Source organism: Electrona antarctica, assembly GCF_951216825.1.
Source record: "Electrona antarctica genome assembly, chromosome: 17".
Classification (NCBI taxonomy): Eukaryota; Metazoa; Chordata; class Actinopteri; order Myctophiformes; family Myctophidae; genus Electrona; species Electrona antarctica.
The window spans coordinates 21293808-21422218 of record NC_136798.1 but is presented as its reverse complement, the minus strand read 5'-3'; the positions used below and the strand labels follow the sequence as shown (position 1 = coordinate 21422218).

The following is a 128411-nucleotide window of genomic DNA, read 5'->3' as shown; positions in this document are numbered from 1 at the left end:
CTGTCAAAAGAAAGTGTTCCAGTGTGGCGGTTTTTAGGCCATGTTCAACATTCTGATGGTACTGTAGCTGTGGTAGAGCTCCTTGCCTCGGTGTGGTCAAAGTAGTGGCGTGAAAAGATTGTGGTTTTAACAATTTAATTAAGCCTATACACATCAATTTGTATTGATGTTCAAGATTACAATTCACTGCTCATGAAACAACAGCTTGATACCCATTTCAATCAGACACCTAACAGCTATTGACATCATGTGGAAATATGATAAACTTTCTTTCTCCTTTTCGATGTCCAGGAGCTCCAAAGGGGATTGAGTTCAACTCTGTGAAGGAGGTGCTTCTGACCCTGAAAGCTGTGAAAGCCATGCACTGTCTGCACCTCTGGAACCTGACCGTAGGTCAGCCTGTCATCTCTGTTCACCTGGCTATAGGTAAGGACCTGTCATCTCTGTTCACCTGGCTATAGGTAAGGACCTGTCATCTCTGTTCACCTGGCTATAGGTAAGGACCTGTCATCTCTGTTCACCTGGCTATAGGTAAGGACCTGTCATCTCTGTTCACCTGGCTATAGGTAAGGACCTGTCATCTCTGTTCACCTGGCTATAGGTAAGGACCTGTCATCTCTGTTCACCTGGCTATAGGTAAGGACCTGTCATCTCTGTTCACCTGGCTATAGGTAAGGACCTGTCATCTCTGTTCACCTGGCTATAGGTAAGGACCTGTCATCTCTGTTCACCTGGCTATAGGTAAGGACCTGTCATCTCTGTTCACCTGGCTATAGGTAAGGACCTGTCATCTCTGTTCACCTGGCTATAGGTAAGGACCTGTCATCTCTGTTCACCTGGCTATAGGTAAGGACCTGTCATCTCTGTTCACCTGGCTATAAGTAAGGACCTGTCATCTCTGTTCACCTGGCTATAGGTAAGGACCTGTTATCTCTGTTCACCTGGCTATAGGTAAGGACCTGTCATCTCTGTTCACCTGGCTATAGGTAAGGACCTGTCATCTCTGTTCACCTGGCTATAGGTAAGGAGCTGTTTTACACCCACACAGTGGTGGAAGCAATGCGTACTGAGATTTCTGACTTATTAAAAAGTAAAGGTCCTGTATTAAAAATTGTACAAAAGTATTGGCATCAAATAATATACTTAAAAGTTAAAAGTACTCACATTTTTCAAACTTTGTCAAATGTTTTGTAAAATAAAAGGGTTGAAATCTGGGGACAGACACACACACACACACACACACACACACACACACACACACACACACACACACACACACACACACACACACACACACACACAATGGAATTTCAAACATTTTATAAATCTGGGCATAACCAAAGCCCTATACCTGCGCAAAGGATCCACATTAGGATACAGTTTAGAAAGCCTTTACTTGCCAATGACAGATGGAGACAATGCAACACCTTGAATAGAAAAGACCATGACTGCACACAGTCCTGTGCCTCCATCCACTGCTCCTCCGAAAATATTATTACCCCCAAATGAGGGATCTACATAAAACATAAATACTACTATTGGGTAAGCTACACTACATTTGTATTGGCTTGAATACAATTGCAAATTTGTAAAAAGCTGAAGAAGTGAGTTTGAGGAATTTCCTGCGCAACAAAGGAGGGGAATATAAAGATCATTCAGTCCAATGATACCATTACAAGCCCATTGATGAAAGGCGCTTAACGCGTGTGGAGGTTCACGGCATCTCCCACAGATTCCCCTCCTTCCTGACCAACCAGTAGGGGTTATTAATGTTCAACAAGGTCCCTCACTGGTTTCTTATCCATGCACACTGCCAAATGTGGGAGAGCCTTGCCAAGCAGGAGGCACTGCTGCTGGGTCTCTTCAGTAACGGGCCCTGTATTTTACCCCTGTGATGCCCCCCAAATGTTTTTTCACTGATAACTCATCACCGTTTTTGAATGGTCTTTTTTACTTCTTTTTTGTCAGACGAGAACGCTGACCCAAACGCTGTGCTGAAGGAAGCCACGGAATTGCTTCAGACCAAGTTTGGTTTCCACAGCACCACCATCCAGGTGGAACCATATGCTGAGGACATGGCCCACTGCACCCATTGCCAGGACCCCACGGACTGATGGAGGATGCCCACCCAGACGCTGCTGCTGCACATCACTCTATGACACTGACTAGACTGACTAGACTGGCCTTAGAGCTGAGTTCCCCTCAAAGCAACATTGTGCCAACACCATCTGTATTTGCTTTATTCAACCAGGAAACAAGGACACATCGCAGTATGGTGCTTTTATTATCCAATTTCCGTTTTTAGTGTGGGATGGTAATCCGGACGGTTTGTGTGTTCATGGTAGCTAGCTCTTATTGGGTTTTTTTTATCACACAAGTGTGTTTTGTAGAGTGACTTCTTACCTGTCCATCAGCACGCGCTTGTGTGTCTTGTTCAGTGTTTATGTGATTGAAAAACTCATGCCAAAGAGGAGTGCAGGTTACATTCCATTGTTTGGGGAAGGAAATGATCCTGTGTGCAATTCTATCAGACAAACAAACCTTTCATTGTTGACATCAAGTCTGCAAACTGCCATTTTTGATGAACCACAAAAAAAGGGGAGAGTAATTTCAACCACACGGCAGGCCTAAATCTGATCATTCTCAATAGTGGGCAGCTGCTGTTTTTCTGGTTTATGTGTACTGTTGGATGAAAAGGCAGAAGTTAGAGATGGCCATTCCTCTCTCCTCTGACTGAGCAATGGGCACTAGTAGACTGCGGCTGCAGTAGGATGTAATAGCTGCAAATACATCAATATCGACTGATGTACAAGAACTTGGGGAAAGACAATTAGAATTCTGTTGATTCCGTCTCACCCTGTCTTTAATGTGCGTCTCAACGAGAGACGCTTTACCCGAATGGTGCATTATGTTGCTGTGAATGGACGAGGGCCATGGTGGAAATGGATTGGTGTCAATATGAGGAAGCACCCTGCTGCCCACGTCCGCCAACTCTCCGTCAAAGGCATATTCTGCTCAGAGGGCACAATCATTTACTCCCCCCCGGCCCCGAGTCAGACAATTAAGCTCAGTTCTGTATATCCATCCATCTATCGCACTATCCCATCTTCCAGCAGCCGCAGTATTGTGCATCTGTCTATGATCTTCTATCACTGTAGCTTCACTTTATCCATCATTAATCTAGTCATGTATCTATAAATCTGTCAGTATGTCTGTCTGTCTCCTCTCTGTCTGTCTATGTTGGTATATGGGCCCTTAATCGACTGAGACAGAATTTGTGTTAATAAGTATTCCCATTTATATTTGAGACTTTTTTTTGGCTGGTTGGAATGGATTATTGGAAACTACTGATGGGATAGACACAGTTGCGTGGTTTCAATTTGACTGATGATAATGAATCGTGCATATAGGGGAGGTTATGGCTAATGCACATTTAAAAGGGTGGGCCTAAAAGAACACTCTCAGGCAATTCAAACTATTTAGTGTGAATTAAGGTTGTATGGTGAGGTTTTACATTTAAAGATAATACGGAAATCCCAAACATTCTGCTAAGTTCCAAAGTGACACTGGGGAAGAATGTCTTCTTTGAAATTTCACTATGCATTACTGCTTCATTAGCTGGAACAGTAGCGGCCGGAAGGAAGATTTGGTCCTAAACAAGCAGGGCGTGCATGCTTTATTAAGTGGTGGTGTTTAAATCAAGGAACTTTTTTCTTTTGGGACTTCTTGCAGAACTTTACTGTTATAATGTACAACAGTGGTTCTCAACCTTTTTCTGAATCAGGGCTCACTTGAAAATCTCAAAAGCGTTCACGGCCCACCCATCTGATCTCACGTTAAGTGGTTGATTGGGTGGGCCGTGTGCATTTTCAGAGCATGTTATGATCCATCTATTGCTTGGATCAATGGAACTAACATAGTATACTCTGAGTTCCTATTTAGCAGTATCTCAAGGTTGTAAAGGAATAATAAATTACCATGACATTTGTACATAACCATGACATATTATAATACTAATGTTATAGTATCAATACAATCTTAGTGCTTTGCCAATTATTTGAGGGCCCACATGCAATATTGGAGAAAGAAATAGAGTCCACAACACTGGTAAGGGACAACTCAGCTCCACTGGTTTATTAATTCAACTTTTCGATCACTGGGATCTTCTTCAGATCCAAGTGATCCCTTCATTCCTGAAGAAGATTCCAGTGATCGGAACGTTGAATTAATAAAACAGTGGAGCTGAGTTTTCCCTTACCAGTGTTGCAGACTCCATTTCTTTCTCCTGTACTGCCATTTGTCCAGCACCTGGGCTAGAGTGGATGTGCATGCTATTACCTTTGCCCACATGCAATATCCTCACAGCCCACAGGTTGATAACCACTGATACAGTGACATGATCGAACATAACCACAGCCATGTGAAAAGCCAACCAACCAGCCAGCCCGTCGCCATTCTTCTAGTGTTGTTCTGCCTGCTATTAAGTATTGATGTTGTCATTTGCACAGTGGAAAGACGGCTGTAGTGTACATTCTAAAACTGTGGTTCTCAAAGTGGGCTCTGGGGACCCCCAGGGGTTCTTAGGGGTGTTCCAGGGGGTCCCCAGCAAAATAAATAAAATCAGTTTAACCACTTTAATCCTATATACATTGGTTATTTTAAAATGGCCGATCTGCTATAAAATGTCAAAAATTAGACAATTACGTAAAAAATTGGGAATATTTCTTTTTTTACATTTTTAACGACAAAGATTCTGGCACAAAATCTTTTCAGATGTGAGTCTGTGGTGAAATACGTACAAATTAATTTGGGGGTCCTTAGGTGGACACTCTGTTTGCATGATTGTTAGTTGTTCTAGTCATCATGTACAGTGAAAACATCCTTGATCAACTGGCAATCTGCCAATACTGTGCTGAGGATTATCAAAAACTTATGAATTATCCTATACAGCACTTGCCACTTTTTAAATTCAAATATTTAAAAGTAATTAGGTTATTTTTCCATTTTGAAATAATTGGTATGAAAAAAAAATATTATTAATATATGGACCCAACAATTCTGATGACAAAAGTTAAATACAAGATGAATGTAATAGTGGCAATTGTGTTTTTATTTTAATATATCTGTTTAAATATACCACTGAACCTGCAGCTTCCAACCTGACAGAAAGCTACAGTGTAAAACTAAAGAAGTTTGCTGGAGTGCAGCATCCCAATTCATCCCTGAAGACACGGTGATGTTTGAATGCATCTCCATCCGTCAGTGTTCCTTGTTTGTCTGCTAATAATGGAAGTGTCATTTTTGGGAATGCCTTGTATTGTACTGTTAACAGTCTGTGACATTTGCAAAATGTGTGATTATTGTAAATATGCCAAATATCCAGTATTTCCTGTGTATGATTTTGTGTATACTTGTGTAAATACACTAAAGTTTTTAAACTTAATTTATTTCAAATTTGTAACTTAAAGATAGGGTAAGTCTTAGTGATATTTTTGGTTAAAACCAAGACGTTGTGTGCGTGGAAAAAGGCACAGCTCTATATTCCGATATGTAAATCAGTAATCATTGCTATGTATAGAGTGCTTGTTCAGCAACAAGTCTCCCCACCTCCCCAGCTCCCCGAGACCCATTACAGAACAAACACTTTATAGCAATGATTACTATCAGAATATAGAGCCATATAACAATTATTTTAACAAAATAATATCACATACTGCACATTTAATTTATTTCAGTCTTCTTACAATGTTATCTGTTGTCTGTTATCTTTTATGTTGCTGTAGATTAAAAAGGTATTATGTTTCATATATTTTACACTCGTCTTACTTTCGGTTACCATACTTTGTTTGGTTTGGACATGGAACTTGATTGGAAAGCGCTTTGGTTCAACTTCTGTTCTTTTAAAATATGCTGTATAAATAAAGGAGATTGACAGTTATAGAATAGTGTGTCATAAATGAATTGCCTTTGGATGGACACTGAACAATTTGCACTGTGAAGAAATCACAGTCTAGTTTTTTTAATAGAATGTCTTAGATTTAAAAAAAAATGAATGCAGTTATTTCGTTTTTTTAAAATTATTTTTCATTTCAGATATTGCAAATGCAAATCTCAAATATTGTTTTTCCACAAGCAATCACAATAGAGGGATGATGTGTCTACAATGAGACTGATTGCAGTGATTGGCTACCCTGCTCACAACCATGCATGACAGGGTATTGCAATCACTTAGTGGGTACACAGGGTAGGTAGAGAGGTTTTCGGGTTATCAGAAGGTCACCTGCAGTTCACCTCCTTGTCACGTCACAGTGTCCCTGTCCCTAGACCCTAACTGTTCTCCTCAGGAGCGCTCATCATAACCACCCAGCTGTCTTCAGCTGGGTGAAGCTTGAAACTGAATTCCCCCCCACGATTAAGAAAAGTCTACAAAACAAATGAATAATAATTATTAAATCAACAACGGATGGAAATGAAATTATCAGATTGCTCCCCCAAAGCGATGGCTAATTCTTCAAGTCAAAATGGAGGCATGGTGGCACAGTCGGTGGCCTCACAGCTAGGTCCTGGGTTCGATTCCCGCTTGGGACAGTGTGGGCACTGGGGGCGTATTTTCTCCTCCACGTCATCAGCGGCCATACCCTAGGTGGGGTTGGCGAAATTGTGTGGAGTTTCCATGTTCTCCCCATGTCCCCTAGGGTAGGTACCCTCCTAAAATACTGCCTACCCCTGGTCAGCCGGGGCGCATGATAGAGGGGAAAAGAACTGGTTGAACATGGTTAAGTCTGTCTGTGGGTTTTATCAATATTTAACCAAAGAACAATGATCCATTGGAATACAGGTTCCTTTTTTCCATTTCCGACGGTTTTGAACATACAGTATAAACTTTCCACCCGACAGTGACGATATGCAGTATATGTGGGGCATGTGCTGACCCCTGAGCAAAGTTAGTAGTAATTTCTGAGCAGATTATGATTAATTGTTTCACACTGCAGGCTCTCCAGTCCAGGTGCTTGTTTAGAGACAGTTTTTGTATTCATATACCGTACTATGCATTACAAACTGTAGTCATTTCCTGCATTAATTAACGGTGTCGGTGATGGCACTGCGGCATCGTTCATCTCTGTGGCAGGTCTTCAGGCATATACAGAAGGAATTAATTACACCACAGAGAGTCAACAAGAACAGGACGAGCCCGGGGCGCACACGCCCACCACATAACACTTTATCACGAATACACGCTTCGGCTTCACTCGGTCCAGACCAGTGGTTCTCAAAGTGGTTTAAACGGGTCCCCAGCAAAATTAGTTAATATAGCATAAAATCAGTTTAACTGCGATCTTCAAATGGTGTCTGTGGCCAAATACAATTTGGGGTCCTTGACATAAAAAGGTTTGAGAACCACTGGGCAAGTCTACTGATGCCCTATAATGCTGTACTGGTGATGTTTTTTAAATCACTGGTGTGCCTTGAGCACAAAATGTTTGAAAACCACTGCAGTACACACATACATAGGCCTAGGCTGTATACATAGAAAACGGAAGAAGCTGGATATACCATGTGAACTCTAACCTGTGTCTATTCTCAAATAAAGCATAGTCAGTGTACAGGGGCAAGGCAGACCATTGTTTATTTAAATTGACTTGATGCTCTTAGCTGTGACTAAGTGGAGTTTGTTTTTCCTTCTCTTCCAGGTCATCTGCCACTAAATGAGGTGTAACCTCACCTAAGCAGACTCTGTCTAAAGGCAGACACACACTCATCAAGCTTACCCGTAGGACTTTGACGAAACCAGCATCACATTAGGGAAGCACCAAGTACTGCTGATTCTGAAATACAAGATCTGTCTAAGCAGAGGTTCTCAAAGTGGGGTCAAGGGACCCTCAGGGTTCGTTGAGGAGGTTCTAAATGGACCCTTGCAGGTCTGTAAGACTAACTCTGTGTACAAATTAAACCGAATGGACCCATAAGGACAGATCCTTGCAAACAAATTAGCTAAACGTAAAAGAGCTAAAGACAAGGACTGGAGATGAGACACCGGTATTCTTATTACTTATTACCCTGAAATTTGTGTCTCCTGTCATGTATCTGTGAACAAAGTAACTGAAGAAAGAAAGCATGTATTTACATGAAACTTTGTAATAATGATCAGTAGGCCGACCTAAAGACAACTTTTGGGTCATAATGGTCAAAAGTCAAGATCAACAGATGTGTGGAGTTATAATAGAGAATAAGTAGTCTGCCTGATGAAATGATTAACGTTTGGGTGAAAAGGTCAAAGTCAGAATCAAGATCAAAATTGAGAAATGTGGTACAAAAAGCTGTCCACTTACATAATTTATTCACACAACTGACAATTCTTACAAAAAGCACCCTAAAAAACGAATAAAACCAAACAAAAATGGAACAAATAAATTCCTGACAATTGTGTGGCCTCCTAACTACTCGAGTGGGAATGTTTAAAGGAAACTAGGCTGACGTGATATAGAAAACTAACATTTTACGGACATCAACATACAGACAAATGGGGCGAGATTAAAAAAAACATTACAACAAAATAAGAACCACTTTCTGACGCATCAGGGTGATACCTCTAAAAACAGTGCTATAGTGGCTCAGTGCTGGTCTGAGCTGCTGTTACAGTCTCTGTGTCCTGGCTCTGGCTCTGGCTCTGTGGGGAGTAGAGGGCATTGAACTGTTTCTTGCACTTCATGACCAGCTTCTTGGTTTCTTCTCTGCACATGCTACTCAGACAGTGAAGTCTGACTAGCCCTGCCTGGCCGCCGGACATAAGCCAGGTGTGGCTGCTCATGTTGGGGTTAAAGCGAACCTGCGGGGGGTGGGGGGGGAGAGAGAAAGGAGGTTTTAAAACAATGCAACATAGTTACCATTAAGACCTGGGGCGATTCTACAAATGCCCTCTAAATCAGTAGTTCTCACACTTTCAAGATCTTTTAAAAAATGTTTAAAAATAGCAGATCTACAAGCTCGCAGTGTAGCACGAAGTGACACGCTGTGAGCTTGTATATATCTGCTATTGTTTAATCACCAACACTATATCAAATGCTGTGTTATGCCTGAATTCAATTCAATTCAGTTTTATTAAAGTTAAATGAATCACAACAAGTTGTCTCAAGAGTCAAGACACTTTACATGTAAGCAGAGAACCGACAGAGATCCCACCCTGAGCAAGCAATTTTGCGACAGTGGTAACGAAAAACTCCCCCTTAGGAAACGTCAAGCAGAACCCGACTCTAGGGTGGGCGGCCAAATGCCTCGACCGTGTCGGAGGAGAGAAAAGAAATAGAGAAGAATAGAGAGAGCAGGGGAGACAGAGAGGAGATACAGGCAAATACAAGTAGTAGCAATAGCAATAATAATAAAAGTAATAGTGTAAGATAATATAATATGGTATAACAATGATGTCAGATAATATATAGTGGTATAAGAAGAAGATAAAATACAGTGTAGTGGTGTAATATGGTAGCAGTCCATGGTAGTGCTCTGTGAGGAGGCCAGGTCCACAGTCACAGTCTTGATAGGTTCTGAAGGTCAGTAGTGAACGAAACGTTGCCTACTTAAAACCCATTTCCCGCCAGGATTAATTAATCTATTTATCGTGCATTGCCAAGGTTTTATCGCACGCAACCCTTATTTTGAAGAGCCAAATATCCGTAACCGGATGTTACAATGACAAAATGCTGTATGTGGTGTTTTGACCGGTTGTTGTTCTCAGTCGGTGGTGAAAAAACCTGAGTATCACAGCGCCTGCTGTCGGCCGTTTTCACCAGAAACGACATTCATTGCGCCGATTTGGAGATACAGGCCATTGAAAGCGTTTTTTATTTTATTATTGAATAGCCAACGCTAAAATCTAAAATGACACGGATGCTTTCCCGGTTTTAATGAGTTAAAAAACGACAGGTTTGCTGCTAAACATGGTTAATTAATTTCCTGTGACATCAGATCATCATCATATTCATAATCATGACGCAGGACAGTCAAAAGAGTGGATACTCTCAAGTACTGCATGATTGGAATGCGAGATGGCATGAGTGTTGTGTTCAGAGCCTGCTCAGGGACTACAGATGGCATGAGTATTGTGTTCAAGTCTGCTCAGGGACTACAGATGGCATGAGTATTGTGTTCAAGTCTGCTCAGGGACTACAGATGGCATGAGTATTGTGTTCAAGTCTGCTCAGGGACTACAGATGGCATGAGTATTGTGTTCAAGTCTGCTCAGGGACTACAGATGGCATGAGTATTGTGTTCAAGTCTGCTCAGGGACTACAGATGGCATGAGTATTGTGTTCAAGTCCGACCTAAGGAATAAGGTATCGACCATTTAGACTAGACTAGACTAGACTAGTAGTTAATTTGTACAACTGACACTTATTCTGCTTGTCTTGGCCTTGTTTTCCACTGCCTCACTCAGTTCCAAGTGCAAATGCAGATAAATGAGGACCGATACGCGGCCATTCAGTCAGTGTGTATTGTGCGAGTAAATCTATCTGCTCCCACTGAGACTTAACTATAGATCCATCATAATGATGTTAACTACACAGTTAAGGCTATCTGAATCTAGTGGGGGAGAACAGAGCTAAGCTGGGGACAGATCATTGATCACACACACACACACACACACACACACACACACACACACACACACACACACACACACACACACACACACACACACACACACACACACACACACACACACACACACACACACACACACACACACACACACACACACACACACACACACACACACACACACACAAATAAGAGAATAAAAGTACTAAATACTGGAGCTAAACCCAAGCTCTATGGTTGACATTTAGCTGCATATGACCCTAACCCAAACATGTTGTACTACATTTTCTTCCCTCAACACCATCTAGAAACACAACGCGTTGCCGCGCTTGTAGATCGGCTATTTTCTGCGAATGTTGTTGAATGTGGTTAAGGTTAATTTACACGTTATTGCTCAATCGATAAAAGCATCATAATTCTAAATGAAAAAGGAAAAATAATAAAAGACATCATCTCTGTTGGTCTTGCGACCAAGTATAAATTACACCTTACACAATATTCCATGCCCGACTGCCTGCACTTCCTCCCTCTGTAGCCCCCCCCCCCCCCCCCCCCAGTGCTCCGTTCTCTGCCATAACATTAAGAGCACAGCTGCTTTGTGTCCTTGAACTAGACGCTATCTGTTCACTCATTCCCATTCACTCTGGATAACATCGCAAGAATAAAGTGACTAAACAAGACGAGGTTAAGGGTCCATTATTTGGTTTCTAAATATTAGTAATTTAGCTGGGGACCCCTGCAACCCAACCCCTCAAGGACCCCACATTAAGAACCACTGTTTGATTTGAGTCAAACTAGTCAGCCTAGTCCAACCTACACCATCTTCATGTATCAAATCAAAGTTCTAAAAAGTAACTAAAATATTCACAATATATGAAAAATATGAGTGATTATTGGATATTTTCTGGAGTATGCAGTGCAGTTTAGTCTTCCTTTGCCCTGCTGTTTTCTCCGTCAGTCTGTGAGCCATGACTCAACTCACGACAAATGCATAAGGGCATATTTTTTTTACATTTTTTTCTTCGAAACCATCCCAATACTTGCCTCTTCATCTTGTCACACCACAGGGCACAGTGCCATCTTTTGGGGCAAATTCCACACTTCCTCCATCAATCCCTCTATCGGTGACATTAAACACCTCCAAAGCCCAAATGGCTGTCTCCTTTATCCTTCACCCCCACACACACCAACCTGCCTCTCTGCACTAGGACCCAGGGTGACATTCTTCTCATTTTACACACCATTACATTCTGTACGTTTTATGGTTGGCCATCAACGAGAAGAGTCAGTGTGCTCTCTCTCTCTCTCCTTTGCTTCCTCTCCCTTTTTGCTCAACTCTCATGCCCCTCCCCCCTTCTATCTGTGATGCAGCCATACAGTATACTGATCTCCATCAACCTTTATGGATTTGACTGTTTTTCATGGTGCTAGATCATTTCCCCTTGGTTCCCTTTGTTGAGGGGCACTAGCCCCTCCTATGTCCAGCTTTGAGGGTGTGTGCAAAGACCACTTCACCACTTTTCAACCTATCTTCATATAATAGGTCCTCACTAATAATCATGATAAAATGGCACACATTATTTTCTACCCTCTCATAGGAGAGCTGTGGGCAGTTCAGAAACCCGTCCACCAGTGACATCATCGAAGGGGAATCCAAGCTAATAGAAACTGCAGGCTTTCTAGTCCTGAAAAGTTGCAATGCGAAAATGGAAGCCATCGTTCTCACAATAATAAAAATCATTTTTGTAAAAAAAAATCTGCCTAACGAATGACGTGATGTATGATGATGTATGATGATAAGAGCGCCCCTCACTTCACACAGGTGTGATTTCTGAGGGGCGCTAGCCCCTCCTATATTCAGCTATTAGTGTAGATTTTTGTCTTACACAAACATTAAATTCCCATTGACAATGCATGGAGAATGTACGTCATATGCGTATGGACGTCATAGCGTATGGACATGTTACGTCATGATGATGTACAATGATACGTATGAATGTACGTCATAGCGTATGGACATGTTACGTCATGATGATGTACAATGATAAGAGCGCCCCTCACTTCACACAGGTGTGATTTTTATTGTTACGTTCCTCTGTGAGACGATTGTAAAATTCTGTGGAAAAACTACTCAAATAAAAAGTATCAATACTGCAATATAGAAATACTGTTACAAGTAACAGTCTGGATTTCCAAATGTACTTGGGTATATTTTTCCTGATTATGCAGAGTGTCCTATTTCAAGTTTTCAAGTAGATTGGCTATTTTCAAATGGCCGAAACGTACCGTATATTGGGCTGAAGTGGTTAGTGTATGTTTTGTAATAATAATCCAAATCTACAAAGTAACTAGTAACTAAGGTTTTCAAATAAATGTAGTGGAATAAAAAGTACAATATCTGGATCTGAGATGTAGTGGAGTAGAAAAAAAAGGAAATTGGAAATACTCAAGTAAAGCACAAATACCTCAAAATTGTACTTAAGTACAGTACTTCAGTAAATCTACTTAGTTACTTTCCACCACTGAGAGTAGGTCTAATGAGGCCTGCAGTGTGTGTGTGTGTGTGTGTTTCCGCACGCACATGTGTGAGTGTGTGTTCTTCTTTCACATTTATGAGGACCAAATGACCTCACAAGAATGATGAGGATAGCGTCCTACATAAGTGTAAGTGCTGCCCACAGAGGAGCACAGGGGGTAGTTAGGGTTAGTGTCTTGTGCAGGATTGACGTTAGAACCGTGTCCTTTCATGTCCTTGCTGTCAACTTGACTACTACTACTGCTAGAACGTACCGTACATATTCATGAGCTTGTCATGCTTAACTGTTGATAGACTGGACATACGGTATAGTCAATCATATTCAGACAGACTGTTGATACACCTATTCATTCATATTTTCCATGTTTATACATTGTACACTGTATTTTAAGTAATATATATTCATTGTTGAGACTGTTGATAGACTACGCAATCAATGGTGATCATTATGCTTTGTCAAAGCTATGTAATTGTTGGTTTTTAATGCATTTTAAATAGCAGAAAGGTTTGGTCCATGATGGGTTTTCGTTCAATCAAGAAATCCCCTTGGAAGCACATTTTAATCAAATGTAATGTTAACCTGAATTGAAAGTGAAACCTGAAAGTGAAAAATAATTGCCCCTCCCTTTGATTTCAGGGGCATGTTGAGATTAAGGAAGGTATCTCTGTATATTTCTGACACTGAATGGAATGGCATTTTATCGGGTAGAAACTTTGTATCTTCATATTTCAACTTTTTACATTTTTTGACCAAGTTCATCATACAAGTGTGTCGCACAAAAGTAGTGAAAATAGCAGATCTGCAAGTTCACAATGCTACGCGATGTCAAGTGTTCACCATTTAAAAATGTTAAAAATGTTTTAAAAATAATAATAAAAAAAAGGAACATACAAGTATAAGGTTTCCTATGGACAGTGACGATAGGAATGTAAGTGGGAGTTTACTCCATACCTTATGTAGTGCACCCATCGGCATGACGTCAAAATCTACCCTGGTGGAATACTCTGTGTTTCGCATCCTTTTCCATGGCGTCCGTGTCTGGAAGTTCTTAAAGGACCGCTACAAAGTGTAAGAGAGAATAAAATAGTACATTACATGTTTACCTGGACTAGCCTTTCTTCAGGGCAGATGTAGCTCTGTGTTGATAATCAAAAAGGTCACCGGTTTGCCTTCCCGGTCAGCCCAGTATACAGTACAGTATGTGTTTGAAGTGTCCCTGAGCAAGACACTACTTAACCCCTAACAGCTTTCCCGCCGGACACTTACAGTATAATGACCATCTGAGCAGCCATCAGCTGGGTGAAGCTGAAACTTCCCTTCCCTCGCAGGATCAGCTTATTTCCAAAGTTTAAGAACATCTAGTTTTTCCCTCAAACTTCCCTCAGGAGTGAACTAAGTGTGTTTATTGTTTGAAGTGTAGACAAAAACACTGAGCCACACACACACACACACACACACACACACACACACACACACACACACACACACACACACACACACACACACACACACACACACACACACACACACACACACACACACACACACACACACACACACACACACACACACACACACACACACACACACACACACACACACACACACAGAGCTGCCCTTTATCTGATGGAGGCAATAATAGCGGTGGACCAGCTGGCTCTTTGGGGTAGTAGTCAGCAGTCACGGTTTGATGGTCAGGGTCTCCTAGACAGACAATGTGTGTTTCTGTGCCAGAAAGGGTGAGCCTATGTGCATTAACCATTTGTGTGTTTGCGTATATGCATAGCAGTGACATGGTCAATGATGCAGAACACAACGGAACAGATGGGAGTGCGGTGGGGGTGGGGCTGGGTGCAGGACAGAAGCTTTGCATCCATTCACTTTTACGCTGCTATCTACGTTTATAAACGTAGCTAGGCTATCAGTACCTACTGGTGTTATCTACGCGTATGTTGGTAGACAACCGTATATTCCATATATGAAAGTAGCGACCGTCAATTTTCCAGTCAAAAATCCAGCTCCATTGAGCCTCCATTATAACAGGATTTTCAAAGCGCTGTATCTCAAAAGGTGCGAGCGCTGTCCATGGTGAGCCGGCGCGCATACAGCGATCGGAAATCATTTGTGAGTTTGTACCGCATCGCTGAGCACATGTAACTCTAATGATAGCTAAGGGGTAACATAACAAAAGCCCCCACCTTCCTGAGATAAAACCACTTTCAACCTGGCAGTCATATTTTACAGATGTCAACATAGGCTAAACCTTTCTACAAATTTCAGAAAGTGTCAAACCTTTTCAAAGGTTACAGTATATACGGCATAAGTGGTACTTGATCCAATTTATACTTAGTTGCGCACGGGTGTCACATGACGAAAATAGATGATTAGGCTCACAGCGGCGCGTAAGACACACATGCACGTGTGTACACATGCGTACACACACGCACGCACCATATCAAAGTCTCTATAGTGGAGGTAGTATTGCTTGACAGCCTCTCTGTATGTCTGGGTCAGGCTTTCAGCTCCCCCTGGTCTGTCGACGTTCTCGCTTGGCACCACCGCTGGTCTTTCCGTCTCGCCCTCACCCTCCCCTCCCGCGGTGTCATTGGAGGTGCTCGCCTCAAAAGGCACCATGTCTGTGAAATACACCGGCTGCAGACAGAAGCACAACACATGGGAGGCGTTAACCACTGATGAATGGAGTGCAATGGACCACAATGGAAACAAGTTTTGTGGCATCCTTTCTGCATAGCCGTTTACTGTACTCCCTGTACTGTTAACAAACTTGTTAATAAAGTATTCAATTCAATTCAATCAATCAAAACCCTACTGTCCATATAATAATAATATAATAATAGAGGCTATGCGCATGATCGTACTCAGACGTCATGCGGGAACACCTCTTAACGGGTCTTAACAGGTTACATGAACGTACAAATCGCCTCTGCTGGGTCAGTTTGGTGTTCTGGATGTTGGAGTTGAGCCGGGGAAGTAGATCAAAGATCACCTCGCCCACGGTGTCGGACGTCAAGAGGCAGTTCATCCAGTCACTGAACGACATGGACTGAAATTACATGGAAAAGAGACTCAATCAGCATCGAGATGATCATCTCATATGAAACTTAGAATGGGTTCAGTTGTGGAAAAGTTAGAATCAAAGGAACAGCTCGACCAGCTGCGCCCTCTCACGGCTAGCACTGTGGCTAATGGCACATGGAAAAACAACACTCACCCACATAGTGGCCATCCTGGGGACCAGGAAGGCAGCCTTGATCTTGTTGTAGCCCAGGTCTATGAAATGCATGCCTTGGCTGCCATTTCTGAGGAACAAACCAGCAATACAAGACCATCAAGGAGCATCAACAGCAGACGGAATGAAACCAAAAGAGAGTATGTGGAAGGGAAAAAAGAGAAGAAAGGGGCAATATAATGTGCTGCTGTGTTAGTGTTCTGTATTTTATTGATCATTGCATGCTGTCGATTTGCTGCTGTTAAATTGAATTCCACGCCCTGGGGATCAACAGGGTTTTATCAAAACAAAACACAAGAATCAATGTGAGAAAGTAAGACTACAAGAATTGTGTATCATACATACGGCGCATAGGTGCTCTCTTGGGACAAAAAGTAGCCAGAGCCGTGTAAGGGCCAAAAGATCTCAGTTGTCAGGTGACGCTTCTGTGCATTGATGCAGTCGTACAGCCTCGTCAGGTCCCACGTCTTCAGAATGCGGTCGTCTCCAGCAGTCACCATCAGATCACTGACACACACACACACACACACGTCCACAATCACAACACCAGAGGGAGTTCAACAAAATAATCACGTTCAACGCTTAGATTAGGCTCAAACAAGGGGTTAAATTCATTTAGTTTTCATTTACTGTATCTCACAACATTTTGAAACACCCCTAGTACCAACAGTCATAAAGGTTATGTGAATCCCTACTCTCCTTCAAAACCGCCCTCAATGAGCACTTACAGGTGGCTGGCACTGGCTGCAATTCAAAAACGGACCCCAATGGAAACAAGCCCTAGTGCTTTCTTGGGTTATTATTTCTCTTAACAGACCTTGAATTGAACTGTACTTTCCTGTGCTTATTCTCAATCAATCAGCAGCCATGGCCAGCAAAAGTGTTCACAGCACGGCAGGAGAAAGTTAGACCCTGGATGCTAATCTCTGACGGGTTAATTGTTTGTAAAATATTTATACGTTTTAGGTGTAAATATGCCATGAAGTTGTGGAATCTTTATTATTTTAGCCCAGAATTCAGAAAATGGAAATATACAGATGTTCAAATATTCACATATCCAAACCCTAACACATTATCTGAATAAACATACTTAAGAGCTCAGTGTGCAAAATAGCAAATGCCCAGGTCCATAGTGTCCGTCTGTCTGTCTACAGTTTTAATTTCCATAGTGTGACATTTCACAAACTTGTTTGAAGGTGAAACATGTGGATGAGTGAGAGGCATGGTAGTTGGGGTTGGGAAAGCAGGAGGGATTAGTTAGAGAGCCCTCCGCCAGCGATATTCAAGTAAGTCACTCTCGATTATAGTGTCAGCCAAGTGCTTAAAATTGAAACATTATCTCTTCCATCCACACTTTTCACTCATTCAATTCCCTGTGAATACACGCGCGCATGCACGCGCAACCGTCTCCTTGCTCCGTTAACTCTCTCTAATTAGTTTTCCCTGCTCCATTGGCCAGTTGATCTATGTCCACGACTGTGGTAGCCTGAGTCTTGGTCTACAGACAGAAGAGCAAAGGTCACATTGGCAGTCTGGAATGATGGTCGACCCTCCAGTTAAAGTCTGCAGTAGGGCTGCAACTATTTCTTGGTGATTATTCTATCGATTACTTTTCCAATTAATTGAATAACCTTGCAGCATGCTTTTTTTAAAGTATAATTTATAGATTATTTTCAACAAATCAAAGCAGAAAAATTAGAATTGATTTTTTAAACTAGAAGTTCGGGCCGCTACAAGGCCCTCAGACCTACTCGCACCACCGACCAAATATCCAAGTCAGAGTAGCCATGTCTGTCCCTTTTGTGCCCATATACTGTATGTAGATGTCTCTGTCGTCTACCTGTGTCCCTTTTATACTCATATACTGTATGAAGATATCTGTCTGTCCTTGTCCCTTTTATGCCCATATATGGTGAGATCCCTTTTGTCATCAGCATATAAAAATAATAATATAATATCTGGAATTTATATAGCACTTTCTACTGCAAGTGGCTTCACAACAAATTAGCGACAGTACAAGCTCACATCGCATTTTCCCTCAACCAGCATAATATTACAGACAGTTAACAGGTACTTTAACTCAACTTTGTAAACACCATATGGCAATATTGTCAGTATGCAGTGGATATATACTGTACAGGAGCATTCTGGTACATACATATGCCTAAACATGATGTAGATGACAAGTTCCATTCATTGCACATTTTGAGAAAGTTGTAGCAGTGTAACTAACCATCAACGTACCGTGAACTGCAGATGCCTTTCAACAGTGACATTATTGGAGTTCAGAATTTCAATTGTTCAGAATTGCAATATAAAAATCACACCCGTTTGGGGCGTTCTTATCATTATACATCATCATCACTAAATTGATGTGATTGGTTAGCCAATTTGCTCGTCTACATACGACGTAAATTTTCCCTTCATTGTCAATGGCATTTAATGTTTATGTTGCCACAAATTTACGTCATATTTGTCGGAGATTTGACATAAGTTCTCCTTTCATTGTCAATGGCAAATATGAGACGCGTGGGGACAACATTTACGTCATATTTTGCGGACATTTGACCTAATTTCTCCTTTCGTTGTCAATGGCAAATATTGAGACGTGTGAGGACAAATGCTGTATATAGGAGGGGCTAGCGCCCCTAAAAAATAATGTGCTTTCCCCTTCTGAATCTCTTCAACAATTTTGATTTCAAATCTAAACTCACCTTTCTATCCAAGCCCCTCCGCGCACACGCACGCGCACGCGCACGCACACGCACACGCACACGCACACGCACACACACACGCACACGCACACACACACACACACACACACACACACACACGATTTTAGCTGAATGACTCATGTACCCCATAGCATGATAAGAGGACAAGGAGGATGGAAAACCCCTGCTGGAGCTTCCCTACGGTGGAGTTGCACGCTCACTCGGTTTCTCTTTCTCTCTGTGTGGAAGTAAACTTCTTGACAGCTCAACACACACATAATGCAGCTTCGTGAAGCTTGTAGCCAGGAGGTTGACAGTGGCCGTTACACTCCACAGCCATAGATGAGGCCGATATAAACAAGCCGACATGCTGTGAATGTTAATGGCCTGAAGACCTTCTAGACTACACTCTGAATTAAATTCACTGCACAAGGTTGCATGACCTTTTTCTTTTTTTTAGGGGGGGTCTACTTACTATACTGTCCCAGATAAGGCTATATCAACCAGTGAACATAAAACATGTTCGATGGCCTTTTTGGTACATTTCACAGTACAATGGAGAACGGAGAGGCGTGCAGTGAGTGGAACATGGCTCGGCCAGGCAATATTTCAATACATTCTCAAATATGACAGAAATAATCACATGAAGATATGAAAATACAATATAAAGTCAGCCTAACCATTCTGTTGCTTCCCCTTTTACCAAGAATCATCCACAAGCCTGGTTTCCATATTTACACAGAGGCATATTGCTGAACTGTGCATACATTAGGGATATCGTCTGATCTGTAAATACTGTATAGCGTTGTCACTCAACGGTAGGATAGGAAGAGGGGGTTGGAATATGACACGGGTCAGTAAGCTTAATACAGCGGCGCATGAATAGATGCTCAAGGTCGTGTTGGAACGACATGTATAAGCGAGGGCATATTCTCCCCCCGGCCAGAACATCTGGATAGAGGCATATGGGGCATATGCTTCCTTGTGGCAGAACGCACAAGATCAAGATTCTAACCCACACGTGTCAAGCGCATATTTGCGCACGCCGACTGCACAGGCTTGAACAGAGACGCCGTACTAGAAGCTGCACAGGCTTGAACAGAGACGCCGTACTAGAAGCTGCACAGGCTTGAACAGAGACGCCGTACTAGAAGCTGCACAGGCTTGAACAGAGACGCCGTACTAGAAGCTGCACCTTGAACAGAGACGCCGTACTAGAAGCTGCACCTTGAACAGAGACGCCGTACTAGAAGCTGCACCTTGAACAGAGACGCCGTACTAGAAGCTGCACCTTGAACAGAAACGCCGTACTAGAAGCTGCACAGGCTTGAACAGAGACGCCGTACTAGAAGCTGCACAGGCTTGAACAGAGACGCCGTACTAGAAGCTGCACCTTGAACAGAAACGCCGTACTAGAAGCTGCACAGGCTTGAACAGAGACGCCGTACTAGAAGCTGCACAGGCTTGAACAGAGACGCCGTACTAGAAGCTGCACCTTGAACAGAGACGCCGTACTAGAAGCTGCACCTTGAACAGAGACGCCGTACTAGAAGCTGCACCTTGAACAGAGACGCCGTACTAGAAGCTGCACCTTGAACAGAGACGCCGTACTAGAAGCTGCACCTTGAACAGAGACGCCGTACTAGAAGCTGCACAGGCTTGAACAGAGACGCCGTACTAGAAGCTGCACAGGCTTGAACAGAGACGCCGTACTAGAAGCTGCACAGGCTTGAACAGAGACGCCGTACTAGAAGCTGCACAGGCTTGAACAGAGACGCCGTACTAGAAGCTGCACAGGCTTGAACAGAGACGCCGTACTAGAAGCTGCACCTTGCACTGCATGGAGGCGCCATAGAGTTATAAAGGATAGAGGGCGGACTGCCCCGCCCCCTATTCATTTCAATGGAAGTTGCTCAGTGGCGTTTTGAAGCACCCGGAAGACTGCCGGAAGTACCATCATAACTCAATGGCTCGAGGGAGCAGAAGTTGAGAGCGGTCTCAAATTTGAGGTCAGGGTTGACGCACGTTACGCAAATGACGTCACTGAACGTCCCTCCACCTCCATGAACGTGCTTTTGGCCAGTAGGTAGTGACAGCTTCAACGTTGGACAGCCGATCTGGGGGCTTGGGAGGCGTGTGTGACATGATCGGCTAATACAAACTCGGCTTCCCATCATGCACCTGTAACCCACTATGCATTGCGGTTGAGGTTACGACAACGGACTATATCAGTGCTGTGATTGGCGACGGTGTTGGCTACGCTGTGCTTGGCCGCCCGTAATAAATACAGGTGGGCACTCGTCAAGGTGGCCACATGTCCCTAGTTGCTCAAAGTAGGGTACAGGGACCCACAACTTAAGGGTCCTTGAAGGGATCTCCAGCATAATTTGTTAAAATAGCATGATAATCAGCTTTTCCACTGTAAGATTGGCTATGTGACAACAGCAGATCTACAAGCTCACAACATTGCGAGCTTGATAAGATAGGATAAGGTCCAACTACGAGGGGACTAAGGGGCAGAGGCATGGATGAGAGAGAGTGGTACCTGGAAGCAGGGCAGAAAGCCAGGGCTCTGACACAGTTGTCGTGGGCCTGGAAACAACGATAGGGCAGGAAGGTGAGGGAGCGGTCTGGCTCACGCATACGCATAAAAGACGATTTGGACGACAAGTTCCACAGTCCTACTAATCCTACAGAGAGAGAGAGACAGAAATATGTTATAACACTATTATTATATATATACAGTATATGCACAAACATATACACAAACAGAAACTGAACATTTTGACAACTTTTTGAAAACTACACATTTGTTACATAATTGCCGATACCGATGTCGTCAAAGAAGTCAAATAATGGCCAATATATCAGCCTAACCGATACACCAGTCTGGTTCTAATTGTTATCCTGATCCCAAAATGTTGACTAGCAATACAAAATTGGTAGCTAATAACAGTGTGCAGACTAATTGTAATTAGTATGCATTGTATTTGAACACTCATACACCAATGAAACAAATCACCATCAACTATTGTGTAAAACACTGTTAACAAGTACTATACTGCATCTGAAAGCAAATTCAGGCATTTCCTAACCACTTTAACCCTGTTAACCGGGGTCCTCCAGGGGTCTGTACTCGGTCCCTGACTCCCCTCCTTTTCACTCTACACCAAACCTCTTTGCCATAAATATGTGGCATCCCCTGCATAGGAGACCTTTTGATTACAAGCTTTTAGATTTGCTGTTTTCAATGAATGTTTGAATATTTTTCACCAAATGTTCACCTATTATGTCATTCTCAGAATATGGACGCTAAGGTTCGTGTGGTTACAGCACTAAAAGCTTAATTCCCACACATTCAATTCATGCGTAAATGCACAGGAGGATTTGAATGAGTACACAGAACAGAACTTGAATGCACCACTTCATACCGTCATAGAAGCCCAGAGCCACGACGCTGTGGTCTTTCATCGCTGACCAGTCCATAGATAGAACTTGTCCACTCATTTCATTGTGTGGAGCTCTGAAGGAACCCAACTTCAGAGTTATCAGACCCTTGGCCTGGAAGAGAGGAATGGGAATGCTTTAATAAGAAGGTGTAATGGGAAACACAGCTAGAAGATGACACACACACGCACACGCACACACACACACACACACACACACACACACACACACACACACACACACACACACACACACACACACACACACACACACACACACACACACACACACACACACGCAAGACAGGTGTAATTTATGCAATTTACAATTTAGGCATTTAGCAGATGCTCTTAATCCAGAGCGATTTACAGTAAACAAGAACAAAAAGGTATAGGAGCGTACCTTGAATATAGGGGGCACTTGACTGGATTCTTCTGTTGAAAGAAACAACACATTTTCTCTCAGTATAGCAGCATACAGTATATTATATGTCTCATAGGACATACTAGGGACTTGGGAGACCCCTAAGACAACAGCTGAAAGTCAAGGTGGCCTATCGTAGTATCAACCACCAATTTTCTGAACAGCTTCCACTGTTCCACGGCTACCATCAGACATTGAACAAGGTCTGCTTTCTCCTCCATCAAGCAGCCCAATGAAAAACATGATCTACAAAATTCACTTTACTTGGAGGATGCTCTTCAGCTTCCTGTTGTCAGGCCGACCACCAGTCTTTACTCCTCCATCCCATCTAGAAGGCCTTGGCTGCCTTCCAATTCTAGCCAAGGCAGGGATGATTGACAGACAGGGAATGTGTAGTGTGGGGTTGGTGGGTGGGGCTTCGGGGATAGGGGGCCACAAGGCATCAGCTACTACGCCTAAAATGCATGCCTTCCAAAGCCAAGCTACTGTCTCAGCGATGGATCTTCTTTGTCATTTCAATTACAGATCCTTGTCTCTTTGTCGGATGGGAAACCGCACCATAATTTATCTATTTTTTTTCTATGCTGCTCTGATCTCTGTTTTGTCCCCACCACCCAATCCCCTCATCCATGTATCCGCCTCCCATTTGCTATTTCACACTCAGTCATTGGCGCTGGCGGGCAGAAAGCAATTCAGAAATGATCTGTCACAAATGGGTATTGCCCAGTCAGAAGGACGCGCCCATCGTGAGCCCGATTTACACATGGATGTGACGCGTTGTGATCTTGTAGGTCTGCTATTTTCATCGCGTGATGCTACGTGCAATGGAGCATAAATTAGGCTTCACGGCACGCCTGCGGCCTGTCCTTCCCCATTTGACCCTGAATGACCCTCTTAGTGCCATGTCTTCAAGCGCAGATGACTTTCAATCACTGGGGAGTCGGATAAGTCACCTTAGGGTGATGCAGACATCAAAACATCAGTACCGCGTACTCACCAACCAAACCTTGACTCCACCTCTCGCCTCTGTTCACCACACTGAGGTGCTTTTCCACCCCTCACCCAATAACATGGACAAACATTCTAAGTGGAACAGTTAAAATATAAAATTGAACTGAAACGTGCACCATTTGAAAACATATTCACTGCGCCTCCCTGTCCCGACTCCCTCCATAAAGCATACAAGTAGGTGTGAGTAGATAGTACTGTAATTAAATACCGGTAATGCAATAGACGTGGGTTTGCACACAAAAGTGTGATAATGTTTCATGGCCCCAGTCTAAAAGCAGCTGCAAGAGAGGAACATTGTGTTATTTAAAGTAACTTAATGGTCAACATAGTATTACAGCTTCCATTGTGAAATCAGCCAAGCGCCGCCACACAGCACAAGTGTTAAATGCCCTCTAACCTTTCAAAATCCCATAACCAACATCACTGGAGGGAAGCCTCTCCCCACCACCACTGCCCGCCTTGAAACACTCACTGTGAATGTGGAGACAATGAGCCGTGACCAGAAATATAATGGAAATCAAAGGCTATGGAGAGTTGGTGAAGCAACAGAAATACAGCACAACCATTCATGCTGTGTGACTGCCTAATGTTTCAACTGGCAATCCAAACCAGAATATAATGTACATATATAATGTCCGTCCTGATGGCAGATGCTTTGAGTGTGAAAAACAAAAAAGACTTCTGATGCAGTGATGTGCCGCTCTGGAAGATTGGTCTGGTTTCCAGGCTACAGTTCTTGCCTCCCTCCCTTTTTGCCTCTACACCAAAAATAGCCGATCTGCTATTTATGATTTATCCCAAATGTTTTGTGGCTAATATGACAGGATTAGGAACCCTATGGATTAATGTGGTTAAAAAAAAGATTATTAAAAGAAGATATTGACTGACTGGCTGATAGTTGTGATGGGGATAAACAAAACAGCCATTCATTCTGTCCCTGACAGAGTGGCAATGGCACAAAGGCATGACTCCTTTCAGGCAGTAAAAGCCACAGGCTGCCCATAGTGAGAGAATAAAAGCACACCGCAAATCACCAACATCAACAGAGCCCAGAGCAGACAGCCTCTAAATCTTGAGGACGCAACCATGAATGAATGACAGTCATAGGGTGTGAGATTATGGAAAATATCCAACACTGTGAATCAGCACTAGTGAAATAGCGTCCTTATCTCCTGAAGGAACCCCCTGCAAACTGTGTGTGTGTGTGTGTGTGTGCGCGCGCGTGCGTGCGCGTGCGTGCGTGTGTGCGCGAGAGAGAGAGAGAGAGGCAGATTGTAAGCAGGGACCAACCTGTATGCTATATACTGTAATGTGTTGTCATTTGGTTTTCGGCTTTTTTGCTATCAAGACGTGCTTGGTGTGTATCGAATGAGAGACCCTTTCATCAAGCATCATCTAGAACTAATAACTATATTTTGAAGTGAAAAACATGCCCGCAATATTTTGACATACGACACTGCAGTGCGGGCAAAGTATAAATTAAGGCTTAGTTAACAGGCAAAGACAGACTAACAGAGGAATACAGTACACACATGCAGATGGCCAGAATGACTAACAGACAAGACACTCGCTAGACACTAACAGGGTCTTGTGTATGATGGATGGTGCAGATAACAGAGACATTAATCTCATTAATAACAGTCTTCATCACCACAGCCCCAGAGGCTCATTATGATAGACTGGACCACAGAGCCATCGCCTGAGCCGTCCAATGTTAGCTGTACTGTATGTACACTACAGTACATGCAGACTCTGTGCCACTGGGTGAGAGAAAATAGTCGACCTATGTTGATCTATTGTTGTGAGCTTGTAGATCTGATATTTTCACTATTTTTATGGTGTGGCTCTACAAGAGGCTAGCCATCTATGACAGTGTCTGTTTATCTGTCTGTGGCTCAAGAGGTAGAGCAGGTCGTCCAATTATCCATGGGTCGGCGGTTCGAATCCCGGCTCCTCCTGGCTACATGTCGAAGTGTCCTTGGGCAAGACACTGAACCCCAAATTGCTCCCGATGTGCTGGTTGGTACCTTGCATGGCTTCCGCCGCAATCGGTGTATGAATGCGTGTGTGAATGGGTGAATGTAATGCACAATCTATGTAAAGCGCCTTGGATAAAGGCGCTATATAAATGCACCATTTACCATTTGTGAGTGTCTGTCCGGAGCTAATCTCACAAACCACTGGACCAATAAGCAAAAACTTTTGTATGCCCACTGCCAGTATTTATTTTTCACGTCCGTTTTATACTACTGAAATATTATGGAACTTTTATAATGGAAGTCAAAGGGGCTATGATCACACTTAACTGAACCTTTAGAGTAATTTGTCACAGATACATCATAGAATAGATGACTTCATGGATGACTGATGTCACAGGCTGGTCACATGAACTTTGAAAGTTTTTTTTTCTCCACATCATAATTCATATATTTAGCATTAGACCAAATATCTCTCCTGTACAGTTTATACCTAAATCATAATTCATGAAGAGCACAAGGGGTAGTCTGGGCTAGAGGGGTATATTCTGGGCTAGCCTATTTTATACAAACTGGACTAGCCCAGATTATACTCATATATTATTATTATAAACAGGCTAGGCATACTGTAGTTTGACCGGGGGTATATTCTGGGCTGTTGCACCTGCATGAACCCAGTAGAGAACCACTAAATTAGACAACAGACACAACTGGTAATGTTGGCAAACACTGCCCCCTACTGAGGAAACCGACAAACTGCAACCTGATGAAACTCCAAATAGTGGCAAGATATCTTCAAGAGTTGGAGTAACCCCCAAAACAGTAAATAATGTTTTATTATCCTCCACATAATCGCACAATGATACAGTGATCACTGGACTATTCAGTTTGTGGTTGCCAGCCACGATAGTTACACCGTCAATTATCAGAGTTATTCGACACTGTTTGTCTGGAGTTACATTCGATTTCAACTCCCAAGTCTTACCCGAGTTGGCTGGCTCTTTGCCAGCAAGTAGAGCTTGTGGGTGGGGCAGGCTGTAGATGGTCACAACGCCAGTGGAGGTAGCTACTGCCAGCAGACCAAGTCTTGGCAGGTATGGAGCCTGACAGAAGGAGAGGAGCGAATAACCTTTTTGTCAGGAAATGGCCAATCTACAAGCTCACAATACGCTCACAATTAAATGTGGCACATTGTGAGGTGTTGATTGGCTATTTTAGACAAAGAGATTTCCTTCATTGTATAACAAAAATGAAAACATATTGTACAGAATCCCTGCTTCACAAATTCAAAACAAGTTAACTCAAAGTTAACTCAAAGTTTTGCAAATGTAATCAGCACCCTTTCATTTTATTATTTTTAGGGATGCCAGGGTTATTGTGTTTAGGATTAATTCTATTTAAAAGGGTAGAGAGAACAAGTAAAATAGAAATTAGATGGCATGCACACCAACGGACTGAGCCACTCTGCAGACACTTTCATCCTGGGGAGTGGGGACGGACGCCCTGGTCTGTCCCCAATTGTTTTTTTTTTTTAAAAACAATGCTGACATCTGCAATATTAAAATGTATCTCTGGGTATGAGCGCGCTGCTTGTGTGTGAGTGATGCAGCTCATGTCTCCTACCTTCCTGGGGTAGGTGGGCAGCTCCCACGCTCCTGCAGGGCACCACTTGAGTTGCCAGATGAAACCTTTGTCCTGGGCCAAACCATACACTAGAGATGGGCGTGAGGTTGGACTGGGAAAAGATGGATTTGATAAGAGCAGGGGGAAAAGGTGGTTTAAGTTATTCTTTTAGCCTAAATGTCTGACTGTACCTTCTGACTAATAAAATATTCAATCAATGTGATTTTTTTAGCAAGAAATGCCAAAAATGTTAAAGCTCTATAGTCTGATAACATAACAGAACTTGTCTCACCATCTCTCCAGTTTTTTAGTAGACAGAAAAAGACTATCAAGTCAGCTTCAATTTCATAGTGTTCCAGTTCCTAATTTGCTTTTTTATTTGTTTAATCACTTCCAAATTTCACTTCTTTAGTCTGTATCCTGTATGAGTTCTCTCTACTGATGGGATAAAATTGGTATGCCGACCTGAAAATCTATTTTCTAATTACTAAAGAGCTAGAGAGATGGAGATACCCTGTTACTGAATAAACTATTTTTATCAACAGTATAACGGAGAGAAAGGAAAAAGCATGCAGCAGCATGGGACCAATCTGAACCTGTGATGTTGTGTACGTATGTTATCTGGATGAGTTGCCCCTTACCTACTACCATACTCCAGCTTGCTGAGATCCCACAGTTGAATGAGGCCAGGCCCAGGGTACTTCTTGCTGGAACAATGCTGGTCGTCCATGCCTCTGTGGCAGGCTAGGGCTACGTACTGGTTTTCACTGGAGCCGTCCGGACATGGACACCATTCCATAGCCCAGACCGGCCCTCCAGTAAACATGAGTGTGTCCCAGCGCTCTGGGTGCGTGTCCACAGCCTCAAACCTGGAAGGGATTCAAAGAAACAGGCAGGTGATTTTTCTGTGTTCAAACCAGCCAGCAATGTCCAGTCAGCGCCACTATAAAATTGCACCTGGATCCTCCACCAGGATGTTTTAAACTATGCATGTCAAATTGTACTGGAAGGAATTGCATAATGGGGATGGGACCTTTAATAATTCTAGATAGGACTTGATATTAATAGTGTATATACAGTAATCCAGATTATTATAAGAAAAGCACATTGTGGGAAACACTGTGGCACTACACTAAATAATAACTATAGCAGCTGATTGTCCCAACCTGTTGAGATTTTGTAGAGGGGTCTCCGCCTTGGTCAGACCTTCTCGGGAGATCTTGAAAGCAGCAGACTGCATCTCCTGGGGCAGATACTCCTCCAAATCACTTAAGAACACACAGATCACAAGGATTGTTTAATTTAATAATGAACTTTGACACGCGCTTCTATGGTTGTGCAGTCAAGACTGATGCCTCAGGGTCCAGTAGCCGGCCTTTAGCCGTTAGCTGGCCAATGGTATATCTCTAGTCTAAAGTCTCTCTCCCCATCCACCCACCCCTTCAATGTGACTGTCTCTCACCAGTAACCATTCAGTGAGACATTATTACTAATATTTGATTTTGTATAAAAGAGGGACTAACCTTTGTGGAACAATGTTCCAGTCATTCATGGAGGGAATCCAGTTTGGGAAGACCCAGCTGCTTTGATGTTTCTCTCGGCTGGAAACCAAACGCACACAGTTACATCAAGCATAGTAATGCACACAGTCAACGGCACAGGGACCATGCAAATGAACACATGTGGAAAAAGTGGCAAGGCTACTACTTACAACTTCTGGTTGGACTGTGTGCTTTCCCAGCAAGGCAGCAGCATGTTGTTAGGAAGTCCATTGGGCGCAGTGCCATGCAGTCTGCCCTGATTTATCTGCACAGAGAGGAGAACCCCCACAAAGACCATCCATCCATGATTCTGTTGCATGAGTACCTGTACTAAAGACACTGGTCACTTCTACTTTTGCATTAGTCTCATTATTACTTTATTTTCGTGTTTTTGTATTTGCCCTACACATTATTTTAAGTAATATGGACTGCACAGGGTCTGCATTTGGTATTTATTTTAGTTAGATCACAACAAATATTGCCTCACTCTGCTGTGCACAGCATGGTACAAATTACAGTAACCTTGAATTCAATTAACAGCTTGAAGAAGAAGTGTGTATATTTTCCCATTTTAATTTTATTTTTAGAATTGTATGCCTTTTTTATTGATAGGGCAGTAGGCTGAGGAAATGGGGAGAGAGAGATGGAGGGTGACACGCATCAACGGTCTTCGCATCAGTCTATGTGCCCAGACCGCTAGCCTTCTTATGGCATTCTTATGGCATGTTGGAAATGGTTCAGTCTGTGTTTTTGTTCTCACATGTTGATAGAGGGAACAAAGATAGTACTCACAATATTCCTGTTGATGCGATGTTGTGCATGGGATTCAACAGCTGGCTCCAAGTCAGACTCAAGTTCCCCTTCTGAATATTCCTCCTCCTCTTCTGCATCTTCGCCACTGCCTCCCGGTAGAAAATCCTCATCTCCATCTGATGCTCCACCCTCAATGTCACAGCGCTTCCTCTTTCTACCCTTAGCCCATCCTGTAAACACATGTTAAGGGTACTAAGTTTACAGTTGATTGCTACAACACTGCTGAAATGATCCACATTTCAAATACAAATAAAAAAATAAAATAAAATAAAAAGAGTGAAAACTGTAAGTAAGGGACCATCTCTACCATTTTAGCACTGACTTTTGGAGTTAAATGAACACTCCAGATTTGGCCGTGTAGATCCTGGACAAGAGAGACTAGCATGTTCCTCTGCACTCTACTACTTGTGCCATTTAAAAGAATACCTGTCCAGTTTTGGGGCAAATTTAGCACTAAAGATTATTCTTCCATACAATAAAGGTTTTGGTATTTAATACATTATCTGCATAAAATAAATGTACAGTATGGGCATAGCATGTGTAATCTTGAATCTTTTGAGATTGTACAGCACTGCATACAGTATGAACCCTTTATTAGGCTGTTAGCCACAGGATTGTGGCCATACCTCTGTGTTTAGGAGCATTCCACCCTGGATCAGGCTCAGAGATTGGGCTGGAGGCACCACTCTGGGATCTCTGCTGATCTTCCAAGTCATTGCTGGGACCGCCTAGCACCTCTTTCGCCAAGGAGTGGAGGTACTTCAATGCCCTATAGAAGAACGAGATGCCATTAGAAGCCAGTTACATTTGAACTGCATAAGCAATGTGCCCTTTCAGAACCCCTGTGTCTGTGATGATGTCGGCTTGTGTATGTTAAGGAGCTATGAAGGCACAGTAACCGTGGTCACATGGGGTTCTTCCATATACCTTCCCTGACCAGGACCGGCAGCTGTCCACTCTCTCTCTCTCCTTTCCTCCTCTCTCATCAGTGATGCTGTCAATTTCATACTTCTGGCTCCATCAAAAAACAAAAGAACAATATAAATGTCCCATCTAATACATATATTAAAGTTTTAAGGTCCTTGCCGACTGCTGCGTTGTTTTTTTAGGGCGAAAGAAATGCAGGGAAAACGCAGCAGTCTGCAAGGACCTTAACACTTTAAAATATGTGTCGGATGGAATGCTAGATGAGGCCAGCTGTAGGTTCCAAGAGTGGCTTACAAGAGAAGAGGCTCTGGTGTTGTCTTTTCCTGTACTGATGATGTCAGAATAGAAGGAGGAGTTGACAGCAGAAAGGGTTTACTTGTTCTGAAGGTTGTTAAATAAGTCATTACTAAGTACTTAACTTGTTTGTACTTGCAGCTTGTTCAAGATCCGTTAAATATTTACAGGCATTTTAGGTAGTTTTAAATCCATAACCACTTAAGAAAAACAACAAGTCATTAAATAACGAATTATTGCGAATTATCAATTAACTATTTATGAAGGAATAGTTACTCTAAAGTTACTAGAAATGGTCTTCTTCCTTCACTGGCTTTCTGGCCCACAGTGCAACGCACACCAGCATTCCTCAAATAACACTGTGGCATTTTGGGGTTGTTCTTGCAGTGTGAGAAGTTGTGCTGCCAAAAATCTGTCATCTAGTAGGACATTCCCCCTAAAGCCGGGTGGGTGTATCACAAAACAGCTGATCTGCTACTTGAGGATCATCTATTTCCAGTGCATGACACCGGCATGCGAGTACAAATCAACCTTAACTCCACAGGTGGCCATATAAAGACACAGCCATGATATATAAGTGAATAGAATGTAAGTGGCAGACTACTGTAGATGTGACCTACGCTTTAGCGGCACTTCTCCTGGGACGGCCACCGGGCGCACACTCCTCCTGCTCCTCCTCAGGCACGCTGGTGGCCAGTGTTTCAGCGGGACCCACATCCTGTACCACCTGCTTTGTCACCTGCTTCCTTCTCGGTTTTGGCTGCTCGGTTAACGTTTTTTTAGCAGGTGTCCTTTTAGCTGGAGTCCTTTTTGCCTTTGGGGTCTTTTTAGGAGATGTATTTGAGGGTTCTTCTGCAGTTTCAACTGGCTGTTTTTCAGTAGTTTCCTGGTCACAGTCCTCCGTTGGTTTGATTGGTTTGCGCTTACGCCCTCTGCCCCTCTTTTGGGTTACTTTCCCTTTAGTCAACTTTTTCCTGATGGGGGATCTTCTTTTTCCCTTTATTTTTTCCTCTTGAAGATCCTGGTCAGTTTCGTAGTCCATAAATTTGGGATTTTTCTTCCGTGCTCTCCCCCTTGAGCTCAAAGATAAATCTGAGTGCTGTTCAACTGGCCCATCCCCTGTGAGAGATAATGTCAATTATTATATTTATATTTAGATTAGATTCAATATTTAGATTTACTAATACAAATGTACTGTATGTGAAAAGATGCAGAGGTGAAATTGGAGCTAGATGATCAAGTGTGAAACGTATTGAATAATAAGACCAAGTCTAATAACAAATCACGATGTAGACTTCATGTGGCCAGTCTGGTAGCCAGTACTGGATGATGTCAGTGAAAGTCAAAGATGGCTATTTCATGATAGAAATACATTAAAAACAGTGCATGGTGCGGTAGACAACAGAAAACTCCCACACAGCTCTCAACAAGAGACTATAGAGTAAAAAGAAAATGTGTTATGTATATTGTTAAGTATAAGTATATTGTTCCTTTTGATTGATTGATTAATTGAATAGTTTATTAGACAGACAGACAGACATGTAAATACAGCAACAGAGTACAGTCAAACACTTAGTAAACAAAAACAAGTCCTTGCGGCCTTTTATCCATTTAGGCCCTATGCAATTAATCAATTCAACTATTGGTAATCTGTGATTTGTTAAATTGCGATTTTTGCTACTGCGCATTTTACATGTAAATATAATTTGTGACTGCCATTAATAGGGCATGCGGAAGCAAAGGCATTTTATTATTACAACAAAAATATATCACTATGACATCATACCTTGTGCAGATGTGCTTGTTGCCAGAGGATGTTCACTGCTAGCTGCTTGTGTTGTGGTTACATCCCTGGATGCCACCTCGTGTGTGAGAGGAACACTGTCATTCTCTGCCTGGGGTGATGGCTGCAGTTAACAACAAAATAATACATATTTTACCTATACTTCAACATACATTCACCCATCTGTCAAAATAAATAAATAAAATACGTTCAAGACCATTAATGACATATTGTGACATTATATTCTTAAAAGTGTATGCCATAATTGCAAAACATGAACACTGAAGAAACGTACCTCCATATTACTTGTTAGTTTGTAATTGGCTGAATTCATTTCAGCCACCAATGCCAGCTCGATGACTGAGACTTGTCACTCTCATATCAACATCTCGTGTCTTCTGCCAAGCTGGAAGGAGAGGCACAGGGATCGATAGTTTAGCAAACCATATTTCATTTGTGCTACATTGTGCGATGAGTAAACTTGAGTTCATAATGTCAGTGGCTACATAGCTTGCTTTACCATACAGATCACCTTCATAATTCTGCTTCCAATACTTTGTAACTTCATCATGGTCGCCAGATGGCGCTCAAGTAATTTAATAATACGTCGACACACATGCGGGATCGAACCAGAGACCTTCTTCCAACTGTAAATAATAATATTATAATAATAGACTGACTTTCTAATATTGTGCTGTCCAGTGTGGGACATATCCACCCCTGGTTACTACAAATCTTGTGTCATACTTACATAAATAACAATATTAGCTTGACTTCTCTGATGGTAGCAAGGCTTGCAAACTATAATAGTAGCAATGCTAACACATAGTTGACAGTTAGCTATATGAAAAATAAAAACGAACGTGGACCGTTTTCGCCTATAATGAGTTGACCCGGTTGAAAGTGGTTAACACTTGTCCTGTCCTATGGCGCAAAGTGGAAGACGTCGGTCGGTTCGTTCCAGCTCTTCGGGCTGCAAGGGTTCGAATCCCCAGTGCAATAAAGACAAAGTATAACCCAGTTTCTAGGCTAATGTAATCTGCAATCTACGACGTACCCAGATCTATCTGATACGTTTCTTTCGCCGTTCACCCCTTGCTTCTGCAGTTTAAAACCGTGTGTGCAAGACTGCAAGATGCAACTGTGGCTGTGCATTAGCACAGTACTGTACTGTATTTAATGGCGATAAACTCACCAATCTCGCACCTCTACGGGCAGCGTGGGCCACTTTGTACCCGCATGCCTTTGGTTTCATATAAATCCACTTTTGTCATGCAACTTTCCGACACTCAACTCCGAGAAGCATTTGCATTTTTCAATGTACTTCTTCCAATAATGTGTTTTACATCTGCGTGTGCACCCATATGGGACGTACCAGTTCGGTAACCAAAATAACAGCCCGTTTCTTTCAACTAGATAGCCTATAATTGGTCGCGATGACACCGTTTGCCAAAAATAACCGATTTACAAACTCACAACGTTCACGTTGTTAACTAAACTTGTAGCAGATTCGTTTATTTTATTATATTTTTGTATTAAAAGCGAGACCCTTGCGAGTTGTCGTCTACTACATTTCTATTGGCCGGTCACATGCGTCATGCGGAAGTGCTGTTTGTTTTGGGTGCGCGTGCGATACAACTCCCAGTTAGCCCGGATGCGCGCGGTGAGCTTTTCACACCGTTTAAAACAAATAAAAACTCCGCCCGCTCGAGCTCACCCGTGAAGCTGATCAAACAATGTGTTGCACAGTAACAGTATACACGAGTGTTTCATTCACTCCGAACCATCCGAACCAACAAACAGCGTGATGCGTGAATCCCTCCTTGCCTTATGAATTGAATTCACATTGATTTCATTATTGTCTGTGGTAAGTGACGTTCATTGTATTCATTATTTGGTATTTGACAATAGAGGAGAAAAAAAACGTGTTCTTTCGTTTAAATGTACTCAAAGTCCCTTTCTACATACTATACTACTATACTTTGAATACAATTTTCAGTCATGAACCCACGTTGATGAAAGTGACAGAACTATGGAACGATCAGGAGGACATGGGTCTAATGAGGAAAGAGCAGTAGAGGAGGGGAAAGGAGGTGAAGAAGGCGATGAAGAGGAGGACGAGTGCTCCTCGGCGGTGGGGGTCAGTTTGTGTGACTCCACCCCTCTTCTGTTTCGTGCTGCCGACTTGAAAGTGGTCCGTGGCCTAGGAGTTGTGGGAACTCTGGTGGGCTCTCTGCCCCGCCAGCCCAGACAGAACAGCCGCCTGGGGAGACCCCTGCTGCTCCAACACGAGGAGACACGTCTCCTGGGGGAGATGGGCAGAGCTGTAGTGCTCCCTACTGGACACAAGGTTAGTATTCAAACACTGGACAGTTGTCCAGCATTATCTATTCTATTCTACCTGGCTGGCACCCCTTAGGCCTCATACACACATATCAAACGAACATTCTGTGTTTCATGGCCGCCTCAATGCTTTTCCAATGGAAGTCACGTGGTTTTAACAAACACTTGCGTTTGTTCCCCCCCCCCCCCCATTGATGGAACACAGAATGTTCGTTTGATATGTGTGTATGAGACCTAAAGCAGCCCATTGTGGTGTAAGTCATTTAAAGAGGTGTTGGTGTGTTGTGAAGGAAGAGGAGGTGAAGAGAAGGAGATCAGTGGAACTGTATGAGGAGCAGCAGGAGAGGAGTTACGAGGAGCAGAGCGTTCTGGCCTTGGAGGACCGGAAGAAGGCTCTCTTAACCGCTCTGAAAGACAGACAGCAAGGTGAGACAGACAAAAACTTGTGTGTCTCAAAGAATATGATTATTGGCAGAATCGTGGCCGGAAAGTTTAGAATATTTGGCGGTATTGTGTTCATTTTTCACTGCATCGTTGATTGTTGCAATCACCTGCACTACAATACTTGACCAAAATTGTCACTCTACACACCACAGGTCTTCAATGTTTCACCCCGTCTTCAACGGTTTTCACCCCCTAGCTTAGAGGGGGATGAAGCAGGTACCCCTCCCTCCCCCTCCCCTACACGTATACTGTATTAAAAATTGTGATGCAGATTAAACCTTTTAGATTTCATAGACAGATAGATGGTAGCTTCTCCATTAGAAACAATAGGAACTTGGAATAGGAATAGGAAATTTCCCATAACCCTTTGCACGCCGAAGCGACAGACCTTTTTGCGATGACGTCATCAAAACGCGTCTCATATCCCATTCTGTCCGGTGGATTGCCCGTATGACTTAAAACCATAGAGTAATAAAAGGATAGAGACCGAACCGGAGCGACAGCCCCGCCCCCAAGCTATTCATATTTCAATAGTAGTTGCTCAGTGGCGTTTTGAAGACTGCCGGAAGTACCATTATAACTCAATGGCTTGAGTGAGCGGAAGTTAAGCCTGGACCTCAAATTTGAGGTCCAGGATGACGCACGTTATGCACATGACGTCACTGAACGTCCGTCCACCTCCATGAATGTGCTGTAGTTCCACTTTTCGCCAGTAGGTAGTGGCAGCTTGGATAGCCTTGCTGGGGGCTTGCTTAAAACGGATTAAAAACGTGGATTAAAGTAACAATGAAAACATAACTCGGGCAACTTGCAAACTGCAGGGAAAGTGTTCTACAATTAATTAACTTGAGCAACTCTTATTTAGAAGTCAAAGTGTTTGGATAATATGCAGCACTTGATCTGATGTTTTTCCTCTGAAGGTTCACTTATTATGACTTATTATGACATGCCCAATATGGGGACACTGGGGTTCAAGTGGTTAATACATATTCTCTGGTTGAGCAAAACCATGCTACTTGAGATTGTGTGCATGTGTTTTATGTTTAATAATAAGGCATAATGCACACTTGCACGGTGCTGTGTTGTTTCAGGTGAAGGGTCAGGAAGTCAGCAGGCTGTGGAAGAACGTCTGAGTTCTTTAGAGCAGAGCTTCACGTTCTCTCGTTCAGCCATGTCTGTTCAGCTGAACACGGCCAGAGCTGGTCTGGACCACTGGCGTGATGACAGGGACTACCTGAAGATCTGTTGGCCTGCCTCAGACCAGGTAGACCTATCAATATACACAGTTCATTTATAACAGCGATTCTCAACCCTTTTCATTTCAAGGACCCCCATCCATCCATCCATCCATCTTCAACCGCTTATCCATAGTCGGGTCGCGGGGGCAACAGCTCCACCAGAGTGCTCCAGACTTCCCTCTCCAGAGCAACATTAGTGACTTCCTCCTGGGGGATTCCGAGACATTCCAAGGCCAGTGAGTCGATGTGTTTCCTCCAACTGCGCCTTGGTCTGCCCCGGGGTCTTGGGTCTGGGACGTGCGTCGAGGACCTCCCTAGGGAGGTGCCCGAGAGGCATCCTAACCAGATGCCCGAACCACCTCAGCTGACTCCTTTCCAGGCGAAGGAGCTGCGGTTCTACTCCGAGTCTCTCTCGTGTGACTGAACTTCTCACCTTATCTCTAAGGGAGATGCCAGCCACCCGTCGAAGAAAACTCATTTCGGCCGCTTATATTCGCGACCTTATTGTTTCAGTCATGACCCACACTTCATGACCATAGGGTAGGAACGAAGATTGCTCGGTAGACAGAGAGCTTTGCCTTCTGGCTCAACTCTCTTTTCGTCACAACAGTGCGGTACAGCGACTGCAATACCGCCCCTGCCGCTCCGATTCTCCGGCTGATCTCCTTCTCCGTCCTCCCCTCACTCGTGAACAAGACCCCGAGATACGTGAACTCCTTCACCTGGGGTAATGCCTCATTCCCTACCCGGACTGCACAATCCACCGGTTTCCTGCTGAGAACCATGGCCTCAGATTTGGAGACGCTGATCCTCATCCCAGCTGCCGTACACTCGGCTGCGAACCGGTCCAGTGAGAGCTGAAGGTCTTGGACCGATGGTGCCATCAGGACCACATCATCTGCAAAAAGCAGTGATGCAACCCTTAGGTCACCGAGCCGAATACCCTCTCCGCCACGACTACGCCCCGTGATTCTTTCATTACCATTCTTTCATTACCCCCCCCCCCCCCATTACCGGATCTCATTGTGTGTGTGTGTGTGTGTGTGTGTCAATGTACTGTGTTGTTGTCAATGTACTGTTGGTTTCTGGTTACAGATGTCTGAGACTCGCTACCAGGTGTTCAGAGACCTGAGAGGTCGAGGATTCTTCCTGACGTCGGCAGGGAAGTTTGGAGGAGACTTCCTGGTCTACCCAGGTGGGTATAAATTAATATTAACCACTTAAACCCTATATGTAATTGACCGGGGTCCCTCAGGGGTCTACACTTGTTTCACCTTTACACAAAATCTGATCTACAAGCACGATATGTCACAATACAATATCGTTACAATAACTTACTTGGTATCTTTCTTTAGTTTCAATTGTTCTGTGTTCTTGTTTACTTCTCAATTAGGTGACCCACTGCGATTCCATGCTCATTTCATTGTGGTGTGCGTGCGGCTAGACGAGTCCCTGTCCCTGTGTGACATTCTGTCGGTGGCTCGGCTTGGTTCTAACGTGAAGAAGACGGTGCTGCTGTGTTCCCCTCGTCCAGAAGACGTGGACGGAAAGGGACATGTCCTGTACACCTCCTTACAGTGGAGTGGAATGGTCTAACGCAGTGGTTTTCAACCTGTTGAGGGGGTTCCAGGTGGTCCCCATCTAAATGGAGAGTTGGTAACCAAATGGACCCTTATAGATTTTTGAGTGGTGCAACCACTCCCTTACGGAGCTATGTGTGTGGCTGGCTGGGTGGGTGCCTGGATCTGAGCACAAAAACAGTATGGTTGTTTTTCACCACCTGTGTTTTCACCACCTAACACACAACCTAACGCACAAACACACATGCACATATTAACTGTATATATGATGATTTCGGGTGTGCCAGTACAGTACAGTAGAGGGACCCCCACATGGTAACTCTGTCATTTCTCATTTTCGGACACGGGGCGGCTCGCCGGAACCGGCCCGGCCCCCTGGGCACGTTCCTGGGGGTCTGGATTTCCGGGGACTCCCCGGGGACCCCACACGGAAACTCTGTCATTTCTCTACCGTTTCGGACACGGGGCGGCTCAACAGGAACTGGGCCGGCACCCTGGGTGCGTTCCTGTGGGCCTGGAACTTCCGGAGACCCCCCCGGAGTTGCACCACTCATTTCACACGGGTGTGATTTGAACTCTTTAAGTGCGTAAAATGAAACGGGTTAATTTGCTTTTATTTTACGCTCTCAAGAGTTAAGTTATTGTTAAACATCTGCATTGCTTAATTTACAAGAAGTTACACAATTAGAGAATGTAGAAGAATTGTTTGATTAACATTATCTCACCTATGGTACCAACATCAATACAGCATGGAATTGTGGCCAAAATCTTATCCAACGACAACAAAATATCCTTTAGTTTTGGGTCTGCGAGACAAAATCTCGTCAAATGGTGGTCCGTGGCTCAAAATGCCCAATAATGGGCCTTGATATGAATTGGGTTGAAAACTACTGGTCTAACGTTCCATTTATCAAACAGACTCTCTGCTCCCACAAAGCAGAAGCTTCATGAAGTGTCTCTGTGCGATGTCTGACATACCAGGTTGAAGTATGGCTCTAGATCTGAGTCACAACCACCTGATCGCTTTCATTGGAACCCTAGAGACTAGGACGGTCTACTGAGCTCAGAAATTACAACATTGGCAGATTTGCAGCGAGTAGGCACTGGTGAACTGGGCACTGTTTAATTACACCATACTTAAGGAAATTAAATACAATACTGGTTTGTAGTGTGGAAAATGCAGAATCTATTCCAAGTTATTGCCACCTTTAAGGCACAGAAAAGGAAGTGTAATCTATTGCACACCACACACATCTAAAATAAATGACCATCAACCCTACTACACATGATTTACTTATCTATATGAATTAATACTTTAAGGCAACAATAGCTTGATTATAAACATTATTTTATTTTCATTGGTACTATGAAATAGCAGCACATGTCTAAAAAAATTAGTAACAAGTGTTAAATATAAAGGATTCTAAATTCAGTTGAGAAACCTCCAATGAATACAAATATCCCATAAAATGGATAAATTAAGTCCTTACACAATTCTATTTTTAAATTAGTTTAGAAACTGCAGTTATTTCGACCTATTTAAATCTGGCCTAGATATACATATTGTTTGAATAGTTTTAGATCCAAAAACAGAAGGGTTTATTTGTGAAAAATGGCACAAATGATAACATAGCAAGATATGCAGAAATTTGCTTTGTTTGTAGCAAGACTAGTATCCTCACAGCGCGCCCATTCTTATTGTGGTGGCCTCCATTAGAGAACGGTTTCAGTTGCACTTACAGTATGTCGATAAGAGGCCTTATCCCACAGGTAATGGTTTTATTGAAGCGGGTTGTGTGAAAACTCAAGACTTCCAACATAGGTATACTCCAGCATAAAATGTGTCTGACCAAAAAAAAAAGAATGATAAGCTTAGCAGGAACCAGGCTTGTGGGAATACCATCTAAACAAGTCTTACCTGGGATTAATGATTACTCCTTGAACTTGTTTCATCATTGTTAAAATATCTTCATGTTGAGCAGTAAACTTTTTTTGGTCACAAGCATGAACAGACATGGGGAATATTTCATTCCCCATCGTCGTTAGGCATTTAAAAAAAGAACATCAGTATGATGAGCTCAAATATAACAGATCATTTACAATAGCAGAAAGAGAATGTTATTACCTGACCTGACTGAAGTATTGCAAAAAGAAATCTTTATTTAAAAAAAAAAAAAAGTATGCTGGTTAATTGTTGAAGTACTCCCCATGTGTGTTGGTTACTCTTCTGAACTTACATGTTCTTTCAAAAAGGCATCTTATGAAGGGAAATGCACTTTGACCAGAACCAGACAAATACTTTTGAACAACATTCATTTTAACATTTAACAGTTTTGTTTTTGTTGTTGCAATGGAACATTATACGATATATTAAGTTCCAACCAAGTTTAGCCTAACAGAAGCACAGAAAGGGAAACATTGATGAAAGAAAATTAAACTAATACATTCAGAGAAATGCAGAGAAACTGAATGAGAAATGAGTTAATAAAAAATAGTCAGATCCTAAATCCATCTCCACTGTACAAAAGCAAACTAAACTAAAACATCACAGACGTACAACTGTCAACCATCCGTGACCTTACACCACTAATATCAAAGATACAAAATGAGTACATCAACATTACATGCTATTGGTTAAATAGGTTGTGAATAGATATAGAGAGGTCTGTGTGATAAAATATGAACGTACGGAACTGAGGCTCCCTTCCTCCATTTTAAATGCCTGATGAAATAGTTTTAGATCTAACTTTTCTTTGGTGGTGATTGAAGCTGCTTGTGGGAAATCCATGGGATGATAACATGTAGCCATGAGCTTCTCCCTTCCACCTGGCCTATGTGCTATGTTCATACTGGTAGCCCAAATCAGATTTTTGGCTGAACAGCAAAGAAACATGTAGATTTGAACTACATTCCTACTGTACATGTAGATTTCTAAAAATAAATCTCAGTCTGGACGCATGCCTGATTTATACTGTGTAACTCGCGCTTTGAGATTGTAGTTTGGCTATTTTCAGCATCACACCACAAATCGTTGTGAGCTTGTATATACGATTTTTGTCAAGCGACACCGTCATGACAGAGTATAAATTAAAGCATTACTCACCTATTACAGTCTGCTACAACTGTAGCAGATTAGGTTGACGATGTCTGAATACACAAATCGAATCTGATTACAAATTACAGTGGACAGTCGGTCCTAAAGATACAATTTGAGAAACAAACCAAATTTGCTGCAGTCTAAACAAAGCTTAAAAAGCACAGGCTGGTTCTGCTCCAGAAGCTTCTTCAAAACCTGCCAAAGGAAAACATCGGGGGGAAGAGAGAAGGGTAGATAAAGTACTGAATAGGGTATTGATTTAACAAAACGGCTCGATTTAAGGGCAACCAAAGTTGAAAATAGTGTCTTAAGGCCTGGTTCATGCAGCTTGACATGTGCAAACATTACATGGTCATGCTGGTCACACACTCAAACCCCAGTGCTTTGGTGCTGCTGTAGGAAATTAAACGAGACAGGGGGGAAAAAACATAGGCTACTATATTCAACGAGTCTCTCATCACAGTCAGAGTATTGCACATTGGGTGTGAGAAATTTGATACTACAAATAGGATTAATTAATGCTACCAATAATGTCTACCAATTTCTCACCAAATATTACCATTTGGGAGCCATTTAGCCCAATTTATATTTCATCGTACAACTGCATTGGTCACTGGAAAGAACTGATTTTCAAATATATATTTTTACATGAACATGTGTATGTATGTGTGTGTGTGTGTGTGTGAGCAAGGTTTCAGCCTGATCCAACTGCCATTGACTTCCACTATATAACATTTAAGTTAAATATTTCAAAAAATATTATACATATCTGAACAAAATGTGTGGAGGTACTTCCTTGGCCTAATGACAGCGTGCACAAAACAAAAACGTATGACGCTGATCGGTCCAGCAGTTTGCAGGATTTGTCCCGGGCAGAGACAGACAGACCCTTTTCTAGACAGCTAGCAGCCTACAGTACCACGCCATAAAAACATTTTCAGGAAGTGATGCAGTCGTGCGGCAAAGAAAAAATTAGGCTTCACGTGCACAGTTGGTTCTGTCGTAAGCAAACCATTCCGAACGCATATCTGTTTTCACAGTACAAGAAGCATGAACCAGGAGTTTTAGTGTCCTGACAACTTAAGCCCTGGAAACAGCAACAGTCATTTATCACAAGTTTAAATGGAAGGGGCCTGTGTGGATGAATAGTACAAACTGAGGTTACACAGATCATACTCTAGAGGCACACCGTTTTTTGAAAGGGAGAGCAAGTAAGACAAATAGAACACTAAAATACTATACTATCCTTTCAGAAAGTCAAAAGTCAAAGTAGATTTTTTCCCCCCCTTCTCAATATTGGACAAATGGAAAACAAAGGGTTATCAAAGTTAAACTCATTAAAATAATACATTGAATGTTTGCCAAAAGGAATATCTGTTACAGTTAAGCACGTAAACAGTATACTACATTTCTGTGGGCTTTAAACTGACAAGCAGACAGTCCGCTGTACTCTGAACATTATAGCCTTGAGGTCATCTTAAAGGGCATCCGACATGCAGAGGTGGACACTTAAGTAAATTTACTTAATTAGAAATTCTGTACTTAAGTACTGTACTTAAGTACAAAATGTGTACACCTCTGCCGACATGGCCTCAATAATGTCTGAACATTGAGAACTTTCTCAAACTGTAATTGGGTCCTCTAAAGCGGCCTCCTCCTTCCCTCACGTGTGTTTCATTTGAAACCAATGACACAGTTCAACTTTCATCTACATCTGGCAGATGGTACACAGAGTGCGCAGATGACCGTCAACCTTCTTATCCAGTATCCACCGGTTTGTTTGTCATAAGTTCAGTCCTGCTCTGGCTGGGGTGCACGAGGAAAGGAGACTTGGTTTATTTACGTGTCACTGCAAAGCAACCCCACTGGCTCCATCAAGCGTTCCTCTGTCGCTTAGCGACCTCAGAGTTGACCTCCATGATGCCATGCCTCTTCAGGTTCCATTGGTCGATTTGCCTCTGCCTGTCGTGGTGCTGCTCCACCTCTGACTCGCTAGATGAGCTGCCAGTGTTGCTGCTGCTGCTGCCGCCACTCCCGGCCTTCCCTCTCTCTCCGACACGCTCTCCACCTCCCTTCTCCTTCCTCTTGCCGCCCCCCATTCCGCTGCTCTCACCCACAGACTCGGGTCCCATTGCGCCCCCCCTGCGGTCCATATCTACCCACATGGATCCCACGGGTGGCTCCAGCGGTGTGTAGTGAAGCAGCGGCTGCAGCTGAGGGTCTATCGGTGCCGGGTGATGCTGCTGCGGGTGGTAGTTCTCCGGATGGTGCACTTGGACTTGGTGCTGGAGGTGGTGAAGGGGTTGCAGTGGCTGCTGGATGGCTTGGTGCTGGAGCTGGTGGTGCTGGTGGTGTTGCAAGTGGTGGTGATGGAGGTGGTGTTGGTGGTACTGCTCGATGATCTGCCTGTCCACGCCATGGACACATTCCTTAGGCTGGTTCTTGAGGAACTTCTCAAACTTCTTGCACGCCTTCAAGTTTGTCACGAACCATTCCTGTTGAGGCAAAGCGAACCAGTCTGGACATTTCTAAAGGTGGACATGTGCTGCATTAAAAGGGAATACTTTGTGTTATAGGGATTTTAAATATTGGAAAACCCAGAATCAGATACATTCATGGATGCCTTCTTTTATGTCTGTATGTGCATTTTGAAGGTATATTGAATGGTGAGCTTAGCTCAATATCTGGATGGGATAAACTAGCAGCTCCTCTCAAAAAAAGATGAGGGTTTAATACTTTATAGTGTAGATTTTTCTAACAAAGTTTTGACATGTACAAAAATCATAATATATACAATTATTGGCTGTTTGATATAATTTAATTTGATTGCCAATAAGGCAAATATTGACTTTTATACTTTTCAAAGGATATCTGACTACATGCACACACATGCTTAGACAGACATAATGTTAAAAAGATGGTATAATTACCTGTGAATGGACAGAGTTAATGTGGTATTTAACTCCACTCTCAGAATTAAACTCCTTGTTGCAGATGAGACACCTGTATTTCCCAGCCTCAAAGTCCCCCTGGAGCAATGGCACAGAACAGTGAATGAGCACCACACCATCTAGAAGCAAGTAATCTGTCTAACTCAAGGACCATCTAACTGATCAACTTCAAATTTACCATGTGTATCGCAGAGGAGTGAGTCATAGCTGAATGGGTAGGTCTAAATTATTGTGTCAGTGGCCCCCACTGGTCATCAGACTTCTGTACATTTATATTAGTGACGAAAGAGAAATCTCCTACCTTTGTGCAAAGTCCAAGATGAGCCTTTAGTCCAGACACGCTGGTGTAGATGCAGCCACAGCCCTGGATGGATGAATTAGACACTTTTATTTTGTCCTCTGCACAGCTTAAAGCAGAGGGTTTGAAAAGCTCTTATGGGCCTATTTAGACGATCTATGGCACATGGTAGAGCAAGGTGTTGGCACAAGCACTTGAGGGTGTGTTCAACTCCAATTTAGCCGGCACATTCTCTGGGCGTAAAGTAAGATGCGAGGTGAAGTCTCTGAATTAGTCCTGGGTGCGTTTTGGGCGTAACATGAATGAAAACAATCAGAGTGCCGTCTGTCTTTGCTTTGAAAAGCCAGATGAGCCTGCACCTATTGATATAATAGCAGAGCTATTTCTAACCTGGTTGGGGCACTGGACCTTTCTTTGCAGCTTCACTTCATTCTTCCATTTCCTGAGGACTTCTTGGCTGAAGGCAGGCAGGCTGGGCCGTGAAAACATCAACTGTGTTGGACAGATGTGAAAACAGGGGTTTATAAAGATGTTTTAATTTGTGAGTGAGTGAGTGAGTGAGTTAATAGCAGCTCTGCTCTGCTACTAAATCCCTGAGTAATGATATAGCTAGATGATGCAGTCACAGATACCAATACAACAGCTTAAAGCTAGTTAATTGTCAGCATTATTTTATTGACGGGCCAGTACAATCCCACTTGTAATATAGCCACACTTCATTTGCAAACGCTTTATAAGGAAGTTGCGTGGAACAATCGGTTAACTCTGGCATTGATTGCTAGGGCTCTCCGACTAGTTACGTGCGTGCTTACGCTACATCGTAGGCTGTTTTGAGAGAGGCGCTTACGTGCGCCTTTCATGTCGTGGAAGACCGCACGTAAGGACCACATGTAAACTCCCTGCGAACGTTCCCATTGGGAAATGCGCCCATTGTACTTACATTTCTTGTGCTTTGGAATTGTCAACAGCCAACGGAAAACTACAATACCACATTTACAAACAAAACTAAAGCCTCTGAATATTCGCAAAGCAAGGGCAAGATCCTTCTCTTCTCTCACTGCTCAGATTGAGATACTTGACAAGCTAACAAATCCTTTTTAAAAAGGACCATTCCGGTGGTCTCACTGGTCTGGCATGTTTAGCCCATTGACTACGACTTGCAGAGACATGAAACTGAGACATGTTTAATGCTTAGTTTCTTTTTTGTAAAAGTTATGTTATGTTTGCATTTTAATGCATATTAAAGCAGACCAATGTGTGAAAATGTCTCTGAGCAAGACACTTAACCCCTAACATCTCCCCCGTGCAATCATCGTGACCATGAGAAGGCATCATCTGGATGAAGCTGAAATTGAATTTCCCCAACAGGATTATCATGCATGGCTCTTTGTGCTTCTTTTCACTCCTTTTTAATTTTTGAGGGGTGCTAGCCCCTCTATATTCAGCTATTAGTGTAGAAGATTTTCATCTTACACAAAGATTACATTTCCATTGACAATGAATGGAGAATTTACGTCACTAGCCTACTAGGCACTGGCCTACTTGGAACGATGCAAGTTGGAAATGCATGCCCCACCAGTTATGTCTGTGTATATGGAGTTCTTTGTCAGGCATGCCCAAATATGGAGTCTATGCTGATGTCAGAACATGCCAGCTCCAGGCCAGCTCCACATATGGACCCTGGGCAGGGGCCCTGCATGTCCAGAGCCCGGACAGAGGCCGTTTGTGGCGGTTCTGGACAACCGTGGGTCCAAACGACTCGACACCGGGCACTGCACTGTGGAACGCGCGGGTCAAATTTGAAGTCGGTGGGGCGAACGGTTATCGAGTTACATGGATTACAACAGTACACACACACACACAGATGTGGTGCATTTATAGATAGATATGTGTCTGAGGGTGTACGATGATAAGAGCGCCCCTCACTTCACACAGGTGTGATTTTTTTTATTTTATCTTTTTCATTTTATCTACAAAGATGTTAATCTCTGACCTTTCTGTCATCCGGCACTAAGTCAGAGTGGAACTTCCTCTTTGGCCAGTCCTTGGGCAGCTCGTTGTGGGCTATCTCAGCCAGGTGGAAGTTAGCCACCTGTGCCGAGGCTCTCTGCACCCTGCCGCTGGCCGTCCTCTCTGGGCTGACCTCCCTCTCAGTCTTCGGAGCATCCTCCTCTTCATTCTGCTGGGGACTCTGGGTGGCAAGGAGACAAGAGGGAATAAAGTGTAGACATTTTCAAAATAAATTTTAAACAAAGGGTTAAGCATTCACTTCCACTCTCCTTTACATTTTTGTTTGGAAAACTGATAATAAAAGCATTGGCATCCCTGTACGATTTACATGTTACTAGGTGTGCAGTCTGTAAACAAAGCCGCACAAATCATAAAGCAGTGTTCAGCTGGCGAACAAATCTGGAACTTCTGGAGTCGTTTCATGGTGTGTATGTCTGTTGTAGACGCCAGTTCAGGGACAAGTGCTGAGGGAGTAGAATACACACACACACACACTACTACTAAAATAATTGCAAATGCAACGCCAAACTCACAGGAGCATGCTCCGATTTGAGGTGGTACTCCAGGCCAGCCTTGGACTTGTAAGCCTTCCCGCAGTGAGTGCAATTCAGCACCAGCTTCTCCAGCTCAGACTGCGCTTTACCACACTTCTTCATATGGTACACGTAGCCCATGATGCTGGTGAACCCAGCGCTGCAGCCCTGTAGAGATGGTGGAAACCACACACAGCACACTAGCTTACTTTGTTTTCCTCTGTGGAACACATCTAAATCTGCAGCCTCTTAAAAATAGAGCTCAACCGATATATCTGCCATTTTGACTTTTTCAGGATTGGCAGTTATGAGTCTGACACCATTGTTTTTATCATCATTATTTATCCTGCAGTTGTCTGAACTTAGAAGTGATATTTAATAGAATGATCAGTAGATGGAACTCGCTTTCGCTGTGAACTGCTTTCTCATCTTTTTCCCAAACTGGGTTGAATGTCTAAGCGGGAAGTATTGCAATTTGGCGGAAGTACCGCGCAAGGACGTTACGCTGAGGCTTTACAGATCTGATTATATTTCTTGTGCATGAAACCCGTATTGTGACGATTCGAAAACGTTTCCGGGAGAAGTACATACATACGACGGAAGTCCAGCCCTATAGACACGCTCAGCATTAGGTCATAACAAGGGTTTTCTCCTCAGAGATGAGAAAAGGCTGGGAAAGAGGCTAGCTTTTTCCCTGTTGGTGAATTCATCCACATTTATTCATTCATTCATTCATCCGCATTGGGGACTAGTCAAATGTCAAAAGCTTGCAGTAGGTTTAATTTGGTCCCTACGGGAAGTGGCCGCAAGGCAGAATGGCTACCTTCTAAAAGGTGTTGAGCAGTTGTATGGTTGTGGAAACTACATGTTTGTGAGCCTATACACAGTATACTATACACACAAAAGAGAGGACATAGAACACAAGTCGAATACAAACTACTTGACATGAGTAAACAGCCTGCAGTTTCACAAGTGACTGCTACTCACCTCTCTAGAGCATTTTAATTTTCCCAGTCTCTTTAGAATCTTCCGTAGTTTTTCTTTAACCTGTTTGTCATCCAGGGCATTGGCATCATCTGGTGACGGCTAGAGAGAGAAAGACACAATAAATCCACGTTATTAGAGTACAATTTTAGACTGTGGTTAACATACAGTAAACCAAAGAGTATTTCATGTTTTGTTTTCTATGACATAAATCACACCTGATATTATGTGCTTTATTTTGCTAAAGGGCTAATTTTCTTCATTTAGACTTATTTTAGTTATCATTTGAGAGGTAAACATGCTCTTACCAAGTGGCTGTGGTCTGCCATGATGTGATACTTCATCCCTGTTGAGGATTTGAGCTGTTTCCCACAATGCTGACAGGTGAATGGTTGCTGCACATAACAGATGCATATGAGTTACACAGGTCAAGGCTAGAGAAAGATTAACATCACACTGTAGTCAAGTTCAAGTTCCATTTTTAATATGTCGTCGCAGTTACTTTTCAGGAAATGGAAAACCTGTGTTCCAATGGATCCAATGTAGTTATAAATATTTAACCAATGAAAAGTATTAACAAGGCCTTATAAAACCCACAGATTTAACCACTTTCAAGTTTCAATCTAGTGTCTCTATTTGGTTATAATAGGCAATAATATAATAGGCTTTGATAATAGCCACTACTTGTGTGTGACACTGTTATATAACGATGTATAATATAGGCCAGAGCAATGAAAACTAATAAATGTCAATAAAAGGATTCTGCCAAACGGCAATGATGTTATTGGCAAATAATTCATAGTTACAGTACATGATGCATAGCTACCTTTAAATTCTTGCATTTCAGCCTTTCAGCAGCCTTCTGAAGGCAGACTCAAGGGAACTTCTGCAGTGTTGCAGTGTTCTGTGTGTATTATTTTTGTTTTAGAATTCGTTCCTTATTGCTGACCACTCATGACATTGGTGAACGGATGCTTAGTCAGTAGCTGAAACATTCACTAAAATGTAAATGGACCAATGGTGCTATTCAGGAACGCGTGTGTAGCAAGTGTACTGTAGGAAATGAGCCATCCCTGCTTTCGTCATCTTAACGGTAGTGTAGCCTCGGCCGGGAGGCAAACCCGGATTCCCCATTCAAATGGCACGTACGTTAACCAGTCGACTAAAGAATCATGACCCGATAGGCAAGTAGCAACGCAGCACCGTATAGCCTAGAGTAGCACTGAGGGGAAGGTACACACCAGCCGGCAGTTCTCCATGTGCTTCTTCAGTCCTTCAACAGTCTTCCTGCTGACGCTTTTACACTTGGGACAATTAACCCTTCCTTTGGCCACAATCTGCAGCTGCCATCGTTCCTCTTGACTGTCTGTTGGATGTCAGTGGACACAGACACACAGGCTATCATTAACTCAAGACCTAAAATGTGATCTATTAAGACTGTTCATTGGGCTGCACACCAAAAACTATTTTCAAGATTTTAAAGGGTGATTGAGTTATACGTGTTCATACAGCGTATGATGAGTATAATGAGTACAAAAAGGTAAATTCCTCAAAATCCACATACAAATGCATGCTGTAGATAAAGCATTTATCTGAGACACAATCTACAAATGTGTCTCCGTTATCAGCATTATCATTTTGATGAATAGGCAACTGAGGGAAGCAGCTTACAGTTTGAGAACAAGGAAGACTGGGTCCGTTTCCCAAAAATATGAACCCTGAATGCAAATCGTGTTAATTTATTGCATACATGTTTTCTAGGGGTATTAAGGTCTGCTGAATCCAAATCTGCTGTATGTATAACTCAAAAATGGCCGCTAAGCCCTCAAAATGGACCATTTAAAGATGGCGGCCACCACTGTGCTGAAACATAATAAAACTATATATGTTTGACTAAATAAGGTAGAAAATAGACTGAAATGTCATTTTTTGTTTTCATATATGGGGAATACATTGACATATTCATATTTAAGATCAATTGTGAAGGAACCACTTTTATATCATCTATATTGTGAAAATTGGCCTCTTTAGTAATTAATAATGTTTTTTTATTATTTGTTATGATGAATAATTGTTTCAAGCCTTAATTTGTGTTTCTGACTTGTATTTGCATGCAGCAGACACATGGACTTAGTCCCAGTCATCCTCAGTGTTCTGGCAGGTGTTGCCAAGTTTCTTGCAACTGCACGCTTCAATGCACTCCATGTGTCCTTTCCTGCAGCCGCAGCGTTGACTGAGACACCCCTTTGTGCAACTGTGATCTCCCTGCATGTTTTTGGCATTGGTGGCAGGGAAAGCAGCCGTGGCACCAACTGACCATTCAGGACTCAGTTAAAGATCTATAAGGGTCCATTTGGTTACTCTCTATCATTTAGCTGGGGACCACCTGGAACCCCCTCAGGGACCACTGGTGGTCCCCGGACCACTGGTTGAAAACTATCGCTATAGTGTATCCCGAAGTACTAGAATAGGCTGAGACCAAGTCTCACACAGGAAGAGGTTGAGTTAATTGTTTTTTAATGCAGCATCAGAAAAATTGTCTGACAGAGTGGTAACCAATTCGGTCCCCCCCCCCCCCCCCCACGCCCACTTTGATCTTATGCAAAGCAGGAGGGATGTCTGCCGATGTATAGAAAATAAATTTGGCCTTTTAGCAGTTGAGTAACTGGTAGAACATGGTTAATACCCGAAGGTCATGAATGTATCTTAAATCTTATAAAATGAATTGAAGCTCATTGAAGCTAATTTAAGTATATTAGCATGTGTTTGCCACTAGCTATGAGTTCGGTAGTGTCATATCCCTAATATGTATGGCATGGTGTAGTACAGTTGAGTTTGGGTTTTGCACCCCAGCCTACTGACAGGAAATATTCTGAGCTGTGTATCAGACGGTTATTCTCTTGAAACCACATGGTTTCATGGAAATCATAAACCTACATTTCTTATCTCTTTACACAACTAACAGTAATAAAACAGGGGAGTAAATTATGCCACTCAGTCACACATCCTTATGATATCAGATTATCAGATCTAATTGTGAAAGTACAACAGAGGTTGTGTGTGTGTGTGTGTGTGTGTGTGTGTGTGTGTGTGTGTGTGTGTGTGTGTGTGTGTGTGTGTGTGTGTGTGTGTGTGTGTGAGAGAGAGAGAGAATGTAATGCACAATCTCTGTAAAGCGCCTTGGATAAAGGCGCTATATAAATGCACCATTTACCATTTCAACAACGAGTCAATTCAAAGTTCTTTACATTAAAACACATTGAGAGGCAGAACACTAGACACATTATAAAAGGACATTTTAGTACTGTTTAAAACATAAGAAAAGAAAAAAACATATATTAAAAGACAAAATAAGGGGGGAATACAATTACAGTGCAGAATAAATTCCAATAAAACTCAAAGGTTAACGGCAGACAGAAAGGTCTTCAGCAGCATTGCTGTGTCTATCTGTTATTACTTCATAAAAGATAACAAACACTTTCAGTTTCATGATGTGGTGTCCTGAGTCTCCTGACCTCCCACCTCTCTCTGTATCACTCTGAACTGATAGCAGGGTGAAACCTTATCTATATATTGTTTTATCATTTTAATCACATGAATGAAAAGCAGTTTTATTAGTTTCATTTTTACACAGTAAGTATAAGGTAAATAAGGTCAAAGTTGATCCCAATGTCCCTTTGTAAGGGACATTTTAATTTGCTGCGTTTGCATTCACACTGGCAGTAGCCTACAAACAAACCTACCATCCGACAGTGGAGCCATCAGGATTCCCGGTCCAGGTCTGTACCATGAGTGCAAACTCTAATGCGACAAGCGACATTGTGCAAATGTGCGATGGAACCCAATTGCATCGAATTGTCTCGCTATATATCCTTTACACTGCATTGTTTTTATGTGTAACCTTTTGTGCGAGCATTTGATATATGATGATTATGATCGTTTGGCCATATTGCGATAAGGGCTTCCATCTCTTCATTAGACCACGTCTGTCCACAGGACATCTTTACGCTGCGTAACAATGCCTTCTCCTTCCTCATCGTGTACCAAATACGAACTTCTTCATCCCACAATGGCACATTCTTTGGTTCATCACCTATATTTAATGCGATTGCATTCACACCTGCGGCGATCTGCACTCTGGTGTGCTTTGAAGAAAAAACCCTATTTTGGGGGGAATTCAAATGCGTTTGTTTGATCCACACCAGAATTCGAATGAGCCTGCCAAAACGAAGCGCACTTTCCGACAATACGCAGCAGGATTTTGTTTTAATCGGAGAAAAGAATGCTGGTGTGAATGCGAATTTGATATTCACAAACTCTTAAAACTAGCGTTATCCCTCTCAAATCCAAAAATTACTTACCTGGAGGGTAGGTAGGAGGCTCTTTCTTACTGGAGAAGAGTGGTGTTTTCAGATCCTCACTGGGTTGAGCAGTAGAAGCCGCTGTGGTGCCCTGGAGGCCCCCAATGTTCACTGGATCTGAGCCTAGTGGGGCCACAGGGGAAGAACACACTTGTGAGTCCAGATAGACTGCTGATCTGTCCATTTAATGGATGGATTATGTCATTAATTCAGCTGTGGCCAACATACTGGTACAGTAAGTCCCCCTAAATGTCCTATTATGGAGCAGAAAGGAGGCCTCAAGCCAGGTTAACCACATGAAGCCTAGCTTACCTATTCTTCTATATTTATCAGCAAAATTGGAAAGTAATTTTTAATGAAACGTTGCCTGAAGTATGTGCACTACACAACATAAACGAGACATGCACTGTAATGTATCTTTTGTTCTCTTAACGTTACTTGCTGCATTCATTTGTTTCACTGAGTAGTCGTATTATGTGGACAGACTTCCTCAAATGACGGAAATAGCAAATCTACAAGCTCACAATGCATCACACTAAATCCACACACGCAGCGACCCATTGTTGTATGTCACTCTGGATGAGACGTAAAAACATTGTATGATCACTTGCCAGAGTCTCTAGCGTCTGGGCCCTGGGGGAAACTGATGACAGGAAGATTTCTATCCATCTCCACTCTCAGGACCTTCTTCATGGCCAGGTCTGGGGAGGGAACAAAAGGGAAAAGAGAAAAAAATCTAAAATGTACAGTGTATGTATGGCTGTCTCCAAATCTCTAAGCAGTCCCTAACTGTTTGAGACTTGTTTTGGGGATAAATAAAACATTTTTAGTGTGCAGGGGAATTTGGCATAACCAATAAATGATTGGCTACACAAACAATAATAAATAAATAATAAAATAATAAATCAAAAAACAAATGTAGTCTGTGTATTTGTACACATTCCACCCAAAAAAACATTTGGTAAACATTTATAGGCCATTCTAAAATGGCACACAACACGAAGCCTTGAGGTTCAAGCAATGCATGTGAATGAGTACCAGGTCTCCAGACAGGGTCTTGTCCTCTGCTTGCAGTACTCCAGGCTTGATCTTGGCTTCGGGATGTGTTCCACACTTGTTCCGGCCCCAAGGGGGCCCTGTCCCTTCCTGGGTCCCTGCCAGGGTTCCACGCTTGATCCTGAGCTCTGTCTCTACTCGTGGCCCAGGCTTGCTCCGGTGCTCTATCTCGACCAGCAACCCAGGCCTGGTCCGCCCCACTGTGGGTCCTATCTCTCCCTGGCATCCAGGCCTGCTCTTGACCCGAGTGTCCCACTCTGTCTCTGCCGGAGTTCCACACCTGATCCTGGGGTCTATCTCGGCCCGTGGCCCAGGCCTGCTCAGCACCTCTGTCCCGGCTCGTGTTCCAGGACTGCTCCTGGGCCTGGGGTCTCTCCCTGCTTGGTTCCTGGCCCGGGGGCCACATGTCCTTCCCTACCAGTCTTGGAGGCAGTCTTGCAGAGGGAGGGGTCAGGGACCCCGGGTCCGCTCCATTGGCTAGAGCCCCTGATGCCATGACAGAGCAGCTGGTGGTTGGGAATTCCACAGTTCCAATAGAAACGCTCTGGAGATCCTCATATCTGAGGGGTCAAAGCCACAACATTCTAAATGAATTACTTGGAATCTAGGTCAATTGTAAACAGAGTAATAACAATTTAATAAACAGAGTAATAACAACAAGTAATAACAATTTGCAGAGATGCGAGATGTATAGAGATCACATGAGAAATACAGAAGTGATAAACACATTTCTCTTTGAAGAAAATACTTATTATTTTGTATTAATTATATTTCTTTTTTCATTATTTACGTTTTTCTAATGAGTTATAATGTCTCCTAGTGTGTTATACACCTTTTGATGTATGTATTTCCTGACACACCAAGGTGAATTTTAAGACTGTACACTCACTACGCTGACACAACCATAGTAGCTCAAACGGACTCTGTCCAGGCCTTAACAGTTAAAAACATCATTCATTCATATGCATGAACAAAAGCAAAACAATGATGACAAAACCATCAGAGGACAATAACAAACTGTGTTCAAGACCAAGTGTCCTCCTTAGACAGATCACATGCCTGCCGGTTTTGCAATCTGCAATTCCAAGCACTGCCTAGCTTTCAATGTGACTAAAGTCTGATGTCATACAACAAAGTATAAATTAGGCTCAATAAAGACATGGCATGTGAAACAAGCAGGCACCAATGTATGTGTTGTCATGTAGTAGAAGACAATGGGTCTTGTATCTGCGTTCATCATATTCAGTCAAATTATATTTATCCCTGTCATTTAAACGTGGCTGTGTTATCTGGACTTTCATCTATGAAGTAATTTTAACTCTACATGTCACTCATTTTTTCAACATATTTTGGAGAAGTTAGTCAAGTTACCACATCGTTGGAGAATGTTGTGGTTTGCTAATGTGCTATTATGGCAATTTCCCATATTTTGTAGTGTATGGGAATTGCTGTAAATAATAAAGCCATATTTCCAGGTAATGTAAATTAAATTAGGCCCAATTCATACATCATATCTGACGGACTGATGAGATAATCCTTACCTTTTTCGACCATAAGTTCTTTTCATCTTTATAGCATCCTGGGCTCGAGACCCGTCATTCTAAAACATTCAAGTACAGAACTGTGAAGTAGAGATCCAACGGTATGCATAAAGTTAACAGATTTTAAATATTAGAAGTGGGAAACGGACAACCATATCCACATTTTAGCAAAGGTTCTACTTCTAATATGAGAATTCACTGACAACCAAATGAATGATTGGTTGGATTCCAGACAAACAAGGCAAATACAAATTGGCCATGGACAAAACAAAATCTTTGAAAGAAAAATAAATAGAAAGATAAATCATACAGTGGTATGGGGAGTGCTGGTTCATTCTCACCTTAGGCTGTCCGATCACACTTAATTCACAGGCTCTCTCTGGCATTCGCTGGACAACTATAGGTAGAGCAAAATTAATGTCTTATTATTAAAAAGTAAAAACACCATAAACATCAGAATAACATAGTGACCCCTTCTGTATACAGTATGCATATTTTGACCCAAAATATGGATGCAAATCAAACACCACGCAACAATGACAGATGAACTTCACTGCCCTCTTTTCAATCTCACATCAAATAGCCAATCACAAGGTATGTGTAGATCGGCTAGTTGAACAATTGTAATATGCTTTTCAAAATAGTAAAAAAGGCAAAGACGTTTAGGGATAAGGGGTTTAGCACCGACAGCAATAGGGTTCTAGAAGCTCTGAAGATGCTCTGGAAAGACGCTATTTGTGCCGAAGAAAGTCAGATAATTTTGTGTGCTTTCAGTTTTCTCTATTGAGAAATATTTGGACATATATCATTGCCAGATGTCTATTGTCTATACAGATCAAGTCACTAGAAAACCCTACTAAGTAAGCCACATGACTTCAGCTTCCTAATAGTGTCAAGTGTGAAACTACCTGTTTGTTTGTTTGTTTGTTTGTTTGTTTGTTTATCTTTGCCTGTATCTATTCTTTTATGAAAAGATGGAAGAAATATGATTGCTGAGTCTGCTGACCCTTTCCTCAATCTTCAAGCTAAACAGACACAAAAAAGAAATCTCAGGATAGCAAGATATTCAAGGAGACATGTCTTACAGCTGTTAGCAATTACATTTTAAGAACAAGACAGAAATCATGGATACCACCCACAGCCTTCAGCTGTCCAGGAAAACAACAGTTTTACGTCAGTTTTTAATGATTTTTGAGTGGTGCAGCCACTCCTATGCGGAGCTATGTGTGTCCCTATGTGTGTCCCTAATGTATGTATGTATGTATGTATGTATGTATGTATGTATGTATGTATGTATGTATGTATGTATGTATGTATGTATGTATGTGTAGAGTACGATGTCTGTTTAGGGTACCAACAGGTGACAAAGTGGCACTGTTGAGCTTAAGAGGCAGCGGTGGCCGAACGGTTTGCGGAGCGGTCTTGATACCGGAAGGTCGCCAGTTCGTATCCCCGGACCGGCACGTTAAAATTACCACCGCTGAAGTGCCCTTGAGCAAGGCCTTGAACCACTACCATGAAATGTTCTATGAGCAGGGCCTGGCTGTAAACAATTATACCACAGGTCGTTTCGAGGAAGCAATCTGATTGGTTGAAACAGCCTTCTAGCCGTGGGTTAAACCAGCACCATTCACCACCTAATCAAAACAAAGAATTCAGCTGCTCTGTTCTCCCAGAGCGCTAGCAAACTCGGCGGCTAGGCTAGCTAGTTTCTTGGGACATTTGTGGTCGTAGTGACTACATCTGTCATTAAATTTTTTTTCTTGAAGTGATGCTTGCGGAACTCGACTTCGTCTCGTTCCTCACAGCATCCCTGTCGTGGCAATAATCACGTTAACCCACACCCTCTCGTGTAATATTGCTTAAGTATCTGATGCTTAGTCCAGTTACCCTGGGTAAATATAGTAACTTTGCTTTGCTTTGCTTACTGTGCACAGGTGCATGATGGGAAGCTGAGTTTATAGCAAAAACAAAACATAATAATAATAAAAAAAGAAAAGAGACAGGGAGGGCTTGTACAGTACAGTACAGTACAGTACAGTACAGTACAGTACAGTACAGTACAGTACAGTACAGTACAGTAGAACTAATAAGACCTAAAGCCTTTTGGGAGCATGCACTCATCAGAATCACATATCACTTATAAAACATTTCACTCTTGCTAAATTATGGGGTTAACTTAACGTATTAGAACAGGTCTTTTACCTGGACATGGCACACCACTTTTCTGTTGAGATTGGACATGTTTTCTCTTCCTTGGCACATACAAAGGTGACATGCCCCCTCCAATGTGTGTGTGGTCCATTGTAGGAGTGGCAGCACACCTCAATGATCACCACTGCAATACAGAACACAGGACACCAAAGGACATGTAAGAATTTCTCTGTCGCCTTTGGTAATTTTATATCCCCTTCAGCACAATTTGGCTATCAGGTACCTCTGGGGTTCCAATCCCATCATAGAAATGTTGGGACAGTAACGAAAAAGGCTGTGACAAATGCCTTCTTGTCTTGATACTGCTAAAATTTGATTCAAGCCAATCTGGGAACCCATCAGCAAAACTAAAAATATTTTGTCTTGAGAGATTAGAGTCTCTGTGTCCATATATGAGGATTTCTGTATGTGTTCCTCTGTGTCCCTTTATTCCTATATATGGAGTTCTGTGTCAGGCATGCCCAAATATGGAGTGGTGTGATGTTAGAAAAGGCCATCTTATGGAGTTCTGTGTCAGGCATGGGCAGAGGCCTTTTGTGGCGGTTCTGGACAACCATGGGTCCGACCGATTCGACACCGGGCACTGACTGCACTCCCTGTGTGTCGAATTTGAAGTTGGTGGGGCAAACAGTTCTCGAGTTACGTGGATTACACACATACTACAGACTACAGAGACATGGTGCATTTATAGATAGATAGAAGTCGGTGGGGAAAACGGTTCTCGAGTTACGTCGGATTACACACGTACAGACGTACAGAGACATGGTAACTTACATCAAACTTGTTGCCAGCAACTTTATTCAGTCAGTCATCTAGATACCTGCTGTTACGACCATAATGCAGACATAAAAGCTAAACTTTTCTTTTTCGACTAAGTGTTCTAATATTGAATAGTGTGGCTGCCACTCAAATGTATTATTGCTATTGCTGCACAACTTCACCAACTGCGTGCAGTACAAATGAGAGATCCCAACTCATTGTATAGTCACAATGCCACACTTGACACATGCTTGGCTTCTGGTTTGGTTTTATGGAATACATGCATTGCACTGCCCTATTTAATAGTTTTTAACTTCTTGTGCTCTAGACTAGAGTGTCATCCTATCTCTATAGATTTTGCTTTTGATATACCGGTATTATACATGTATAGATTCGAATGTTGTCATGCAATTGCAATAGGCTATGGACCTTACATTTTTGTACAACCAGCTTGATTTTTGTCAAACGTCTGGATCTTCTAATTGGAAACTGGAAATTATAACTGACATTTAGCTTCTGATTTATAATTGTTTTCAACCTGCTATAGCAAGCTACTTGTTTTTATCATTATAATATACAACAATTAAGGCCTGCACAGTGCAAACAGACCAGCATGTCACGTAATGGGAGTCATGGAAGAGGTGTGTGTTGTCGTTCTATATTTCATTTGGACATTTTTCCAATTTTTACGTGTACAGTCTAGAATACAACATCTCGCCAGCAGGAATGCGGTTGGTTGTTTCAATGCACAGAAAACAAGCAATGTTATTACTGTTCAGTTGAATGAGTACAACACGGGCACATTTGTGCTTTAGAGTCCAACAACAACTATTATGACAACAACCGCTTTGCAGAGCAATAGAACGGCAACCACCATCATTGTCCGCGGGTATAGCCGGACAAAAAGGGTGGCTTTTTGCCTTCACCCCACCACACCGAAAAAGAGACATAGAACGACTAGAACTGTACGGATTTAAGCTCCATTTTGACCAACGTAAACGGGCGCGCCGTGCATTCACACCGATCCGCCGCGCCACGATGATGAGATGAGATGTGCGGACGCGATTTCGATTGTTTATCACGGGTTCGTTGTTAACAAATGTGTGGCGATCGGACCCTACCATACGTACACTCCCCTCTGCAAGGTTAGCCTCCATATCTTCCCAAAGCTATTTCTCCGCCTCCTCCTCCTCCTTCGCCTTTCCCCCGGCAGTGATACGACATAGGCATAGCTGCATCCCCAATAATGTGCACTCGTTGGGGCCAAAATGACGGGGCATAGTCGGGAGAAAAATCCACCCCAGACAAAAAGCTACAATACTTGTCAAAAATGTTAATTGTGGCTCTCATCACCACAACACACCAGGTATCAACATCACCATATAAACCTCTCTCCACAAGATGACTTCATCTCGTAGACCCGCCCCTCCTCGCGGGGAGAACAAATAAGGATCGCGTCCCATTCGCCACGTCTCAGTCCCATAGCCCAGAGGGACCATGGGTCACGGAGTCACGCTGTGATTGGTTGATTAAGTTGGTTGCGAGCAGAGCCATCAGAAACCGAGCGCTCGAGCGCTGTTTAGTGTTCATGCAGGCTGCATTTCCAAAACTAATTTTTACACACAATTAGAAATAAATAAATATTGTATTAATGTAGATATATAAGGCTAAGCTATCTTAGTTTAGAGCATAGATGAGAGGTTTAGAACCTTAGAGTATATATACTATTCTAAGTTCAGAACTGTGGACAGTGGAAGGGGGCGGATACTATCCCATAACCAGGAGGAGCGGACGGTCGAATGATTGGCTACTTGGTTGTCAACACAATGTTCTCATTCTAATCAAAAGACCCCTGAAAAGCCAGCCTCCTATAAATTCACTAGTTTACGCCACACGGCCGCAGATCTCTCTACAAATACCGTATTTTACAGAGGAAAAGCCAAACCAGGAGATCATAATAACACATTTGGGCGGTTTCTTTTGTTGTCTCCTTAAAAATTTCTGATTTCTCAGATGTACAACAAATCTGTAAGTTATAGTGCAACTGCGGAACGAGTCGTTTAGACTAGAGCAGGGGTCTGCAACTGCAACCTTTTGGAATTTATCGTGTTTATATTTTCTAAATTGTCAGTATGCCATGTCAATGTAACCCACAGTGTTACGGGCCTCTCTACACACCCTTGGACTCTGCGTTGTGTTTCTAGTATTATGATCTGGGGTGTTGTGCGGAGAGAAGGGACACTGGACACAGCGGTTCTGGATCGTGGTTGAGACCGGTTCATTTATTTGCTGATTCAGTTCACAGGTTCTGCTGCTGGTAATGGCTGTAGTAGGTGATTCCACTCTTTTCACATAGAAGGAAAAACACCATAAATATATGTCCTAATACTAAATAACATCAACCACATAAAATACCCATTGGGTTTCAATAACCAGAATAATATAAAAAACCTGTAAAAACCTCTTGTTTACATTTCACAGTGAGGTCTATTTTCAGTGCTCACCAAACTGGCCAACACACACACAGTATTAAAGTACAAAAACGTAGTGCATATTTCTCAGAATCACACTGAAACATAGTTAAGCATCTTAGCAAACACTCTGTGGCAACAAACCCACTGGATGGGCATATTTAACTCCAATATATAATATAACTTGTTCAGACAGTCATACAAACGTGCTCACCTTTTCACATAGAAGGAAAAACACAATCAGAGATGGCGCCCGTGGCTGCCTAGTTTCCTAAACTACGGTGGCCAGTGAGGGACAAAAAGGTGAGTTGCTGAACCCACAGGTGAAAGAACTTCAGTCAACAGTGACACCTGCTGACCAAAAGGCCACTACCTTACATCTACCCCTTCTTTAATTGATGGCGTCTCTGCCATCAGACCAACCAAAAACAAAAAGCACAAATGCCACCCATTAACCAAAACAGAGAGTGTGTGTGTGTGTGTGTGTGTGTGTGTGTGTGTGTGTGTGTGTGTGGGTGTGTGTGTGTGTTACATATGCCCTGCTGGTCCTGTTGCTTTGGCTCTCTGCCACACCTTCCTTCCCCTTTTTATCTTCTGCTGTTCCTCATCAGATCTCAAGACGTGAGACTCCAAGCAGAGTTTCTTTGGGGGCCGTCGATTTCTCGGTGGGTTCCTCCTTTGAGCATTGGGCCCTGGAATCGTGTTGGAAAGTGTATCCTCTTCCCCTCCATCACTCATTTGCTCAGGCTCCACCTCACTTTCCTCCATCCTTGTGTGTGCATCATGCCTGTTTGTCGTCTCTGGTAAAGGTACAGTGTCCTCCACCACTGCCTCTGTATCATCCATTTCACATTCCTCTTCTGTACCTGCCTCAGTCTCTCCTCCATCCTGCTCCATCATTTCCGCTGTATGGTCTCCCTCACAGTCCTCTTCCACGTCTGACTCAGCATCCTCTCTCCTCACTTCACCAGCCTGCTCCACTGGAAGAAACATGCACTGCGTAAGAAGGTTCCGGTGGACCACTCTCTCTGCTTCACCATCCTCCAGTCGTACCACATACACAGGGATATTGGGTTGCTTCTTCACCACAATGTATGGGCGTGACTCCCATTTGTCTCCCAGTTTCTGCCGTCCTTCCACATGACACTTTTTGACCAGGACTCTGTCTCCCGGGCTGAAGACTTGACTCTTTGCTTTCCGGTCGTAGTATTTCTTCTGCTGATCCTTCGCATGGTGAGAAGTCTGATTAGCCAGGGCATAGGCCTGTGACAGACTGTCATGCAGAGTTTGGACATACTCGCTGTATCCACCTTGCTCGTTGGTGGTAGGAAGCCCAAAGACCAGGTCGACTGGGAGCCGGGGGTGCCTACCGAACATCAGATAGTATGGCGTATATCCAGTCGAGTCGTGTCGTGTGCAGTTGTAGGCATGCGTCAGTGCATCCAAATGCTCATGCCAGCTGGGTTTCAAGTGAGGTTCCAGTGTTCCCAGCATGTTCATGAGGGTGCGGTTGAACCTTTCGGTGGTCCCATTACCCTGGGGGTGGTAGGGGGTGGTGCGGGTTTTAGTGATGCCAGTACACTTGCACAGCTCCTTCACAATAGCACTTTCAAAATTACGTCCTTGGTCTGCCATTAATTTAGCACAAAAACCAAACCGGCAGAAGAAGTTTCTCCACAGTACCTTCGCCACTGTGCTGGCCTTCTGGTCTTTAGTGGGGTAGGCCTGGGCGTAGCGGGAAAAGTGGTCCGTAACAACAAGCACATTTTCTATGCCACCCTTTGACTTCTCCAGCATCAAAAAGTCCACACACACCAGCTCCATGGGGGTACTGGTGTGAATACTGACCAGGGGAGCCCTGAGGCCTGCAGTTGGGGTCTTTCTGAGGCAGCACCTCTCACACTGCTCACACCAAGCCTTGGTTTCCTGGAACATCCTTGGCCAGTAGAATCTCTCCCTTATCATCTGCAACGTCCTCTCAAATCCCAAGTGCCCCGAGTCATCATGGAGAGCAGTCTTGACGGATGTACGCAGCCGCTCTGGCAGTACAAGCTGCTCCACTACTCCTCTCTGCCCGTCTTGTACACGGCGATACATGATACCATCCCGTATCACCAACCTCTTCCACTCTTTTAAGAGAAGGCACATTTGCCCACCACCACTGACCCTCTCACTGCGACCTGGTTTCTGGTTCAGGCTTTTAAAGTGTAGGACAGGGCCGATGCCTAGATCTTCCTTCTGGCCCGTACGTACCTCCTGTGTCGTCATGGCAGGCAATGACTCTGTCCCCACATCCATGTAGGGCTCACTGGGCTTGAGTAGCCGAGGTTCTTGGGGTTCCAGTGCCTCTGTGGTGGTGTTCCCACCCGGAGAGCTCTGTTGGTCTCGGGTGTGCTGGCTCTGTCCGTGGCAAAGTTCATCAGCCCTCACCCGCTGAGGACAGGTGTGCAGGACTTGCGTGACCTCTTGGTTGGACATACGGGAGAGTGCGTCAGCATTTGCATTATACTTTCCTCTTCTATACTGGACATCAAAGTCGAAAGCCGACAGTCGGGACACCCACCGCTGTCCCGTCGCATCCAGCTTCGCTGTGGACATCACATACTTGAGGGGGTTGTTGTCTGTCTGGACTGAGAATCTACGCCCATAGAGATGATCATAGAACTTATCTGTCACCGCCCACTTCAAAGCGAGGAACTCAAGTTTGTGGGCAGGATACCGGGTCTCTGCTGGGTTTAAGCCACGGCTGGCGTAGGCTATGACTCTCTCGCGTCCATCCTGAACTTGGACCAAGACAGCGCCAAGTCCTTCTCCAGACGCATCAGTTTGAAGCACAAAGGGCAGGCTGAAATCTGGATACCCCAGCACCGGAGCAGTTGTCAACTTCTCTTTCAGTGTCTGAAAAGCCTCCTCACACTCATCAGTCCACATAAAGGGTGGGTCCGGACCCAGGCCTTTCTTTCCCCCTCTCTTCTTCTTCCTAGGGTCACCGCTGGTGAGACGGTACAGGGCTGCAGCTGTCGCGGAATAGCCATTCACATACCTTCTGTAATATCCGGCTAGGCCCAAGAATTGGAGCACTTCCTTCTTATTTGTGGGCCTCACCCAGTCCTTCACCCTACTGATTTTCTCTGGGTCTGTCCTGATGCCTTCTGCCGACACCAAGTGACCCAAATACTGCACCTCCTTTCTCACAAGCTGGCACTTAGAGGGCTTCAACTTCAAGCCATGCTCTTTGAGTCGATCAAACACGAGCTGCAATCTCTCCAGGTGCTCTTCAAAGGTTTTGGAGAAAATGATCAAGTCATCTAGGTAAATCAGGAGGTGAGTGAAGTTCAGATCCCCAAAGCAGCAAGTCATTAGTCTCTGGAAGGTGGACGGAGCGTTCTGTAGCCCAAAAGGCATTCTGTTGGCCTCAAACAGCCCCATGGGAGTGCTGAATGCGGTCTTGTGTTTGTCGCGCTCCACCACCTCCACCTGCCAGTAACCAGAAGTGAGGTCAAGGGTGGAGAAGTATTTTGCTTGCCCCAGGGCCTCCAGGGCCTCCTCAATTCTGGGTAGGGGGAACGCGTCTCTGGTGCTGTAGGAGTTCAGCTTTCGGTAGTCCACACAAAGCCTTAGCGACCCATCTTTCTTGGTTACGATCACAACTGGTGAAGCATATGGGCTCTTGCTAGGCCTGATGACCCCTTCTGACTCCATCTCCGTCAGCAACTTCCTCACATCTTGCCACTGTGAAGGGGGAATCTTGCGGTATGGAAGTCGAAAGGGTGTAGAATCGACAAGGGGAATTTCATGTTGTATTGTTTTAGTGTGACCATAGTCCGTGGAATGCTGGGAGAACACACTGCCATTTTTCACCACCAGCTCTTCAAGGAGGGACCGCTGGTGCTCATTCTCCACTGCTGCTTCCCTGAGGTCCACCCCACCGCTTGCCACAACTTGATCCAGACTCAGGCAGGCCTCTTTGCTCTCATAGTTGTGACGTTTATCTGGCTTCCGGTCAGGGAACTCCACAACATTTTCCACCATGAGTGCATTGGCAAGATGTTTGTGTGGCATTATTGTGATAGCATTTTGGGACAGATTCATCACCCTAACAGGGGTGCAGCCTTTCTTCACATCGGTAAGGACTTTGGCAACCAAGAGGTCTTGGGGGAGACGCAGGAAAGGGTGACCTTCAATGAGGGCTGTGTAAGTCTTTCTTTGAGGGCCAGCCTTGACCCTACACTTCAAATCCATTTCTTTCCCCCCAGGGATAGTTATTTTACGGCCAGTGTACACGACAGGGCCCACCGTGTCATCTGTTCCATTATGTTCTGTGTTCTCAATTTCCAGTAGGGCGGTGTACCACTCTGAATGGTTTTGCTTGACCCGGTGCATGAACTGCTGGCCATAGGTTGCTTGGAGGTGACTCCTGGTGGCACGAATGACATTGGTACCTACAAGCAGAGGGACTGAGGAACGATAATCAGAATCAGGGACCACAAAAGCGGGCACAGCCTCAAACTCTCTCCCCAGCATTTTCAAGTTGATGTGCAGGACACCACAGTAGGGAACATTCTGGCCAGCCGCCCCCTCTATGGGAATTTTTGAAGAGTGTAGCTTTTGTTCCCGAAGGATGGGGTGGTTACGCCAGTAACTGTGGGTAATACTGGTGATCTGGGAGCCAGAGTCTATGAGTGCCTCGCATTTGATCCCATTGACTTCCACCTCCCCCTCATTCCTGGGACCCACTAGTGGGGTATCCTCTTCTCCATCATCAGTTCCGCTCACCTGTAATGGGGACGCTTGCTGCTTGCCCATAGTTGCCCCTGTAACCATGGGCTCTAGGCATTTAAATGTTGTGTTGAGGGAGCTGTTTCCCCCTCCGCAGGGACCATAAGCTGGGATTGCGGAGGCCAGGACAGACTGGGATCTGGGAGAACTGCTCTGCAGACACGGGCGATATGGCCTGGTTTCCCACACCGGTAGCACGTAACACTGGAGCCCTGGACAGCAGGCCTTGGTGATGACTGGAATCTTGGTGGGGGGGCAGCAATTCTTGATTCAAGGTGAGCCAACTTGGCCATCTGTTGCTCTTGGCTTAGAGCCAATTTCTTCACGATCTCTGTCAACTCTGACAATTCTGAGGTCTGTTTAGTTATTTCTGTCTGCACATTTCTAGCGCGCTCTGGCGTGGCATCATGTACCTGGGCATATGCTTTCTTTTCCTTGTGCTGCGGCTGGAACTTCTTCGTTTCTTTCGCCAGATTTCTGAGCTCATTTTGCAGTTCACGGAAGCTCAATAGCCGGGGCTTCATTGGTGAAATCCTGGCGTACGTCTCCTCATCAGCAAGCCCCCTCAAGAACTGTCGGGTGAGTTTGCTATCCCGGTCGGGGAAAGGCCTGCCCCTTCTTTCACTGTCTTCCACAGCTCGCAAGGTTGCCTCCAGTGCAATGGCATAAGAGCAACAAGACTCTCCAGACCTCTGGCTACGTTCATAGAAGTCGGCTAGTGGATCGAGGGAGCCTTGCGTGTCGCTGTACTCAGCCCTCAATTCTTCAAATGCATTCTCTGGGGTTTGGTCATGGGGTGGTAGGTTCAACACTAACCTTCTGGCCTCGCCACTCAGATGTCGCACTACTGTGGAAAAGCGGAGGTGAATGGGAAGCTCTATTGCCTCCAGAAGATACTGCACATCACGAATCCAGTCTTCTATCAGCGTCTTGCCATCAGAATGACCAGTGAAGATTTGGACATTCTTCACCTGATGAGTCTGCAAGAAGCCGCCATAGGTAGCAAGTGGAGGGCCTGGGTTGGCTATGGCTCCGTGTGGCGCGTAGGATGGGTGTGGAGTTGCGGTTTGGGGGATTGGGTTGGCTATGGCTCCGTGTGGGGCGTAGGATGGATGTGGAGTTGTGGTTTGGGGGAGCTGGTTGGCTATGGCTCCGTGTGGGGCGTAGGATGGATGTGGAGTTGTGGTTTGGGGGAGCTGGTTGGCTATGGCTCCGTGTGGGGCGTAGGATGGATGTGGAGTTGTGGTTTGGGGGAGCTGGTTGGCTATGGCTCCGTGCGGGGCGTAGGATGGATGTAGCGTTGCAGGTTGGCGGGGGTTGGCATATGTGCTGCCTTGGGGGTCGGTATTGGGATACATTCTGGCTCGAGGATCTGAAGTAGGCATCTGTAGGGCAGGGGCGTGGCTGTGGGGAGCTGCAGTAGGGTTAAACATTTGGGTGAGTGGACTGGGATGCATGCCGACTTGGGGGTCCCGGGCAGGCAGCTGTAGCTGTACTGGAGTAGAGATGTAGGGGGGAGCTGGGTAATTAACATTTCCATAAGTCACATTCATAGGGGTGGGGTTCACCTCACCACAGGCCGCGCCCTGAGAGTGGTGTTGAGCAGGAGGGTTGTTCATAGTGTTCATATGGGGTATTTGAGAATTTGGCGAGGGGCGCTGGGGTGCAGGATTTGAATCTGCGTAGCTGGCCTGGGGGCTAGGCTGAGAAGCCAGAGTTCGGGCTGACACATTACCTGGAGGATGTGGGGACAGTATTGGGGGTGGTGGAGTATGCTGCAGGCCCAGTCCTGGGTACTGAGGGGGGTGCTGCTGTCGACGGCTTGGGGAGGGTAGGAACTGGTTGGGATGCTTTGGCCGCACAGACTGCTGCTGATTCACTGTACTGGTGTCAGCCGTTGCTCCTTCATTCAAAAGGTGGAATTGTGTTGTATGGGTGGAGTTATAGCCATGGCTTGTCATATGCCCAGGGGAGGGTTGGGCCCGGTGGGGAGAGTCAAAGTTATGGCTGGTTGCTGGGCCTGATGGCTGAGTTGGGGGTCCGTCCAGCTTTGAAGGGGTATTGGTGTTGTCACTCAACATCTTCAGTTAGTTCAACTGGGGCCAAGGGCTTGGGTGGTGAAATGGATGATGTCTGTGTATGTAGGTGTGTAGTGCAGTGCAAAGAAACAAAAAAAACAAAAAGCAACAACAAAAACAGTAGGCAGCACGAATATCAAACTGTACATAAAATCTGTGTTAATCAAAACTACTTCAATTAGTTAGTACACAGCTCTGTGTCTAACTCCAGGAATATGAACAAGGTAGACCAACAATAAAGAGTTTGCTTATAAAAGTCTCTCATGTAGAAAACAATGTTTGCTTTTTTTTTTTTTTTTTTTCTCCAAATAGCAGTTCAGAGGTTGATTATAGAAGTCTCTCACATCAAATACAGCAGTTCAGTTTCTAAGATAAATAAAAAGTCCTCAAATGAAAACTCTCATGGCACTCAAAGGATATGTTGATGGTGGATATTCTTCCCATACAGCTCAGCAGACGATAGTAGCTCAGTCCACCACTCTGTCTCACAGTGGCTAATACAGTTCAGTACAGCAACAGATCTGGGGATGTTACTATTAGTCTCTCTGTCTTCAGTCTCGGAGTGCCACGATCCGGGTCACGGCACCAAGATGTAACCCACAGTGTTACGGGCCTCTCTACACACCCTTGGACTCTGCGTTGTGTTTCTAGTATTATGATCTGGGGTGTTGTGCGGAGAGAAGGGACACTGGACACAGCGGTTCTGGATCGTGGTTGAGACCGGTTCATTTATTTGCTGATTCAGTTCACAGGTTCTGCTGCTGGTAATGGCTGTAGTAGGTGATTCCACTCTTTTCACATAGAAGGAAAAACACCATAAATATATGTCCTAATACTAAATAACATCAACCACATAAAATACCCATTGGGTTTCAATAACCAGAATAATATAAAAAACCTGTAAAAACCTCTTGTTTACATTTCACAGTGAGGTCTATTTTCAGTGCTCACCAAACTGGCCAACACACACACAGTATTAAAGTACAAAAACGTAGTGCATATTTCTCAGAATCACACTGAAACATAGTTAAGCATCTTAGCAAACACTCTGTGGCAACAAACCCACTGGATGGGCATATTTAACTCCAATATATAATATAACTTGTTCAGACAGTCATACAAACGTGCTCACCTTTTCACATAGAAGGAAAAACACAATCAGAGATGGCGCCCGTGGCTGCCTAGTTTCCTAAACTACGGTGGCCAGTGAGGGACAAAAAGGTGAGTTGCTGAACCCACAGGTGAAAGAACTTCAGTCAACAGTGACACCTGCTGACCAAAAGGCCACTACCTTACATCAACATACATTTTAATGACACCACATCTCCCATCTCCACAACCCACCTATCTCCCGGACTCCCTTCCCAGTCAGAGTTCAGTTTTAAATAATGTAGAATTATGTGCAGGATGTAATTTACATATGGACTTCATTAGATCCTCTCTCTCACATGCCAGTGTGCCAGTGATCACATAACCTTTGTGCCAGTGTTGGCAGTTGGCGCCGGGCAGGTGCCAAAGGTTGTTGTAAAGTGGTTGCAAGTAATCAGGGGCATAGCAAGGGGGGGGGGGGGGGGGGGGTAGTTACAGGGCCAAAGGTGGGAAGCGGGGCACTCGAGCCCTCTTTGTAGCGATCTTATCTGGTCATATAAGGACGTCCCGGACCAGAGCTACTCTCTTTGTAAATAGGCTATAGATCTGCTATAAGGTGATAGACAGTAGCCTACAAAGGGGCAGTTTAATGGAAAACGGATACTTTCTCTCGTCTCGTCAAACGTCAGGCATGTCAAGAAACTATGATTCAATAGGGTGAGTAGCTAAAATAATGTACTTTATTATGTATCATAATGTTTTGTATAGGCTACTGCGAAGAAGCAATGACCATATCATTTTATTGTCTCCACCAGGCCGAAGGCATGGGGAGAGAGTATGTTTTGCACTCCGTCCGTGTGTCCGTCCGTCCGTGTGTGTGTCCGTCCGTCCTTCCTTCCGTCCGTCTGTGTACAGCTAATCTCCGGCACCGTTAACCCGGTCGATGCCAAACTTTGCACACACACTCCCTGGATGCCAACGATGAACCTCTGCCCCGCATTTTCCAGAACGGCCTGTTATAGCGCCACCATGAGGCAGCTTTTCACACGTTTTACCTAAAACTGCACCGATCTGCGTGAAACGTTGCATGCACACTCCCTAGAGGCCAAGGACAAACCTTTGACCTGCATTTTCCGCATCTGCCTTTTATAGCGCCACCAGGAGGCCGACTTTTGTAAAACACATTTTTTGATATTACTCCTCCAGATTCTGTCCAAAAATCTCACAAATCGTTACACAGTATCTCTATGGTCATGTGCTCAAGTCGGATCTGTCCGATATTTCATATTCCATCCTAATTGGCTATAATTGGCTTTCACAGTTTGCAAGATTTCCCCGTTTTGAACAAAAGCCTCAAATCATGAACGCAGCATGCAATTTACGTGAAATCTTTCACACATTTTCTTACTGGGCTGAGGAATATATCCCACCCTTTTCACATTGGCCTGTTATAGCGCCACCAACAGGTTGATTTTTGCAAAACACATTTTTGGAACAAAATGCCTCAAATCATCCAATTGCCATCAAAGGCAAACATGTTTATATTACTCCTAAACATTTTGCCAAACATCTCACACAGTCCTATCCTCCTGGTGGAGACCTGTGCCCAGAAGGGCACTTTTTCTAGTTTAAACTTTGGAATGGCATGTTTTCGGCATCAATTCATTCTTCACGATGTCTTAATATGCACAGTGGAATTGTAATTGGAATATCGGATGGATAAATAAATATTGTTGGGCCTACATTTTAAAGTTTTTTAAGTTTTTAAGTTTTTCGTGCAGAAATTATTATTCATTTCTTTAGCACTTAGATAGGCTAGGCCTATTTTTATGCTTTCACACACACACACACACACACACACGCACGCACGCACGCACACACACACACACACGCACGCATATTTGTGTCACCTGTGAATACTGCTGGATATATATGTATAGGCCTACTACATGCTACAGTTACGCCAAGACACTAAGACAGTAAGACTAAGTGTTTACTTGTAAAGGTTACCATATTCTATTCTATTCCTCTCCCAGAGACATGCCAGCAGCACTACATAATGTTGGTAAGCATATCATACTTATTATTTAAAGCTGAAACAGCATGAAGATGACCTTGTAAAACTCAATGGGCTGTGATCGAAAGATGTCAGTTTGAGTTCAACCTTTTGGAACAGAAAACAGATACAAATCTAGGATGTCAGGATCCAATCAGATCATTAAACAAAAACAGGGGTTCATTGCATAAAAGGAGGTTTCAATATTTAGTTAATCCATTGTTCACAAAAAGTGACAAAACAAACATTTAATGGAATTCCCACCCCCACACACATATTTGCACCTTTTCTTTGAATTTGATCTAAAAATAACAAATTAATGTTTATATAGATGTTATACTGTTAAAACCCAGAGTGGCAAGCTGTGTAGCCTTTCTTGACACCATGTCTTCTAGAATTACTTTGACATTTGGTTGCTATCAGATAATAAAAAATATTTATTTTATGATTGCACTTGTTGTAAGTTGCTATGGATAAAAGCATCAGATGATATCTTACATCTAATATCATTTGAAAAGGAAAACGTGTATTTTCATATTTTCCATAATCCTTTACTTTTCTGTCCTGTCAGTTTTGTTACAACTCACTTTTTGTCACAAAGATATGATGATCTTTTCAAATCTGTTTCATCACCATATTAGGGAATCTGTTCAGATTCTACGTTGTTGTGACTGGGGTGACTGGTGGTGCTCATTATGCAGTCATTAGTAAACTTAAAGATATTGGACAGCAACAGAAGAAATCAATTGATCAATGTGACTACATCTTGGCTTTCTGCCCGAGCCCCTCACGAAGTGGAACTGATGTCAAGGAGGCAATGGGAAAGATTCCAAGTGAGAAATCCTCCACTGTTGGATCAGTTTATTTATAAATTATAAATGTATAAATAAAAAGATCTATCCACAACCATTCATTCCTTAATTTTCTCACTCTTGAAAGGCAATAAACCAGTGATTCTCATGGTGATGCATCACAGACATGATGTTAACGCTTACCTAGATGACAGCACTAGACATGTACCGGTAACCAGAGAGGATGTCATTTTGACTGCCGACTGTCTGTACTGGGAAGGCCAATTCCTGGACTGTGACCACAATAAAAAAGCCCTCAATAAAGTCCAGCATGCTGTTGGACGTCGATTCTTCCTGGTACAGGTTTAACTTTGTAAAGTATTATTTTACCCACATAATATTATTAAATAGTGGTCAGAAATACTTTTAGTCTTATTTGTCTCTCTTTTATTTTTACTACTACAGGTCCGTTGGATATATTTTCTCTGGAATCGCATGTGTTCGTGTTGGAATCGCATATGGACATGCATGTCTTATTGTAAGTTATACTACAATCATACTCTTCTCAGCTACCAATTTTAGCTCTATTCTGCATACTCGGACACAGACAGACATGCATGTACACTTGCACACAGGCATACTCACACAGAGACTCACACACCCACACATTCAATTGCACACAATGTATTTGTTGTTGTATTTGTTGTTTTCAATACCTATGTTTGATTACTTTGTCTACTTATTATTTGTTAGGTGAGAACCAGGTATAAGCCCTTTATGTGTTTCTTTTCTCACCTGCACATATTTTTCTCTTTTATTGATGTTCCCTTTTTGTACTGTTTTTATTGTGCGGGGGAAAAAATGTTAACATTCTCAAGTTTACTGTTGGAGATTGTTTAACTATCATTCTGTGTTTTGGACTGTGGTAGAAATATAGTCTCCCACGCCAGACTGTTGACTCTCACAATGTGCAAATGCTTCCATCATGTGGCATTCGGAGATTGTGGAATAAACTTAGTTGTCTTTTACTTTGACCTAGCTCTTTATTGATAAACATGTAAAATGACATACCGGTAGGTCGCTACATTGTCACACCATTATCAAAAGGATAGACTCAAAAAAGCCAGCAGTTTATTTCCATTTCCATTCCTTATTATGAATCCTATGTGAAAAATACATTGTGTTGCATGATGTGATGTATGTGTGTTATTACACTTAAAGGGATATTTCACTTTAAAAAAAAACATTTGGTCATTTTAACGTCTACTCAGGCTTATGTGAACACCGGACAGTTTTTAAGTTGCTTGATTCAGTATTTAGATATTTGATATTCATTTTTGCTGCCCCGCCCCCTTCCTATACAAACCCATTGTAACTTCAAACTCTATTTTAACCATGATAGATTCATCGAAAATACCTGTCCTTTTTTTCTGGTGACTGATATTATCCTTATACCCTAATAGACAGGGGGTACACAAGCACATGGCCGTTTATCCGTGCTCCTTCTCCTACCAAACCACTCTGTTAGCACACATCTCCATGCACAAAAAAATCTGCATGACACCAGAATCCAACTGCACTACATTGCATCCACGCAACTGCCATATTTACTGTACAAATATTGTTTTGGATCCAAACACGATCCAACTGCCCAACAAGTACACACAGAGGCAGGATGTGCTCCTTCAATTTTAATGAATGCTGCTAGTGAAGTGAATGTCCTAATAGGCCAAAAGAAAGTCAAAATAAGTTTTGACGATGTTCGATGCGTGTGTGTGTGATATTAGCTAACATTTGTCTTTTTTCCCCTCTATCAGGTTGGAATGCTGTTGGAGTGCTGTTTCGTCGAACAAGACAGGCATGATTACCTTAACAAACAAGCCTCTCTTTCTCTATAGTTCATATATCTAGTATGCATTGTTGTCTCACTTTATGTATGTAATCCACAGTGTGAATTTGAAGAGTGTATAAATGGAACCAAATGGACTTAGATTGTATTGTGTAAAGTAGAATGCAAATCTGATTTAATATGCCAAAGCTGTAATTTCCAATGCATGTGCAGTGTATGAAATACAAATTTAAGATCAGATGAGAGACACGCTTTATTGACCTTTATTTCGATTATTTCAGCAACCTGTGATAGTGTGTTTGTGTACAATAGGTGCAGCATACATGGCAAATTAATCTGTGATATATACATACATATATGATGTCATTCTTTTTTAAATGTAATGTAATCTACACTTATTTTCAAACATCATTTAAAAATGATTAAAATTCATGCAGAGGATTCAGAGGTATTGTCAATATGTGCTAATAAAGAGAATAGATGAGACTTAAGAACGTAAATATAAGTGTGATGCAAGTAAGTAGATATTTACAACTGAGATGGGTGCTTCTGCGGATATCTGAAAAGGCTTGATTTTGGAGGTATACTACAATCAAATAAGAGGAGTGCTGATCAATTAAATTGTTGATCAATCAAATATGATTGTTGTATTGTTTTCAGTGTTTCTGTCAGTGACGTGAGGTAAAAAAAATATATATAATTTGTTGGAATAGCTGCCAAACAAGTACACTTTGGACTTCTTTCCCAACTTCAGTTTACAATTCAGTCAAACTGCATTCTGTTGACTGGCTTAGCAACTACCTTAAAAATGAATGTAGGGGTTTTCATAGGCTACAATGGTTTGAATGGTTGCAGTCGTGCAGGAACGTTTCTCATTGTCATTGCCATCTCCTCTTCTTTGCCTGGTGTAGTAGTAGAGAAACAGGAAAAGGCCTGCCAAGTAACGAGACCAGTCAGTCACACAGGAAGGCAATACAGCACAAGATCACTATGTATAGAAGTTAGAATGACCACATTTGTGTTGTAAAAATTTAGAAAAAATATTACCAAAACAAAAGAGGTACCCCCCTTTGAGAGCTATTGCATTATACCGTGTACTTCCTGAAGGCTGAACGGTGCTTCCGCTCCATTACGCAGCTAGCCTATGTGTGTCCCTATACGTGTATGTGTGTCTGTCTCTGTCCGAGCACGGAAAGCAACACAGTAACTCGCGGGAAGGCTCGCCGGAACCGCCCCCAACTCCCCCCCCCCCCCCCCGCCGCGCATTCCTGGGGGCCTGGATGTTCCGGGGACCCCCTGGGGACCCCCAGACGTTACCTCTGTCATTTCTCGAAGATTCTTTCCAAAAATAATCAAAGTACAGTACAGAGCACAGTACACTACAATACAGTACAGTACAGAGCACAGTACAGTACAGTACAGTACAGTACAGTACAGTACAGTAACTACAACAATAAATGTATAGCATCGCTCAGTTTGTATAGTTGCACCGCTCAGTTCACACAGGTGTGATTTTTATATACTGTGGCAGTTCAAATTGTATGATTTCCTTAATAGCGTACCTGGTTATCATGAATGGATCTGTGAATAAATAGATTAATGTAAAATAATTGTGTGTGTGTGGGGGGGGGGGTAAATAGTTGCAACTTAATAACCATACAATAGCTGTGAATACCTTGGAAAGAATTGAGAATTGTGAAAATGTAGTAGGCGGGCACTTGCAAGACACCGTGAGCAAAGAAAGCAAAACTCCACGTGATGCCCAGCATGCAGCACAGACCCAACACGGTCCACATGTCTTTCCTGCTTCTGTCCATCTGACCAGTCCTCACACTGCTGCTCTGGATGTAACAGAGCCAGCGAAGCACCACCACAAAGGTGGTGAAAGTGAAGAGGAAGACGACGGCGTAGTAGCCCACGTTGACAAAGTAGTGGACATCATTGTCTGTTATCCAGCACCTCGGTACAGAAAGGAAAGGTGTATTAAATTAACCTGCAAACAAAGTGCTCTATACAATTAAAGGGCTCTTTTACAATGTTGAACTTATCTCGCACCACATGACATGTCACAGCCGCAGACAATTTAACAGGTAAACAGCTGTTGCTATTGGGATTTACAGTTCCCCCACCCAGTTATGCAATACCTGCCCAGCAAGCCAACTGTTTAAATGACGTTATGATGACGTCCTCCGGTGACTCCGGTGACGTTCAGGACTAGGCCAGATCACAGCCCATATGGGGATGATCTTTACGTCATTTCCAGGACGTCTTCACTAGTTGAAATAATATAGCTTATTCTGGGCCAGATCTGACTAGTTATGATATGATTTAAGTGGATCTGGCCTCGGATCGGACTCTCTCTGATTCATCCAGGGACGTCCGTCTTAGTGGGCAGAATGTATGTTGGTTGAAATCAGGTGATATTCTGGGCCAGATCTGACTAGTCGTGGTTTGACTTGATCAGGCCACAATCAAGACGTCACAAATTCATCCAGGTCCAGACCGTGCTTGCTGGGGGTTGTATTGTGGGATTTCATCACACAATACAGAATAGAGAGAATAAAACAAAACAATTATCGTGTAGTTACATGGTGACCTGTGTGTTATCTTCGGTGATGATGACCTGTTCACCATATTTTCCCAGGCTGAAGATGGTGGTCACAACAATACTCGGCAGTACTTGATATGAAAAGAGAAAACGTTATTATTAACCAGGACCAGGGTCTGTTTAGTATGACTTTAATGCTCAAATTAAGCAACTATTTTGAGCATGTCATTATTCAGTAGGTGAAATTGGTTAATGTGCTTTTTTCTGGTTTTCTTTTCATCCTCAAATGGATCCTTGATCACAGGCAAGACGGTTGTCACAACTTACCCCAACCGGCAATGGAGACTTTGAGGACATAGTGATTGATAGTGACTTTGCCAGCCTTGTAGAGCTGCAGACACAAATGGAAGGCCTCCACAGCAAACCAGGTGAATGTTGCCAGCAGGGCGTAGTGCATAATGACCGCCATCATCACGCAGCCCACATGACTCTTTAGGTCTGCCACGCCTTTATTGGTGAGGAAGGCGAGGTTGAGCAGTAACATGGCCAAAAAGAGTTGCATAAGGACCGCTGTGGTATTGTTGTTGGTCAACTTGGCCTTGTTGTTCAGCCTGGGAAGACAGGACAAAATGTCAGACAGATCGTTATATTTTATTTTGGTTCCTGTGACGTTGTCACCATGTGGGGTTAAATTCTATAGGAATAAATGCTATCATGACAGAGATGTAGGAGTAGTGATCAACATTCAGTACATCCAATAACCAGTATAAGTACAGCAAGTGGCCGACAACATACAGACACTTTGGGGTTGAACAGAACCCTTGCTTGGTTTGAGGGCTATAGGGATAGGAGACAGAAGAGTCTTGGCCAGAAGGAGCAGTGCATGGTCAGGTTTTGTTCAAGCCAGGTCATTTCCTCCTTATCTCCTCATCTTGCCGTAGAATGTCATCTTGGCCTCGACTCTGACCCTTGTATTTGTTTTTTGTAATGTCAGTGAAAGGTTCTAACTGAGTATATTTTATTTTATCATTTTATTTATATGATCTTTTTATTTTGTGTTTTTATTTTCTGTGTTGTATTGTGTGTATATGAAGCCTGTCTTTGTACTATGTTGTTGTGTCTTGTTTTTGTTTTTGTTTATTGAATGTATGTCTGTAAACCCTCAATAAAAACAAAACTTTGCGACTACTATTGGTCTTCTAAGTTGCTCTGAATGCCTAAATTATGATTATGAATAATGATTGATTGCACAGGACAATTATGCAGAAAGGATTAGCTGTAACTTTGAGCCATGTCATCTGTGAAAAATGTGATGAAGTGAAGTCTTATATTCAGAATGAAAGGTCAAGCTGTGAGGTATAGGATATTGTGCACTGTAAGATCGCTACAATTATTCCAAATGAGTAATTTGCACAAACATCTACTCAAGACATTTGCATTAGGAAAAAGGATCAGACAGCCATCCTTGCTACCCTGGCACACAACACAAAGTCTGCTTTTCTTCAACATAATTTTCCTATGGACCTTTATACTTTACATGATTACACATACTTTACATAGAGTCTTATGTACCTTGTGCAAAATAACATTAACTAGAAAAGTTCCCCCTCGGGGCACAAGTCTCCACCAGGGCTAGTCAGGTTGTCGCCTCCTGGTGGCGCTATAATAGGCCAATGTGAAAAGGGTGCCATTTCTTCTTACGCCTTGGATGGCAATTGGATGATTTAAGGCATTTTGTTCCAAAAATGTGTTATGCAAAAAGTTTGTAGCGCTATAACAGGCCAATGTGAAAAGGGTGGGATATATTCCTCCGCCTAGTAGGAAAGTCTGTGAAAGATTTCACGTAAATTTGCACGCTCCGTTCCTGATTTGAGACTTTTTGTTCAAAACGGGTCAATCCTGCAAACTTTGAAAGCAAATGTTAGCCAATTAGGATGGAATCTGAAATATCTAATAGATCTGTCTTGAACACATGACTATAGAGATAGTGTGTAACGATTTGCGGGATTTTTCAAAAGTCGGCCCTGGACAGACACACACACACACACACACACACACACACACACACACACACACACACACACACACACACACACACACACACACGGACGGAGTGCATAACATACTCTCTCCCCATGCCTTCGGCCTGGTGGAGACAATTACAAATTGCACACAAGATGTATTAGATTACTGCAAATATGATAAAAAAAAGGTTGTTAGTAATTTTAAAGAGAAATCTTCTAGTAATAATGACTACTCTGAAAATAATTAGAAACTAAATTCTATCTATTTTTCGTTTTTTTTTTGTATTTATAGTTTTGAAAGGTTTTCGCTATTAATGACATGCCCAAAATATAGGAACACCAGGTTAAAAGATGTAATATTCCCTCTCTCTCTTTTCTCACCTCGTGAAGTGCATGAAGAGGGATATTCCCAAGAAAAACACGGACAGGCCACAGCCAACGTAGGTGATGTACGTGAGAGAGTTTAGGTCATTGTTGGAGATGGTGGGCACCGTCTGCCGAGGGGTAACAACAAAATCAACATTGTCAATTTGACATACAAGAGTCATTTTGCTGGCAGTAAATAAGTATTCTGCTTTTTGTTTGAAAGCCATTAAAGAACTGAGGTTCCCGGTCATTCTGAAACATGTACAAATTTCCATGTTTTTCCCATGAAGTAATAAAAATTGATTTTAAACGAGTCAGCATTCATTTTAATTGACTCTGTGTATAGCCTATATGCCTTTTATTTTGTTGTATTCTGCTTTTGTATTAGTTTCAATTTGTTCAACAACAAAGAGTAATTAAACCGCCAGTAAAAGGGAGTTTTAGGGTGCTAATGCCTGAAAATGTGAATACATCAATACTAAAGAAAGAAAGAAAGAAAGAAAGAAAGAAAGAAAGAAAGAAAGAACATATGGGAAGCGTTGTGTACCATTAGCACAGCAAAGAATGTCAAGTGTGTGCACTCGCAATTTATGTTGTCTTCGTGTATTAAGGTCAGACATCCTTCATCTGTCCAGTTTGGGAGGCTTCCTAGTAAACACATAGTTTTACATGAAGAACAATGGACTGGTTGGTTTTGCATGAGTTCATAATAATAGATAGATCTGATAGTCAGATATCAGATCATGCAGCCAACAAGTAAAAAACAAAAGCAAAGCCTTACATAATGTACAGTTGTAAAATAAGCACAATACCTTCACCATTCCATGAGCGACATGAGGGGATGCCTTTCTAGAAAATGCCGATATTGATAGGTAAATTAATATTCATATTATTAAAAATAGTAATAATACAAATAATAATTCATATGGACAATTGGACATACCTCTTTGACATGTCGAAAATTGATGAGTATTTTATCTGTGAGATTAGAAACAGCTACTCCCATTTCAATTGCTATAGTCTCATTGTGTAAAATACTGCTGTTTAATTCATCCTGAAAAAACATGGAACAAACATAGTATAGTTATATAATATAATATAATTATAAATAACATATATGGGACAATTATTTGTGTCTACTTGGAGATTCCTTTTTTTCTTTTTCTTTTTTACCTTAGCCATGTTGATGAATCTGAAAACAGCTGCAAATGGTACCTGGGTACCATTGGCTGCATTGTATGCTTGCTCAAATGCTTCCTTTGACAGTGAAACAGATGTTGAATAGTCAAGCAATAGATCTTTGCTCTCAGAAATCTGTAGGAAACAGGAAAGATGTTGTAGATATTGCACCCAGAAAGGCATACTCCCAGAACCGTGATGAAATTAGTATTATTAAAATATTTATTTTATCAAAGTAATGCCACCTACAGTTGAGCTAGAGGTAGGGGAGGTGTAGCCAAAGGAGATCGCCTCAAAATCCACATCATCTTGCTGGGTCACTAATGTACCCATGACTTCCCCTATACCCACCTCGACTGAAGACCCATTCATCTTAGGGATCAGTAAGGATATACGTTCCATGATGTATCTGTGGAGAACAGTTGAATGTTGTCTGAGCCATTTTAAATACTAAATAATAATGCAGAATAAATAATTTGTTGGGTTACACAGATATTAGACTGACAGAAGGGCTTAGATACTATAGGCTATTGGTGTGTAAGACACCAACGTGCAACTAACTGGATTTAATTTAGTTTAAGGTATAACTTACACAGCCCTGCTTGGGTCGATGTCTCCTACAAGTTGTGGATCCACCACATATATCTTTTCCTCCGGCCTTGTTACAGGGTTATGACAGTTGTAACAGCTGTTGTTCGATTCAGTTATGTTAATAAAGTATTTGTTTTCGGTCAAATCTAAAACAAGGAGACATCAGGTTTTTTATCCCCAGTGAACAACAGGATTTCCCCAAAGGGGCATTTTTCAACACCTCATAGTATCAAAAGCATGGCCTTGATGTATACGTACAAGTATCCAGAAATACTTGTATGACTTATATTTTATGTAAGCTGAACTTATTAGTTACTGAAATCATTAATAGCTATTCTACAGTACACTGATTTAGTCTCAGTTTCCTGTTGTGTTGGTAACATGTATGGTAACAATGACCAATTTCTTCTTAGCTGGCATAGAAAACTATAGTAAACGCCATTGAATAGGACATCTCTTCTTTGAACTTGTGAAACAATATGAACAGCAGGGTCTCATTCTTGGTATGTGGCAATGGAACCAAAAAGCTGAGAGACATGTTTCAGTGGTCATGCTGGCCAGGTGAACACATACCTTTACCACTGCAGAACTCTGTGTTATATATGGTTTCACTGCATTTTATACGTGTGTTCAAACAGGTCAGTCTGCAGTTGTCTATAAATGCATAAATAGGTAGATGTTAGTGTCATACAGTTACAAACAACATGAATATATATAAGTCAGTGTCAGAGTGTGATGTTTCTTAAGTACATTAACAGTCTATTTGAAACTATGAATGGTGAATTCTGAATATACAGTATGATCCTACTACACTGCAATGATACCAAATGGACTCATACTATACCTGATATAGGTTCATTGAAGGGACAGCTTTTTGAGGAACTGCACTCTGGAATAGGATACAGGATAATAACAACAGCACTACTGTACTTCTCAGTAACAGGAAATGGACAAATTGATCTGCATATTACGACTGCTTACCTATAGGCAAAAGTTGTCCCAGTTACTAACTTACACTCTTACCAAGAGTTAAATTAACTCTTGATAGTATCCATATTTTCACTCCCAGAGTTGAATTAACACTCTCAGGATTTTACAGTGAGTGCTTAATTATTATTAAGAATGGAAATAGTTTATTTTTCTTACTTATTCATCTAAGTTTCACCTGTAATGTCTTTTGGGATGAGGCTCGTATTGCAGTGATTCCCAAGGAGGACACACAGAGACAGGTCTTTTTTCACATGCCAATTTGACAGGTAGAGCAGAGAGGAAGTCAGCTTTAGTTTCCCGTAGCTTTCCCGTTTCCCGTAGCTCCCACTCTTCTTGCAATGTTCTGTTTGGCAAGTTGAGAAACACAGTTTAGTTTTCCTAAATAGCCATGTGTTGAAAAAGGGATTGTTTTGAATGTTTCACTAACTGAGCGAGGAGTAGGTCACACTCACTGTCTAGAGATATGTCTTGAGTCAACGTAATTATGCAATGTCTCTGCAGAATTGCTGAAAAAAATTCGTAACATAGTGCATAGTTATGAATGATCAAACGTTTTTCAAAGACAGATGTACATTAGTCTAAACTCTAAACTCACCAACAGTCTTCACAGCAGCTCTTTCACAGTCTTTCACAAAGGTCATGGTCTCACCAAGAGTCAAAATAGCTGTATTTGTAGTCAAGCAGTTTTTGATTTCATGGCAATAGTTGTTCCCAATTTTCTGGTCACTCGTAGCTATAAAAATTCATAAATGACAGACAGTCTAAGTGGAAAAAAAGAACAAAGCAACATTCACATTACGTTATAGGACGTGTTGACATAATTTACTCACAAACAGTGCCGATCCAGAGAAGACACATCGATATCCAGGCCATGAACAAGCTGTTCAGTGCCATGTTGCGATGATGTGAAGTCTCTCCCATATTTTAGTATAGGAGTTGAGAGTATGCATTCAATGTTGTGCTTCATTCAAACTAAAATTGTCTAGTGATGTACAGTATAAATGTCTGCCACATACCGTATTTTCATAATGGTCATATTGAACATAATATGGCTATTGTTTGCACCACACAGTGGTCAGCTATATGCAAAGTCAGAGCTGTCTGTGATGTTAGTTTACATATTATGCAAACTAACAGGCAGCTGAATACAGAAGATTGTTTATTTTCCGCAGGCAAAAAAATGCTAGTGTCACACACTGAATAATTTGATACTGACTGTCATACAGTGACATGACACCAGCGTGACGCTGATATATACATACTGATATATTATATATATATATATATGATGGTGAAGATCCTTGATATGAGGCATACGGTGTCCCTCCCAACTTACTCCGGGTGATAGAGACCATATGCAGCAGGAACAAGGGCAAAGGTGGTGACCCCAGATGACAACAGCGAAGAGTTTGACATCCTGGCTGGGGTAAGGGACACCGTAGCCCCCTTCCCCTTCATCATAGTCCTGGTCCTGCATTATGCGCTCATGCAGGAAGGCCATCAGTGGACGAGAGCAGGATCTTGGCTTCACTCCAACACCAAGGAGGTCGGGACTACACCCCACAGTAGTCCTGACAGACCTGGATTATGCGGATGAAATCAGCCTTCTCTCCGACAACGTGGAACAAGCACAGGAACTCCTGAACAGAGTGGAGTTAGAGTGTGCCAAGGTCAACTCATCCGAGCAAGGTCTGAAAGTGAGGAAGACACTTGCATGAGGGCCCTGAATGGCATGACCAGTGTACGGAACTTCAACCTCACCTCTATATAAACGCAGCATTTTCTATGCAACAGTAGAGTCTGTTCTTCTAAGGTACCGTATGCTGTGAATGTTGGACCCTGGCCTGAAGCCAACCCTACAGAAGTCTTGACAGGTGCTACACCAGAATATTGTGTGCAGTACTTAACATCATTATTAAAGAGGAGAATGAGACTAGCATCAATCACGAGGACGTCCCACACTAACATACATGGATGTACTCAAGAATGACACAGGAGCGCAAAGTACCAACAAACTGAGAACCGGGATGACTGGAAGCGACGATGGAGGGCTCGTCTGAGAACGACCTACTAAAGTGGCACAATCACCCTTTTTTAATTAGGAAAAAACAAAACAGGAACAAAAACATAAATAATAATAATACAAAAATCAGACCCGTCTGAAGTGAGTGGTACTGTACTGTACTGTACTGTACTGTACTGTACTGTACTGTACTGTACTGTACTGTACTGTACTGTACTGTACTGTACTGTACTGTACTGTACTGTACAAGCCCACCTCCCTGGCCTGTGTGTGTCAGTGTCTGTGTGTTAGGCTGTGCAACAGTGACACTTGGTGGTGAACAAGTGGACAGACAGACAGGCAGACAGAGATGATCAACTATTATGACCTGTGGAGGGCAGCAGAGCGCTTACGTTAAGCTAGTCTGCCATGAATTTGAAGAAGAAGAAGAAGAAGAAGAAGACGGGAACAACACACGAGCATCATGGACATACGACTTTGACCTACCACAACAGTAAGCGCTCGTATTTTATAACCGGGACGAGGCTGAACATTTATAGCTGATTCATTTTGCAGGAACTTATAAAACGGGAGTATAATCGGTGCATTTGCCTAGAGACTATGAGACTTTATTGAATGACATGCCTGTACTCAACAAGCGACACACTGTACAAAGCCAAGAACATCCACTCAAAACCAGAATTCAGACATTATTTCTATGCAAGCCAATCAAGCTGATTTTCCATTGTCCACGTTATCTTCTGGCCAGATACTGTACGTCACTGTCATTTGTCGAGGTTCATCGAGTGATCATATGGATTTTGAGTTTATTTTAACTGTGTAAAGACAGCCCATTTAATACTGTAATAACAGTTTGCAAAAAAGCACAGAAGAGTACAGTACAGTTTAATACAAATACAATTCTAAGAGCCAGGATTTAACATAAGAAAGCACTGTGCTTGTTTCCATATTGGGGTCCTGTATTCAATTCATTGAAACGTATGGGTATATTTGATAGGTCGCCATAGTTACTTGACCTTCATAGGTTCTCATTTGAAAGTGAGTTTTTAGACACTTGCAGACAGTAATGGATTTACAATTCCAAGTTGAAATCTTTACACTGTTGTGGCAATCCCACGCTTTTGAATTTTGATACAGTACCTTGATAAATATGGTATTTTAGTTTGGCATAATGTTTAAGTGATGTTTGCACTTTTCAACATAATTGTCTCTGCTGGTCCAGGTTATGTCTGCAGGCTGCCTGAGGTGGGTACTGCGCCAAGCTGTGAGGGGTGTGTGTGCTGGCAGCAGCTCTGGATCTCAGAGAGCACCATCCAGATATCTATTATGTAACGTGAGGCGTAATGTGATCGCACCTTCTTGGCGATGGTCTCTGTTCTCCACTACAGTGGATGATGTAGATGAGGTTGCCACGGCGAAAAAAAAGAAAAAGCAGGACCCGCGGGCTCGTGTCACCATCAACAATGTCGGACGTAAGATCCAACATCGTCAGCTGCAGGTGATCAGCGAGATGGGTGAGAACCTGGGCACCATGCACCGCATGGACGTCATCAGGATCATGGATGAGCAGGGCCTCAAGCTGGTGCTGCTCAGTGATAAGTCTGATCCCCCCGTCTACCAGCTGATGAGCGGCAAACAGATCCACGAAGAACAGCTGAGGTTGCGGGAGAAACAGAAAGAAAAGGCAGGTGTGTAGTGTACTTTCCCTCCTGGAACCTTCTCTGGGACATTCCCAGAGCAAATATATAGGATAAAGTACAGTACCTATCTCTGGAGACATACATACATTCTTTTTTTAAATGGAGCCATGGGGTGAATTAACCCCAATAAGGCTAAATAAACCAAAAATCCTACAACAATAGGGTAAACTTAAACTCAGGGATAAACTGGAGAAAATCTAAGAGTGATTGGATTAGGCTTCCTTCAAGTACATGGCGAATGCACTCATTCCTTGCACTGTACTTACATACACTTACATATAAGTTGTAGTAAGTAATCGTTGAGCCTGGAGATGGCTGAGGCTTGGATTAGGACTGGCAGACTCCTCAGTGAGGAAGAGTCTGATCTTCCAGATGTTGTAAAATGCAAACCTACAGGGCTGTGTGGCAATATAGGGTAGTGTAAGTGTTGCAATGTAGGCCTCAAAGTACAGCAGGCTCTCCCAGATCACTCAAATTACACACACTGAGACTGAGAAGAGAACCTCGTTTTTTAAATGGTAATATCTTAAGTAAACATGTAGTGTTGTTAGTAGGAATACACACAGAAGCACCAGGGAGGAAGTGTCAATTATCCTGGAATGTGTTGTCGCTACACAAATCACTGCATACCTGGAAACAAACAACCTCAACACAGTACAGACACTTCCCTCATCAAAGTAACAAATGAACTCCTGCTCTCCTCTGACACTGGCTCACTCAACATCCTCATCCTCCTTGACCTTTTGATAAATGGTCCGATTAAACGTAATAATATCCCATTCAATGCATGATAGCATTTGATTGGGGTGCTTTTGATACCATACAGAGGCCATTTCATACTCATCTCACACCTCAAATCCACCCTTGGATTCAGACACTGCCCTCTCCTGGTTCAAATCATACCTCACTGACACATCATTTCATCTCCATTAACAACTGCCAATCATTCAGGAGATATATATATATATATATTACCAAATGGGTTCCCAGATTGGTGAAACGGAAAATGCTCTTTATCCATAGGGCCTTTGTCGGTGAAGGAGCTCACGTTTTCTTCTGATATCGCCCCCCATGACCTCATAACCAAGATGAAACAAGTCCAGTCATGGCTGGACAAGAAGAATCATGTGAAACTCATCCTACGGTCGGGACGTGCACGCTCAGAATCCGCAATATCACTGGTGAGAAAATAACTTGGTCAGTTAGAACTGAAAGAGAAAGGCTACAGGCAGACATTGGTGTCAGGTATTGATCAAATGAAGAAAATGGCTTCGCTGTCAGGCAGTTTTCCATAGCAGTGGTGATTAATTACCAGTGACATATTCCATCCATCGCATCCAGATGAGAAAGAAGCTAAGAAACAGCTAAAAGACACACATCCCAGACTTACCAGGCTGAGTGGTCCCAGACCTCTCTAAATCCTAAATACTTTGCAAAGGTGCTCACCAAAAATAATTGTGTTTTTAAGAGGAAATCTGTTATTTTCAGTGAGCAACACCATCGTGTTGCAGTAGGCATAACTGAAACCATCAAAGCTGTACAATTGAACAGCCTTCAGAATAGTCTAATCTCAAGTTTTTGTGTCTTTGAAACTACAGGACTCAACTCTGGAGCAGATGGTGCAACAAATGGAAATGATGGTGGGATTTGTTTCCAAGCCACAAGTCATCCGTAATGGCAAGGCTGCTGTATGTATAGTCCGGCCACCTTCAGCCAAGGAACTTGCCCAAATGGAAAAGAACGAGTATGAGGACTCAATCATGCAGCCTGACCAGCCTAAAGCATCAGATGAGAAACCTGAAGGCAAAGACACTATACAATAATGAGTTATTGTACAAAATAAAATAATACATTTTCCTTTGGTTTCTGTGTTTGTTGAAAGACTCAGAAAAATAAGAAACTGATTTTGTTCATTGTGGTATTACATGGGATAATTTTGGTTGCTCATATCATCTTCAAAATATCCATCTGGTCTATTCTTTCCTGATCTGCTTGTGTCTAATGCACTTGTATGGGCGTGGCACACTCACAGCTTCCGTACCAGAGCACATACATGATATTGCCATGGGAATGCTCTGGTACTTGCCTTTGTAGGATTTGTTTTTGCAAAACTTGGAGAATGGATAGAACAGCCCTTAACAGACTTGGTTGTCTCATTGGTGATAAACACTTTGACCACAGGATGTCACCAAAGCACAGTTATGATTAATACAGACAGGTTTCATCATTGCAGCAAGAACTCAAAACAGGTTCAACCTCCTTTGAATTCCCAATAGCTAGAATGAACAATACAAAAGAGAAATGTAAGCGAGAATACGAGGTGATATGATCTATGGGTAGGCTAGGACATTTGTGATGTTTTTTAGGTGATGTAGTCTTTATTACCCTCCCTGCATAGTCTTATTTTAACTAACTTGCAGAAAATGGCCCAGTTTCCCAAAGGACACCTCTTACACCATGGGGTAAGAGTTATGCCCTCTAGGCCGCACATGAAGCCTGTGTGCGGCCTAATTGGCTGCCACTATGTCCTTTTTTGGGAAACACTGTCAAACATAGAAATACACAACCTAGACTAGAGCACAGCCATACCTGTCCTCATTGCGCACGTAAGGCCTCCTGCATGAATACACAAACCTGTTTCCCTAAAGCCTCTTTAGCCTACACACACCTGTCGACATGTACATGCAGTATTAAAACCATTCGCAGAGAAATGTGTGGTTCGAGTGGTGACTTTCTTCATCTCATTTAAATATAAAAACTTTGAAATTAAGGCCTACTTCAGCATCAAATAAATTAAATTGAATTAAAAAAAAAAATTAAGAGTGAGGAGAGCCTACTGTCAGCTGTCCAAATATTATCATACTATATCATCATACTATAATTCTGACAATGTCTGAGTGTGTGTCTGTCACCCTTCATCGTGACCTTATCCTTTAATTTCTTCAACCCAAAAGGTAATCATTTCTTCCTATTGATCATTCCCACCACATTTAATTAAAATCTGTCTATCTGTTCTTGATTTTGACCTTGACCGTGGCCTTGACCTTTTCAACACATCATTTATTAATCACTGCAGCAGCCTACCGTAGCTAGACAGACCAACAAACAGAATCGTATTCATGTAAACTTCATCCAACGATTGGTGAACCACCAGACAAAGAAACATTGTCAGAGACAGAGTGCATTTATTTTTTAGAATGCAATATATATGCTCTTTATTGTTTCACATTGTTTGAGTGGATTTATCATCCCTCAAAATGTTTACGGATTATTTATTGTCCTACAATAAGAATATGCTTTGGCAGTGAATGTTGACTGTACGGAGTGCACAGTCCAATTGCATAAATAATTCACTGAAATTAAGTAAAATGTTGGTCTGACTTAGCCTGGTGAAACCACTCCCAAGGCTTGGTTGTGCACTTTAGAAAGTGAAGGCCTCGTTTTGTAAATTGCAACCCCTTTTGAGTGCAACACAAGCCTCACTAATACAGTGTTATATTTATGCAGTATATTTATATACCAGTGTTGAACAATATACCTTTATACCACTTTTTATGCTTGTTCCGAAAGATGAATGTTGTGTGCTTTCTGTATCCTAAAGGGTGATTTATACTTATTTGCATGCTGGTGACTTGCACCAGAAATGGTTACAAGCTCACAGCGCATGGTGTGCAACAAAGTATAAATCAGGCAACTGCTCAATCATTACTTCCATTATGTCAGTATTTTCACACCTCTCCCCACTTCCTGTTACTACTAAATGACAACCGTAACTACAAATTGTATGAGTGCAATTCATAAAAAAGGGTCATGCAACAATGTATAAATAAGCCTTAGCACAAGCAGTTTTAATTGTTTTGCAACATTCTTGATTTTGATCGTAATCAGATTAATATATTCTAATATATTCTGCTGCCTGCATGTGTGTGTGCATGAGTTAAAGTGCAAGAACGAGAAAGACAGATACATGCACTATACAATGTAAATTCCATTTTGGTAAAGATGATGCAATGAAAAGAGCAGCACGTATCATTCTCTCCTTTACTCCCATTTATTTTCACCTTTTTTGTAAAAAACAAACAAACCAAAAAGCAAATTTGGCATACAGATTCACATTCACTTGTCACAGCTAAATGTGTTTGCTTAAGTGCAGGTTCCACATCCTTTACTGGCAAGCCACACCTCCCACTGAGATTAAACATACTGCTCTGGGACTTTTAAAATTAAGAGTCATACTCTTCCCCCATACATACAAAAGAAACGGTTTGACAAAACAAAAACATTCAAAGCGTGGTATGGCCTGAAGAAAATAAGTAATTTAGCCTAGACAAGTAAACAAAGAAGAAAAAACTGAACTAGCATGCATGCACAACATTTGTCAATAAGCCTCGAGTACTTTGTAGGAGGAGAAGGGTTTGACGAAATGGTAGTCCAGGTTGCCGCAGTGAGGGCACTGCTGGACGTTGCTATACTCAGAGAAGTACTGCATCCCCACACGCACGTCTACCACCGGCTTACCACAGTGCTTACAGTTGAGGCGGGCCTATGTTTACAGGGAGGAAAAGATGGGAGGTTTTTTGTCATTCATTGCAGATGCTTCATGCATTCAATTCACCATGTCAGTTGATCACAAATACCAAAACTCTACTGCTAAACTCTTGTCTATATACTGTTCTACAAAATAGGGTTAAGCTCAATCACAATCTATCTACAACAGATTAACAGGTGCTCACGCACGCACGCGCACACACACACACACACACACACACACACACACACACACACACACACACACACACACACACACACACACACACACACACACACACACACACACACACACACACACACACACACACACACACACACACACACACACACACACACACACACACACACACACACACACACACACACACACACACACACACACACGTTGTACTGTATGTACCTGGCAACATGGTGAAGCAGCCAATATGTCATATGTGTACATGGTGCCCAGTTGGTGCCAGCTGCCATCCCACCGCGACTTGCACTTGATGCAAACTATTTTATGGACTCCTTCCAGACAGTCCACACAGATGGCATAAAGGTGCATGAGTCTACCTGTTAACAATGAAAAACAGTCAACAGTCAAAATGTTAGACAAGATAGGATAAATACAGTTATGACTCTGGCATTTCATTGGCTGAGGTTATCCAACTGAGGGCTGGCGTATAAGCTTGAGCTGATGCAGCCGAGGTTGGTTACTGATGGCAACAAATGCTGGGTGATCATTTGTTTATCACATACCCATAGCTTTTAGTCATAAAGATGGTCAAATCGGCCGCAGCGAGGTCACAAAACAGATCATTGTGCAGTGACACTTTGAGCTTGCGCTGATTGGTCAGCTGTTCGTATATTTAATCTTCAGTCCTGGTAAATACACCTAGAAAACTGACACAGAAGCAGAAGTGCTACCCAGGCCAGTACTATACAGTAACTGCATTTTCATTTCCCCAACAAATAATCATTATCCAAACAATCATCAGTCTATAACTTCCTCGTGAGTTAAATATCCAGACAGGCGGACACACATGCACCCGTAGCTTTCCAACGATCGATTTCTAATTGGTCCGTTTAAATAAAATTAAAAAATAAACATGGCCCGTTCCCCCTTTAAAATAATATAATCCATTGCCAAATCAACACTACATTACAATCAAAGTACCATTTCTAAGAATAGATTGTTATTCAAATATGTTCATTCATCTGCTCCATTCACCGAGACAAAAGTACACAAGGAATAATTATTCTACTGTATATTATTATTCATTCAACTAATGAATGATATAATTATGCATTACTGATCATGCAATTAAATACAGTATGAGTAGATCAAAGAAGCCTCATTTGTTGTCCTAATTTATTTGTCCAAATACATGTACACATGTTGTTAATGTATGTAACAGATTCAAATAACATTTAGTTATTAGCCCGCATTTTAAACATTATTTTAAAAAACAAAGCAAAATGAAGTGACAAATTAATTAATCTGTCTGTCTTCTTTATGAAAACAAAACAGTGACTCATTGCATAGAAACTGAACATAATAGTTATAACAGGCACAGTCTAATAATGGTGTGACTGTCTTCCCTGTGCATTTGAAGGCTTTCATACAGCTAAATTGGGTAATTTAATTAGCAGTTATCAGGCTAACTGGCTTGGATCCCTACAATAAGCCTACATATTCAAATTAAAACATTTCTCCTGTTTTACTGTGGGGGGATTATTGCTTTCCTTCATCCTATTACAATGGCTATACAGTATACTAACATATCCTGAACAATGCCAACACATGAATGATGTGCTAACATGCCAACACAAGATTTGTGTACCAACATTGATAACAATGCCCATGGAGATTGGCTATGTGGTAAGCTGTAGTAGGCAACATGATCTGATCTGTTCTGTGATAAGTCTACTTTTGTGGGGACATGCATGGAGACAGACAGTTCTCAGGCTCATATGGAGCATGACATAAAAAAGGTTTACATTTAAGTTTTTGGTGCCACCTGCTGTGGCGTTGTAAATAATTCTGTTCTGATTGATAAATACACAAGTGTCAGGTGACCTTGAATCCCATGCTGACCTTGAAGGTGGCAAGGGACGTCATACTCAATCTCGTCGTGGCGTGATGGGCTGAGGAACAGGGTCCCGTCCACCAGGGGAAACTGTTCAAAAACTGGCAGGGCCCTGTGACACAGGGCACAGTTGACCACGTTCCGTTGACTGGCACTGAGGGCCGACAGGATAAACCTGGAGGGTGAGAGTAACAACCTCAGGGTAGTGGAAACTGGAAACACCAGTGGAAGATCCGATGTCTCTAGTCTTCACGTTTGAATACATAATGCAGCCATGGTTTACGTAGGTTATCCCTGTGGCACATTCTGCTACTTGGTCATTGAAGATCGGAGAATTCCTACAATATACAATTAAAAAAAACTCATTCCATATCATGTCCATATGATATGCAGACTATGCGCCTAGTGTTGAAGTGTCTCTGAGCAAGACACTTAACCCCGAACTGTTCCCAGGGCACTGTATAAATTTGCCAACTGTCCATAATAGTTGGGATAGGTCAGGGGAGGGAGAGGGGGAGAGAGAGAGAGAGCGAGAGAGAGAGAGAGAGATGACTAGATCTTGTTGTGCTGGTCATTTTGAATGTAGCTCTCAAGTCAAAAACGTGTGAGCACCCCTGGGATAGGTTAAATGCAAAAGGAACTTTTCAATTATGTGCAAGATGTGACAAATACCCCAACAACTAAAGTTTATGTTATTGTTGAAGGTTATTGCTGCCTTTTTCTTCTTCACACAGAACATGTGTGTGAGACACTGTTTCCATGGGGGTTAAACCCTTTGGCACATTCTGTTAACTGGCTGTTAATTCCTACAATAAACAAGCAAAAGCAAAAACATCTCACATCTGCTGCCTTCCATATCATGGGTAAATAAGATAAGATATATAACTACTACTACTATACTACTATACTTTAACTAACTGCAGTATAACACATTTCTGTAAAGCAATTGTTCATTATTATGAGCGTGGTGACTAAATGATATGAAGATGAGTTCCCATTCGGCAAATTATGCCACTTTATTGCTGCATAATATTTGTTTTGTGTGAATGCACACAAAAAATATCTTTTGGTGTAAAATACAGTACTGTAATTGCATGAAAAAACGCTCTCAGCATGAAAGTACTATAACCACATGAACCCTAGAATCCCTATTCTGGGCATGTCATCGGCAAGCTCACAATGCGTTGCTATGTGCTTGTATATTGGTTATTTCTGCCAAATAAATTTGGAGTAGAGGGGGAAAAAAGGACGGCACCAAGTATGATCCCCTGGGGGCTCAAATTGTCATTGTGATCATTTCAACTTGATCTAATACCACACTGGAATGTTATAAATGACAGGAAACGTTCAAATACTGCTGAACTGAATGACGACTCATAGAGGGAAACTAATACACATGCTGCTGGCTGCCCTACCACCTGTCCTTACACACCTACGCAGATCCTCTCCCTGGCCAGCCTGCGCGTCATCCTCCATGCGGACATGGTAGGTGTTGAGCTTGTGGCGAGGGATGTGTGTGAGCAGCTCTGAGAGGTCCAGCCTCTTGAGGAACTGCACTGGGTGAGGGTGTCCACTGTCTCCCACCCCGCCGTGGGTGAGCCGGTGGGGCAGCTGGAGGGCGAAGGACAAAGAGAGAGGGAGAACGGAGCTGGGATCCAGGTGGGTTCCACCGCCGGCTCCTGTGGAGCAGCCGGCACTCCGAGCAAGGGCTCCTCCTGCCAGCAGGTGTTTCCGTTGGTGCTCCAGATGCACGGCTGATTTGAGGAACTCTCCCAGGTGGCGGGAGCTCCGTGAGCCTCCACCGCCACTGCCTCCCAGTGCCGCTCCAAAGGCAGCGGCCGGGGCGGGGGAAAAGAACGTGAAGCCAGTGGGAGGGGACTGTCCCGGGGAGTCACAGGGAGACCTCTGTGGAGGCCCCAGGTTGAACAGTCCTCCTCTCTCTGTAGAGTTCTGACGGTCCACTGACTGCCGCCGAGGCAGTTCCTGGCTAGAGGCCCTGTGGGCCATCTTTCCTCCAACACCCCCAGGTGGCTTGCTTTTCTTGGGTTCCTCAGGGGGGCCGTCGACGGACCCCAAGCCCACGGTCTTGGCCAAACTCTTGTCCCCCGGCTTCTTCTTGCGGTCGTCATGCATGCGTCTGACCTGGTACCAGTCTGTGTCTTTCTTCAGGTGTCCCTGTCCACAGCGACAAGAGCAGAAGCGGAAAGCCAGGTCATAGCCCTTCTTAGTCCACATGTTCTGCCGACACTGCTTCTCGTTCCAGGAGCGTGCCCGGCCGATGCAGTTGAACTGGACTAGGATGGAGCTCTCCCACTCATAGAAGCACTGCAGGTGCAGCCAATTGCCGTAGGGACAGATCTCGCTGTTGCACAGAACACGCTGGTAGTCATCTTTTTCCAGGTTGATGGCACGGCCCAGGCTGCACAACAGAGGGGTCGCACAAGGGGCCTCTGTATAAGTAAAACACAGGAGAGTGGGAATGTCAATTAGAAAGCCAAATTCTAAATTTTGCGTAAAAGTGAGAGAAGAGAGAAACTGAACAGTTCAAACGCTTTTAGATTCAGATGACAGATTCCTATAACCACGATACTGGTGGAGCTGTGTTTCTGTTTTCATGCAAGACTTAAGCTTTGGATGATCAAATGTACTGCTCTTCAGAAAGAATGATATAGTAATTAACCTAATTTGTCAATTTAACATTACTATATCGTCCTGTGTTTGAATGGAAGGTGTGTGTGTGTGTGTGTGTGTGTGTGTATATATACTGTGTACATTTCTCCATGCTGCACATAATCAAATAAAACCCATACAAAATATTCATGTTTACTGTGTGCCTCACCGTTGTTTTAAGGGTGGATCACAGAGAAGAGGTTGATTAACATATTTTTACTAATGATGCTAATTTTTTTTAAAGATTGTTGGGTGTGATATCACATCAAGTATGCCTTCATTACAACATTCCTAGACAACATTGGAATCCAGCACTTAGATTCTAACAATGGCACTGATAAAAGGATGCATTTCATTTGATTTCTTCTTTTATTGATCACTAACCATGCACAATTAAGAAGCTTACTTTTGATTCCTGGGGTACAATTACATAACTACAAAACTGTACTACAGTAAAAGGTCACAAATTCCCCCCAACAAAAGCCAAATATCTTCAACGACCTGGTTGCGACCTGGTCCCCAGACTCCCCACCAGCCGACCACCGGAGCCCACCACTTTTTCACTCCCGACTGGCCTCCAGTACGGCAAAACCTGGCCCCAATTGGTGGCATAGAACGCCATGGGGAGAGGTGTCCCAGAGAACAGGCACCAACGGCAGCCAACTATCTCAATTGTCCACTCATTGAAGCCACATCACCGGCGACTAACCTGAAGAAGTAACCAGCAGAAGGGGTTACTACAGTACTAGAAGTGATCAAATTAATTACTGCACAAAGTTAATACAACAACAGCACTAACGTTTTGTTTAATCATTAATTACAATACTATTAATAGTAATAAATGAGTAAACTACCACTGATCCTGTATGTAGTCACGACTCACAATACATTTTTATAATGATATCGGTCCACTATCTCTGTGGCGCGTTGTTCTGACCTCTGCCCTTCCGACTGGGCCTTCTGGATTTGGGCTTACTTAAAAAAAATGAATTTGGGAAATATTTCATGACAAAGCAGAGGCCATATTGTTGCTTCCACTTTTACTTAATTATATTTTTTATAATTCACTCTACCCTTACATCTATCTACCAACAGTACAGACTAGCATGCAGCAATATACTGTAAACAGTATTCACTATCTACTGTACAGTAGCTATGCTACAATCATAAGTAAAATGTAGCCAACAGAACAGTACCTACAACAGACAGTGCCTACTGTAAAATATGCAGTAGCCTACCTACAATATACAGTACCTAGGCTACAATCGCATCTAAAATCGACAGAACTGAACCTACAACAGTGCCTAGCCTACCTACAATATACACCTACCTACCTGCTGTAGGCTACTGTGTAATATATACAGTACCACCTACAAATATTGCATACATTACCTACAACAACAACTATAGTACATCTGTAAGCAAGCAGGGACTAACTGCTTGCTTCACTGCACTTCAGTGCACCTGACCCTTCCAACACTGGATGAACTGTAAAATATGGACATCAAAGGATAAGCAATATGCAACCTTTTCAAAGAACATTGTTTAGCCTACCCTACATGTATCACTTTCTTGACATGAGGCCACACAGAAGAAAGTCACCTAGGTGTGATGCCAGCCTAGCCTAGCCTGAGTGATAGGGGAGAGTTGAGGGCGTGTCTAAAGATAACACACACACACACACACACACACACAAACCTAATACAATAATGCCTGTGCTGCTTATCTGACTCACGAGGCAATCCCTGTAGTGTAGAATGGACACAGTCTGTGTTAATTCATCCACATGTAACGATAGGGTACACAAACGATGATCCATGTGTACACTATCAGAGTTAAATTAAAGGTGCAATTCGTAGGTTTCATGTCTTGTGATATGCACATTTGGGGTTTTCAGACAGTACTGCTGGTCAACCACTAGACAGGTGTCCGAGTCTACATTTCTCAAGGGGAGATCATCTCACCACTGGCTGCACATGTTTAAGTTATAACATATTATTATACCAAACATTTTGGTTTAAACAGCGTCATGTAGCCGATGCATTGCTGCAATAAGTTCCGGGTTGTTGCAGCTTTAGCAGCGCTGACTGAGGATTTGACTGTGTTTGAAGTTGAACTTGAGTGCGCAGACAAGCAGTGAGGATGTTAGAATGACGCCTTGGGCGACGAGGCCACTACCAAAAAACTGCACATAATGTGCACGTCACGAAAACGAGACATTGCTAATGCAACTATTTGGATGTCAACCGCCAAAAAACCCCACGAAGAAGAGACATTGCACACTTGACTGCACGGGCCTTGTAGCCACGTTCGAAAGATGTCGGTCAGCGGACAGCCGCATTTGACATTCAATCCTGCCCAATTATGGCATATTGTTCGAGACACCCTCCCTCCAAGAGTAAATTGATCTTTAGTAACCTTACTAGCCTACGTAGCGTTGCAATGCAAACACCCACCAAGAACAAGAACTTATTCAGGTATGCAGTTATGGCCCAGGCCCACCATCGTGATTGTCTTACCACTCAAAGTGCGTTCGTTTCGAGGTGCAGCCGTCGCCCCCAGTGGTGCTGCTGCCGCCGCGGCTGCGCCTCCTGTTGCGGCCGCGCTGCTGGCTCCATTTTCTTGCTCATCTCCACTACTGTTGGTGCGCTTGCTTTTCTTCCCCTTGTTGCTCTTCTGGTTGGGCATTTTACAGATATCACTATTTAAAGCCAGTAAGCCACTATCAACAACTGTCAGCGTCTAACATTTCTGTGGATTCCATGTCGGGGCTTCTCGCCTTTCCGTTAGAGACGCTGCAGTTTTCTTTCTCTCGATTGTGAATGTGGTGGTATTTATGGTTTCAATAAAATCACAATCTAGCTTTTCTGCACTTGTGACAGCAGTCTGTAAGGTAACCTATCCGAGAGAAGGCGTGTCCATGTCTTGTTTTGATTCCTGCTCAAGAATCGGTCAGACGCTGTTTTCCACAAGCCCGCGGTGACGTAAGACGCAGGGGCACCTCCCCCTGACGCTAGCTGATGTGTTGCCATGTCGGCTTATTATAAGCGACTCTATTGATTGATTGAAGTATTTATTAACAGTTTGCAGAATTACAGTACATTTCAAGTACAACTGTACAACTCAATACAAAACTGTAAACTGTGAGTGGACGACACCATAAAGTATTACACTTGTTTACAAGAGGGTCCACCATTTTCACTTGATCATACATTTAGAGACGTATAGCCTACACGTCTATATAGCCAAAATCAGGAAATCATCATAGAGGAGGTAAGTTTTGAAGTCAAGGGATTCGCATGTCTTAATGACTGTTGGTAGGGCGTTCCACATTTTGGTGGCATAGGAGCGAAATTAATTTAGTCCCTTGTTTGTGCCGAATCTGGGTTGCACATGGTTTGTTGAACTCCCTCTGGTGTTGTGGGTGTGGACTTCATTGACATTAAGGAAGTATTTAGACAGGTACATGGGTATCTTGGTGGAGTAGCGAATCTTGTGGACCAGACCCATTGCAAGATGCTATACTCTGTCGTCAACCCTAAGCCATTCCAGCCTGTCAAAATGGGCAGGGGTGAGGTGGGTTCAGGGAGTGAGGCCAAGTAGTAACCTGACCAGTTTGTTTTGGGAAGTCTGGAGCCTTGTTTTAAGGGCCTTTGGGGTGCTGTGGTACCAGGAGGTGCATGCGAAGAATAAACCTTGTACTATAGGGCTCCTATTATAGGGTCTTCAAGGTGTTTTTGTTGACCAGAGGAGATGGTGCCCAAAAAGGTAGATCCAGTAGATCACAAAGGCTGTGCAGGTAGATCACATGACAAATGGCAGTAGTAGCATTACAAAGTTACACACAAGAAAACACTTCCAACTCCATTTCCAACCCTCTATTTCCCATTCCAAGTGGGTATGTCTTAGGGCAGGCTATATAACACCATCGCCACAGCCTACTGCATATTTTGTTAGACAGGATCAGTTCTTGACTCAATTATCTCTTAATTTTTCTTGTTCTTGGTCATGTTCACCCTGAATACTAGTTGAAAATGTGGTTTTGTTCATAATGTGCAAAGACGAGATGAACCACACATCAAAGTAGTTTTAAGTTTCAAGTTTTTATTCCTTGAAGTGTATCCCACCACCACACTTAATGGAAATCTCCATTCTCTTAGGAATTGTGTCACTGCCAATCCAAAAGACAACAATGGACTCACATCACACTCAAACACACAAGCAGGCAATGTAGGCTATCTGAGAAATGTCTTGAGAATGTTAAGTTGCAGGGCTCATGTCTTTCTGTATGTTATGTGCAAACAAAGCTCCCCCCTCAGGCTACAGACCTTATCCAAAGAAGTACAACAGCTAAATTCATAGATCACAAGCTTGAAACCATTTAACTTTCATTCTGGTGTTTAGTCTCTGTACACAGCTTTCCATACTGCTACTTCCCTCATCAGGTTAGATGGTTACATTGATAACCCCAGAGTCCTGAACCTGGATCCTACATAATCACAGCCATTTCCTTTGGGTTCAGCAAATGAAAATGTAATGTTGAATGCTGGTTTCATGTAAAAAAGAATAATCTTGATTTCAGCATGTCTGACCTCATTCCACTGTTATAATCAATTGCATTTCTTGTGGTAAACTAAAATATAAATACGAATTAAGTTTTAATGGTGAAGATATTTGGTATTGGTTCAATGATATATTGGCCATGGTATTTGATTTAAACTGCATCCTATCCGTGCCAACATCATCACTATTTGGAGAGCAACATCTCGACTGCTATGAGAAAAATTAACCCAAAGCAACAATCCAAACTCAAAAATAGGCAAAAAAATGGAACGAGTATGCCTTTTAAAACATAGGCCTACCACACAAAGTGTGAAACAAAAAATAACACAAATACCAATGAACCTCTAAATATACTTCTTGTGTTCTAAGTAATACGTCTAACTGAAGTCACAGGCCAATTAAACATTTTGGTTGTGGTAATCAAGTCCTGAGAGACATAACAAAACCAACTTCCCTGTAGTATTGCACTGGACATACAAAGGCAACGTTGAGTATGATTAGTAGAGAAAGACATGTAGATATATAAAACGACGGGCTAAAAAGCACTGTATGACAATAGCATGAATACAAAATTTAAATGTGGAAAAGTCTGTTTGAAAAACACTTGCAAATCCTATTATTTTTTAATTTCAAAGGAGTTGGCCTAGGAATGTCATATTACAAAGTCCACAAGAGGTAGTAGGTATGATCCATGTAAACAATAAATTGAAGTGCCTCTTTTGATGCCACTTACTAATTAACAGTGGACTCACACCACTATCCTATGAATTTTAGAGTTTGGCTTGCAGAAAAGCATACAAAGAGTACAATCATTTTGGATTTTAAGCCCTTAAGGTATGTTTGAAATTTGTACAACACAGATTTACTTATTTCTTAAAAACCTAGTCTAAATATTGTGCTGTATGCATCGTATCCACCCTTCCACACCATAATCAACATTGGGGCACGAGGCAGGCATTTAGTACAAATAGTACAATTCCATTCCAACCCTGGCCACACACACACACAACAAAAAAATACTATAATGTATGCATTATACAAAATGTTAAATTCTGGACAGGTGCATCTGCAGTCCTAAAAGTATATCAAAATGCTTGGCTGACATTTTTGGTTGATGGAATGGCAATGCCTGAGAGATAGAGAGCCCAATTATTATTGTTTTTTTCATCACTTGAAAACACATGGCTGTCATTCAGCCCCTAACCCCCTGCCACCTTATGCTGGCAAATAAATGGTTCTAGTTGAGCTTTGCATGTGTGGGTGATGTGGTAAAGGCCACCAAAACACTTGAAACTGTCCACAGTCATCATATTTGCACATGTGATCTCCGGCAACAATAGGGGCATAAAAGGCAGATCCGTTTGTAAAATACTCTCAAATGCTGTAATTGTTTTCCTGCAATAGTGTGTCAGGCATGGTGAGCAAAAAAATAATCATGTCATTAATGCAGTAATGGAAAATAGTGCAAGTGCTTTGTTGTCAAAGCTGCTTGTCCATTATACTTGAATGCAAATACTGAGCTTTTCCCATAACGCAAGTTAGACAAATCTATAATGGCAATCCTTTCATTGGCAATTGACACATTTTATGTACAAATTAACATGCACTGATCTTTGCAGACCTCATTGACACAGCATTTCAGCACCTTTCAGTGTTTACCTGCAGCAAAATATTGATATACCAGAAAGCATTACAGTAGGTCTGCTTTTTGGCACTCTCACAGACGATTGCTCAAAGTATTTGAGAGGATTTCATTTGAGCCAGATCTGCCGGGTGCGGTCTGACGGCCACGTGCTGGTCTCAGTCCTGGAGCAGAATGACATCTACGTCATCGTGGACGCCCTGGAGGAGCAGCTCTCCCTGGAACATCACCACTTTCTTCTTCTTGGCAGCCTTCAGGGTTCCCACCAGGGCCTCAAACAGGTTGGCACATTTCTCGTCACTGAACAAAACTCCAAACTTTACACATGTTTTTCCATCCGCATCTGAAATGACATTTTAAATAGTTTTCTTTATTTATTTATTCTTCTTTATTAGTTGAGCCACATGCGAACTGACAAAGCTAGTAGCTTAGTTACTGTATTTTCTTTTTTACTGTCTGCATATTACTGTGACACAAATCTGTCTGATTTCTGAGGGTACTGGGAAATCAGCTCAAATATGCTCACCTCTAGGCTAGTGCAGTGGAAATAAATAAGCAAGACAGACAGGATGGGCTCGGCCCGCTGGCGTAGAAGTCCGGGCACCTAGGCTGTAGCCTGACATATTCCTTCAAAACCACTCACTGTTTGTTTCTTCCCAGTTTACCTCCTTTTATGATGATTTCCCCTTTTTTTTTTATATAGAAGTGTATATTTGTAGATCTCTAAATGTTATGATGAATTGAACATGGTGGACCCTATTGTAAACAAGTGTAATGGTTTATGCCGGTGTCGTCCACAGTTAACAGTCTTTGTATTGGGTTGTGCCTAAATGTAATGTAATTCTCCAAACTGTTAATAAATTATTCAATCAATCAATTGATATGTGTCAAACAGCAAGACGATGGAGTTTTATAAACAACCATGAGAGCTGCTCAGACTGGTTGAGGGTTTGCACATGTGTGTGAGAGAGAGAGCATAAGCAGAAAGAGAAGATGTAGTCAAAGCTGAACACTGACTATATGACAAGCATCAGTGAAGAGAGAGAAGCAACAATGGACAATGGCCTTGCCACAAAAGGCAATGGACTGTACACAGTCCAGGCCATGATGCCTTCCTGTTTTGTCACCAAGCCAATAATGAGGAAGAAGAATCAAATTTGTGATGATTTCAAATGACTTACGGTAATTGCTAAAAGAAAGGTTTTACCATAATATACCAGATTATACTAATGGTTGGCCCACATAAATAGCTTTGGGCCACACCACAGTGGTCTTGGTTTGTAACTTACGCAATCAACTTATTGTGAAAATGTGGTCATTAGTTATGAGTATGACTCGAAAGATCAACTGGACCCACATCTGTGAAGATTTTACAGAATATATCCAAGAATGACAAATATACAGGTAGATGAGAATTGGGCATGTAATGTTATAGTTACTTTTATGACGATAGATGAAAATTGTATCACAAACTTACTTTTGCTGCCAAGACGCTGAATCTCTTCCACAAGCAAAGATATTTCATGTTGGACATTCATGGTTACTATACAGGTGATAAAAATCAAGATTACTGTAAGCAAAGAATTCAAGACGTTTAAGAAAGCTTGCTTTGTCAACATATGAAACAATAATTTATATCACTAAGCACGGGAGTGTGTTAAGTGTTAAGGAGGTATGTGTGAATGTAATTGGAATTGCTGAAATCTCTGAGCAAGTTGAGCAACAGCAATTTAACAGGCTACATACACAGTCTCATTCTGAGGTAATTCATTTAACGTGTTACAACGTGAGGAGACTGAGACATCAATGCGGAAGTGGATGCACCGCATACAATGAAGACAGATTGTTCCTGATCGATTTGTGACGGATAATGGAACTTCTTTAATGGAACAATGTTATACTAAACTGTCGGCGCCTGGGCGGGATAAATATGAATGAACGGGTGACAAAAAGTGGTGATGTTAGATTACAATAGCATGCTGAATTGCTGATTAGCAATCATTGAACCAACGGGGCGGGTTCCATAGGGAGGACGAATACTGAAACAATGTTGTTAATAGAATTAGAAAGTCAGCAATTTAAAACATTATGGTGGTTGAATAATTTACACTAGAGCACTAAAGCACGGATAGTTTAAAATACGTATTTACCTGACTGCAATGGTCTCGGTTGTTGTCACAAAAGATGCAGTGGAACTGGCAAAACGAGCCAACGACAGCGGTGCGGTGGAGATTGTGTACTCGTGAGTCGTGACGTCAACGTGACCCATGTCCATATACGGGTAGGAGGAGACTGGCTCTGGGAGGAAGTAAAATAATAATAATTTAAAAAAAAAAAAGAGTGGGAGGAGAGTATGCTAGCTGGGAGGGAATTCGCGAAAATCGAAGTTTTAGATTTTTGGCATGGTGTCAAACATTCAGCCTGTCGACATTCAGGTGCCTCGGCTCGATCAGCCTGAATTTTCATTTCACTTCATTATTCATAATCAGAACATATTTTTGAATGGGCGTGGCTAGCGATTCAGGGCTGCTATGGCCGGAGCCAGAGGCTGGAGCCAGGCAAAATTGTGTTAGGTATCAAAAATCATCGCAAACGAATTGGGCTCGCCCCCTAGTGGTCTATTTGCATGCAATCAATCCAATATTAGATAAGTCAGGTTGAAACCTCTTAGAGTATATAGTTGAAACCCCAAATAATTTATAGAATAAAAATGGATTCTGTTACTGGGTGTGTTAAAATTGCTAAATAACATAACATTTTAGGAAAATCTTAAATTCTGGAAAGGCATAATTTTCAAGATGGTGTCCACAATGGCTGCTGGGAGCTTAATGCCTATAAACTGTGGATTTAATATGTAAAAATAAATAAGTGACATAGGGTAGTTATTACCATTAAAAGTAAAGAAACAAGCCATAGAATAACACAAGGTTCGGTCTTCCTGAAACGGAATGGCGGACAGATGGTGGAGGTGAACGGAACACTGTCTTCCTCCCCTCCCAGTGAGCTGTGGCGTTCCACAAGAATGCATACTAGGGCCTTTACTGTTCCTAATATATGTAAACGACATGACATCAGCTTGTGACTGCAACTTGTTCCTACAGATGACTCAGCACTGCTGGTCTCGGACAGGAACAAACTGCAGGTTGAAAAGGCCCTCAACTCTGAACTTGGTAGAATCTGCACCTGGCTCGCTGGTAACAAACCACCTGGGAAAAATAAAACTGAATTTGGATAAAATAGTAATCTCAGCAAGGCAGATGTCTTCTTGGTTAGAGTGCATGGGTGACAATATTATAACACGAAAAGATGAAATTACCTACCTAGGTTCCATCCTGGAGCCTGGAGCAAATCTTTCCGGTGATAAAATAGCCACCAACATAATCAAAAAAGTCAACCAAAGAACAAGATTCCTTAGTATACAGGATCTCCTCACTGGTCAACAAAAACACCTTGAAGACCCTAACCTCTTGGTACCACCGCACCTCTAAGGCCCTTAAAACAAGGCTCCAGACCAGACTTCCCAAAACAAACTGGTCAGGCTACTACTTGGCCTCACTCCCCGAACCCACCTCACCCCTGCCCACTTTGACAGGCTGGAATGGCTTAGGGTTGACGACAGAGTACAGCATCTTGCAATGGGTCTGGTCCACAAGATTCGATACACCACCAAGATACCCATGTACCTGTCTAAATACTTTCTTAATGTCAACGAAGTCCACACCCACAACACCAGAGGGAGTTCAACAAATCATGTGCAACCCAGATTCGGCACCAAAATGTGGAACGCCCTACCAACAGTCATTAAGACATATGAATCCCTTGACTCCTTCAAAACCGCTCTCAAAGGGCACCTGCTGCAATTCGAAACCGGCCCCCGTAAAATCTGAATCCCCCACCCACCCCTTTTTCCCCTCCCTGTATATGTTTTTTCCCTTTTTACCTCCTCTATGATGATTTCATGTTTTTGGCTATGTAGAAGTGTATATTTGTACGTCTCTAAATGTTATGATGAATTGAACATGGTGGATCCTATTGTGAACAAGTGTAATGCTTTTCCACAGTTAACAGTCTTGTATTGAGTTGTGCTTGAAATGTACTGTAATTCTCCAAACTGTTAATACATTCTTCAATCATCAATCAATCAATCAATCAATGCTTTACATTATGTATATGACCCTATTGACCTATGGTTTAGCCAAATCTCAGGTAACTGAATATAAAATGTATTTTTTGTTCATTAATTGTCCTTTTTATACACATTTACAATTACACTTTACAATTTAGGCATTTAGGGTTAGGGTTAATCCAGAGCGATTTACAGTAAGTAAGCAAGAACAACACATGATAATACATCAAATACATAGAAAGTCATCAAGAATCATAAGCAAGCTAAGCGGAATATCTATGAAACTATGCGTATACATTATATACGTAGGGTGCTATGTCTACATAAAATGCTATCTAAATTACATAAATTAAGCCTTTGCATACGCCTGTAAGGTCATCGAGGCTAGGGCAAGTGCTATGTGCTAACATGTAGTCAAAAGAGGTGGGTTTTAAGATTGGGTGTGACAATATATGGGCAGACCATATATTGTAAAGGCCTATTAAGATATGGTATGCTGATATGCCGATAGATCTCTGTATATCAGTCCTTGTCCCTTTCATGCCCTTAAATGGAGATCTCATTATCTGTCAGTCCTTTTCTAGTCTTTTGAATAAAAAGTCTGATAAGTTCTAGTAATATTTTAGTCCAAAATGACCTTTAGTCTAGTTTAGTCGACTAAATATCATAAGGTTTTATCTACTAAATACAGTTCATTTTGTTGCTAAAAATGCATTTTGTCGTAAATAATGCCTGATTTTACATTTGGATGCATGCTGACAATAACTGATCTACGAGCTCACACCGTGCCTCAGCGCGCACTGTGAGCTTGTAGATCTGCTATTTTCTGAGTGCAACCAATGACTTGTCTTTTAGTTCTACTGGATCCCTTCTCCACTAGAAATTGTCAATAATATTAGTCTTAGTTTTAGTCATCATAGCTTAGTTTTTATTTAGTTTTCCTCAGTGAAAAAAGGTAGTCGATGAACATTTTCATCATAGTTTTAGTCAACGAAATTTGGCTGCCACATGGCGTCACAGGGGTGCACACACAAAGCCACGTGTTCGGAGTGGTGCAGCAGGGGGGCTCAGTGCACAGGGACCACCCGCATGGTGTTGGTGTTGCCGGAGCCAGAGCGCCAGCCGGTTAGGACGATGACCAGATCTCCCTCCTTGACCAGACCGTGGACTTTTCCCATTTCCATGGAGAACCTGACCCGCAGGTCCACATCTTCCTTCCACACATCGGCGACGGGCTTGTCATAGAAGATGGGGAAGATGCCGCGGTGCAGGTGCGCCTGGCGGGCCGTCTGGGAGTTACGAGTGATGGCGATGACAGGAACACGGGGCCTGTAGCGCGAGAGCAGGTGGGCCGACGTACCGCTCGTGGTCACCACGATGATGGCGCTGGCACTGCAGCTGAACGAGGACGCCACGGCGCCCACGGCCACGGCTTCCGCGGGCACCCCGGTCAGGTGGGCACTTTGCCGCAACTCCTCGAAAAGCTGCTTGTGGAAGATGGCCGCCTCTGCCTCCCGTGCGATCATGTGCTGCGTGTGCACCGCCTCCAAGGGGTAGTCTCCTTTGGCGGTCTCGCCGCTCAGCATGATGCAGTCGGCGCCGTCCAGCACGGCGTTGGCCACGTCGGTGCTCTCTGCGCGGGTGGGTCTGGGCTTCTTGATCATGCTCTCCAGCATCTGCGTGGCGCAGATGATGGGCTTACCGGCCCTGTTGCAGCGACCGATCATCATCTTCTGGGCCAGGAACACCTTCTCTGTGGGGATCTCGATGCCCAGGTCGCCACGGGCGACCATGATGCCGTCGCTGGCCTCCATGATCTCGTCGAAACGCCGCACTCCCTCGTGGTTCTCCAGCTTGCTGATGATCTTGATATTCTTGCCCTTGTCCCCCAGGACGGCTCTGACTTCATGGACATCTGTGGCCTTGCGGATGAAAGAGGCGAAGACCATGTCTACTCCCTCCGCCAAACCAAACTGCAGGTCCTTGACGTCCTTCTCTGAGACGGCAGGCAGGTCTACAGCGGCTCCGGGAAGATTGATTCCCTTCTTGCTGCCTAGGGTGCCGCCGTTCTCAATCTCACACATCAGGTGGTCATGGCTGATCTCCTTGACCTGCAGGGACAAGAGTCCGTCATCAATGTAGATCTTGCTGCCAATATCGACCACATTAGCAATGTTCTTGTAGTCCAGCCAGAGGATCTCGTCGTTGCAGTTTTCCTGGAAGGCATCGTCCCAGGTCAGCTTGATCGTGTTCCCCTTCTTTAGCTCCACCTCGGCCGTTCCACTGCCCTTAATGAGTCCGGTCCTGATCTCGGGGCCCTTGGTGTCCAGGGCGATGCCGACGGGCCGGTAGTGGACGCTGCCGGGTCCACAGCTCTCACAGGCCTCGCGGATGTTCCTGATGGTTTCTGCGTGGTACTCGTGTGAGCCGTGGGAGAAGTTCAAGCGTGCGATGTTCATTCCAGCCTTGATCATCTTCTTCAGCATGTCCACAGAGCGAGAGGCCGGCCCGATGGTGCAGATGATGCCGGTGTGTCGTGCGGTGGAGGGCTCCGAGTCGATGTCCAGCAGGCACATGTGTTCCAGAAGGTTGTCAGCCGTAGCAGCATTAAGCTGCTGGGCCTGGATGCAGGGAGAGAGCTTCTGTTTCTCTGGCAGAGACATCTGGTCGTGACTGGAGCAATTTTAAAATATATTGATATGGCAGTTACTCACCAGACTTATATAGGCTACAGGTGTAACATTGCAACTTATTGATGATCAGCATGTCATACGGCCATTAATGGGGATACTCATGAGCGTGGGTGTTCCCAGACTATGCTGGAGATCCCTGCCGTTTCTGTTGTGAATGACATCACATGCCCATACTTAGATATCCCCAAAGGCAGAGCTAGGGGAGGAGTGGAAGGAGAGCAGGAGTGAGTAGGGTAGGGCAGTGTTGATTTTGACAGCAAGTTTTGATTTAATTTTAGTCTAAGTTATTTAGTCCAAAATGTTTTACCTGTTCTATTAGTTTAAATACAGTTCATTTTGTTGACTGAAATGCATTTTGGCGGGCTTTGATGCCATCGTAATGCCTGATTTTACACTGCATGCTGAAAAAGTGAAAATAACTGATCTACAAGCTCGACATGCCACAGCACGACGCATTGTGAGCTTGTACATATTACATATGCCACTACACTAAATGGCATAGTGGTGAGCCAGACCGGTACAACTTATATACTTATGTGCATTTACAAACTGTGGAAGTTCATATATCAGTGATGCGACTACATATGTTCTCATAAAACAACTTCTGTGTGTAACCTACTTTGTACAGAAACATGTCCTTGTTGAGTGGATTGTCTGATTCAATTTCAACCCACTGACTTGTACTGAGTCTCTACAATAAAAGTACATCCATCTGTCATTTCAGCCTAGTCCTTCCACGCACCAGAAACGTAACTCCCAGTTCCTGCAGAGTAGTTCCGGAGTAGTTCCAACAGATTGTGTGGCTTTGGTCTTTCCCTAGTGGACTGATCAAGTGTAGCTACTGGGACGTACTGTAAGTCCCCTGAGTGAGGGGTAAGATGTTCGAGAGACCCAAAACCCTGATGACCTTGGGATACATCACTGTCCCAGCCCAGGTGCATCCATGCAATGTTTTTTAGTTCTATAGTTATTCTATTTATAGTGACTCATGACAACCAGGAATAGTCTGGTGACCACCGGAGAGACGGGTGACAGCCGGAATGTAGACGGCACCCCGGGAGCAGTATGGGTTGGCCTGTATCCTCCGTGAGGAGGAAGCCCTACACAGTACACACCCTCTGTGAGGCCTTTAGGAGGGCCATTCAAGTAGCAAGCGGAGCCTGCAGCACCACCATTGCTCAGGTGGAGCCTGCAGAACCATTGCGGCTCAAGAATCGACCACTCCTGAATGAAGTGTCTGGTGCTGGGACTGGGACTGGAGAGAGCAGGAGTGGACCTGCTGAGACGTAGGGGGGCCCAGACAGGAGTCAACCCACAGAGCCTAGTCCTTCCATGCTCCAGAAGCGTACCTCCCAGTCCCTGCAGAGTAGTTCCGGAGTAGTTCCAACGGATTGTGTGGCCTTGGTCTTTGTCTAGTGGACTGATTGAGGGTAGCTACTGGGACGTAAGTCGGGACTTGATCACCCCGGCTGGGTTGCCTGAGTGAGGGGACTGATTGTTCGAGAGACCCGAAACCCCGATGACCTTGGGATACATCACTGAGGATATGTCCCAGGTGCATCCATGCGATGTTTTTTAGTTCCAGAGTGTTTCAGAGACATTCATAAAATAGCATCAGTGGACTATGTATATTTGAAAGAAATTTGTTTGACATGATACCGTTTGTTTTTACATTATTTTTATATTGAATGTGTAATGTAATGTAGTTAAACTACATTACATTACACATTCAATTCAAATTCCCGTACCATGAACTATGCCTGTTCAAAGTTTACATTTTCAGTTGATTGCTGTAGCGCCACCCTTTGGCCAATGGTTGTGGGCTTCGTGTCTAAGCAGGGTGACATAGCTCCTCTCTCTACCATATTGACAAGTTTCGCGAAAACCGGTTAAGAACTGCAAAATTTGTTGGAAGAAGAAAAAAACATTTATTCTGTAGCCTTGTAAAGCCACAAGGTGGCAGCCAAATACCACTGTATATTACAGTGAGACAGTTTGAAGTTTGCAGTCTTGCAGTACCTTAAAGGTTCCTTAAAGGAGCATTCAGTGATTTGGGTGATTTGGAAATCCCCCCCCCCCCCCCCCCCCCCCCCCCGGTCCGCCCGGTAACAATTTGCGCACATGCACGCTCTAACTACAGTGTGGGCCGGGGACACGCAACCTTAGAGTATATATGAATAGAGACGGCACCCGGATGAAACCCTGAGGCGAAATGGACATAGTGGCCGAATTTGATATTGCAGCGTGGGCCCAAACACATGAACGCGCTGGTCCGTTGACTATCATTGTGCACGTTCACGATGACACGTGAACGCTGAATGCCTGAGATGATAGTCAGCGGCAGCGTGTTCATGTGTTTGGGCCCAATCCATCCCAGAATGCACTCTGTTCCTACCCAGAATGCACAGTGAAATCGCCTCATGCGCTTTTGAGCAACTTAATGCAAGTGGATGGGAGGAGAACTCGGGTGCCGTCTCTATTCATATATACTCTAAGCACGCAACAGGCCAACAGCACACACACCAGGGCCCCTCTCTATCCTGATTGGATGAAGGCTGGGCCACCTAGCCAAAAACGAAACCTAAGGTTTTTGACCCCCAGGGGTTAACTGGGGACAGGGAGGAACTCCTTATATGGTCAGCACACAAAAAAAGAAGTGATATTTGAATTAAGTGAAATCACTGAATATACCTTACTACTGTACGTACCTGAATGTAAGGTACTTAGAATGTACCTTAACACTTTGTCACATCACAATCTTATAGTTTTTGTACTCACTCTTTTTTATGTAGGCCTATTCACTTCTGTTTTGTGATGTTTAATTGTTTCAGAGCAAACATCAAATATTGGCTCATTTTCCCAATTTTCTAGCGCACAAAAGAAATCTGGATAATAATACTCCAATTTTCTGACCACTATTTATTTAGTTTATTTTTCCACTGAAACGAATCCATGCTTTTATTTTGAAGACAAAACCTATTATTTTACTTTTCTGTGTAGTTCACTTGGTGCAAACCAGAGTGGTACTGTAGACTAGGAGGAGAGTGGCGTCATTGAGGGGGCAAAAAACAGCGCTCGAGTGCTGTTCATGCAGCCCTGGAGTGTGACAAGCTGGAGTTTGAAATACATTGTTTTCAACGAGGGCGGCGCAAATATCAGCAATTTTAGGCATGTGTGCAACATGACAACTGTTTTAAAGTATTGTACAGTAAACAACTAAAGTATCTGTAATGTTTATGTTGTACTACTTGTACTACTTGAACTACTAAAAACCAATATAAAATAAAGGGATTTAAGATCATTAAAGCTGGTCTGTTGCTTAAGTCCATTGCGTTCTGTTTCTGTCAACTTTCGGTCCCGGACTTATTATTATTATTTAACTCACTCTTTGCCATGCTCTTCGCAATAGAAGTCTATGTAGAAGAGCCGCCATTGGACTGGCCCCGTGAAGTGAACGGAGTTGTCACTACTCTCTCATATAAACGGCGCTGATGCTGCGGGCGCGTTCGGAAATACCGCACCGGAGCGCACTCACCTATTAGTTTGCATTGCACAGTGCGCTCAGTGCGCTATTTCCGAACGCGCCCGCAAACTCCTCGAGCAGTCTGCACTGTGACGTCACGGGCCATAGGAATCCTAATGGTAGGAAATGTAGACAGAGGAATGGCGGCTCTGACTGCTGGAAGAAGAAGGAACCTAAACACCCTGAAACTTTACTTCTAAAACGGTGCTGTCGGGGAATTGGTTTCCAGTGAGTCGCAGAAACGCAGTTCCGCAACGGAACACGAACAAGTAGTTGTAATATCGGGTGAGGTTTAGCGGTTTACTACACGTCCGGGGCTGAGGAAAGACGGACGCACTTTGGGGGACTTGCTTGTTAGCCAGCACCGCTGACTTTGATTCAAGCTAGCTACTAGCTAGCTGCACTGTACTAGCCAGCTGTTGGCTGCACAAGTTAAGTCATTATTTAACTGCATGGAAGCGTATAACGTCCAGGCCTCCGCGTAAACGTGCAGATATTGCGAGGGTCTCTTATCCTAAACCCGGAGAAGAAAACTCCACAGACGGGGCAGTGGCACACGCTAACACACATTGACGTTAGCTGGTTTGGTTCACACCAGCTGAGTTTGGGATCCTGAAGTCTCGCCCATATTTGGATCCAGCCCCAGCGCACTGTGACCAAGGAGAGCTGATCGATAAATCGCACCAGTCCGGGTCTGATCGGGGGTGCTACGATGGAAAGTCTAACGTTGAGCGACGTGGAACAGAAGTACTACTCGGACCTGTTCATCTACTGCGACACGGACAACACCAAGAAAGTGGCTTCTAACGGGAGAGTTCTTGACCTTTTCCGGGCGGCCCAGTTACCCAGCGAAGTTGTCCTGCAGGTGAGCTAACAGTAGCAACTTACATATAAACTGTGACACTGACTGAGAGAATACTAGTGAGAACAAACCCAGTAGAACAGGCTGCACTGGAATATTTTCCAGACACGCTGGGCTGTCAGAACGCCAGCCAGCCATACAGTTGTGCTTACTACCATGTATGTTCATGGTTAGCTATGTGGCGTAGCAAGACAGACACACCTTCTTGTGGCTAGTGCTAGCTTACCCAAAGCCACCTTTTTGTTGAAGGTTTGGTTTAATTTTTAAAACTGACACCTCAACAAGGTGTCATAAGTGTCACACATTTAATGGCACTTGGGGATCATGTGTGGCTCTAGTCCAGGTAGTAGGCTCTAGACATAACGGGACATTCCTAATGTCACCCCACTACTTCTCCCTGCCCACTCTTTAGTGTCCAGTCCAGTGGGGTTGTGTACCACTACCATTCAGACAGAGCCACAAACCAGTTTCTTGTCAAGATAAATCCAGTTATCATACTGTACTGGTCAAACTCAGACATCACTGGTAAAACTCTATTATGCTTCTAACCTTGTTTAAGTACATGGTTTTGTAGTAATGCCACAAATTATTCTATCGTTCTCCTGGTCACAGGTCCAGTCTTTTCCTTATGAGGTGTGTGCAACCAGAGTAGACCAACTGTAGCACTAGCAACCCATTCTCGTGACTCCTGGCCTTAGCTGGCCAATATTTGCTGTTTGTGAGTCAGCATCCTTTTCAAGGTCAACAAGGGGAGCTGTGTGGAACAGTGAAGAGCTGTTGTAATCTTTAACTCCCAAACTGTAGGCGAATCACTGCTGGCCACACACACACACACACACACACACACACACACACACACACACACACACACACACAGTTATGTGTCCGCAAAGACTTGAAATTAAGTATTGGATCAGCAGAAAATCTTTCCATTCACCCACATCTACCAGGCACTGTGGTTTTTAATGTTACATTTATTTCTAGTGATCTGTCTGGTGTCCACATACTGAGTCAGTATTACTGACCATAGGGGCAGCTGTCTCATTATTAGTAGGCAATGCATTGTGTGTGTGTGTGTGTGTGTCTAGTAGTGTCAAGTAATAGTATGTCATCAATGTGCTAACTTTTTTTCCCTCTGTGTGTTAAGCATGTGCAGCAGTATCTGGTTGGACCATATAATGTAACCTAATTGTGTGTGTGTGTGTGTGTGTGTGTGTGTGTGTGTGTGTGTGTGTGTGTGTGTGTGTGTGTGTGTGTGTGTGTGTGTGTGTGTGTGTGTGTGTGTGTGTGTGTGTGTGTGTGTGTGTGTGTGTGTGTGTGTGTGTGTGTGTGTGTGTGTGTGTGTGCGCATACATACACATTGCATAGAGCTTACACAACATGAGGTCAAGTGTGACACAATTAGTGAGGCCAGATTTATCTAGTCTGGCTTAATGAGCAAAACTGGTTACATATTGCACTCAGATTGTAATTTGAATTAATTCATGTGACAGATCAGTTCATGGTTACTTTGCATGCATACAATTTTCGTGTGGACTGGAGTGTCTATATGTTCATGATATTATAGATGCAGTGTTCAAACTTCATAGTTTCTGTTTACCCCTGCTTAGTCTTTAAAAAAACGTTATGGTTAGCTTTCCCAGTTTAGACATTTGGCACCTGTTTGATGATGACTTTGAGGACCCAGAACTTGTGACCCCACTGTTTGACCTACCAGTATATACAATATAAATCAAGATGGTAAATGGTGCATACTACTCTGCTTGATTCAATTCTTCTCTGTTCTTTGTTTATTCTATTAACAGTCAGAGTGTCCGTATTCTTTTCCTGGTCCAACATCTACTAATGGAACATTAGAATTAGAAAAAATGTGGTTCCTGATGAGTTCAATGCCATTAAACATTGCCCCTTGGTTGTGTTCAGATCACAGAGCTGTGTGGTGCCACTCGGCTGGGTCACTTTGGGAGGAGCCAGTTCTATATTGCATTGAAACTAATTGCCGTTGCCCAGTCTGGACTGCCCCTCAGGGTGGAAAGCCTCAACTCAGGTAAGTGTTGACCTCAGTAATAGGCTTGTTATTGTTGTTTATTTATAACTTAAAAAAGACTAACACAGTGCCATTTAATGATGAAAATATGACCACCGCCACCGAGTAGCACAATAGAGTTGCATACAGTACATTACACAACATGAAAATGTCAGTCAAGCTACATGAATGAACCATAATGCTATGGTCTATGGCATAGACCATAGCATTATGGTTCATGTAGCTTGACTGACTGACAATGTTTGCTTATTACGCCCAGAATAGTGATGCATAGACTCTATGCATCACTATTCAGGGCGTAATAAGCAAACATTTGCGGAAAATATGTGAACATTTGGTAAAAGTAGCAGATCTGTATTTCTGTCCAAGCTTTTAGATTTTTTCTATTTTCGCTATATTCAACGTACCATTAAGTCACAGCATATGATAAGACACATTTGTAAAGATGTAAAACTGCAACCCACTGCTCAACAACACAAGAGATTCATTCAGCACCTCATGGCCACAGGAGGAGGCGGCGATCCAAATCCATGATTGGGATGAAACTAAACAGAAACGTGTGCTATGAATGCACAATTAGCAGTGTAACATAATCAGTGATTACATGAGGAGAGATCATCATAAACTCATAATCATCCTGTGATATATCATTTTATCAATCAAGCCTGCAGAACTACTTCATAAGTCTTTCTATCCTGTTCTTCTGTCCTGTCAGAAGCCCTTACTGCACAAAAATGCAACGGGTCAAAAGGGCTTCCTACATATTGAACGCACACATTACTTGTTTATCTACTGGAATCTTCTGCTTAATACAAAGTCTCAGATATGTCCTTATTTTCAGAGTTTTCTGCACCAGCCTCTGCAGAATCAAAATGCTTCATACAAGCAATGGAGTGGCAATTAATGGCTTCAGGTTTTGCACATTTTGAGGAGAACGAGCTATGCAGTTACAGTAACCAGATACAGTATGGACATGTTTCAGGCCTGTGAATCACATGGTTTTGTAAGTAGTTGAACGACGTGACATTGTACTTCACTGAAATTGTCAGACACCCTCTGAAGCACGCACATGTTATTTGAGTGCTATTTTGGCTTAAGGGCCCATTATACTTGGTCACGCACCCAAAGTAGCGAAGTCACAATGCCTCACATTGCGACACATTGTGAACATGTAGATTTTCTATTTTCAGTGTATGACACCTCACACCGCCTTGCAACTAGCATAGACCACCCTTTATTATTTCCTCCCATTTGATAGCCTAATTTTTCTGATATTAGGTGGTTGACAGTTTGAGACATTGGAAAAGTTTGTGCTCCCATCAGGCCCTAACTGTTTTATTGTTTACTTTTGGTGTTGATTTTGTTAAAGCATTTAAACCTAAGGGGAAGATGTCGTAGGCGCATATAATCATATTACACAAAGGTGTTTGTGTATTCTGAAACACTGAGCGCACTGCAGAACATCCACAAAAAAAGTGTCAAAAAGGAAGCACTTCCTCACACCAATTTAGGCACAGCCTATAAAACCCTGCTTTTGTTTTGAACCACGGAAACTAATCTGTTGGGTGGTGAGAGTTTCTGATCAAACAGTCTTAGTGTCATTGCCACTCTTAAATTATGTGATTATAGTGGTATTCTTTTAAAAGGTCAAATGTGTTGATAGGAATTTAACACATTCAGACCGTAGGACTGTGGAAATGTCATATGAAATACAACTGATGGATCCAGTGGACGTGTACACACATCATAGCGCCTTTTCATTGATATCAAACAAAACATTTTAATTCAGATTTTTTCCCCCTTTTTTGGGGTTGGCCTCTCCTTCTGCACCATACTCCTTGCTGTTTCGTGCATGCACGCTGCCGTTCACTTCCTTGTTTACGGCAAGGAAGATTAGAGAAGGAAGTGACATGGTCACGTGACAGTGCTGCGCACCGGAAGTTACATGAATACAAAGCAGTGAATGGAGCAAGCTTGGCCAGCTCATAACAAACATTATTTATGAACCATTGAGACCTGTGTCATATAATCGGTTCAGACATATAAAAGAAGACATATCACAGGTTGTTTTCTAATCACTTATTTTCGATCATTTTATTTGAGGATTTAAATGGCAGCAGGTATCGTTTCTGTTCCGGGGGTATCAGAAACGTACTTTTTGCTCTTTAGATACCTCTATAAAATTACAGTGTACACATCGAAACGCAACACAGCAGACAATAATGTGTTACATTCTTCTGTTATTTGCCAGAAGCGATTGCTTTACAAAAGATCTCAGTCATTCAGAAATAGTGTTTGTTCATGAGCAGGTCACTGAGCTCTCACTAAGCTCTCATTGACACCAGTGCATTCTGCCGAACTTCCGGGTGCAGTTTGGCTCCCATGGTGCGACGAATCTGCCGTCTGGAATTGCGTGATAGCGAAAATGACGTTGGTGACTTTACCTCCATTTAATATAGCTTTCAGAGTAAAAGTTGACATATCTGGGGGGAACCCTGTTTGGGGTTGTTGTTGCTATGTACAGTATATATCAACATATTGTTTTTGTAATTTTGAATAAATATTTTAAGTTTTTCAGAAAACTTAGGTCAGGATTTAGAAGGCGTTTTTAGAATCCGCCTAAATTAGTTAAAACAGTATAAAATGAAGAGTTGAGTAGGCACTTTTGTTTAGCATTCCCCCCCGCGGAATGTGATGATTTGATTGGCTGAGCATGGAATGTGATGATGAGAGCACCCCTCGCTTCATTCAAGTGTGATTCTTTTATTACCTGATGACACTTATCATACATACAGTTACTGTAGTCGTGTTACTGTATGGGTTAGTGGCAGTCAAGTGAATTGTCTATTCTTGTACAGCAGGTACCATTGTTGTTGTAGGATGGTTTGATGCCTTTCAGAAAGACCTTCCAGATAAATGGCCAAAGTCAGTTCCCATTCCAGGATTTCTGTGAAAGCTTGTCCGTCCTGCCTGACCCCTGAAGCATGAAATGAAATGAAATGAAATGAAATGAAATGAAATGAAATCTATATTTACCCAGGGTATCTGGGCTAAGCTCAAGAACTTGTTTCCAGCCAGGCCCTGCTCATAGAACACATTTCATCGTAGTGGTTGATGCCTTGTTCAAGGGCATTTCAGCGGTGGTAATTTTAACGTGTCGGACGGCTGATTCGAACTGGGAACCTTCCGGTATCTAGACCGCGCCGCTATCCGTTCGGCCACCGCTGCCACTCTTTCTCCATCTGTCATTTCTGTCAGTGTGACACCTTGTCTTCTCTCTCTGAGTGAGTGATCCTGGAGATCAGACCTATGGCGTGGCACCTCTCCACTAGGCTACTTGACACTGACTAGACTATCAGTTTGGCCGTTATGTCAGCCATTATTTGTGTTTTTGGAAAGGGGTATCGGCAATTATTCAGCTGGTGTGTCCTGATGTTTTATCAAATAGTGGATCACAACACGTCACTTTTTGAAAACCTTTTGCATCTAATTGTTTTCTATCAAGAAGTTAGTTGGGTTTATTTTATTTATTAATTTGTTAACATGTACATTTTGACAAGTATAGGACAAAACATCAATAATCTGTGGTCTAGAACTCTCAAATTGAGATTGGCATCGGATCAAAAGATATGCCATTGGTCGGGCTCTACTTCACTACACACTACTGCTGCTGTGCTGCACCGCTTTTCCTTATATAATGCACTATGAAACTGTTGTAAATAAGGTGGATAATTAAAACACATTGTCAGTGTGTATTACACTGATAAAGTAACATCTCTCCCATGTATTGTGACAATCATCGTAGGGTCCTCAAATTGGTCCTTAAAACTGGTAAAAAAAAAGTACACTCATCTAACTTGTTTTTTGTTTCTTACAGTACATTTTGTTTTTAATATTTCCAAACATTTTCAAACCGTTTTTTAAAACAAATTAAAGGATTTCCCCCCCCAGTAATTTCATAAATAAATCAAAGAAATCTAAAATTCCATAAATTAGGAAAGTAGTGAAAATAGCCGATCTGCAAGCTTTACAATGTGAGCTTGTAGATCTGCTATTTCCACTAGTCCTGGGGAGACATAAAAGTTGTCTTTTGGGTCACGGCGGGCTAAAGAGTTTGGGAACCACTGATCTGACACCATCACCGTGACATTCAGGAGAAATCCACCAGTCCCAATTCCTGTCAGGAAAGAGGAATTGGCTGCCATGTGTGATGCTGTGAAAGTCAGACTGCCATGGTCAAATAAGCCAACATCAAAATCCAAAGCTGTTGGGAAGTCCTGGGATGACAAACTCAGTTCTGGCAACAGTATAAAGCGTGTGAATCTATTTTGCGTCCGAGCATAGACATGGTAACACCCCGCCTGCCTCTGATTGGCCTACCGACACTGCCGCTCTTGACTGTCCTCCGAGACGCGAGGTTACTCTGTGGTGAGAAATAATACAAGAGAATGACAGCTTGGCATGCGCTAGAAAAGGCAAACTAATATTGTTTGCTTTGGTTGAACACTTACGTTGTACTATGATTTGATTTGGGTGTGTTCTAAATAGTGTTAATGTTGATTATCATGTATTAATGTAATTTTTATAGTAAACGAATACTATTATACGAAAGGAATATGAAGGAAAAATACCTTTTTACAGTACGATAATGTTTCAACTTTACACATACAAATAAATTACACAATAATCAACACAAACACTTCATTTTCAACACACCAAATCAAATCATATTACGGCGTACATGTTCAATCAATTATTCCATCAAAGCAAACGGCATAAACAATATTAGTTTGCCTCTTCTACAAAAATAAAAGTTACAAGTTACAGTTCTCTTGTATCATACCGTACTTGTATTATTTCCCACCACAGTAACCTCGCATCAGACTATCCAGCATAGATATATCCACCTCAGAGGAGTCGAGAGGACAGTCGAGACGGGCAGTGTCGGTAGGCCAATCGGAGGCATGCGGGGCGTTACCATGTCTATGCTCGGACGCAAAATAGATTAACGCGTATAAAGTATACTGATTATGTGGCATGGTAACCTGTTCAGAAGAAATGTGCCTGCCAAATCATCACTGCCAGGGCATATTGCAGTTACCGTACTAAGATGCACTCCAAGCCATCTCGCTAGTTACTACCCACCTTCCAGGACAGATGGGGTTTCTTTTATTCTCCCTTAATTAACTGGCTACCCCTACCATAAGCAACAAATCCAATCTGCAAACTAGAAATAGCATTCACAACTTCAGATCCCCCAAATCATTCCTGATACAGAAAATTACACAAAAACCCAAGTCAACTGAGAATGTACATTTTAAACATACTCATTATTTCAGCTATTTAGTATTTACTGTATGTATAAGTTGTGCTTCTACCTTGTATGTAGATATACTACATTTTAGTCATTTTGCTAATATATGCTTTATAGAGTCACAGATGACAGATTAAAGTATGAATTTTGCTGGCACTTGGATGTACATCACTCGTGCAGGTCATATGCTTCTGAGTAGCTGTAATTATAATGGCCCGTGGAAGCAGCTTGCAGCACAATCAATCTTTTTTCTTTGATACACGCAATTGTGTGAGGAAGCGTGTACAGTTCAAGAATTATAGCCAATGTAAAGCGGGCTGTTATAGCGTCACCATGGGTCCGATTTGAAAGGTTTAGTTAGGAAGATTGATTTCCTTGGGCTACTAGATCAGCTGTTTTCAGTGCAGTACACTGTCCTGCATGGAAGTAAGACAAAGTATCTTAATGTAAATCTATCATCTGATGAAGAGGACCTCTCCAAGTACTGGCACAAACGTTTCTCCCTCTTCATCTCTCTCCGATTTCAGAGCACAGTGGTTTTGACATCATAGTGTTTTGATCTGTTAATTTAGAAATGGCCAAGGGAGTAGTAAGAGTAGATACTCGATACTCATTAACTACTCATTTTTAAATGAATTAAAATTAACATTAAGCTCGAGCAACCAAACCTTTCACTTGAAGGGTCCATCATCTCTGACCACTCTGAATTTCCGAATGACCAGACAGAGCACCCCAGACGGTGCACTACAGTGCTCTCTGAGCACATTTATCTATCCCCCTAGCCTTCCACATTTATCTATCCCCCTAGCCTTCCACATTTATCTATCCCCCTAGCCTTCCACATTTATCTATCCCCCTAGCCTTCCACATTTATCTATCCCCCTAGCCTTCCACATTTATCTATCCCCCTAGCCTTCCACATTTATCTATCCCCCTAGCCTTCCACATTTATCTATCCCCCTAGCCTTCCACATTTATCTATCCCCCTAGCCTTCCACATTTATCTATCCCCCTAGCCTTCCACATTTATCTATCCCCCTAGCCTTCCACATTTATCTATCCCCCTAGCCTTCCACATTGCGTTTGTCTGCCTGGTTCTTTAGTTGTTCTTATCTCAGTTTCTGTGCAATTTGTATATTCTTTAATATTATCATTATGAACTGTACCTCTTTCTGCATTGTATATAGAGACTTTCCATATAGGACTAACTTACTGTAGGAGACCTACTGTCGCAAAAGCAAAGACCTTGTACCTACTTCACCTATACTCGTCATAAAAAAAAATTAGAATAAATTCTATTCACTCACACACACACTTGTACACATACACACACACACACACACACACACACACACACACACACACACACACACACACACACACACACACACACTGATGTGGTGTGTGGACGAGTCCACCTTTCACAAATTACTGTAAGCAACTCATTACTTAATGTAATTTTTACTTTTCCCTAACAAAGTTAACCCAATCCAAGCCATCCACGAGATATCTCGAGGAAAGCTATTACCACCAGAAGGATCTTAGACGGCAAAGGAAGTAGATTCTTTGCTTTGTTTGCTTACACACTGAATCAATCTGATCTTTCCATGACAACAGATGGTCTATTACTACTCCTAGGTATTTGTACGAACATACCTGGTTAATCTGTTCACCATGAATAGTAATGGGGGATCTGTGTATCTCTGGTGTACCAAAAACGATCTCTTCTGTCTTTTTTTGTGTTAATGATGAGAGTGTTGTTATCACTCCATTCAACCACCTTATTTACTCTGTGTTGGTGCAGTCCAGGATCACTGGAACTATCTAGGAGAGAAATCAAAACTGTATCATCTGAGTATTGTATCATCTGAGTATTTTAGTATGTATTGGTCTGGTGTGTCAGTGCGACATTAAGACAGACATTCCTCAGTACGACAGCTGTCAGTATAAAGGGTAAAAGCACAGCTGAGCTTACACACCCCTGGGAAGCACCAACATTAGTAGTTAATGCCGAGGAGAGGTTTGTGTTCTAGTCTTTTCTGTGAAAAATGGTCTCGTGGCCACAGTTTAAAAATGTTTGACATGCAGCGCAGCAGCATGCTCCGCTGTCCGCTCCATAGTGACGTGACAACAACCAACACCCCCCCCCCCCCCCATACACACACACGCACGCACACACACAAGCACAGTTAGCACACTCAAATCTGGTAAAGACTTTTAACAAACAACGTGCACATTCTCTTAATCAAACAGATCTTCTTCCTATGTCTCTCCGTGCGCACCTTACTCTCGTCCTCTCTCTCCTAATTATTGTGGTCCGCAGCTGTGCGTGCGTGCGTGCGTGCGTGCGTGCGTGCGTGCGTGCGCGCGCGCGCACACACACACACACACACACACACACACACACCGAGTGCCGTTCTGGCTCTGACAGCAGAGCTGAGCTCCGCAACAAACTTCCAAGTTCCTAACAAGCAGTCACAATTTAAATACCGCAGGAGAATTACCACACTAAACAAGCCAGTTTGTTTTGTACAGTGCAGATAATGTAAATGTTCTTATTGTGGGTTTGGTTTTTATCATGCAGCGCGAGTCCACGATAGCCGATCTACAAGCTCACAATGCGTCGCGCTGCGAGTAGAGTGCTGCTGATGTACAACTACAACTAAGTACTTTAGTGTGATGTGTGTGTTCTTGACTTCTTGTTCTTAATGTGGGTTTATCAGAGCGTGAGCACACTACCTTAATCGTCTAGGCTACTTGTATAACGCCAAATAAATAGATATTAACTAAGAACAATAATCAAGGTTTGTATGAGACGTTAATTCCCCACGCTGTGTGCTTAATCTGGGTGGAGGAGGTCCCACGCTAGCCCCTTTCGGGACCCTCGGTTAGTAGGGCAGTACCCTAGGGTCCCTCCAAAGTTATTCCACTCTCCATAGGACGCAGCTTTACGTACTCTGTCTGTTCACGGAGACCCGCGCGGTTGCTTGAGTGTTGGTGAGATGTTTCAAAGATGCATACAGCAGCAGTAGGAGACAGCGGAAACGTGTGCGAAGCGGCGTTAATCGGCGTTGCCGTTAAGTATTTTAAATCTTTTTTGGAAGTTTTGGCTTCTCTGAAATTCTCTCTTCCTCACTTCCCATGTCCCGCCTCCCAAGACACAACAGCATTAAAAACATCCTGCATGTACGCGGTCGACCAATCGGAGGCAGTAACTAGGACGTGCAGCTAGCCAGTCGCGGTGCGGGAGGCGGGACATGGGAAGTGAGGAAGAGAGAATTTCAGAGAAGCCAAAACTTCCAAAAAAGATTAAAAATACTTAACGGCAACGCCGCTTCGCACACATTTCCGCTGTCTCCTACTGCTGCTGTATGCATCTTTGAAACATCTCACCAACACTCAAGCGGGTCTCCATGAACGGACAGTAGGTAAATGGAGAGTGGAATAACTTTCAGAAAAGGTAACCGAGGGTCCCAAAAGGGGCTAGTCCCATGCCTGACACCAACATGGTACAAACTTCAGTAGTTTGTTTATTCAGCTAAAACCCCGACATTTTGTTCAACGACAAATGCATAAACTAGACAAAACACAGCATAACCCCCAAATTACGAGACTCATATTATCCAGCAAGCACTTCGTTATTTTATGTCACAAACACGTTTTGCTATTCACTTGTTGCACACATTACCTATCCCCGGCCTCATTCCTATTACCAAGATACCAAAATACAGAATAAATAATGCCATTGTGTCAAATAAATTACTGTAATGTATTATTGCAAGGTGCATTTGTGTAGTGTATCACAATGCTGAAAAGCTCGGTTTCCTGTATTATCTCATCTGCCACTGCTTGAGTGGCAGTACTAGTAGTAATTTACTTGAAAAAGAATAGTTGACCTAAGCTGGCAAACGGCAACATGTTGTTTTGTTTTTTCATTAAACTTAATTATTTTCTTGTAATGCAGCTTAGTAAGTGGAGAACTGTTGATATGGTGCCCCAGCTGCCAAACTGCTAAAGGGTTTTACTTTTCAATTCATTAAAATTAAAACGAACAAATGTTCAATGCTGCTGAGTTGGATGAGAATGCAGTCAGACATACTGCAAGTTTACAGAATACAGATTATTTTATTTTTTATGAAAAGTAATAATATATTATGATATTGCACATTAGAGAACAGCGGATGAGCTTTTTTGTCACCCGAATCCGCGTGTGCATAATTATAATCCGCCCGTTATCCGACCGCAATTTTTTAATTAATCCAATTTATTAATCCGCACCACCCGCAATCCGCTGCGCAGGGAAGCGCCGCCAATCTACAAGCTCACAACGCGACGCTGCGACGCGTTGTGACAACTTGTGAGCTTGTAGATCGGCTATTTATACTACTTGTACAAACAATGTCACTCACCACTCTCTCGACAGTTCACCAATGTTACGTAGTGGTTGTATATATCCATTTCCATGGTAACGCGTCGTCCACGTTTTCGCGACGTATTTTCATACAGCATATCCAGCGGTCATCGGCGGCAGGGTAAAGAACTTAATCACTCCCAGTCCCACGCCGAACATATATTCCTCCCTTCTGTTTTACTTAGTTTTAAGTTTCTCTCAGACTCACTAGCTGCATGTTAGCAACTTTAGCGTAGCTGCCTGTAGGCTGTAGGAGACCACTGTGTTGTTGTTGTTGTTGTGCAACAGGACCCAACTTCATAGGCGGCTAATTTGTGCCAGATCATGGAAAATGATTAAATTAAAATACTACTACTAAAGCACGCACACCGAGATTGTGTGCGTTTTAAAAGCTATAATAAGCATATAGATAGATGCCATTCATTTATTTCCCGCATTATTTCACCCGCGGTTTATCCAATATTAATTTATAATATATTGAATTGACCCTAATCCACCCTAAACTGCGGTTCACCCGCGGCAACCGCGGCTAAATCCGCCACCCGCTGGTCTCTATTGCACATATATTGCATATGTTTACATTCAATGCTGTATGACTTCAGAGTCGGGGTGCATTTCATTTTGAAACAAAAGCCTTATGGCCAAAACATTTGTTCTCAATGTTGTATTCTATTGTTCATTTACACACACACACACACATACATACATACATACATACATACATACATATAGATCATTTAAGTTTAGAAGTTTGCATGTATAATGTATCATTTTAATTGATTACTGATTATTCGGCATCGTATCGGCGATTCGGCGTGGTGGTGTAGGTCTCTCCAAAATCGGTATCGGCATTGGACCAAAACATCTGACATCGGCCGGGCTCTACTTGCAATTGATGATCCCTCATTATCATCAGTGTGTTTTTTTTTCTTCTTTTCTTTTGCCTTTACTGCCAACATGGCAGTCTGCAAAAATCTGTGACATGTCTGAAAAACGCCAAGATGTCTATACTATAATCCCATGTCTGGTTTCCCTCCTGTAGTCAAAGACCTGCCACTGCCCAGGTTTGTGGTGGGAAAGAACGAGGCGGAGGCACGCCACGCCGCTCTGTACCAGGACGCGGACAGACAGGGGCTCTACTCGACCTCTGAGGTCATCCCCAGGCCTCCTGCCAGGGTCCCCCAGACCAGACCTCCACCCACATCCTCTGCAGTTCCTGTTCACGAGGTCATCCAGCCCATGGCACCTACCATTGAGTCACAGGTCAGCCATCCAGTTGTCACAAGGCTATCATTCTAGTGTGGTTTGATGGCAGCCCATTTTTGGAACACAATCCACTGGTTGAGAAATGTTAATTTAGAGAAATTCTAACATATATATATATATATATACACACCCTTTATCAATAGCCTAGTTGTCTATTTTCAGTGAGAACAGAGGAGGCTGTTATTGGAGAGTGACGTTCAAATACTGAAATGTGTGTGATCTTTACTAGTAGCATACGTTTCCTCTTTAACTTTCCTGCTGCTATATAACTGTCAGATGTTGGCTGGAAGCAGCAAGGCTTTTTGCATGTCATTTGACCTTTTCCTCCTATTCCCAGGTATTGGTTTTCTTATGGTCTTATGAGCCTCACTGTACTCATTAGAAATGTGAGATTAAGATAATTTACATAGGCCAAAAATGTGCTTTATTAAGATATTTACATAGGCCAAAAATGTGCTTTATTAATCCCACATTGGCAAATTGCCTGTGCTTTGCACAGGGCTGTGCATGTAGTTTCTGACTTGTGTTGGTGTATGTGTTGTTGCCTTCAGCCTGACTCCACGTCTCCAGTCGTGTCTCCTCACCATTCTCCTCCCACCTCGCCTCACTCCTGGAGGAAACACAAGAGGCAGGCCAGTGGCGGCAACGCAGACAGACAGCCGGTGCTTACCGCCAGCGGAGCAGTGTGGACGCATTTCAGAGAAACTCAAACTGGTACAAACACCTACACCTGTACACGTACATACAAATACAGTACCTGCTTTCAAAAAAGGACAGTAAAATAGTTTGGCAAAATCGTGTCTGTCCACAAGTGTTGTAGTAGTTCGGGAGAGGCTTATTGTCAGTGTCTGTCCCTGTTACAATGCACTGGCTAGACCCCCACCACCAGCTCCCACTACTTACAACGTACCGCACCCTGTCCCTGTTACAATGCACTGGCTAGACCCCCACCACCAGCTCCCACTACTTACAACGTACCTTATTGTCAGTGTCTGCCCCCGTTACAATGCACTGGCTAGACCCCCACCACCAGCTCCCACTACTTACAACGTACCTTATTGTCAGTGTCTGCCCCTGTTACAATGCACTGGCTAGACCCTCACCACCAGCTCCCACTACTTACAACGTACCTGTTACAATGCACTGGCTAGACCCCCACCACCAGCTCCCACTACTTACAACGTACCTTATTGTCAGTGTCTGCCCCTGTTACAATGCACTGGCTAGACCCTCACCACCAGCTCCCACTACTTACAACGTACCTGTTACAATGCACTGGCTAGACCCCCACCACCAGCTCCCACTACTTACAACATACCGCACCCAAGCCGTACTACTCATACGTTGAGTTAGCGGTGCCCTTAAATTTAGATGAGAAGGTAATTTTGCTACTCCTGCTCAAACGACGACAGAGGCAACCAAGGCAAGGCTCATCAGGAGCAGATAGGGGAAGTGTCTTGCTCAATGACACAAAGCCAGGAGGAACAGGGATCGAATTGGAAGAATAAGATCTAAATGGGTGTTCCCATTAGGCTTTTGGTCATCAGGCAGAGGTTCTGAGCTATTGCTGTAATACATACACACAAATTCAATGTTGAAGTACAATATGTTTACTTGATATTCTGTGCAGGACCAGTGCCTGGTGATGGAATGTGGTCGGCCCATTCGCCCCCTCTTCCGGTTCAGGAGAGCTGGGTCAGTTTCACAGCGGACACCCCCCCATCCAGCACACTCCCAACCATGCATCCATCGTCAGTCCAGGTAGCATAGCATTACACCATCTGCGGCAGCCCTCTACTAGGGTTGGGATTCGTTAGGATTTTAACGGTTCCGGATCCTTACCGGATCCCTCTTAACGGTTCCGGTTCCTAACGGTTCCCTTAACGGTTCCTAATATATTTTTTTCCCCTTTTTTCTGACATAGATTATGCTTATATTATAACTAACCTAACCAAGTACATAATAAACACAAATTCAATTATTGAAAATACACTTTACAATTATGAGGTGGCACTATTATTTAAACTTCATCACCAGCTAGCCACCACAACAATACCATTGTTGCAATTAGTACTGTATGTTAAATATACAGTAAAACGCTGAGGAAGGCCATACAGGCCGAAACGCGTCCGTTTTTCAGTCTCAGAGGTAAATAAAATCATGTAAAAGGACATACAATGAGTGCTGGCATTCTTCATCTCTAAATATACAGTACACATTGCAATAATGATATTGTTGTGGTGACAAATGTTGTCTTTAATGTTCAGATTAATTTAATATGAAGGACACCAGTTACCCTAATGGAAACAAGCCATAGTGCTTTCTTGGATTATAAAATCCTTTTAACAGCCCTTGTATTGAACTGTAGGCTACGTTCCTGTGCTTTTTTCTGCAAACTGTTTATAAAGTAATCAATCTATGGAGGTGTATATGCACCTAAAGGCTGGGCTCTCAACAGTCACGCGATTCATTTAGAGCCAAATCAAAAGCAGTTGAGTTGCTTATAAGTTGTAAAAAATAAGTGCACACAAATTTTCATTTGGCTCTATAGTTAACGTGATTTAAAAAATATCAGACAGAAAGACGTCGAGTCATTGGCGTTCTAAATTAACACCATTAACAATAGTTGTACAATACGCCTAATGAAAAGCTCTGTAGAAGTTAGTAGTTTTTATTTTCTAACGTTACTAGCCTGGGGAAAGTGAACCAGCCTTGCATCATCCTCGTCCCCCACCGGCTGTGGTAGAGCTGCGGGGAGTGGGCTTTCCGCAGGCTTTCAAACACGATGTGCCTAGATTAATCTCGTGAGTTGTGGACTTGTGTAGGCATATTGATTTTGAGATGTTTCCTCAATGTGGACGTGGTGCAACCGTGCAACTGGTACTAGTACTAGGTACTAGTTGCAACAACCTTTGCAGGGAACTATGGCATCGCATTTATTGCACTTTGCGTGCTCAGCCTCAGAATCATTTCCCTCTCTGTTAACCACACTTTGGAGATCTCTTCGACATACTGTCCCGCTCGCTCCACGGCGGTGAGCGGTCGCTGAATGCACTGAACAGTGGGCGTATCCTCCCCGACCCCACTCACTCATGTAGGTGGGGTGACGTCACCCCAGGCTCTGCTTGCATGCATGCACAGACACAGCGGAGCTAAATGATGACTGATGAGAACCGTTTGGGGAACCGTTAATAAAAAAAACGATGGAACCGGCTCCTGAAATGGACCCGGTTCCGAATCCCAACCCTACCCTCTACCCCTCTCAACTGTCTCTCTGTCTCTGTGTGTTGCCCTTATCGCGGCCTGTCTCTGCCGTGCTGTCCTTCCACTTACCTGGAGAGAGAATCACTTGAGAGGCATGTGAATGGCTCATGCAATGTATCTCATGCAATCATGGCCCAGTGTCATACTGTGTGTTCTCCTCCTTCTAATCGGATCTCAAAGAGCTATCTGTAGGTCCTGTAAGGTGCATAAAGTGAGCATTGCACAATATTTTGCAGCGCCACCCGGAAGAGATTACATATCACTATCCCTTTCAAATATTTTCAGTTGAAGCTGTAGTCAGACAGAACAGGCATAATATGACTTATTATATTATTAAAATAATAACAAGGATAAGGATTGAGTTGTGTGTGTGTGTGTGACGTGTGTGTGTTCTGTTCTTATATACCCCTCCCCCTTGCTCTAAATGTGCCATGTGGCTTTCTGTAGGAGAGCACAACGATACGAACGGTGGCGTCAGCGACGACGACCAATGAAATCCAGCGACAATCCAGTGGCTACGACGATCCAT

General features: G+C 42.9%; 10 protein-coding genes and 1 long non-coding RNA gene across 21 annotated transcripts in view; 5 read left to right on the top strand and 6 right to left on the bottom strand.

Annotated features, from left to right (window-relative positions):
• The window catches only part of slc30a2 (solute carrier family 30 member 2), a gene marked incomplete at both ends in the record, with an annotated part of 13284 nt that extends 11170 nt beyond the window's left edge, over nucleotides 1-2114 (top strand). Inside the window, 2 exons of the mRNA XM_079525452.1 lie at nucleotides 292-426; nucleotides 1969-2114. Coding sequence (XP_079381578.1) covers nucleotides 292-426; nucleotides 1969-2114 — 281 coding nt within the window. The remainder of the gene's footprint in view (nucleotides 1-291; nucleotides 427-1968) is intronic.
• A 6207-nt stretch (nucleotides 2115-8321) lies between these two features.
• gtf3c2 (general transcription factor IIIC, polypeptide 2, beta) lies at nucleotides 8322-34524 on the bottom strand. 6 transcript variants are annotated; one of them, XM_079525990.1, is made up of 22 exons: nucleotides 34131-34524; nucleotides 33231-33341; nucleotides 32939-33059; nucleotides 31773-32271; nucleotides 30859-30942; nucleotides 30558-30700; nucleotides 29911-30101; nucleotides 29289-29383; nucleotides 29101-29178; nucleotides 28744-28845; nucleotides 28219-28446; nucleotides 27578-27689; nucleotides 26940-27057; nucleotides 22947-22978; nucleotides 22529-22658; nucleotides 21643-21787; nucleotides 16729-16890; nucleotides 16366-16453; nucleotides 16069-16197; nucleotides 15585-15785; nucleotides 14085-14192; nucleotides 8322-8827 (listed from the first exon to the last, which is right to left on the bottom strand). In XM_079525990.1, the coding sequence occupies exons 2-22, from the start codon at nucleotides 33267-33269 to the stop codon at nucleotides 8603-8605; spliced, it is 3030 nt and encodes a 1009-aa protein (XP_079382116.1). In that variant the 5' UTR covers nucleotides 33270-33341; nucleotides 34131-34524; the 3' UTR covers nucleotides 8322-8602. The 6 variants fall into 6 exon arrangements, with proteins under 6 accessions (XP_079382116.1, XP_079382120.1, XP_079382117.1 ...); XM_079525994.1 differs by having other exon boundaries at nucleotides 22947-22975; XM_079525991.1 differs by having other exon boundaries at nucleotides 34142-34524.
• A 138-nt stretch (nucleotides 34525-34662) lies between these two features.
• On the top strand, nucleotides 34663-43430 carry tsen34 (TSEN34 tRNA splicing endonuclease subunit). 2 transcript variants are annotated; one of them, XR_013792063.1, is made up of 7 exons: nucleotides 34663-34802; nucleotides 34935-35285; nucleotides 35569-35704; nucleotides 36814-36986; nucleotides 38056-38155; nucleotides 38354-41203; nucleotides 41239-43430. XR_013792063.1 is itself a non-coding variant. In XM_079526098.1 (6 exons), the coding sequence occupies exons 2-6, from the start codon at nucleotides 34968-34970 to the stop codon at nucleotides 38554-38556; spliced, it is 930 nt and encodes a 309-aa protein (XP_079382224.1). In that variant the 5' UTR covers nucleotides 34663-34802; nucleotides 34935-34967; the 3' UTR covers nucleotides 38557-43430. The 2 variants fall into 2 exon arrangements, 1 of the variants encoding a protein (XP_079382224.1); XM_079526098.1 differs by having other exon boundaries at nucleotides 38354-43430.
• Nucleotides 40713-59550, bottom strand: znf512 (zinc finger protein 512). 3 transcript variants are annotated; one of them, XM_079526093.1, is made up of 16 exons: nucleotides 59466-59550; nucleotides 57577-57709; nucleotides 55713-55768; nucleotides 55372-55430; nucleotides 53813-54390; nucleotides 53386-53475; nucleotides 52775-52897; nucleotides 49655-49779; nucleotides 48722-48808; nucleotides 48417-48515; nucleotides 47430-47597; nucleotides 46880-47077; nucleotides 45277-45378; nucleotides 44890-44952; nucleotides 44568-44666; nucleotides 40713-44132 (listed from the first exon to the last, which is right to left on the bottom strand). In XM_079526093.1, the coding sequence occupies exons 2-16, from the start codon at nucleotides 57674-57676 to the stop codon at nucleotides 43512-43514; spliced, it is 2568 nt and encodes an 855-aa protein (XP_079382219.1). In that variant the 5' UTR covers nucleotides 57677-57709; nucleotides 59466-59550; the 3' UTR covers nucleotides 40713-43511. The 3 variants fall into 3 exon arrangements, with proteins under 3 accessions (XP_079382219.1, XP_079382220.1, XP_079382218.1); XM_079526094.1 differs by having other exon boundaries at nucleotides 55372-55451; nucleotides 59475-59544; XM_079526092.1 differs by having other exon boundaries at nucleotides 59475-59544.
• Nucleotides 59551-69403: 9853 nt separating this feature from the next.
• LOC306940788 lies at nucleotides 69404-74054 on the top strand. The gene is made up of 6 exons (XR_013792049.1): nucleotides 69404-69478; nucleotides 70798-70826; nucleotides 71459-71650; nucleotides 71757-71965; nucleotides 72074-72146; nucleotides 73426-74054. It is a non-coding gene; the product is annotated as an uncharacterized lncRNA (long non-coding RNA).
• On the bottom strand, nucleotides 74047-79912 carry LOC306940787 (adhesion G-protein coupled receptor G2-like). Its single transcript, XM_079525984.1, has 10 exons — nucleotides 79824-79912; nucleotides 79569-79709; nucleotides 79339-79449; nucleotides 79208-79244; nucleotides 78943-79043; nucleotides 78411-78523; nucleotides 76333-76616; nucleotides 76046-76136; nucleotides 75133-75416; nucleotides 74047-74390 (listed from the first exon to the last, which is right to left on the bottom strand). Exons 1-10 carry the CDS (start codon nucleotides 79905-79907, stop codon nucleotides 74260-74262), a joined length of 1377 nt encoding a protein of 458 aa, XP_079382110.1. The 5' UTR covers nucleotides 79908-79912; the 3' UTR covers nucleotides 74047-74259.
• A 3640-nt stretch (nucleotides 79913-83552) lies between these two features.
• mtif3 (mitochondrial translational initiation factor 3) lies at nucleotides 83553-86735 on the top strand. The gene is made up of 4 exons (XM_079525820.1): nucleotides 83553-83671; nucleotides 84401-84866; nucleotides 85902-86059; nucleotides 86477-86735. Exons 2-4 carry the CDS (start codon nucleotides 84404-84406, stop codon nucleotides 86699-86701), a joined length of 846 nt encoding a protein of 281 aa, XP_079381946.1. The 5' UTR covers nucleotides 83553-83671; nucleotides 84401-84403; the 3' UTR covers nucleotides 86702-86735.
• Nucleotides 86736-88905: 2170 nt separating this feature from the next.
• Nucleotides 88906-97164, bottom strand: heca (hdc homolog, cell cycle regulator). Its single transcript, XM_079525795.1, has 5 exons — nucleotides 96691-97164; nucleotides 92934-93951; nucleotides 91510-91676; nucleotides 89830-89984; nucleotides 88906-89421 (listed from the first exon to the last, which is right to left on the bottom strand). Exons 1-5 carry the CDS (start codon nucleotides 96857-96859, stop codon nucleotides 89257-89259), a joined length of 1674 nt encoding a protein of 557 aa, XP_079381921.1. The 5' UTR covers nucleotides 96860-97164; the 3' UTR covers nucleotides 88906-89256.
• A 1107-nt stretch (nucleotides 97165-98271) lies between these two features.
• abracl (ABRA C-terminal like) lies at nucleotides 98272-102681 on the bottom strand. Of its 2 annotated transcripts, none has more exons than XM_079526708.1 (3): nucleotides 102527-102681; nucleotides 101854-101919; nucleotides 98272-100719 (listed from the first exon to the last, which is right to left on the bottom strand). In XM_079526708.1, the coding sequence occupies exons 2-3, from the start codon at nucleotides 101912-101914 to the stop codon at nucleotides 100535-100537; spliced, it is 246 nt and encodes an 81-aa protein (XP_079382834.1). In that variant the 5' UTR covers nucleotides 101915-101919; nucleotides 102527-102681; the 3' UTR covers nucleotides 98272-100534. The 2 variants fall into 2 exon arrangements, with proteins under 2 accessions (XP_079382834.1, XP_079382833.1); XM_079526707.1 differs by lacking the exon at nucleotides 102527-102681 and adding an exon at nucleotides 102123-102292.
• A 2888-nt stretch (nucleotides 102682-105569) lies between these two features.
• LOC306941023 (pyruvate kinase PKM-like) lies at nucleotides 105570-107165 on the bottom strand (the record flags this gene model as incomplete). Its single annotated transcript, XM_079526326.1, has 1 exon — nucleotides 105570-107165. The coding sequence occupies one exon, from the start codon at nucleotides 107163-107165 to the stop codon at nucleotides 105570-105572; it is 1596 nt and encodes a 531-aa protein (XP_079382452.1).
• A 3605-nt stretch (nucleotides 107166-110770) lies between these two features.
• The window catches only part of reps1 (RALBP1 associated Eps domain containing 1), a 30124-nt gene continuing 12483 nt past the window's right edge, over nucleotides 110771-128411 (top strand). The window contains exons 1-6 of one of the 2 annotated variants that reach the window (XM_079526222.1): nucleotides 110771-111583; nucleotides 113504-113627; nucleotides 124395-124615; nucleotides 125170-125332; nucleotides 126249-126313; nucleotides 128330-128411. The exon at nucleotides 128330-128411 is cut by the window's right edge and continues 81 nt beyond it. In XM_079526222.1, coding sequence (XP_079382348.1) covers nucleotides 111431-111583; nucleotides 113504-113627; nucleotides 124395-124615; nucleotides 125170-125332; nucleotides 126249-126313; nucleotides 128330-128411 — 808 coding nt within the window. In that variant the 5' untranslated portion in view covers nucleotides 110771-111430. Of the gene's footprint in view, nucleotides 111584-113503; nucleotides 113628-124394; nucleotides 124616-125169; nucleotides 125333-126248; nucleotides 126380-128329 lie in introns of both variants that reach the window. The other variant, XM_079526221.1, reaches the window with a different exon arrangement.

What these genes read in the sequence shown, in the direction of transcription:
- mtif3 (XM_079525820.1), top strand. Translation starts at nt 84,404, where the DNA reads ATGTCTGCAGGCTGCCTGAGGTGGGTACTGCGCCAAGCTGTGAGGGGT. An exon ending in GAAACAGAAAGAAAAGGCAG is followed by an intron (nt 84,867 to 85,901) that starts GTGTGTAGTGTA and finishes CTTTATCCATAG; the next exon opens with GGCCTTTGTCGGTGAAGGAG. An exon ending in CAGAATCCGCAATATCACTG is followed by an intron (nt 86,060 to 86,476) that starts GTGAGAAAATAA and finishes TTGAAACTACAG; the next exon opens with GACTCAACTCTGGAGCAGAT.
- gtf3c2 (XM_079525990.1), bottom strand. Translation starts at nt 33,269, where the DNA reads ATGAATTCAGCCAATTACAAACTAACAAGTAATATGGAG. An exon ending in GAATGCTCCTAAACACAGAG is followed by an intron (nt 30,102 to 30,557) that starts GTATGGCCACAA and finishes ATGTGTTTACAG; the next exon opens with GATGGGCTAAGGGTAGAAAG. An exon ending in CCAGGATGGCCACTATGTGG is followed by an intron (nt 16,198 to 16,365) that starts GTGAGTGTTGTT and finishes ATGTAATTTCAG; the next exon opens with TCCATGTCGTTCAGTGACTG.
- LOC306940787 (XM_079525984.1), bottom strand. Translation starts at nt 79,907, where the DNA reads ATGGGTACATTAGTGACCCAGCAAGATGATGTGGATTTTGAGGCGATC. An exon ending in CCCCTACCTCTAGCTCAACT is followed by an intron (nt 79,710 to 79,823) that starts GTAGGTGGCATT and finishes TGTTTCCTACAG; the next exon opens with ATTTCTGAGAGCAAAGATCT. An exon ending in GATTCATCAACATGGCTAAG is followed by an intron (nt 79,450 to 79,568) that starts GTAAAAAAGAAA and finishes ATGTTTTTTCAG; the next exon opens with GATGAATTAAACAGCAGTAT.
- abracl (XM_079526707.1), bottom strand. Translation starts at nt 102,147, where the DNA reads ATGAATTACCTCAGAATGAGACTGT. An exon ending in TTACCTCAGAATGAGACTGT is followed by an intron (nt 101,920 to 102,122) that starts GTATGTAGCCTG and finishes TCACCTGTATAG; the next exon opens with TAACCATGAATGTCCAACAT. An exon ending in TCAGCGTCTTGGCAGCAAAA is followed by an intron (nt 100,720 to 101,853) that starts GTAAGTTTGTGA and finishes ATGTCATTTCAG; the next exon opens with ATGCGGATGGAAAAACATGT.
- tsen34 (XM_079526098.1), top strand. Translation starts at nt 34,968, where the DNA reads ATGGAACGATCAGGAGGACATGGGTCTAATGAGGAAAGAGCAGTAGAG. An exon ending in TGCTCCCTACTGGACACAAG is followed by an intron (nt 35,286 to 35,568) that starts GTTAGTATTCAA and finishes TGTGTTGTGAAG; the next exon opens with GAAGAGGAGGTGAAGAGAAG. An exon ending in GTTGGCCTGCCTCAGACCAG is followed by an intron (nt 36,987 to 38,055) that starts GTAGACCTATCA and finishes TTCTGGTTACAG; the next exon opens with ATGTCTGAGACTCGCTACCA.
- heca (XM_079525795.1), bottom strand. Translation starts at nt 96,859, where the DNA reads ATGCCCAACCAGAAGAGCAACAAGGGGAAGAAAAGCAAGCGCACCAAC. An exon ending in AAACGAACGCACTTTGAGTG is followed by an intron (nt 93,952 to 96,690) that starts GTAAGACAATCA and finishes TTACTTATACAG; the next exon opens with AGGCCCCTTGTGCGACCCCT. An exon ending in CAGGGAGAGGATCTGCGTAG is followed by an intron (nt 91,677 to 92,933) that starts GTGTGTAAGGAC and finishes CTCACCCTCCAG; the next exon opens with GTTTATCCTGTCGGCCCTCA.
- znf512 (XM_079526093.1), bottom strand. Translation starts at nt 57,676, where the DNA reads ATGGACCACACACACATTGGAGGGGGCATGTCACCTTTGTATGTGCCA. An exon ending in AGAACTTATGGTCGAAAAAG is followed by an intron (nt 54,391 to 55,371) that starts GTAAGGATTATC and finishes TTGACCCCTCAG; the next exon opens with ATATGAGGATCTCCAGAGCG. An exon ending in ATCTTGGACTTTGCACAAAG is followed by an intron (nt 44,667 to 44,889) that starts GTAGGAGATTTC and finishes CCATTGCTCCAG; the next exon opens with GGGGACTTTGAGGCTGGGAA.